General features: G+C 43.9%; 12 protein-coding genes across 24 annotated transcripts; 5 read left to right on the forward strand and 7 right to left on the reverse strand.

Moving 5' to 3' along the window:
* Positions 1-820: 820 nt before the first annotated feature.
* On the reverse strand, positions 821-18,636 carry tbx15 (T-box transcription factor 15). The gene is made up of 8 exons (XM_088415362.1): positions 18,265-18,636; positions 14,852-15,089; positions 12,380-12,481; positions 8,985-9,156; positions 6,949-7,116; positions 6,807-6,871; positions 4,142-4,239; positions 821-2,373 (listed from the first exon to the last, which is right to left on the reverse strand). The coding sequence occupies exons 1-8, from the start codon at positions 18,497-18,499 to the stop codon at positions 1,556-1,558; spliced, it is 1,896 nt and encodes a 631-aa protein (XP_088271488.1). The 5' UTR covers positions 18,500-18,636; the 3' UTR covers positions 821-1,555.
* Positions 18,637-21,072: 2,436 nt separating this feature from the next.
* Positions 21,073-37,252, reverse strand: wars2 (tryptophanyl tRNA synthetase 2, mitochondrial). Its single transcript, XM_088415437.1, has 6 exons — positions 37,127-37,252; positions 26,529-26,789; positions 24,965-25,045; positions 24,386-24,468; positions 23,266-23,387; positions 21,073-22,617 (listed from the first exon to the last, which is right to left on the reverse strand). Exons 1-6 carry the CDS (start codon positions 37,238-37,240, stop codon positions 22,169-22,171), a joined length of 1,110 nt encoding a protein of 369 aa, XP_088271563.1. The 5' UTR covers positions 37,241-37,252; the 3' UTR covers positions 21,073-22,168.
* A 19,720-nt stretch (positions 37,253-56,972) lies between these two features.
* LOC148423699 (uncharacterized) lies at positions 56,973-68,939 on the reverse strand. 2 transcript variants are annotated; one of them, XM_088414539.1, is made up of 7 exons: positions 68,703-68,939; positions 59,997-60,124; positions 58,586-58,748; positions 58,388-58,517; positions 58,078-58,273; positions 57,936-57,981; positions 56,973-57,842 (listed from the first exon to the last, which is right to left on the reverse strand). In XM_088414539.1, the coding sequence occupies exons 2-7, from the start codon at positions 60,064-60,066 to the stop codon at positions 57,767-57,769; spliced, it is 681 nt and encodes a 226-aa protein (XP_088270665.1). In that variant the 5' UTR covers positions 60,067-60,124; positions 68,703-68,939; the 3' UTR covers positions 56,973-57,766. The 2 variants fall into 2 exon arrangements, with proteins under 2 accessions (XP_088270665.1, XP_088270666.1); XM_088414540.1 differs by lacking the exon at positions 68,703-68,939 and adding an exon at positions 60,454-60,472.
* On the forward strand, positions 61,244-80,775 carry lrch1 (leucine-rich repeats and calponin homology (CH) domain containing 1). Of its 5 annotated transcripts, none has more exons than XM_088414533.1 (19): positions 61,244-61,662; positions 67,730-67,874; positions 68,165-68,291; positions 68,376-68,481; positions 68,895-69,031; positions 69,359-69,474; positions 70,064-70,151; positions 70,361-70,466; positions 70,870-70,946; positions 71,091-71,176; positions 71,773-71,862; positions 71,949-72,026; positions 72,535-72,571; positions 73,160-73,229; positions 73,687-73,800; positions 74,511-74,620; positions 74,913-75,050; positions 75,124-75,201; positions 79,151-80,775. In XM_088414533.1, exons 1-19 carry the CDS (start codon positions 61,395-61,397, stop codon positions 79,310-79,312), a joined length of 2,133 nt encoding a protein of 710 aa, XP_088270659.1. In that variant the 5' UTR covers positions 61,244-61,394; the 3' UTR covers positions 79,313-80,775. The 5 variants fall into 5 exon arrangements, with proteins under 5 accessions (XP_088270659.1, XP_088270661.1, XP_088270658.1 ...); XM_088414535.1 differs by having other exon boundaries at positions 79,193-80,775; XM_088414532.1 differs by lacking the exon at positions 79,151-80,775 and adding an exon at positions 77,109-78,484.
* Positions 80,776-81,092: 317 nt separating this feature from the next.
* esd (esterase D/formylglutathione hydrolase) lies at positions 81,093-84,323 on the reverse strand. The gene is made up of 9 exons (XM_088414538.1): positions 84,207-84,323; positions 83,251-83,318; positions 83,032-83,120; positions 82,582-82,680; positions 82,390-82,514; positions 82,203-82,322; positions 81,622-81,720; positions 81,375-81,542; positions 81,093-81,263 (listed from the first exon to the last, which is right to left on the reverse strand). Exons 2-9 carry the CDS (start codon positions 83,316-83,318, stop codon positions 81,183-81,185), a joined length of 849 nt encoding a protein of 282 aa, XP_088270664.1. The 5' UTR covers positions 84,207-84,323; the 3' UTR covers positions 81,093-81,182.
* Positions 84,324-89,386: 5,063 nt separating this feature from the next.
* htr2aa (5-hydroxytryptamine (serotonin) receptor 2A, genome duplicate a) lies at positions 89,387-98,981 on the forward strand. The gene is made up of 3 exons (XM_088414537.1): positions 89,387-90,420; positions 94,599-94,799; positions 96,403-98,981. The coding sequence occupies exons 1-3, from the start codon at positions 90,021-90,023 to the stop codon at positions 97,203-97,205; spliced, it is 1,404 nt and encodes a 467-aa protein (XP_088270663.1). The 5' UTR covers positions 89,387-90,020; the 3' UTR covers positions 97,206-98,981.
* Positions 98,982-104,324: 5,343 nt separating this feature from the next.
* Positions 104,325-112,493, reverse strand: sucla2 (succinate-CoA ligase ADP-forming subunit beta). The gene is made up of 11 exons (XM_088415837.1): positions 112,333-112,493; positions 111,140-111,335; positions 110,540-110,639; positions 109,999-110,161; positions 109,503-109,631; positions 108,494-108,632; positions 108,227-108,388; positions 107,757-107,899; positions 107,562-107,682; positions 107,400-107,488; positions 104,325-106,704 (listed from the first exon to the last, which is right to left on the reverse strand). Exons 1-11 carry the CDS (start codon positions 112,414-112,416, stop codon positions 106,630-106,632), a joined length of 1,401 nt encoding a protein of 466 aa, XP_088271963.1. The 5' UTR covers positions 112,417-112,493; the 3' UTR covers positions 104,325-106,629.
* Positions 112,494-113,237: 744 nt separating this feature from the next.
* On the reverse strand, positions 113,238-116,066 carry med4 (mediator complex subunit 4). The gene is made up of 7 exons (XM_088415379.1): positions 115,957-116,066; positions 115,755-115,821; positions 114,793-114,963; positions 114,014-114,071; positions 113,858-113,944; positions 113,590-113,721; positions 113,238-113,504 (listed from the first exon to the last, which is right to left on the reverse strand). Exons 1-7 carry the CDS (start codon positions 116,031-116,033, stop codon positions 113,332-113,334), a joined length of 765 nt encoding a protein of 254 aa, XP_088271505.1. The 5' UTR covers positions 116,034-116,066; the 3' UTR covers positions 113,238-113,331.
* A 1,542-nt stretch (positions 116,067-117,608) lies between these two features.
* Positions 117,609-124,427, forward strand: itm2bb (integral membrane protein 2Bb). Its single transcript, XM_088415378.1, has 7 exons — positions 117,609-117,850; positions 121,580-121,720; positions 121,855-121,923; positions 122,363-122,500; positions 122,576-122,686; positions 123,505-123,655; positions 123,889-124,427. Exons 1-7 carry the CDS (start codon positions 117,767-117,769, stop codon positions 123,975-123,977), a joined length of 783 nt encoding a protein of 260 aa, XP_088271504.1. The 5' UTR covers positions 117,609-117,766; the 3' UTR covers positions 123,978-124,427.
* Positions 124,428-127,405: 2,978 nt separating this feature from the next.
* On the forward strand, positions 127,406-128,909 carry LOC148423706 (trace amine-associated receptor 13c-like). Of its 2 annotated transcripts, none has more exons than XM_088415173.1 (2): positions 127,406-127,836; positions 127,949-128,909. In XM_088415173.1, exons 1-2 carry the CDS (start codon positions 127,625-127,627, stop codon positions 128,763-128,765), a joined length of 1,029 nt encoding a protein of 342 aa, XP_088271299.1. In that variant the 5' UTR covers positions 127,406-127,624; the 3' UTR covers positions 128,766-128,909. The 2 variants fall into 2 exon arrangements, with proteins under 2 accessions (XP_088271299.1, XP_088271298.1); XM_088415172.1 differs by having other exon boundaries at positions 127,406-127,800.
* Positions 128,910-131,860: 2,951 nt separating this feature from the next.
* Positions 131,861-133,015, reverse strand: LOC148423707 (trace amine-associated receptor 8a-like). Of its 3 annotated transcripts, none has more exons than XM_088415229.1 (2): positions 132,951-133,015; positions 131,861-132,674 (listed from the first exon to the last, which is right to left on the reverse strand). In XM_088415229.1, the coding sequence occupies exons 1-2, from the start codon at positions 133,013-133,015 to the stop codon at positions 131,861-131,863; spliced, it is 879 nt and encodes a 292-aa protein (XP_088271355.1). The 3 variants fall into 3 exon arrangements, with proteins under 3 accessions (XP_088271355.1, XP_088271354.1, XP_088271353.1); XM_088415228.1 differs by having other exon boundaries at positions 132,840-133,015; XM_088415227.1 differs by having other exon boundaries at positions 132,795-133,015.
* Positions 133,016-136,477: 3,462 nt separating this feature from the next.
* Positions 136,478-139,146, forward strand: LOC148423708 (trace amine-associated receptor 13c-like). Of its 5 annotated transcripts, none has more exons than XM_088415068.1 (3): positions 136,478-136,896; positions 136,997-137,082; positions 137,161-139,146. In XM_088415068.1, the coding sequence occupies exons 1-3, from the start codon at positions 136,515-136,517 to the stop codon at positions 137,647-137,649; spliced, it is 957 nt and encodes a 318-aa protein (XP_088271194.1). In that variant the 5' UTR covers positions 136,478-136,514; the 3' UTR covers positions 137,650-139,146. The 5 variants fall into 5 exon arrangements, with proteins under 5 accessions (XP_088271194.1, XP_088271195.1, XP_088271191.1 ...); XM_088415069.1 differs by having other exon boundaries at positions 136,478-136,634; positions 136,839-136,896; positions 136,997-139,146; XM_088415065.1 differs by having other exon boundaries at positions 136,997-139,146.
* Positions 139,147-139,194: the final 48 nt, after the last annotated feature.

The raw sequence follows: 139,194 nt of genomic DNA on the forward strand, positions 1-139,194 counted from the left end.
TGTGAGTTTAGAAGATCAGAAAAGGTACAGATTACAATTGTTCAAAAAGAAAAAAATTCAAATCAGGCCACCACCATAATTTAATGCGGGCACGTCCGAATAGCTTCCAGGCCTATCTTTTGCAATCGGGGCACTCTGATGAATGGCCAAGGTCCATGATGTCATTGATGAATCGGCGGAGGCTGGAAATAGCGTCCGCATGCGTGGCTCGCCGCCAACATTATGAAATCATGCTCCTCCGCGCTCATCGTTTTACGTCCCTCGCGCTCAGAGGGGGGAAAGAAATCCAACAGGTGGTTCCAATCGTCTCGGTGGTCCTAACGGCGCTGCGGCGATGGCCGGCGGATGATATTTCATGCACGTGATTGATCGAGCAGAAAGGAGCAAGACGCGTAAAATGGACGCTGATTGGCCCTGGAGGCTGCTTAGTCAACATCGGGCGCGACTAATTGGGCCGGCCGAGTCCAACTCATGACGGCTCATCACGAGCTTACGTGAACTCCTACTTGCTCTCCGGAAAAAAAGGTTAGGAAACGGACCGTCCTTACGGACCATCACGAAGTGACCATGGCAGCCATATTGGCTCTGGTTTTGAGCGTGCTTCTGCAGCTTCAGGGCCAGCGAGTCGTCGTCAATATTATACAGCGCACACATCAAAAGTGGTTGTTTGTACCACACTTGAGATTTATAGCATGAGGGATTGTCAATTGGGTTTAAGTGACGACACTAAAAAAAAAAAAAATGCTAGCATTACATTTTCGTGGCATTCTTTCTAGCATTGGCACTGCTAAGGGAAAGGAAAAACATTCAAAGAAATACATGAATTTAAACGTTTATTGAGCTTTTTTATGTGCTTGGCACTTTTTATTTACATTTGCACAAAACAATGACCTATTTCTTTTTTGTATGTCACACATTTAGATAACAATTGTACTGCTCAGCAATTAAATACCACAAAACACACACCTGAGCAACTCTGCTTTGCTATTGCTGATAACTTCACACGTTAAAGCTTATTGATTGCATTCTCCTTCATATATATATATATATATATATATATATATATATATATATATATATATATATATATATATATATATTGTTCATTTATATGCTAAAAGACATACTGTAATCCACTCCAAAATGGTGACGGCAGTTTTCAGTTTGTCAAGGCACTTTGATGTTCCCGGTGGGGTAGTCAGGCTTCAACATGTCCAAGGAGGTGGATGGAAATATTCCAATTCACCCCATCCCACGTGAGCGGCGGCTTGCAATGGAAGAAGGGCGAAGCGTAGCAATTCCAATGGTGCGGCCCCGCCTGGGTGTCTGCCAGCCACGTTGTCGCCCGTGCTTCCACCTAGGCCGCCGGATCAGGTGGCCAAGTGGAACCCAACTGGGATGCTGCCGCATCAAAAACTTAAATAGTAGTGAGAGGCCCCCAAAAATAACTTTTTAAGAAGAGGGGGCGCCTTCACAAGATCCGATCCTTTTTTAAAAGGTTAAGCCAAAAAGCTCAAATTTTGCGTCAGGAGAGAGCCGCCCCGCCTGCACGCCACTACACCATGTGCATGGACATCTGGGAGGGAGCAGCATACTGGCGAGCGTCGCAGGCGGCGGCGGCGCCCTGCTGCTGGCCGCCGCCGCCGTTGCCGATCATGTGCATGGCGTCCATGTTGCTGTTGGACAAGTACTGGCGCTCGGCGAAGGCGCCGGCCGGGGCAGAGGAGCACAACAACCCCCCCTGGGGCTTCTCTGGGCTGGCGGCCAGGCGAGGCGAGGCGGGGAAGTTGTATCCGTACAGGTTGTAGGGGTTGTGCAGGGAGAAGGCATTGTAGGAGCCTTGCTGCACGTGGTGGTGGCCCCCGCCGAACACGTGAGCCGAAGACGAGGAGGATCCGGCCGGCGCGGCGGCCGAGGCGCCCCCGGACCCGCCGCCGCCCGCCTGCATCACGTACTGCAGCTGCGAGGCGGGGAAGGAGCCCAGCTGACCTCCGTAGGCATCCATTTTGCCGGCGCCGGCCCCGGAAGCGCCGCCCTGCATACCCATCAGGGAGGAAGTCCTCTGTGGCAGGAAAGAGTCGGCGGACTGGGCGGAGGCCACGCCGCCGTTGCCCGCCGCTGCCTGGAGTCGTCCGTAGGAGCCGTCGGCCAGGCCGCCGTAGCCCTGTAGCGCCGTCATGTTGCTGCGGGCGCACGGCGGGTACTCTGACAGGCCCAGGTTGCACAGCTGGCTCTCCCGGCACCCTACGTTGAAAGTGTTGGGCGCCAGGTGGAAGGCGGGCGGCGAGCAGGACGGGGACAGAAGGTGGGCGGCTCCGGAAGGCGAGGGCGTCCCCGTGCTGGACGTGGTCGGGGACGTGCCCGTGCTGCCGCCTGGACGCACAAAAAGTTACATTTTTAGCACTGTGGAGGCGGCGTAATGGAAAAGCGCCGGACGAAAGGTTCCGCTCTCGGCCGGCGCTCTGACGTCCACGGCCGGTGAAGGCCCGGCTCAAAAGCAAGTGGGTTACGCAAATCGTGCGAGTGAGGGACCAGGTGAAAGTTCAAACAATCATTTTTGGCTGCGGATTCCAAACAGATCTCCCTTTTGGGGATGGAGTTTCTTAAAGGGGCTGTATCTTGAAAATCCAGGAGCTTTTAACCATGTTACAATGTTGATTTATCACAGTAAACGTCCTCAAAGTGTGTATGTGTTTTGGTTTTTTACTTAATTTATGCATTTCTCAGAATTCCTTGCTTATGCTGCACTCTCACCACCAACCCTGCCTGAACAGATAAAAAAAATGACTTGCGGGGTTGGGGAGGAGAGATTTTGCACCGGCTCAGCCAAAGAAATAGCAACGTTTCCTGTATTAGTTAGTTTTATTGCAGAAAATATCAAAGTCAACCAACGTGTAACATATAATTCAAGCAGTTGGTATGAGTTGTATGAGTGTGTTATTGTGTGTGGTCGCTTGAACTATACTGTATTTATCTTTATTGACAACCCCGGTTCATTTCAACGTCAGTAAACCGCCTGTTTTTGGATTCGACTCATGTGGCCAGTGCCTTCAAATAAGTTGTGGGACAAAGGAGGCTCATGGGGGGGAAATATTATGAGAAGTCATGTTTTCCTTTGTTTCCAGGGGAAAGGTTTGGGGGGGACTTAGTTCAATGGAAAAAAAAAGGGTTAACAATAACAAACGCTACGGTCCCACCGCGACGTCAGGCGAAGCGGGTCGCCGTGACGGCTGTCGGGAGGCCGGATCGGGTGACTCACGTAGTGCTAAAGCCGGGAGAATTTTTACCTCCGCTGAGGAGTTTGGAGAATATTTCATGGCGCAAAAACACCGCCATGGACCAAGCAGGAAGAAGTCCATTTGGGTGTGGCCAGCAAAACACTGCAACACTTCCACTTTTTTTTTTTTTGTCATTCCGAACACAACGCGAGAATTTTACATCTTCGTCTGTTGATTGTGGGATTAGGCTTGACACTTTGGATTTCCTTCCCCACTTATATGTAGTACTTTTTTTTTCAGGAAAGCCTGAAAAAGGTACCAGTTAATAATTGTCATTTTAAAAATAAGGAGGAAAAAAAAAAGTAGTCGCAATGATAAAACATTGCACAGAGTACATTTCTTACATATGGTCAAAAAAGGCTAACATTTTTCTTAGGCAACTTGTGTCTGTCTAGTCGATAAGTTATTATGACTTGAATATGAAAAGCAAATGAATTATGAGCTCAAGTGTTTGTCACAAAATTGTCGGAATATTTTTTTTAACATGGTGAGAAGACAACAAGCAATGGTGCAAATGACTTCATTTTGTCTCGTGTCAAAGGCATGGCTGAAATGGCTTTTCATCGAACTTTTTTCCCCATCACAAAATTGTGTGAATTGTATTGAAATGTAATTCGGTGAAAAAAAAAAACAACAACTTTTTTTTGTCGGAAAACTATATTACTCCCATTAGGCAAGAAAACTGATTCTATTTATTCTTCAGTGGATCCATATTCTTAAATTCGTCCCTCATTAAAGTGTAAAAACAACAGAAAAACCACAAAATTCTTGACAGTTAAAAGTAATTAAAATAAAAGAAGACGCAGAAAATTGCCACAGTCGTTGCATAACAATTGAAATGAGGTGTTGCAAGCGTGTCTGACCTTGCTGCTTCTGCATGTTGGTGAAGTCTTCAAATGTGAGCGTCCTCACCGGTGGTCTCCAGAAAGCATACGTCTCCATGATGGCCTCCAGGCCGGTCCTGAAGCGCGAGACACACAAACACACAACACGTCAAGCTACACGTCGGCCGGGCTCAGGGGCTAACGCTAATGCTAATCAAGATTATTTAGTCAAAACCTACTTCATAATTTTGTTTTTTCCTTTACTTTCAAATATCTCCAACTCTTTTGTTTGTAAATGATTTTTTGTACTAGAATCATGTGATGTGCATAGAATGAAATGAATGAAGCCATCTTGGCTAACGCTCGGAGGTTCTCGCTAGGAGTCAGAGGGCCTGGCCTAAATCAAGACTGTTGTCACGCCTAACGCGAAAAGGAAACTGGAGAGGAAATGTAGGCAGTCAACTACAAGCTATTGCGAAGATGAGCTACAACCAGCGGAAGCTTCTAGCGCCTTGGGAGACACCGAAAGTCCTGCTCGCAGGAAACCCGATCCGTTCAAGAGGGAGGTGGTGTTTTATAGCCTGCATAAATCTGCGTGGACGCAAACCCCTGCGACTAGCGTGATTTACTCACATCCAACTTTGAGGCCCAACTGCGGCGGCACATTAGCGCTAACGCTAATTGGCCCGGACGGCACTCCTCTCGCTCGAAACGTGTGACAAATACGTCTGTAGCGGCTAATGAAAATCTTTCAGATTTCACAATAACATTGCGAGAGATGTCAGCGTTTTCGTCCGCGGTGGCGAAATCGACAAGAACACGAAATGGGCTAGATGTTCTGTTTTGAATGTTGCTAGCAGCAGCTCATTAGCCTTCTTTGCTGCTAGGTATTTAAGAATAGAAAATGTCCACATTTGGGGCACTTTCTACACGTGAGGCTAAATGCTGCAATTTAGATGTAATCATGGCTACACGTCAGAGACTACAAATGAGACTCGTAATGGTTATTGTGCTCAACACCGGTCAAACGTTTAGCCAGCCCATGTTCAAATTTCATGCCTTGCTATTATAGGAGATGGAAATGTGACACAAAATAGTTTGGATGATTTTCTGGCAATTTGCTACATTAACAATCACTTTCAATTCAGTATAGCGTATTGATTCCTGGAAAAGTTGTTAGACGTATCTTTGTTTCAGAACACGGTCCCCTAAAATTTGCGGTGAAATATTTTCCACTTCTGAAGCTATATTGGGATCGTGCGGCAATCGCGCCCTTGCCTGGGACGTCGAGACCTTTGTTTCATTTTACCGATTTTGTGCGAGTGTGAAGTGAATGTTATCGTCTCATGTGTTGCTGGTTTTCCTTTTAACGCCGGGCCATAAATCACAAAGTCTATTGTTTGAAAAGCAAAAAAAGATGTCCGCGCCGCCAATAATGCAGAGCAGATGACGGACGGCGGGCTGCTTTCATGTTCAAAACATTCCTCCGGCATGCTGATTCAAAGAAAGACAGAAAAGGAAGGGATGATGTCAGCGCAAGAACAACAGAAGGCAACCATCGGCCCAGACGCCACTTTTGCGGTGTCATTTTTTACAAATATGCACTAATCAAACAGGACTTCTTTGACCTTTCATCTGTATTGCTCACAAACAGTAGCCAGTTTCACACAGAGTTCCACTCGGATGACATAGGTCCGATCGTTGCCGGACCGCGACGAACGCTTTGATTTGACAAACGCGAAGTCCAACACCGTAGTCTTTGGAGTACACTTTCATACCGGGACACAGAACTCCGCAGGCAAGACCGTTCAATGACGTCAGCGACAATTGCTTTCGACACGGTCAGGAGGGAAAAAAAAAAGAAAAGTTTGAGTTCTGCAATCTAAAACACCAGTCAGGGGTTTTCCTAATACCTTTCACGCGGTGAGTCGACATATGTGTCATACAATTTCAAATAATTGTCAAAGATTTGCTGTCAACACAAATAGGGAATGTGAACGAACTGAGTGCTGGGTATTAAGCTCACACCTCCGTCCAAGCTTCACCCTTTCACGCAGAAACGAAATGTTCCGCAATTAGATCTTTTGATGGTTTTACCATTTGGTAAATTGTAAAAAAAAAAAAATCTTTTTTAACACAACAAAAGTGGGAAATGTTATTGGTGGGGATCCACACCTTGATCCCAACATGCACCTCATTTCCTTTCACACAGAGATATACAATTAGAAAAAATATTTACAGGACAGCAACAATGGCTTTCAACACAAATTGCGATGATTGCTTTTAATGCAACAGGCGAAAAGAAGGAAGTCTAGGTGCCGAGCATGAACATCACAGTCCTAAATTTTCACTATGCAAACGCCGCATTCCGAAATGATAAGAACAACCACAAAATAGCCATTTCACACAAAGACTAGGCCTCCTGGAATCAGATCACTAGAGGACATTTACAGCCTCAAATGCTTGTTTGGCACATCAGGGGTGAAGAAACAAATATTGGGTGTGACGTCTGAAACATTGGCGCTGGCTTTCTGCGAAAAACTTTCACCCAAGGACACGTCATCCTGCAAGTTTGCAATTAGCTCGCACCGATGTCCAAATAGGACTTGGACAGCGATCGACACAACAACAGAACATCCACGTCCCAGCTTTTCCGCAAGTGAATTTCATGCAACCCAGGAGCGCCAACGGCACAGCGACTCACCTGTTTCTGCCGGAGTCCCGAAAACCCTTGGCAAAGGGGTTGCGGTCAATCTTTAGTCTGGTGATCTGCGCAGAAAAACACACGAGTGTCAAGACGGGTGGCGATGGGCGGCGCCAGAGGGGATGGACGGCGGAGACGCTACCTGCTGGTTCTGGTAAGCGGTGACGGTGGTGAAAACCGTCTCGGGAAAGCTGAAGGTCTTGACGCCCTCCCCGGAGGGAACCGGCTTGTTTGGCGAAAGCTCGGCACTGAAGTCCTTGCGGATGACGTGAACACGAGGCTGGTACTTGTGCATGGAGTGAAGGATGATCTGCAGTCAAAAACGGCAAGGAGAGTATAAAATCTTCATGATGCCAGAATGTGCTGTGTACGGAATATGACCATTTTTTTCAAGGTTGGACTCGAACTAAAAACAACTGACAAAACCAAGACAACTAGAGAATGGGAGGAAAATATAGAGAAGCTCTTAGAGTTTGCTTTACTGATGTTAAAAACTTTTTTTTTTAATTATTTTGCTGATGGGAGAAAGGAAGACATATCTGAGGGAGGTATTTAATGGGATTCATCTAAGTGCCCCCCAACCATTGCAAAGCATTTTTGGGAGGGGGAAAAAAATCTGTGGGAAAAATTAAACACAAATGATGATGCACATCCAGGTCAAATTTTGTCAAATAAAAGCATACAACATTTTGCAAAGGAGTCACTAGAATCTAACGAGACATCGCTTCATGTTCCAATTAATTTGCTCTCGATTTGAAAACCGACCTCTTGCTATGTTGGCATTCATGAACATTAAATCGGATTTGCTGACATCTGCAGAAGCCCTGTTCAAATGTCACATAGCCCCATGTAATCCACTGTCCTGCTGCCCAAACGTCTGTGACGGAAATTTACATTGTGCATGTACACAAATAGACAGGCATGTTGAAATAAAGCGCGTGTGAGTGACGACAGATGCTTTCAATATGTACACATGCGAATGGGCAGATGTGTTTATATGCGTGTACATGAAAGGACAGTTAGATCTTGACATGATGGCTGCATGTAACAGGACAAGCAGATGTTGAGACGACGTGAGATGCAAGCGTCAAACAGCGGCAACTGCTGGCAAGTAGGGCTTCATGTTAGATTTGGGTTTGCCGTAGGTATCGCTGGTTGGTATCGGCGGCCTCTGAGAGTACCTGATATCTTTGAATAAGGCCGGTGTCAGGATGCTATGTGAATGAACAATCAAATTTTAACAGTACGTGAATGCATAAACGTGAGGATGTATCTATAGAAATGGACAGGGGTGGGTTTGTGAATACAGTGGCAAATGTTAACAATATAAGCACGCCGTAGGTCAGCGCTTCTCCAATGGGTACAAGATTACCCCTGGGGTACTGTACCTGAAGGTATTTGAGTGGTATGTGACATTTTCACAGGGTTAAAACCTGCAGGTATCATCAATGTGAATTGATTTTAATGCCGGGACAGGAAGAGAACATTTTTTCTTTCAAATTAAGAGCAAATAAATAAGAACATGAACTATTTTGTTGGTATATTATAGTGACTCTTTTCGCAAAACATTTTAAAGTTTTATACAGATGTACGTCGTCAGTCATGATGCAATTTTGCAGCGGACAAGCCAGAAATGAAACAGAAGATGTGACACCGTCAATCTTCCGAAGTGGCTGTATGACACGTTTATATTGCGTGTGCACTGGGAGTGAACGGCGACGTACGGTCGCTACCGACGGACATACGTGCAGGCTTTCCTCGGCCGAATCGCAACAAACCAGCGGTCGGCCGAGAAGGACCCAAATGCGGCAGCTTTGCACGCAAGCGGGCCGGCGGGCCATCTTTAAGCAAACACATTTGCGGCACATGTAGCGAGCGCGGGATCAGCCAGAGGGCGACCGCTCGTCTTGTTCGCACTCAAAGGCGCTTCGGGGTCCCGAGTGACGGTCGTCCTTTCATGTGGCAGCTGGACCAGCGGCAAAGGTCCAGCCGAGACAAACGTGGCAAAAAGCCATCAGCCAAAAGCCACAGGTGGTGGCGCCGATGCGGGGAGGAGTCCAAAAAGGAGAATTCGTTTGGACTGTGTGCCAGGACGAGTGCAAATCAAAACAAAATTCTCCATTTGATCACGTTACCAATTAATGCAGTGAGGCCATGCTGGGAGGGGGCGGGGCTTACGTGTCCCTGGTCGTCCAGCTCATTGTTGGTGAGTTTGAGCTTGTCAAAGCTGACCACCTGACGCATCCAGGTGTCGCCCGATGCCAGCGAGTCTGGGTGGACGTAGACCCGCGGGGGCACCGGCGAATCCGCGTTGCCCGCCACCATCCACTTGGAGCTATGGTACACATAACTGTACACACACACACACACAAATCATTGAAATGGACCCTGCAAATATTTTCCCACGGCAAAAGGAAGACATGTTTGATATTTCATATTTATTTTGACTTGACTTTAGTGCTGCAGTTGAAGACAGAAGACAATGTATTAAACTGTAAATTATTTATTGTTTTGGGACTAGCCAATTGCTCCTGATTGGAGGCGTGGGAGTCGATTTAAATGACTTTGCTTTCAGGTTATCAGCAAACACCGTCCCCACTGATGGGACCTGTTTCGGGTAGCAGAAGAATGGAAGACGGCTCATCCATTCACACTGGGGACCAATATTATGACGCTGACATTTCTTGACGTTTATCACCGATGCGGTAAACCGGATGACTCGAATGCCCCCCCCCTTCAAAAAAAAATTGTTGCATTTTACACTCAAAATGATTTTGCTTTTTAACGATTGTCTTCATCGTTTGACGAGATGATTCGTATTCAACGTGACACAAACCCTTTGTTGGGCTGGAATAATTTTGCCTTTGTTTGCTCTGGCATACTTACACACACACACACACATATACACGCGCTACTTATTAGCCATTGGCGTTAAGTGTTAACAGGCGCTTGTTTTTCCTTGCCAATGCTTTGACAGCTTCCTGTCGCTTTCATTGTACACACAGAAAAAATATATGAGAAAAAATGCGCCTTTTAGTGGAGCGACTACCAAACAAGATGATACGGACCAACACAAACAAGGAGGAAATCAACATTCTTAGTTAAAAAAAACAACATTGATTGTATGCAATTTATGTCTGCTTGTTGGAGTTTGCTTTTCCTTGAACTTACTTAACCCAAATTAATTGTACTTTTCCTTATTTTTTAATTTCTCGTTTATTTACATATACATTAAGTATTCATATCTGTGATTGCATTAATTTAACGGTTGGTTTGTTATCTATATTTTATTGATGTACTTAGTTGTGCAAAACAAAACATTTTGGTTATTTTACTTTTATTCTTTTTTTTTTTTTAATCCCCGCAGAAATGAAAATATATTATTTCACCTCATTTGTGATACATAATTTATACTGTAAGTCACATTTGTATGTACGTGTCTTTATTATAATCCGTTTCTTAATAGCAGCTCGGTGATTAGCACGTCCGCCTCGCAGTTAAGGAACCCGAGTTCAATTCCAGCTGGCTCCGGCCTTCCTATGTGGAGTTTGCATGGTTTCCCCGAGCCCGAGTGGGTTCTCTCTGGGTATTTCAGCTTCCATCCACACTCTAAAAAAAAACGCGTATTGGACGCACTAAATTTCTCCTCATAGATGCAGATGATCGTGTCGGTGTTGCCCTGCAATTGATCGGCAACCAGTTCAGGATATCACCCGCCTACTGCCCCAAGTCAGTTGGGGGCCTGCGACCCTTGTGAGGATAAGCGACTGCAAAGAAATTGATGTTTTTATACGGTTACAGCATTAACACTTTGTTACTTAGTTAAGGTTCAAGCCGGTTTAACCGCTAGAGGGCGTAAAAACACCATATTTGTTTATTTGTCTGACCCCCGCGAGCACTCGTTTGGTTTTTCTCATCAAAAAAAAGTCATAAATGTCTTCAGTCACACGTTAGCAATTTTGAGTCAAACGTCTTTGGTGGTAAAAATAAATAAATAAAAATAAATTTAAAAAGAAAAAAAGCTGCGGTCGCACAGCTAGCCTACGCACGCTAGGCGAACGATATATTCTCCGTCAGAAATCCACACATTACTGATGTCAACAACTCCTGCAAATAGTTTCGTGACTGTCAACACTTTTAATTGTTGACATTAAAACGCAAGAGATATGACAATGAGGTTTGGGGAAAAGACGCCTACTCGACTAGAATACTCTTAACGCGAGCTACCAATACGTTTTCAATGCCACGTTTGAGAGTGCCACGTTCAACTGCAAATGCGTCCACAACAGCGTTTAGGCTTAACAACTTGGATTCAACAAAATATGCCGCTTGTAGCGATCAAATTGTGCTATTGCCTTATACTCCAGATATTGAATAACATCAATTATTCAACCTTCTTTTCGCAAAAAGTAAATATGTTGCATCATCAATAGGATTCAATAGAACTACTCCATATTTTTGTGGCTCCACACCAATGCATTAAAGTATGTTATTTATGCATTATGTTGCGCCTCAATCAGTCCGTGTGCTGGAAACCTATTTTCTCCTAGGGTCACTTCGGTTCAAAAAGAAATTTTCTTTCGACAATGCATATTTTTGAGAATGCGTGTGTGTGTATGGAGTACCCGGTGAAAATCCACTCAGGCACGGGGTGAACATGCAAACTTCAAACAGGAAGTTAAGAGCCTCAATGACCTCCGCATGAAGCGGGTGAGCCAGTCTGCTACTTTGCACCCTGCCACAAAATCACCAAAGGAAAATCACGTTCTGCCTGATGATCATGAATGAATTTAAACGCAACAATCCAATAGCTTTAACAATCCACTAAACTTTATCTAGCTTTATTATCTTTACAAGCTTTATCAATCAGTGCAAAAAAAAATTAGTTCACATTATCTTATTTAAAATTTGACTTCTTTTCAAACACAGTTTTGAATTTCACAAAAAACTGTGCACATTTCGTGTTTACAAAAAGACACACATCCACACAAACCACATAATTGTTTTACAAGCATGTGAGTGTGAATAAAGAATAAATATGAAATAATTTATATTTGTTTGTTTGTGTGTTTGTGTAGTTTCCAATTCAGAATTGATATTTTTGTGTGTGTCGTGTTGGATATTACTTCAAAATGAATTAAGTTGTAGATGCACTGATAAAAAGAGCACTTCATTTAGATTTTAATCCCTTCTTTATGGACTGACGACTGACCCTGCGCCTGTGAAATTTACTGACGGAAGCAATGACAAAATGGTGTCAAAAAACGGGCTCCCGGGGTGATGATGAAAGGCGGGGGAGCAAAACTTGGTAAAATGCATGATGCTTTCATGTGCGCTGCGTGGATGGAAAAACGCAAAAGATATCAAGACGGCCCAAAAAAAAAGGGGTCTTGAATTTAGTTGAAGATACAGAGGTTTTTAACCTGCAGTTTCACGTTTAAGATTTTGGTTCACGGCTTGTTAGGCAATGTATTTTTTTCCGCTTTTCTTTTGGTTCCACCAAACACCGGAAAGCTTGTGGGTTTTGGGAAGAACGAGTCTAATATATTCAAGTCGTCTAACCGGTTTCTCACCGGTATCTCTTGTTGTCCACGGGTACGATGTCCATGGCGATGTAATACTGCTGGTGCGGGTCCAGGCCTGCGATCTTCACTCGCATGGCGGGAAACATCCTCCTGGGTTGGCAGACAAACAACAAGGTTTGTTGGACAAATTGATAAATTCTTTCAGAAAACATTACTGCGACATGCTCAAAAAACACAATTACTTTCATTTATGCACGCAATGACTTTGGGTTGGGAGTTTCCGCTCATCAGTTCGCTGTAATTTAGAAGTTGTCGTCCCGTTCCGACTCCATTTGGAATTTTTTTCCCTCATCATTGATAACATAGCCAACAACCATTTAGTTGAGCACCCTTCCTTGAAAAACAAAAACAACGAAAAAACGGACAACGCCTTGCGGATTTGCATCCAATCGAGAGCAATCAAAAAAAAAAGATGCGCCTTGTTCTTATTGCACTTAAGAAGAGCACCGCGCATCCCTCGGCGCAAACAAAGAACAAAATGTACCGCTAAATCATTCCACCCCAGTCCAAACATGAGAAGCTATGGCAAAGTCCTCTTTGGAACCGCCGCATCGTCTTTTTGAAGCACACAGATGGGTTGCACACTAGAATGAAACCTTATCTTTGATTTTCTTATTTCCTGTGGACTTTTGAAGCGGCAACGGACGTCTTTTGTTTCAGCTCCCTTCACTGCTTTCTCTCCGCAATTTTGCCGCTACCGGCAAGTGTGAAAAAATAAATCGTCGTAAATAAGTGTTTGAGGAAACCGTTTTCAGCGTTTTGGTCATGGCATTCACTATAGAGTCCAGCCTGCGCTTGAAAGTTGCGCCTTCTCGGCAGCGCGAGGCGCATGCAAGAGGACTTTTTAGCGTTGTATTTTTAAGTGCTTGATGTTATCTTTTTATGTTATCGGTTCTGTAAAGGCGTTTGTAGCAGCTGTTGCTAAAGACGAATTGTGTTGTTTTTCACGGCGCAAAAGCTTGAAATGACGTCACTGACATGGCCAGATCAAAAGGAAGCCAAACAACTCCATCCCTGCACTAGGAGGGCGGAAAGTAGGGATCGCTAGGACGTGCACTTATGCAACGTCCCCATTTGGATTTTGTTATGTGTCGTCTAAAAAAAAAAAAAAAACATGACTCGCGGATCAATAAATGTTGGAATGAGCTCACGAGGGAGAGCTGCCGAGTGGATTCAAATTCCTGCCGACGTCATCGCAGCTGGACGCTGATGCGCTGCTGTTTTACGGCGTTCGCTTTGGGATTAAACAAAATACATACGCAATTGAGTGCTGAACTATTTCTTATCGCGACAGGGATAAAGATGATCATAAAAGCTTTTACGAGGGGCAAAACCAAATGGGGAGCAATTAAGGAAAATCAAAAGCGGCGAGACAGAGAAAATACAATTATAAAATGAGACAAAGGTGCCCACTTTATTGGGCACACTAGCGCTATATGTCGTGAGAAGGTAGAAATAGGAACAGCTGTCGCCTTGGCGCAAGTCGACCTTTGGATGAGACACTCGGTGAAATCATTTTTGAAGAGAATGCCTTAGCACTTTCGGGATCAATTGCGCTATGATTGTGCGGATGCAACTCAAATATGCAATCCAATCAAACACATGTGGAAATGACGCTTTTTTTTAGTTGACTTACACTGGAAAAAAAGAAAATATGATCTAAACTTCAAAAATATTCAAGTCGTCCGTTACAGCCAATACTTAGCCTTTGAATTTGATGGTAAATGCTCAGAAATGGCCCGTTTCGAAAGGTCAAATCTATGCACACATTTAGGAAGTTTTTGTATTTCAATATTATCCTCTACCAAGAGAACAATTGTTACGAACAAGCTGCATACCTGTATAGTTATCAAAATGTGCCATATTCAACAAATGTGACTTTTAATTAGAGAACTATTCAATATCAAAAGTTTATCGAAAATATGAAATCTACCGAATGCAACAATTCAAATAGGAAAACAAACCCTGAAGAATTAAAAAAAACAACATTTTATTCTAACGCATACTGTTTAAATAACCCCCAAGTAATGAACAAACCACAGCATATCTTGTACTAAAAATTGTATATTTCTTTTAAACAACTGCATAATGTGAACTACAGGAGTGGGTGGGGGGGAAACATTCGAATCAGTAAAAATAAATAAATAAATAAAATAGAACAGTCATATACGTAATTCAGTTGAGAACAAGCCCTGTCCATATGTTTAAAGCACAAAAGGATATTAAACAACTCTTTCCATTTTCAAAAGTTTTGCCTTCAACTCCATTCTTTTCCCATGTACAATACCTTCAGAAAGACATTTTGCAGTGCACTTAACGCCAAATGACGTCACGTGCGCCTGTAACGACCAATTACCTGTTTTGCCTGTTCACGCACGCAAACTGAGCTGCAATTTTCAAATCTGAAGTGAAATGACGATTTCTTCCTTTAAAAAAAATAAAATTAAAAGGGGCCTATACCTGCCGGCCTTAGTGATGATCATCTCGGTCCCGATGTCGTGGAATCTCTTCCAGAGGTCGGCGCACTGCAGCTCCACCTGGATCTCCTCCATGGCCGCCGCCGCCGCCTCAGCAGAGGCCGCGGAGGCCGAGGCCTCGCAGGGTACACCCGGCGCCACCGCTGTCAACTCGCCGAAGGGGCACGACGTCCTGTCAGGGTGCAGGTCGGATCCGTCCGAGCCGGGACTCGCCTCCGAGTCTGCGGCGTGCATGCGCGAGCAACAGGAAGGAAAACGGTTTTACAACACAACGAATTTGCAGGGGACGAACGGCGCAAATCGTTTGGTGTTCTTTTCGAACGGAACTCAAACTTGCGCTTTATTTGTTACGTTGGACTGAAAGACGTCTAAAGACACAATTAATAAATGTTTAGAAAAATGTTAACATTAAAATTATTCTAAATTTCGCGTTTTTACAATGTATGTCCTAATGTTTGAATTTAAATGTGTGTGTGTGTGTGTGTGTGTGTGTGTGTTTGTGTAAATAATCCATTATGAAAATATATCGACTGAAATACGATTGTAATTCCAATTTAAAAAACCTTTGGAAATAGTGTGTGTGTGAGGAAGGGGGGTCTTACATATGCCGCCCGGCCCCCACACACACAAACACAACCACACACACACGCGCGCGCGCACACACACAATCTACCTAATGCAGGAGGTAAACGATGGCTACTATACGAATTCATAATATAAATGTAAAACAAAATAAATACTAATTTCTTAAAAGAATAAAAATCTGTGTGTTATTGTTTTAGCGTATACAATTAAAATTTCTATTAACAACAAAACAACCATAATAACAGAAGATTTACTCCCAACGTAATGTATTAGCAAATTTAAAACGGTCTAACCACACGGAGACGTCATCATAAAAACATATAGCATTAAAATGCGAGCAGCTGTTTGGATTCTTGAATTGCTTCACTTACATTTTCTAACGCGTTTTTGTCATTTTCGGCTTTGGAGAGAGGGAGACACACACACACAAACACACCACCTGGCCACTTTATTAGATACGCCTACATATACAGTAGTTTAAACAGCCAGGAGATTGACTCTTTATTAATTAAAAAAATGGTTATGATAAGGGTTTTTGTAAGGTGCCATGCCATGACACCTAAAAATTTCACAAAAAAACGGAAAAAAGTGCACACACACACACACACACACACACACACACACACACAAAACTACTGTATTAGTTGGGAGGGGCGAGCTAAACAGGGTCAAGAGTGATTTTGACTTGCCGTGCCACTTTTTGGACTGGACATTTTAGTAAAGGAAAAAGGCAATGGACGTGCTGCAAAAGGGAGCAAATCATATGGGTATTTTTGTGGCAGTTGTATTTTGGAAAGGATAAGCAATTTTGTGGTGGAACAATTTGGTTGTGGACACGGTTTCAAAATAAATGTGCAAATAAGGCGTTTCTTGTATTGTTTATTTTTCAGAGAAAACTTTCTTCTTTTTCTTGTGTGTTTTTACACCTTTTGTGCATGAAACCATTCTACTTTCCAATTTTTAATAGTAATTGTACGTTTTGTTGAGAAACGGGGTTTTAGTGACTGTACTTCAGGATTTCTCTAGTGGAATGGCGGGACACCTGAAGATATATTAAATTTGAATTCTACATCGTCCCCTTGTAAAACAAAATGTATTTGTGTGTGTGTGTGTGTGTCTATATGAGCGAGCGCGTGAGTACTACTGTAATTGCATGCTTTTTTGTTATTTCCGAAATTCGTTTCACGCGTGGCATAAAACTCGAACTAAAATGTGATATAAAGTGTGCAACATAATTAATACTGTAGAGTTGTAATTCAGAGTATGGAGCCACTCTAGTTTTGTTTAAGGGGACAAAGTTTGTCTGTTGTATTTTTGTCCTTGGGAAACCGAGCACAATGCGAAGCAGGAGGTCGGCGGGTGGGCTAGATGCTCAGTTGCCCGGACGCCCGCTTCCAACATATAAAATGATAAGTTGATTAAAATATTAACAGCAAATCAAATGTATACTCTGCGATAACGTCGTCAAGTCATTTGCAGGTTTCAATCGAACAGGTTTAAAAATATCTAATAAGCTTCACATTTTAATGGCGAAAAACACATCGACGTCTTTTTTTCATGGCTTTTATCAAGTTGAACATAGCGTCGAATAACGTATTTCAATTTGGAACAAATTTAGTTGATACAGTTTCATTTGTTTATATGCCGCGTTATTGTGTCACCTTTGTGCAATAGTCACGCAATATTGTTATTTAGATTTGTTGGCTGGACATTTTATTCCTCAATAATTACAACCAAACAATGTATTTGGATTGGTCCTAAATTTTAGTTTTTTTTTTTTTTTTTTATTCTGTTACATTTCAAAGTTCATTTCATGTATTTTTTTTGACTCATGGTATTCATACCTTCGGAAACCCGAATTATATTGGAGTTGATGTTATTTTTATCTCACGTTTTTGAATAAGAACAGATGAATATTTTGTGAATTCTCTTTTTTTTTGTATGGTTAAAAAAAATAACGATTGAGATCTCATTATACATAGTTGCTGTAACGTTTTCACAAATTATGAAAACTTTTCCCTTTAAACCTTAATTTATGTGTGCATAAATACGATTTTATGGTGTGTGTATCTGTGGCACCGAATGACTCAACTTCAGCGATGCATAAAACAGAAACCAAAACAAACAAAAAAAACACAAGCTGTTCATAAGACGTCTTTGAAGACCTGTGCACTTCTATTGTCCGACCGCTGACTTTCAGACACTTCATTGGTCGTTGGACGCGTGACACCAAAGAATCAAATTGTCTGCGTTTAGACTGCATGACCTAAGAATTTTTTTAAAATGTAATTTTCTTTCCCGAGTTTTAAAAATGTCACAAAAAATATTCAGAAGACTATTTTTTAGCCTCGAAGAAAAAATTGAGTCAATTCAAAAGTATCTTATTTCTGTATGGCTTCTCAAAAGACGTTTTGTCATTTTATTGAAGACAAATGACGCCCGTGAGATGCGCTGAGGACTCTTATAACAAAAGGCGATGTAATGAAAAAAAACCCAATATAAATTCAAAACTACAGTACGTTGAATGACTGATAAATTAAATTTAAACGTGTCGTTTTTGCCACGTTAGGCCGATCAGTGTTACATAAGGATGATGAAAACTTGATTTAAAAGAAAATAAGAGTCGTTTTGCGTAATCGTCCACGCGCTGACCTTCGGCGAGGGAGCACTGCGATCCTCGCCGCCAATCCGTGATTTGATCTCCGGTAAGATGGCCGACCAAACATGCAAATGGCCTTTTCTTTTCGAAAGAACGCCAAAAAAAACAAGGCGAAGGAGCCAGAGCAACAAGTGGCGAGCATGCGCACTGACCCGGCTCCATGTCTAGGCAGTGCGCCGCCGGGTGCTCCAAGCGGAGTTCGTCGTCGCCGTCGTCTTCGTCCTTACGCTGGTCCCAGCCCACCCCGGCGGCGGCTGCGGCCGCTGCAGCTGCAGCGGCGGCTGCGGCCCGGAGCTTGCGCTTCTTGCTGGAGCCGATGAGGGCTTCCACGGAGAAGGCGTGGGCTCGCGAGCTCAGAGCGGCGGCCGAACGCCTCCTCTCACTCATGTCGCGCGGCGACACGTACGTTTCCCGAAAGAGCTCCGAAAAGTAATCCAGCACTCACACGGACCGGGCGGGGGCGAAAGCGAAGGACGAGAGGGAAGAGCGCCGCGGCGACTGCGAGCTTCCCGTGCGGGCCGCCATGGCCGAGTGCGAGTCGCCTCTGATTGATCCGTAAGCCTGCACTGGCGTTTTTTTTCAAACCCGGGGCGGGCCCGCTCGCAGCGTCCAATCGGGAGCCGGAGCCCACTGCCGGGCAAACCTTTTCCACCAACGACGCGCGAGCCACTCCCGCCACTCCACCCCGCTCAAAGTGGAACTTTCACTACAGCTGTCAATCATATCCCAAAAGCAACTGCAAAATAAATGAATAAATAAATAAATAAAAAGAGGGGGAAAAGGCAAGCAATCAACCGTGATTGGTCTGAAATGTAAATGGTTATTATTTTAATCAGATTAAAAAGCGTTTGGGAAACACTTGACCGGGGCTCATGGACGCGCAGGTGAGCCGACAAACACCGAGAAATTTCCGTTGAAATGCATTACTTCAGCACAATCAGATTGGGAACCGTTACTCCAAAGTTTTAACTATAATAATAACAACCACAACGACAACAACAACAACAACAACAACAACAACAACAATAATAATAATAATAATAATAATAATAATAATAATAATAATAATAATAATAATAACTATCATTATTATTATTATTATTATTATTATTATTATTATTATTATTATTATTATTATTATTATTATTATTATTGTTATTATTAGTAACATTAGTATCATTAGTATTATTTGGCCGTTTATGATGTGCCGAACCAATACTGTGATTATTTTGATGTTGTTCTTGTGATATATTCAAGGCAATTGTAGCGTAGTTTGAATCCAACCTGAATTATATATAAAAAAACACACATTTTTCATATCATCAATATGTCACGTCAGACAAAATACAAACTAAAATTACGGAAGAGTAATTTGTCCCTCAGAAATTTCACACATTCACAACGATGGGAATATACATTATAGATGCATGCACGGATATTTGCATACACACACACACACACACACACACAGACACACACACACACACGTATATATCGAAATATATCGAAACATTGAAGTATTGAAATATTGAAGTTCATATATAAAACTAAAATCCTAGCATATTGTGTTGGTTTAGATCTGTCAAAATCACATTTATTTGCAGTAGCGTGTGCTAAAATCTCGTTGCTATTTTGGGTGCTTGGGTCACTCATGAACCTGCAAAAGACACACACATTCACACACACATACTGTAGCTAGATAAAAACACACACGCGCGCGCAGACAAACACACACACCATTTGTACGTTCATTATCCGTATGATGCTTTTCTTGCACTAAGAAAAGGATTTCAAGGAATAGAAAATCAAAATATGGCAGCCCACCCTTAACTGAAGAACATTACTTTTTCCTGATAAAATATCAGTAGCAGAGGTCCTCATTTGAAGCTTGTTAAAATCTCATACGAATCAATTTTACCTTTTCACACTTATAACCCTTTTATAAGTTTAAAACTATATATATATATATATATATATATATATGTATACACACACACACACACACATTCTTTTTTTCCATAATTTGAACTCATTGTCTTGGGGTCGCGCTTATACAACGCGCATGCGCCTTGAAGACGCAATGCAATTAACTCAAGCTTTTTGACCCGGACTGACACCTGGAACAACTCAACCCTGCGCAAAAAAAAGAAGAAATACAAAAAAAAGCAGTAAAACATATGCACGAGGCTCTTGCGCACACGCACGGAAATGTTTTACGCTCATTAATCCAAAATTGCAGATCCAAATCCAAATGACTTTGTCAGGAAATTAACGAAATAAACTCATGTTCTGCTGGAAAGGAGTTTAAATTGTTGCATGTTGACGTCTTGAAGTTCTTAGACCTGCCTACAAAAAACATGTTTGCACATCTTTTGGTTGATTCAAATAAAATATCCAACAGCTTGAGAGTGTTCTTTTATTTGACGCCGATTTCTTTAAGGGCGCGAAAAGGTCCGTTTTTCATGTGTGTAAAGAATTAAAAGAAAAGAAAATAAAAAGGTGGAGAAAAGAAATAAGGAGCGAATGTTTTACATTGGAGAATATTTTGCGTTTGCACACGCCAAAACATTGTGTAGAAATGTGATTTTTTTTAGACCTAATCGGGACATAAATGTGCATGTGATTAAGACTTTTTTTTTTTTTAATTGACATATATTGTTTGTTGTTGATTTGTAAATATTATTGTCTGTAAGCTACTGATCCCCATATCGTTTTATAATTAGAATACGTAATTAATATTCAAATCAATAAGATTCTAAAAAATGTGTGTTTTAGAAATAAATAACAGGATATTTATTACACCTTTTGTAATTGTTGTTGTTTTTGTATTTTTAACCCGGAAAAAATAGAGCAAATTTTTGTATTTCTTAACCCGGAGGAAAATAGAGCACATTAAAAACTAAGACGGGCGATACACAAAATGTTTTAACCTAAGATGGAAGACAAACTTTCACGAAAAGTATTTTTTCATGTTTTTTTAATAACATGATCCATTAAGTATAAATAAGACAAAAACAAAATGTTTGCTGCCTTAAAATGGAGCACATAAATCAGACCACGAAAAAGAGACAGAGAAAAAAAGAAAAAAAGAAAGAAAGAAAGAAAGAAAAGAAAAGAAATAAGAGGAATCCAGTGGCGTAAACTTCAGGTCTGTTCGTTCACAAAATCTGATCAGTCTCTGACATCTTAGGGAAAACAAATGTAAAAAACGAAAAAAAAAGGCTACATTACTGTGTTTGCCATACAAATATTACTATTTGAAATGAATGGGTAAAATATGATTTGCAGAAAGGAAGTTAACTGATTAAGTTTTGTAGTGAAACCGTGCTTGTTATAACAGTCTACAAACAAGACAAAAAAAAATCACTTTTAATATTCCAACATATTTCCTTTAATCATGATTGACTTTATACATTGAAAAACAGATTCTTTCGGAGAAATGAAGTGTGACTCGTCCCGAAATAAACCAATCCACTTAGACCTCGTTGCAAAAAAACAAAAAATACATGAATTTCACAATTTGAATATAAGCAATTTCGCTTGTTAAAAATTAGAAAAATCAAACATTTTAAAAAGGAAACAATCATCTTTGTCATAAAAAAATACACACACAAAAACCCCCAACAATGTTAAACAGTCTTAACTGATTTTCCACGGAGGGTTGATATGTTTGGAGCGTATCCCAACCATCTCCAGGCAGTAGGGAGTGCACCCCGAATTGGTTGCCAGGCATTCACAGGGCAAGCACACAGGCAAACTCATCTCCTGACAATTCGGCCTGTCCAATATACCTAGCAAGCATGTTTCTTTTGGGGAGCAGCCGGCGAGGAGCCACACAGGCACGGGGAGGTGAGGGCCGGAGCGGGAGGCAAACCCACCATCACTGAACCGCTAAACGGATATGCAATCAGTCTGCAACCCCGCCGCCCATGCGTATTGAAATATTGTTTGTATTATTTCTGGTTATCATGATACAGTCCAAATAAAATGAAAAATGACAATTTGGTCACGCAGGGACCTGGACCAGTGATGTGATTTCAGGTGGAATTCGGCAGGTCAACAGAAACCGACCAGCCGTCTGACTAGCTGTAGCGTGGGCGTGGCCAGCTCCCTAGCTTTGACTCTCCCCTCTTCCAGCACGGCTTCCAGGTGAGGGCGTTCAGCTCGAAGCCGCTCCAGTCGCTCTCGAACCGGCGCCAGCCTCTGGACCACCGCCTCCGCCACCAGTTTCTTGTATGCCGCCGTGTCCAAACCCCGGGCCTGCGCCACGGCCTCGTCCACGCCGAGCCCGGCGGCGGCGGCGTGGATGCCGACCAGGTTCGACACACCCGGCCTACTCTCCGGGTGGTACGTCACCTCCGAGGTGAAGTCGGTGACGGCGCGGCGGATTTTCAGGGCGATGTCATCCGGTGCGTCTGTGATGTAAATGGTGGCCATGGTCTGGGGATCCGATTTGGACATTTTGGACGAGGGGTCGCGGAGGGATTTCACCTTACGGGTGGAGCCTGCGTGCGGACGGAGAACGCGTGAGGGCTCCGGAGCGTCAGCGGCGTACGAAATTCAACGCTTCGATCGCTGCCAAAGTTGAATGCATGAATTACATGAAGAGACACCGCTGACGGAAATTGTATGAAAAGCGCGCAATGAAAAAAATCCTACCGGGCAAGATGGCCATCTGATAGTTAAAGGCCAAAAGCGATCCGAAAGTAATGGGTCGGCCGCAAATTGGAGGGCGCGCTCGTCGTGTTGAAGGGGGTTGGCGGCATTCAAACATTAGGAAGAGCGCATCTAATTTACAAGCCAAATTTGGAAGGTGATGGGTGGGATACATCTGCGGGTGTGCTGGCTCCGCTGAGTCAGGATGCACTTTTGGTAAGCTGAAAATATTGCTTTGACTGGCCTCCAAGGAATAGAAAAAGACAGGCTGGCGGCTGGAGATCAGATCAGGAGCCGCCAATCAATCAGAGGACCCGCCCCCCTCAGCAGTCAATTATCACCCTATTGGCGGGAAGGCGGCGGTTTTCATCAAAAGCGCTGACGCCGTTTTGTACTTTTACGACGCTTGGGAACAAACAACTGCGCCGAGCGCCTTGATTTGCGAGGCGGGCCACGGTGGGAACGGCGAGACGGAGGCAAGACCCCAGCGCGCTTACCCAGCAAGGCGCGGGGCTGAGGGAAGACGGGTCGGCCGTAGCGTTTGTTGAAGATGCGAGCCAGGTCCTGGGCCAGCTCCAGATGCTGGAGCTGGTCCTCGCCGACGGGGACGTGCGTGGACCTGCGTGAGGGAGAGCGCGTCAACAACTATACCGTACGCCGTCATCTGGAGGACATGTGCGTCGGCAAAGAAGCTTACATGTTAAATGTTTGTGAGGAAAAACAAAACAAATATTTCCAAAAAGAATACTGTACTTGTTTACAAAAGTTCATTTTTTTGTAACAAGGAATTTAAAACTACGGTAGATCACCGATAATTAAGAACCAATATTTTTTGTGAAAGGGAAAATTTCGGTGTCAACACGAAGAGAAAAAACAAAGTCCAACTCTAAACTGAAATGTCAATAAACATATTTTACTGAATCACTTTTTAGATGTGTACATTAAATGTTGATTTTTTCCCCTTTTATTTTTTTAGATAAATTTTAGGACAGCCAAGATACTGTAGGTTCCAAGTGAGGATAAGCGCCTAATAAAATGGATGGATGGATACATTTTAGACAATTTGTTGTGAAATTCTTAGAAGTTCAGGGAGCTCCCGGGGTCACCGGCATGTCCTGAAAAAGTTATTGATCCTAAACAAGAAAATAGCTCCGTATATATATTTTTTGTTTCCAGTAAATCAGTTCTCGAAAATTTTGAAATAAAAAAAAGTTCACGTTTGTCTTGTCTGTCTTTTAATTTAAGAAAAACAAAAGGTGCAGAGTGTTCCTAGGGTGAATAATCTCTTGTCAAGCTACAGTTACTGAACATTTTTAAAACTTTTAAAATGATCTAATATCGGCCATTGGATTTTTAAAAAGGGTCCTTATTTGTTAACATGGCAAATATCAGCGCTGGTCAATAATCGCTCTAATCTTAGTATATTTCTTGCATTATTTGTCACAAAATTATATTAAAACAGCTTTCAGTGCAATATTCTAAGACCAAAAATAACAAAGAAATCACAAGTAACGGCAATTATAACGATGCCCAGAAAAAATACCGTTCATGTTAGGGGGCGGGGCTGCACATAAGGCCACCTAGACTCCAGTGAGTGCGCAACGTCCGAATTCTCACTTGTAGAGGAGAATGTCGGCAGCCTGAAGGACAGGATATGTGTACAAGCCCACGCTGCCTTCATTCTTCTGCTGGCTCTTCATCTGGACACACACACACACACACACACACACACACACAGAGCAATTCAGGACCGGAACATTTTCCGACTCGCCTTTTTCAGTAAACCTTTTTTTTTTTTTCGTTTCCCCGCCCCTTATTTGGCTGCAGCGCCTCCTCGGGGCCCGATTGACGCTGCATGTGGCCGGGAAATGACGGCTATTAAGAGGACAAATCTGGCAGGTGGAGAAAGCAATAAAACAGACGACGACAACGACAGGGAAGCGAGACGGAAATCCGATAGGCGGTGGAGGTGGGGCGAAGGGAGGGAGGGGCATGCGCAACTATTAGAAAAGCTTTGTCCACTCGAACAAATAAACGCCTCGCCCCAACGTTGACGAATTCCAAGTTCTGGCTCATAAACGACGGCTAAATATGCAACAGCACCGTCCAACGGTTGTGCGGCAAGGGTGAAGCTTGAAAATGTTTTCTTGTTGTTCAAACACACATTGGCATGCTCTAGGGATTTTTCATAGCTACCTTCCACTGTGGCAGGTGTCGGAGGCGGGGCATGCTAGTCAGGCATCCCAGGATCCAGGAAAGTTCAGCGTGCTCGGGCACCTGCAAAGATGCAAAAGCCCCTCTTAGTTTTGTTCAACAAATAAAATCCCAGTCAAAGTTGAAGCTACCATGCAAAAAAAAAAAAAAAAAAAAAGCTCAGCAGCGCCTCAGACAGGCAGCGCCAGGTACTGCAATTTCAAAATAAAATAGGACACACAAGCTTGAGCTCTGAAGGACATTTTGAGAAGTATGCTGTGGCTTTATGGTTTAAACTGATGTGTGTTTGGGGAAATATCCTCCCACTCGGGGCAGATTAAAGTTTACGGTTGGCTGGCTGTGCTGACATCCTCTGCTCCACGTCAGCGCTGTGGAAAGTGGATCAGGAATGGTCGGCGTGAAGAAAAGGACACATTCAAGAAGTTCGCTCGATCGGCGACGGGATGGACGAGCATAGATGAAAGACAGGACGGAAGTCTTTTTTTCACTTAAAGATTTCTTTTATTTCAAAAGTGGAGGGTCTTCCACTTGAGCATTCATGCGCTTCAAACTAATAGGCAGGTATCCACAAATGGGTGCAAGAACAAGATTTTATCTGCAAAACTCTCCCACATTTCTGATCTGGGACTGATATCAGATATCGGCTATATCGGATATTAGCGCAAAAAACGAAATCAAATATGTTTGACTCTTCTAAAATTTCATTCAAAAAATAAATAAAAGCATGTACCATTCTGGCTGACATGATTTCACACTGATATCGGACAGGGGCTGCAATATCCAGATCTTATTGGAAGTGAAAAAGTTGTATCGGGCCAACCCTGTTTTCCTTCTCAACATGCGCCTGTCGATCTTGTTCTGACTCATACGTGAGGAGGTTACGGGCGGCGCAAACTAATATGGCCACTTTGAAGAGTTTGTTGTGACAAATTGCCCGAGATCAGCCTCCGGCATCTGCTGCTTTGTCGTCACCACAACTCTGACATTTGTAATTTGCTTGAAGAAAATGCGCAAAATGGCTTCTCGGGTTTGTTTGGTTTGTATTTTTTTACTTTTCCACTGAGATTCCTTCATGTGGCTGAAGCGGCCACTTCTCGGCGGTTTCTGTTTGTGTGTCTTTCCATTCAGCCCCGTCCAACAGCCTGCCTTGTGTGTGTGCACGCGTGGGCGCGCGAGATAAGAATCAAGCACTTTGAGGCGCACGAGGCCTTCGGCAGGTAAACACGCCGGGCGGTTAAGTCAATTACGAAAAAGAAAAAAGGCCATTGACAAATTAGGGTTGCAAGCAATGGTTAAGGAAGTTCAACGGCGACAAGTTAGGATGTCAAGTCTGGAAACAGTTTCAAGCCTGGGTTAAGGTTTGAAAGAAGGCCAGGTTAGTGTCTCAAACTAGGATTAGGCCTTTAAGCTTGGGTTACAGTTTCAAGTTAGGTTTTCAATGTTGCCTAGCAGCGTTTGAAGTCAGGGCTTCATAATGGGGAGGATGGGAATCTCATGCACTGCGATTGGTCAGCGGGCCCACCTTTGAATTTCGGACAGTACGCACCTGCGACTGCTGGAAGAGGATGGCCTTGTGCGGGTTGACGCCGCATGCCAGAAGGCTGGCCACCATGTCCAGGATGTTGGTCCTGAGGGTGTGCGGGTCCTGCGGCCGCGTGACAGCATGCAGGTCCACCACGCTGTACAGCACCGACGTATAGCGATCCTGCAGGGATGCCCAGTTCTCCAGGGCGCCCAGGTAGTTACCCAGGTGGGGGACCCCCGTGGGCTGAATCCCCGAAAACACCCGCTGCGTTGCCACCGACTCCTGTAAGAGAGGAAAAAGAGCTAATTTTTAGCTTTAAAGGGAGAAGATGGGAAAATCACAATGAGTCACATAGTTCAAGGAGAAAAGTTTCAAGGTGAACGTTTCCTATTTAGGCCCGGAGCCAGGAGGTGGGTTTCAAGTAAGACAGTTTTAGGGTTCCAATCCTGACGTTGGGTTTCAGATGAAGATTAGAATTTGGGGCTTTTAAACTGGTTGTAGAATCACAGGGTTTGTGGTTAAAATTTGAGTTTCAAGCCAGGCTTAGGCTTTGAAATCCAAGCCTTTGCTTAAAACCTTAACAAGTCTTGAAGCTACCATTTGAAGGCCAAATGACATTTTATCTTAATTTGGTTGAATACTCAACCTCTGATTGAAAGCTTCATCTGCAAACAAAATTGTGAACCACTAATCCGTGTTTGACAGCAAAGCTTATTTTAAACCTGTTTCCAAGACAAAAACCTTAACTGGAACTTAAAGCCGGCATTGAAACCCCAATTGAAAAGCCTAATTGCCTGTATTGTATTTGGAGCCAATGAGTATTAAGGATGTGGATATTGCGACTTTCCAGATCTGATACAGAGGCTGCCTGTTTGCCAAACTGGGGATATGTTCAATGGCACTCCTCACAACCACAAAATATTTAAAAAGAACAACTGTTTTTGGTTGGAGACAAGGCAATGCATTCTTTGCGGGGAGTGTGTCGAGGAGAGAGCACAAGGGCTGGTGTCCGTGGTGTCAATTTGACATTTTTCCTCGCAAAATCGCTCTCACTCGCAGCAACTTTGAACACATTTTCACATATTTTGTCGGCAGGCATGTTTATGGTGGCAGCTGGAGCCGCGCAGAAGATGAAGCCCCGACCACACTTGAAATCCCAACACTGTTTACGGCTCAGCTTGCGAGTGTCACGTGACCAGTTAGAAAACAGGTGAGGCGTAATTGGTTGTTAGCTGAGCGACTATGTCATTTACAGGTGACGATTACTGATAAAAATGGCCACCCCGGAGTAGGATCACAACAGTCGGATTTTGCTGCTTCGATAAAAGCACTAATAAACGGAATCCTGCTTTTAAACTAGCCGGGGCATAAAGTATCGTAAAGAAAGCTTTTGGGTTGTTTTGCCTTTCCTGTCACAGTGTAAAGGGAAACTAAACCATTTTTTTCTTTGCAGGAAGACGTTTGTGGCTTCTGATACTAGACACCAATACTTAAGGCAAAAAAGAGAAAAAAAATCTGAAAGAGCATGTCACCCTTGGCAAGTAGTTGGTGCTAAACTGTGGGATTTTGACACTGACGGATCCAGTCTTTTTCACAATTTTTGTGTCATTAAGTGAAATTTTGTTACACCAAACGTTTCAAGGCACGGTGTGGGTTGTGAACTGGTGTTATGGTTTTGAACTAGGTTTAGGGGTTCCAAGAAGAGTAAGTCTTACGAGATTGAATTTGTGTTTATCCGAGAGGGTTAGGATTTTAATACTTGATTGTTTCATGTCAGCGTTTGAACTCATGATTTGGATTTCGAGCATTAGGTAAGATCTCACAAACCAACGAGGCTTCCAAACCAACGTTTGATTTCCGATGAGAATTTCAAGCCCATTGTATGAAATCATTGGCTATCCTTCTTGTGGCAAGTCGAGGAAAGTGCCACCATATTCGATCGGTCCCGAGATCGTCCCGGCAGCCGAACGTGGGCGACTCTCCGCCCTGCGGCCGCAGGGCCAGCGCCGAGACTGAAAAAAGCCCTCGGCGCGCGCGCTGACACACGAGCGAGGCCGGAAGGAAGTAGCCGCTTATGTCATTAGCCGCTACGTAATTGCGCCAAGCCTCTTCGGGGTTGTCAGGGTCGATTTGGGGCGCGGACGGGACCGAGTCTGGCTCATGTGTGTTCTCACCTCCAGCTGACATGTAACCCCCCCTTGAGGGAGGCCATTAGCCAAGCAGACATGCTAATGGTGTCATTTGAGCCAATCAAGTGTCAAGCAGAGTCAACAGCGGCCACGAAGCAGCCGTCACCTGGCCAGACGCCTCCAAGGAAGGAAGGAAGGAGGGCCGGTCGGCCGTTTGCGGGGTGCGCGCGGGGGGAGGAAGAGGTAAATCAGCCCCCGCCCGACGACAGGCTGGACAGCCAATGGTGTACGGCAATTAATTTTTATGACGGATGCCGCAACACGAGCGCAACAGTCATAAAAGGTGATACGCTTTTAAATCACGGTCGCGAGCTTCTAAACGCGGCGGCCGCTGCTGCTGTCCCGGGACGTGATTTGCCTTGCAATATTTCATACATCCAATAAAATTATCGGTGAATAAAAGGCAGAGTATACTTGGTAACTGGAATTGACATTTTGAAAATAGACTATGCGCCATACTGAGTGAGCAAGTGAGCGAGTGCCTTTTTTCACGCACAAGGTTTAGCTAAAAAGGTCGGCAATTGATGAAAACTTTGAGACGGCAATGTAGAATGAGCCGCACACACCTCTCACCTTTCGCGAGGTCTTAATTGTGAATGCAGCGCTCAAAACATCACGTAGCTAGAGAGGAGTCCAAAAAGAATCAGCTTTTCGTACTACAGCTCACCAGTGGAATTTAGCTAATCTGTAGAAAAAAAAACGTGGGAGAAAAAAACTTGGTCGGTGCAACAAATTTAGTTTGAACCAACTCTTTTTTTTGTTCAAATTGTTCTCCAGTGTAATCATTCCAAGGAATTGTCATGAAATACCATTTGAAGGTCCAATGAGTTCGTCGTGTCTTGTGGCTGCAATTCGTTTTTGTGGGTGAGTATGATAGTGGAAGCTTTCAAATGGTCAAGGTGGAATTGAACTAAAATGAGCTTTGGTCTGACAACATCTTGCACAAGCTGTCGCCTAGAGTTCGAATGTTTCTCTGCCTCTCTTTGCACTCTCTCTTTGGCGTTCTCATGCACTGCCTTTATTAGGCATTCTTGCGCGAGGATGTCATTTTGTTGTGGCTGATTAATGCAACATTTTCTCGCCGGCACCGCAGCGTGCGGTCGCTTGTTGCACGGCGGATAAGAAGAGGGAAAAAAAGTTGGAAGAGGGCTCTCCTTTGGAACTGCTGAGGAAATGGAGCCGGCGCTGGCGCTGGCGCGTCGCTCTTTGTCCTCAAGACGTGACGGCTGTTTTTCCGTGGAGCTGCTCCGTCAAGTGCAAGATGGACACATTTTCTCCACGCCATGTTTACCCTTGACCTCCGCCCCCCGTGGACATTACCGCACACGAACACGGCCAAACAAATGACCACCTATTTCGGGAAAAAGTGTGAAAACACGGCGTTAACGTGTACATAACGTTCCGCGAGCCGTCGCCCCGAGTGCCCCCCCCCAAAAGACTCAGCAAACACAAAGCGTGTAATGTCTTGAGCATATGGCAGCCGCGAAAGAGGAAAGCTTTCGTCACCTTAGCGACGATGTAGCGCCACGGCTGCTGCTGTCGGTGTTAAAATACGAGGAGTGAGGGGGTCTGTTATGAGTCGTCGACAGCTTTCAACGTGCTGACGTTTGCTTTTTTTAAAATTTACTTTTAATTTGCCAAAGAGGGAGAAAATTTTGTCGGCCACATTTGGCTGTGGAGATGCCTCAGAATGCTCATCATACTTTTGACACCATACTACACCTATGTTGGACTCCACATGAGGGATGTTCCATGCCACTTTTTTCAGACCGATACCAGTATGAGTAGTCACCTCTTGAGAAGTCACAGATGCCAAGTAGTGATAACACAAGTACATTGGATACTATCCCTCAACCAAAAAAAAAAAAGGAGGGGGGGGGGGGGGGGGATTTTGAAAAAGTCCTATCAGTTTCATAGCGCCGCTACCTTGAAATAACTCCAATTAGTGGCCCAATACTGACACTTTGGACTCCACATGAGGGATGTTCCATGCCACTTTTTTCAGACCGATACCAGTATGAGTAGTCACCTCTTGAGAAGTCACAGATGCCAAGTAGTGATAACACAAGTACATTTGATACTATCCCTCAACCAAAAAAAAAAAAGGAGAGGGGGGGGGGGGGATTTTGAAAAAGTCCTATCAGTTTCATAGCGCCGCTACCTTGAAATAACTCCCATTAGTGGCCCAATACTGACACTTTGTATTGGTATTTGCCCATCCCTGGTAAAAAAAAAAAAAAAAATTATATATATATTCGTTTGCGCTATAGCTGTATATTACTTTGACAAAAGGTTCACCCACCAATTCTATTTCAATGATGGATTAAGTTTCAAAGACAAAAATAGATGTCGTTTTCCGTCCACGAGCATGCCTATGATCTTGAAAAGCGCCCAGTATTCAAGTCCGGATAAGCGGCATCCAGTATATTTCAAGTGAGGATTGACTATTGTCATCAAGTCTTTTCCAGTAGAGCCGTCACTGTTATGAATCACAGGCCAACAGAGCATAGCGTATCGGTTCCGTGATGTGCTGCGGGCGGGCGGCCTTTCAGGGCTCCTACGTTCGACAGAAGCCAAGACATTTCACACTGACGGACTGCGCCAATTTCAACAAGTCTGCGGGACAGCCGCCGCTCGGCCTCCAGGTGAGAACGACCATCAAGTCTTTGTGGGGGGACTGCGGCATCAGATTTTTGCCAGCACCGCATCCTGACAGGAGTGCGGATGGAAGGACAGAACGACCCCCTCCCCCCCACACACACATGCAAACTCGCCCCCTCGCCAGACTCTCCCGCTGAGCATCCTGACATAGAGGGCCCAGTGTTCCCATTCCGTGCCCCACCACCACCACCAACACCGGCATTACGATGTTAATTCACCTTGACGTGCCTTCCCTCCCTATCCCGCTTGGCCATCTATGTCCCCAGACCCGTGAACCGAAATCTATGACATTGTGTGTGTTTCTGTCCGAGGTGAGAACACACCGCAGCTTGAGATCTAGTAGGGAGTAAGAAATTGTCAAGTGAAAAAGAAATAGAGAAGGTTCTTCCAAAAACAGTTTGCTCCAAATCCTTTTTTGGATGGTTCTTTAAAATATTTGACAGGATTTGCACCTGCAGAAGTAAAGGAATCTTGGCGTTGGCCATGTGGTTGGAGGGAAGCCAGACATAAGAAGCCAAGAGGTTCAACCACCAGGGAAGCAAACGGGACATAAAAATGCAGCTAATGAGGGCAAGGGAACAATTTCAGACGTAGCAAATCGGAACAAAAGTGTTTTGTTTGTTGATACGAACCCGAAACCATACACCTGACTAACGAGTCACGACATTAGAGCAGATGGAAGGAACTCTTAATACCAAACCCACTTCCCTAACCAAGACAGTAGGATTTTCCCTAAGGCATGAACCCACAACAAGGTGAAAGGATGAGAGGATCTTTTTAAATCTAAACCAGAGGTAGGCAACCCCGTTCCTAGAGAGCCGCATACCTGCATGTTTGTATTGTCTTTCTCCTATATCACAACTGATTCAAATAATCAGCTCATCGACAAGCTCTGCTGAAGCCTGAATTTTTGAATCAGGTGTGTTATAGAAGGGAGACCTTGGATACATGCAGAATAGTGGCCTACCCCGACTTAGACTCTAGTCCAACACTCCTGCTCAAAACTTGCACGCTAGCTGTATCCCAGGTTGAAGGATTTTTACAAAATAATAAATATCTCTCCGGCTGAAGCTAAACCAACGAACCTAAATACTCAAGCAGATTGACTTTCCCTAAGTGCTATCTAACCCAGCTAAAAGGATCTTTCCTGAACTAGTAACCCCTTAAATTCACTTTTAAACCAGATAGGTCCAACATCTTTTTGACCAGATAGGTCCAACACCTAGCCCTAACCCTAAATCCTAAACTCGAGGGTGTATGGGGGGGATCTTCCTTAACCAGGCGACCCCAAACTTATTTTAACCTATTTGCTTGAGTCCTAGTCCAAAATGTTACATTTAATATTAGCGTCACAAATTTTGAATGCAAAGAGGCTAGGAAGAAAATGTGCAAATGTCTTGAAAACCAAATATCAACCAAGTGAAAACATTTTTTTAGCCCATTCCAGATTTCCGTGTGTGTTTTTCTGTTTTTCCGCAGGGAGTTATGCCCCCCCCCCCAAAAAAGAGCATTTGATTAAATCTGCGGTGGGAAAGCGGGACAGGTGAGATTGATGAGGTTCCTCCGTGCTTCCCACTGTGAGGAGAGCGCGGCGGCAGGGAGGGCAGGAACAGAAACGCCGCAGTGTGGCAGGCCAGGGCTGCGCCGTGGGGTCCCCGGCCTGATTAATGGGGGCTGGAGGCCCTTCAAAACTCGCTCCAAAAATAAGCTCGACGGGCCCGGGCTTCTGAAGGGTCCAGACCTCAAGACAGCCTGGAGGGAGGCCGGGGGAAGAAGGGGGGAGGGTGTCAGGAAACTGTAATCTGCCTCATTAGGAACTCAAGCTTTAACGACTGTTTCCAGTTTACGCAGAGTGACAAAAAATTGACCAGGGCAACCCTATCAAGCCTGTGATCTTGCGAGTGGTCGCTGCGGTTCTACGCGAATGACGGACGCAATTAGCGGGAGAATTTAGCGGGTCGCTCGTGTCCGTAATGGATGTGATTTAGCAACAACATTTGTGGATTTCTTTCAACAGGGACTTAGCGAATCCCAAAAGAACACCACAAAAGAAAATGGGCTTTAGTGTTTTGCGCTACAACTTACACTGCTACCCCCACTGTGAAATATTTTTTTTCAATCAAAACCCTCCTAACAAGCACAAAGCTTTTTTTGGAAGAAAAAAAAAAAAGACTTAAAACAGCGCCGTACCATCCATCTATGATTGATTAAACTTTGGTGCTACATTTGCAGTGGCATCTCTAGGCATATTTTATTCAGCAACTTGAGGCGGTGTAACGTCATCTATTTCATTTCTGTCTCTTCTGCCAGAAAATTGCATCACTAACAATAGTGTGGATCTGTGAAAAACATGGACATCCTTGTGTGCTTTCCAGGTACCAAGGAGCAAAAGAAGCGAAAGGGGCAGTAACTTTGTCACTGTAACGTTTTGAGCTCAAGACCCCTCCCCCAAAAAAGTAAAATTGATTTGTGGAATGACCGATTTAAGACAGAGAAAAGATTGTGCAATACCATGTATAAAGTACCAGTACTCGAATATGTGAGCAAAGGTGTTGGAGGTGGATTTTGCAATGAAAGGCTGCGAGACGCAATCTGTCGCTGAGAACGACGACAGGTCGGGAAGGACTCGGAAGGCAGAGCGCGCACAAGCCAAGTCAGCAAGATGCACGCCTTCTTACGCTATCATCACATGGCAACTTTTTTTTCCCCCCCTGTCATGATGCGGTTGCCTTCAGGGAGGTAACAAGACAGGGAAGGGGGGGTTGATATAGACAATTTGAAGTCACAACAACACACGCGGCGCTGAAAAAGGGCCCAGGGTCGCTGGTGCGCGTAAGGCAAACATCTCGGCAGGCCGCTTCCCCGAAAAAGATCATCATCATAAATCTGAGCCGGGAGGCTTTTTTCTTTTCTTGGCAAAGTCAAAACTTGAACACAAAGGCGCAAAAATGGAATGTTTCATTTCCTCCAGCTTGGGAGGTTGACGCTGGATGGAAGCATCGACTTGGCGCGACTTATTTGCAATGTCAAGCCTTCTGGCGATGATTTGTCTTATGTAAATATGTTGGGTCAGGCACCACCTGCGGGAATTACTTCTCCTTTCTGACATTTGAAAACAAATCAGGCAGTTAATGAACAACCCCCAAAAACCAATGCTCCCATGTGGCACGGGGCGGGGGCTTTCATGGTTTTACCCGACACCTGACTAAGTGAATTTTGGGGCCGCGTGAAGAACATGGGGGCCGGATCCAAGACACTTCCTGCTTCTTGCGGAGAGCACGCTCGCTCGAAGACGGCAGCACAACAAACATCTGAGTGAGTGCAAAAACACAACGGTTCCAAACAGGCCCAAATGTATGAGCGTGTTTTCCCTTCCAACCTGCTCTGCTGTCATTGGCACCACAGAAATCTGACAAAAAAACTAAACAAAAGTTGATATTATTGCAATATTTAACAATCAGCCCAAGTAATTACATTTCTATGATCTAATGAAAGATGTCATATGGCAAAAAGCAAGTTATATGTATTCGGAGCTAATTAATTGTACAGCATATAGGTTTTTTAAATTTATAAACAAACGTGTTGTATTTTGTTATGCATTCAAATTTTGTACATCGTCATTTGTTTGTGTTTGATGGAGCATTTTGAATGTGAGATGATGCATCTCAAGGGCATATCCTTTCAAGCATTAACAAACAGGAAATAGTAAGCATCCAACCATCCATAGCCGCTTATCCTCACTTGGGTCGCTTATCCTAGCCATCTTTGGGCAGTAGGTGGGGCACACCCTGAACTGGTTGCCAGCCATTCACAATGCCCCTATTGGCTGGCAATGTGCAATGAAGTTGCATCTGACAGGCCTCTGAAAACCATCTTATCGACACTTTCAATTCCATCTTGTCACCTTAGAAGCTGCCTCAAACACACATCGCCAAAATAATTGCCATTTTATTCACATTAACGTACACCTTAAAACCACATTTCCATCTTCGATGCCACCTTGAAAACATCTCTCCACCTTTACTTCTGCTTCTTCACATTCATTTCCACCTGCAACACACCTGTCCAACTTTATTGCACGCATCTGGACAAATACTTCGTTTTCCTGTTCGACAGTTGCAAATGTTAAGATTTGACATAAAATGTTGCCTGAGCGTATACACTTCATCAAATCCTTTCCCCTGGCAAATGGACTTGACATCATTTCCTAGGGGGAAAACATTTGCAGTTGCGCCCGCCGCGGGAATTTTGTTCAGCTTGCGGCAGGCAATAAGATGGCAGATGAAGTGTTGCTTTTCATTTCATTGTAATTCTCTCCAAATGTGCAAAACGTGGCGCACAAAAGGGGGCCGAGGTGTGATGTGCGTCAAAACCTGGCTGCCCTATGCTTTCCGTACATGCCCTTGGGGGAAAAAAGAATCTTTTTTTGTTTGTTTTTAATCGGATTGCAAGATGAAGTGTTGCCTCTGTCACATGTTCTACACTCTCACACACGTGAGTAACATTTTTAATAGGAGCTCTGCTTTACTTCTCTTTACACTTGTATGACAGCTAGTGGATTTAAGGTGGACAGAAAGGTGGAGAGGTGTTCTTAAGGTGGAAATGAGTGAAGAATGTGTGTAGAAGGTGGAAGTAAAAATGGGAAATATATTTTTAAGGCGGAAATAGAGGCAAAGCGTTTTTAAGGTGGAAATCAGGAATGGAAGATATGATTCAAGGTTATGATCGATATTTAAAGTGTCTCAAAAAGGTGGGCGTGAGAAGCTCGGGAGGGGGGGGGGGCAATTAATGATTTAATTTAATTGTCATTTTAAAACGGAGGATTTGGAAAAAAGAAATAAAGGGCAAAATTAGATTTTGCACATAAGTGGCACAATGCTTTATGGCTCCTTCACCTCCACGTAGCAAGTTTTTCACAAGCTAGCTGGTTTTTTTTGTACAAGCTTCATCATTTGCCAAATTTCACAGCACACAAACAGGAAAAAGCAACAGCATAATATGTATATGATTGACTGCAAACAAGGTGTGGTAATATTGGATTGTTTTTGTGTGTCAGACATACAGCATCCACACTAGCATTTGTATCTGTACATCCGTAGTTGCAATGTTTGTTTAGTGTGATTTTAAGGATAATGAAAAAGTCATGCATTTTTAGGTGGAAAGGTGACATGTAGAGTGCTGAAACATGAGTGCTGAAACATGTCAACAAGTCAACTTTGATTTCCCAGAATCCCGTTCCACAAGACTTTGACATAAGTACATTAAGTAATACGATCTTGGCCTTACATAGTTAATTCAGTTAAAGTTTAAATATTTTTTCTTGTAGAGTTTGAATAACGGAGTGATTTAAAAATAATTACACACAATTTAAACTACACGGACACAACTTCTGCTGTTAAATTTTAGACTAATAAATTTGAAACAAGAGGCTCGTCTACCGATATAAACAAGTCGAATATCACTATTAGCAGTCCTAACCGTAAAGTAAGAAAATTATTTTCTGAGGGTAAGACAGCGTTGCGAAATGCATAATGAAAGAACTTTTCACTTGTCAAATTTCGAGCAAATTAGACCCTGCAAATCTGAGCCGAATGCAAGCGTTTACCGTTAACTGGCACAAAAAAAGCATTGAGCTTTTAATCGGTATATCAACAATAAATGAATGAAAGAAGGTGCATACAGACGAGTGTGGCGTAAAAAACAGTAACATATAATATGGGAGATACACCGGTCGACAAACAACTTGTATAACATGAATTTCTCTTTTACCTGGTTTTCCGGGGTACCGCCATCACAGAGAAACCTTCGGTGGATTCGCCGAAAGCTCCAGGAAAACCTGAAAAGGACATGTCGCGCTAGCTTAGCCCGCATCGGCAGCGCCATGTTGACAACGGAGGAAGGAGGGGTTTTAGACGTCACTTCGTACGGCATCCCCACAAGGACAAAATATCTTTGAGCAAAGAAAAAGTTACCAAAAATGGAGGGGTGTATGAAGGTAAATAAAATGGAAGCCTCTCCACCTGTCTTTACACCTTACACACAAACTTAATAAACAAACTCAAAATATTTAATTTTTAGATTATATTGAGGGTGCACAAAAATATACACTATTGCAAGGAAAATTTGGAGGTATAGGTTTATGTCTGGAGGACCGAAAATGCCAAAATTCACCAAATAAATGTACCTATAATTTAAGAAAATGTAATTAATTACTAAATGTTTAATTAATGAATTAATTGTGTCATTAAATAATCAGTCATGTGGAAGTTAACATCGAATGCGCTGGATTCCTAAATATGCACTTGGCATTGAACGAGTTGGAAGGCGGAAACAACAAGGTTGTCAAGATGTGCTTCGGATAAGATTTTAAGGTGTGCTCGGGTTTTAAGTGAAGGCGGGGAGTGGCGAGAGCCACGTTGCTAAGGTGGAAGCAATGTTGAGTTGCGTTAATTGTTGTGTCTGGCCTCCAGACAGGCTACCTTTGCTTTTCCCATGACCGTTGAGCTCTTTTCCATGCCTGGCCGTCATGTATTATTAGGACATGCATGGGCTATATTAGTGATTAGTGGGCGCGAGAGAGTCAGGTTACGGCGCAGCGCGCTGCCCACTACCTGAGAGCTTTCATTTGGGCAACATCTGCCGCATCTGGTTGCGTTTGCGGTCCAAAACCCGACCGAGAGCGCCGTTCCATATTCATTAGCGTTTCCCGAGGACGGGCCTTGACGGCCGGGCAACATAGCCACCCGCTCTCACGTTGCTCAGTGTGCGTGTGCGTACCTTGAGCTCCCGTTTCCTGGCCACCCAGCAGACGCGCACGCGCACCACCGTGCACCCCATTGCAAATTCCTCGACTTGATTCAAGGCAAATTTCTTGGCAAATGAGGAACGGGAGCGAGGGTGCGTTGAATACTAAACCAGGGAGAAACAGCTGCAGTCTCCAAAAAAACACAGGCATGGAACTGTTCAAATGTGAAAAAGATCATCAAGAAGAAATTGGAGAAAGAACGCAGATGTCATTTGCATGTAGTCGAATGATTTGTACAAGGAATTGTCGAAATGCAGATGATTGTTAAGCTCAATCAAGAACATGTAAAATATTGTCTTTTTGGCCTACTATTCAAAAGCCATTTTTTCAGAGGTGTAGAAATAAATAGAAGAGAAATATTGTTTTAAAACAGCAAGCCAACTTATACATAGTCTTAACTACAAATAGTCTTAATGTGAAATTCTTATTAATACTGCATTTGTGTACAATTAATTGAGTAGCATAATCCATGTTTATTTTGTCTGTTTTTTATTAATGTATTTATTTTTTATACCATTTGGCCAAAAGCTCTCCTGAAAATCACGTTGCTCAGTCAGCAATGGTGATACCTTTTTCAGTTGACGGCAGGACACAAAAAGGTGCTTCCCAGAGGGCAGAAGACAGGTGGATTTTGCTGCTTCATTTGCAAACTATTGATTTGAATTCTGGACGATATGAATATATAGCAAAAATACATTTTATTTTTAGTAAAATGTACACAAAATTTAAAATGAAAACTAAATTGTGTGTTTAAATGTCAACAAATATTTTTATATACTATAAATATGCTATTTATATGCTATATGCTATATTTTTAAATGCTATGCCATTTGGTAGTTTTGTGAGTATAATAAAATAATTATATATTTTTGTAAACAGATTTATTGTACATTTAGCACAAAATACCCATTTTGTAGTCAACAATAAAATACGTTCTAAAATGTATTATATTCGTCTCTACTCATAAATGCATTGCTGTTGGCATCAAGGAAGTTTGGTCTCAAAGCAGTTGAGAAAATGAGAAAAAAAAGAGTGACCCAAGGTAGGTGACGAGCAATGAGCGACGAGTGAACGCGTCCAAACACTTTGAGCAATAACACATCCCAACAACACCTCATTTGTCTTCTTCCTCCCCAGTGCACACTCCCACAGCAAGCCACGCCACCTTCTGCCTTTACACAAGAAGAAAAAATAAGTTCTGATGTTTTGATTTTCAAGCACACATGAGATGCGTGCAAATGAATGCGGAGATCTGTCCTTGAGATGGGAAGTTGATTGACGTGGTGTTTTTTGGGTGAGGAGGCACATCTGAATAAACATCAATAAAATAAAGGCATATGACATTTTGCAAAGGTGTCACTATAACCTTGTTTAGTGAAGTTACTTCATTTCCCAATTCCTTTGAAAAAACAACACTTTGGAGGTGTTTTGGTGACAAATCAACATTGTAACTTGGTTATAAGCTCCAAATTGTTGAGTTTTCATGAAAGCGCCCCTTTAAAGCGTATTCATTGGATGTGCTACTACTTGCAAAAACCATTTTCAAATCCCAAGTCCTGCATGAAGTGCATTCCCGCACCCGCATTTGACAACCGCTACTGTAGCACCCAGCATTTGACGAACCTTATTGACAGACCTATACACGCCTATAGCAGAGACTCCTGTTGGAGATGAACCTGAAGCACTACAGCACTTAAGATGGAAACGGAGGTTGCATTGTCGGCTTACTTGAGGGTGAATGTTTTGAATGTTTTTAAGGTGGAATTTGGGGACTGTAGGAGCAGAGCGGTGTTGCTCTTTGGCCCGTGTTTATTATGCTGGTTGTAGTTTTTCAGCGGTGGTGTCCACCTGTCATAATAAGGACAGCCTTTCTTCTCAAGGGGAAATGAAGGTGCTGAGTGAGGGCTCCAATGTGTCAAGGAGGCCTGTGGATGTTGATGCTGAAAGATGGCAACTCTTCGAGCCGACATCGGAGGCCTTTACTGCGCACGGCGGACAAGCGTCCGCCACCCAAGTGGATGACGGACGCACAAGATGGATGGACAGAAAGACGGACACGCCATAAACAGTTGACAGCGAATGGCTGCGATCGGGCTTGATCAAGCTGTGGGCCTGGATTGACAATGACGGAGGGTCGAAAAAGATCAAATTTTCATGCAGTATATGTTTAAAATTCACATTAGCCAGTAAATTAATTCACACAAAAAATATGAGTGGACTTCCCTAAGGGAGGTCAATTTCAGCACCTTGTCTCATTGCCTGTCGTGATGTCAACAGCCGCTCATGTTTCTGAGTGTGTGTGTGTGTATGTGTGCGTGTGTGTGTGGCGGAATGATAAAATCCCACATGTTGAAGCAAGATCACGTCGGACTTTTTAATTTCATGTCAAGTTTTCTTGTTAGCCACGCAAGCGGATTTGTGGAGCACTAAATTCAGATTCAACATTTTTGACTCATTTGAACGTATTTAATTAAATACATTTGAACGTACCTATAGGCTAAACGGTGAATGGTCACATTTTTTCCATAATGCCACGGATATCGATTTCCACAGGTGCATTATTCATGGCATTATGAGAAAAATGCCCAAAGGACCTAGAATAAAACCATAAAAATGACTCATAAACAATGTTTACTCACTAATTTTTTTAATGGAGTGGTATAATCAAAAATGTTTTTTTGAGTTGAGCTTTATAATGGAATTTAAGATGGCAATTTATGCTTCAATTGTAACAAAAAAAATAATCAAATGTGTTTAGACTTGTGGGAATTCAAGCACTCTTCGACCATCTCATCTCTGGACATGTCGGAACCATCTCATTCATTCCTTCATGACTGTCTTTTCCGGGCGCAACCTCCACCTATCTAGCTTCTCCTCCATCTGTTGCCTACTCTCATGACAGATCACAATATCATTTGAAAACCTTGGAGATTCTTGTTTAACTTTGTCGGTCAGTCACAGAGATGATCCCTGATGCCGTCCCACCTCCACGCTGAACTCTTCAGTCACACCTACAGCACATCAGACTTACTCATGCAATACCAGGCGAAAAAAAAAAGGCGGGCCCGAGCCTCCACCGATCCAGTATGGAAGTCATAAGCTTTATTCGCATATTTGATTTGGCAAAAATTTTACGCAGGATGCCCTTACTGACACAACCCCCTGTATTTAGCCAGGCTTGGGACCGGCACAAAAAAGCACTGGCTTGTACCCCCTTGTGGCAACATTCAATGATTGAAATAAAGCACATGATGCTCACAATAGAGGAAACGTACAGGAGTAACTCCAAAAACCTGATGAGCATGATGACAAAAAAGATGTCAAGTATTTTAGCATCTCACCTAGGCATCCAATTGTTAGCTTTAGCATTTGACTGTGCCACGTGAGTGTGTGAGCACTACAGGCGAATAAAGTGTGAGAAAAGCTTCATCTTTGCATGTCCTCGTGCATGCGTGCGTGCGCGCGTGCGCATGTAATCAGAAGCAGACTGGCAATCCATCAGCGACCGATCTGTCCGAACGTGACACACACAAGAGACACTGGAGGATGGAGACTTTCTCCTCTGCTCGTTAGTCAACATGACACACGCTGCCGGCCGACCCTGGTCAACTATTCCCGTCTGCTCACACATGCACGCACGCACGCACACACACGCAGGCGGGCAAAATATACATACACACACACTTTACCTTTATGTTCTTGCAATATTTGTGCTTTTTACAAATCAAAGTTGCAATATTTTTAATTCCATGATTTATTTTATCATAGTAAAAGTCTAACATTTGTATTTTTTTATTTGTAATACCTGTACTTTACAACATTTTTACTTTGCAGCCGAATAGATTTAATGCTGCCGTTATTACATCAAGGCTCGAAAAGAAGTTCGCACGGGTGTTTCCTGTGTAAATTTTGGCCTCGGCCAAACTGAGTCGAGTGCTCATCGATGATCTCAAATCATTTTTACATGACACTTCATTTGTGTTCGAGGGTGCCAGGTTTCTTTTGACTTAATGCGTGATCTGTACAAAACAAGCGCCACCGTTTAGGCTGCTGTCGGAGGACGAGGAAGAAGAGTAGGAATAATAATCATGTCAAGCGCTGCAACAACGTAACGTGACACTCTAGCAACTTCGTAATAAAGACACCAAATAATATATGGATGTTTAATCAAGCTTCTATTTTGAGGTTTTTCCTCGGTGCGCTGGTTATATCCCAATTAGCTTGCTCCTGACGTGAGGACAAAGTATGGCACATTTAAATGTAGTCCATTAAGAATTCAAGTACATCACTGTATTATAAATTAATCACTGAATTGAATAAATAATGTGACTGACAACAAGTTTGTACAGTAGGCCTATGCATTGTACAGTTGTGTTGGCCAGTGTTGATATCGATGTTTAGTCCATCTTCTTTCTGCTCAATGTCATGCTAAAGGGACACATTATTGGTGTTTTTGGCTTTTGTTGGGCACTTTGTCAATTTATGTAACCTGCTCGTGAAATTACGTTAGAGACAAAGGACTCAAAGTGACTTCAAAGTGACTAGCTGGACAGCTTTTCAGATTAAACCATCTACAGCTATTGTCTACTAACTTCTAATTTTCACACTTTGATTCAAATTAAACTTTTTAGAGGCTTTTTTGTATAAATCCAAAATAGAGCATTTCAGAAGAAAATGTATATTTTTGTAAATAACTAAAAACAAATATGTCCGAAATATGCCTGGTTTTGCGAAAACATGTCACATACATAATATGTCAAGTCATGTAAGATATTGTTCTTGTTTTACTCACTTGGATTTAAATGTAACTCTCTCTGGTAATTTCTTTTATTGAGATGTGTAATGTTTTGATTGTGCCGAGGTAATCTTTTGTGTTTGGCCCTCCGAGCATGTTCATTAACATGTCGTCCATCCATTGTGTGAGCCATTTGCAGAGTTGAATACGCTGGCTGCCAGAGCACGTCCGCATTTTTGGACAAAAATGATGCAACTCGTAAAGACTTAAATGCAAATGTCATCTTTATTGATGAGACATTTTTGATATGCTCCAAATACGCCGGCTGGAATGAGAACACTTGAAAAGCAGGCGAGTCTGCTGCAACATTCCCAAGTGTGCACAAGCATGTAATAGATGGGTAATAAGCACTGCGAGGCCTCACCACCGCTGTCAGCGCATCAGAAATGGACGCTTTGGATGAAGGATCGCTAGGCGATCCCGTTTACCGATTTTAAAAGATTTTGCAGATGCCAATCCACGACAAGCCGGGTCCAAACCTTTGGTTTAGCGCCATTTCCAGGAATACCGATAGCCGCTCCAACCCGATGCCGACCTCGCCGAGCGGGTCCGGCGTCGCCGCTGAGGCTGCTCCGCGGGAAAACAGCCGACGTCAGCCGGCCCAGATGTTTTGTCGGGACACTTGAGACTCCGTAACAGCTGCTCATCTGAGACGAGGAGAAACAATTAGAGCTCATGAGTGAAGCAAACTGTCCGTGACGGGGGGAGTAATGACTCCCCAGGATTGGGCCGCGCTTTACGGGTGAACGATGGGTATGGGGCGACGCTAATGGAAAGGATGCGCACTGATCCCCGCTTGAAGGGAGACATCTAAGCGGGCCAATGCTTAGTTGGTGAAGCCGAGGCGTCCCCAAAACAGATCCTAATCAAGGCCCTCCAGGCGGGAAAAAAAATGAAACGGTTGGGCTGATTTGGTGCAAAATACAGCCGTGTTGCCTGGGAAGACCGAGCTCAAAAGAGTCAATCATGTGATCCTTCGGTGGCATCTGGAAAAGATTGCACCGAGGGGGGGGCGGCCGGCCGGCTCTTTAGCCTCCGCTCGCTCGCTTGCTAGCTGGCTCTCCATTACGCTGTTTATTTGGGCAGCCGCAGCAACAGGATTACGCGGCCAGATCCTACACAAACACTGTTATTAAAGCTGGATTTCTGGGATATCCTCCACAATAATCGACTTACAAGCAACGGATTTTTATTTCACGCCCTCAACCCAATGCCGGAGTCTCTTTGTCAATGGTTTTCCAGAAATGGAAACCAGATCTGGCAGCAACAGTATGTGAACAGCCAGAGGGAGAAAGGCGGCCGATGGCTTGTGCGCATGGTGGCCCGCCTTAGCTTGGGCGTACGTCAATGATTGAATTCTGCTGACGAGAGGGTGACAAGGGAGTGGATTTTCTCTCCCGTGCCATCACACTCTCACAAGAAAAAACAAAATCTCATCCCTTCCCAAAAACAAATAAAAAAAAATTGCCTTTTTTTTAAATACCCAAAACTGTATCCTTTTGAACACTGGCAAAAGGAAAAAGCAATGAAACCAACTTTCAAGAACTGTTAACTACTTTTTGCAGCATTTATACAGGTTAAAGATTTGTCTGAGCAAAAAAAAAAAAAAAAAAGCCAAATGCATCAAATTGCCTGAAAAAAAATGCCAATCCTTATCTTATCACAAATATTCTTCACATGGCAAAACCATATTCTTTCCTTTGGGGTCATCCATCCAAGGGGGCTCCAGTATTTGAGAAGCACTGCACTAAGGTGACCAGATTTTCAAAATGAAGAGCCAATTCTATCTTGCCCCTCTAGATTGTAAGAGGCAATCCCTAAAGCACAAAATAATCGCGATTGCATACCAACAAAGCCTTTGTCCCCCTTTTTAATAAACTCTCTCCTGACAGGATTCAAGAGACAAAAATTGGGATTGTTCCAGTTAAACCGGGATCTTCATGTTACACTTCGGTTTTAGGGGAATCAAATTCATACATTTAATCAGGGCAAAGAAATTATTTTCTCCAGCAAGGCTTTCCGGAAGCAAAGCGAGCGTCTGACCCTGCCAGGTGGAACGCCGCCGGTATTTGATATGCATTTGTAGTCATCGTGATTTTGAAAGGTAAATATGAAAACTAGCTGGACAAAACAGTCGCCAAACGGACCCGCAGCCGAGGGAATGCCCGCACTCGGAGAACGCTTGCACATTTTTTGCACATGCTCTATGAGCGAAGCGTCAGAAAAAAAGGATACACAGACTGAGCACCGACCAAAGTGCTTTTACGACTGTCGATCCAAGTCAGTACAGACCGTCCTTCTCAGTCCATGTATTTTTACAAGGCTTGGCATCATAAATCACGTCAACGGCGGTCCGATGTAACGACAGCTTTGCCAAACTCTGATTTTCATTAATGTGAATATGTTTTAAGAAATGATGTCACATCCATGAAACAATGAGCATTTTCAGGTTACGTTGCTGGCTTTTGTTGAGTGTGTAGTGGAGACAACGCTCACCTGGGCGCGACGATGTCGCAAACGTACGGGCTGCCATTCGCGGAATCTTTTACTGGTACTTTTCCGATGGCTTTTCATCGTGACGTTACCAAGGTTATCATCGGAATGGTATTATATTAGTATTTGAATTTTTTTTTATAAAAACCTTTCTCTTGTGACCGCACCCAACATTTTGAGGGTACTATTGAACAATGTGCCTGCAAAGCGAAGCGTGCTGACAACTCTTCCAGGCAGAACTCCCCCAGGATTGAGAGCAGCAGAAAGTAGTAAGAGTATGAGCCATCATCTGGATGATATTTCTCCACTGTATCATGCTTTCAAAAGTTGGAGGCGGAAGCGATGGCAAGATAAAGACCCCCCCACCCCTTAAAAAAAGGGTGTGAGATGAGAGATGTGACATACGATTCCGCTCTGCTGTAATTTGGCATCCTCTGCAACAGGAAGTCAGGCTGCCATGTCTGCTTTCCCCCGCCATCCTTCAAGCCGGGCCTCATCCCGCCTGCGAGCGGGAGGTGCCAGCTCCAATCTCCGCTTCGCCGCCTTGCCCCGGGGCCCTGGGGACGAGACGGGGGGCGGGGAGGTGGCTGGCCCTTCTGGTCCTGCGGGGGGACCAGGGTTCTCATGGTGCTGCTCCCTCCTCGGTACACTTGTTGAGATTCGGAGACAGCCTTTTTTCCTTCATTTTGGATGGCTTAATGACATTTTTGCTGATTCATGTCACATTCTGTATTTGTATTGTAAGACACATTTATAATCTGATGTACTGCTATTACAATTATGATAACATATTTTTATGACATAGTTTTTGCATGGCATATTTGCATATTTTAATTACACCACGTTACATAATTAGATATGTTTTATTATGATATTGATGCTTTTGTTTATTTTGCACGATTAATATTTGACTACTTTTTGCTTGTCATTAGGACTAGGACAGAATTAAATAATTTTTGTCAGCTAATTCCACAAAATCGATGAAGTAAATTCTTTGTGAATTAAAAAAAAAAAAACGTTTCTAATGTTATTAAAGCGAGTTGTACCAGGCAGTTGATATTGTCTTGATGAAAATGTGTTTTGTCATATTTTATGGTAATTTCAGCAGAATGGGAGGAAATGATTGACATTATTGAGGAAACTATTTGATTAAAGGCCGCCTTCCTCCAGTAAATAGATAAAAGGTGCAGCAGTGTCAAACACATGTGATTGAAAAAGTTTCAACAACTGGTAACATTGGGAAAAATATTCGGGGGAAATTATTATTTGGTGAGAAATCTTCAAGTATGCATAAAAAAAACAAAACAAGATCAAGCGCCGAACCGGCTGCAAAATTCACAAAAGTCATTTATTCAAATTGGTGTGGTCGTGTTTTTTTCGTGGTGACAGATGGACAGAGAAACAAATAAAGCGGCAGATGTGGCCGACGGAAAAGAAAGCGGCGCTAATAAATCCACACATGCCGCGTACGATTCCCTCATTTGTGTGCCATCTTGTTCCCGTTAGGCTTTTGAAACGACAAACTCGTCATTACTGTTCTTTGCTCACCCCGATGACGGCTTTCGTCGCACGTGTGGTGCAGATCCCAGCCTGTGAGCGTCGCACCCTCGCCCAGGATCGAGCTGAAACTCAGCGGTGCCGGCCCAACGTCGCAAAGCGCTTCTCAAATTCGATTCAGAAAACCCATTTCACATAGCAACAAAAGATTTGGTGTACGAAAAACATGCAGAAGCCGTGCTGGAAAACGCATGGGGAGTCAGCCATTTTGATTTGACTGAGCTCAGTCAATTTGACCCTTCCCATGATTGCTTCTATTTCTGTGAAAATCTTGAAAAGTTTCCCTTGGCAACATAGAAATTAGTAGGCAGTTTCCTTATGACGCCACTTAGCTGTAGATGAATTTAACTGGAGCCGGCTCTTCTTACTACGAAAAAAACAGTGCCATTTTGGAATTCACATCAAAATCCCACTTAACGGAATTTTTTTTTAATTTTCAAAATGTTCCCCAAATTATTGGAAAAAAAAGAAAAGAATTGACTTCCCCTTTCGGCCCATAAGTCAAGACAGCATCTGTTGTAGAGACGCCATGAAAGGCTCAGCCCGCCGCCCCCAGAAATAAAGATGGCCTGGACCTATTCCCGGTTCCGAGGAACCCCACAGAGGCGAAGCGGGCCGAGTGGCGCGCAGGCCGGCTCCATGTGTGAGCTGGGCCGGGCGCGGAGATAACAACAACACATGCTCGAATCCTTTTGACGAGTGTGTGAGCACGCACAACAAAAGCGTGTCAGACAGACTGCGAAACGCAGGAAGCGCGTATGCGACAGAAGGGATTAGGTCGTTATCAATAGCATGGGCGCCATGCCTTTTTGCTTTGATGACGGATGAAAACGAAGATGAAGAGGAAGAGGACTCGCTTCCTTCCGGACGTAAATCTACACCGATCACGATGAGGCGTCCAAAAAATAACAGATGTGCACAGCACACGAGATGTACGCCGATGACTTATTGAAAACACAATAGTTCGTCCATACATCAGAGTAATATGTACATTGTATGCATGTGTAGCGACAGCGCTTTGCGTTTTACTGCAACATGGTGGCCCGATAGTTGAAGCCAGTGGCGCCATGCCAGGGGAGATATCCGAGAGCTTTTGTAACATATGCGTGGAATTTAATCTTCAACAAATCCTCCTGATCCCAGTCGACCACTATTGTTGATGAAGCAAGACATTGTTGCCATTTTTTTTTTTTGCTAGATAATGTGGACAAGTAGGTATCATTTACAGTGTTTCCTATAACGCTGACATTTGCAACATCTCCTTAATTAATACCATACAGACAATATAGAAGTATAGCGTTTATTATTCCGTCGAAGACAAAACGATGCATGTCCTGCTGCTTCAAAGCAGCATAGCAAATTTGCATTGGCTTTTACGCCTTGACATTTTGAGATTTTTGGTTGCTCTCCGCATGGTAGTTGACAAAATTCTACATTGTTAATGTTAAACTGGCTTTGGTGACTGAATTGTCAAATGTAGTTAAAGGAAATGGACACAAGTGGCAGATTTGCTGTTGAACTTTAAGCATGGATTTCTGAGATTATTTTCTCCCATTTTGTGGTGATATAGATGTCTTCCCAAATTGTGATAAATCAGACAAACTGGTCAGTGGGTTAAAGCCCAAGAATTTGCCCCAAATGACATCCGCAATCCCAAGTCTGACTTTCCGAAGGTTTGGATTTCTTTTGAATAAATTTTACCTCGAAATAAATGCTTGAGTTTATTACATCAATTAAAATGGATTAAAATTTCCCAAATAGCTGGTGAAAAAAAGAGATTTTATGTTTTGGCTCTCACATGGCTCCTTTAAATGAAAATGTCTGACTTCTCTTTAAATTTGGAGGACAGATTCTTGAGGCATTTTGGCGCGTCCTGTTAACTTGACTGAAAATTCAGACAAAGAATGCAACATGTGAGGAAAACCTGGTCAAGAAGCTCTGCTCTCTTGGCGTGTTTTTGCTAGCCAAAACTTCCCAAGGCATTTGAGCATGTGCACTCAATTGATGACGGGCCGTCCTGTGACTATCCGCCATTCTGGTGAGCAACCTCATCTGTCTTTGCTTTCATGCTGGCCAGGGATTGGACGGTGAGCTCATCCGAAAAACAACACGAGCTGGATCAAATGATCAGGTAAAGGCATTCTCTGGCAAAACCTCTGGCTGACGTTTAAATTCGGCTCAAGGTGATACCGCGTGCTGTTTTTCACAGTATTCTGCGTCTTCATTAAGGTCCTTTTCCCAATCTTTTAAAAAGTATCGTTTGATATTTTGGCGTTGGAGGAATGACGGCTTTTCCAGCAGTTGATTTTCTCATTTGTAACCGGATGACATGATGAAGTCTCCATGAATCGGATCTATCTCGGATCAGACCTTGATTCCGAGTCGGCGGACGCTCATTTTTTCCATGGGGACCGGCGGCGGCGGCGGCCTTGGGGTCGGTGCTCCGAAAACCGTTAGCGAGCGCCTGCTAACATCTTTGCCCCTTACAAAAAGCAACTTGCAGATTTGAAAAGGAGTCTTCAAAGGAGGAAGTCTGAAGGCTGGCCGCCAGAAAGCTTTGGCGTGCAGGTTTTGCTTTTCAAAATCGTTGCGTGTGGCGTTTTCTAATTATATCCCTCCGCAAACAGATCGTCCTAAGAACATCGTGTGAAACAAACTCAAAACATGAGGACTTTTGGAAGTCATTCTGGTTGCATTGCAGTTGCAAGCATTTTAGAGAAGAGACCAAAGTGGAAATTACCATTTTTCTATTTGTTTTTTTTTCCATGTGAAGCATCAAACTGGCGCTTTTAAAATCAGTGGCAATGAAGGCAGAAGACGAATAATTTCTGTAACCAACAGGAAGCAAAGTACCAATCTATGCAACCCCTGACCTGAAATGGTATGACGTATGATATTGTTTGATGTGATGGGATGTTGCGTAGCGTGACATGCTGTATTGCTATGGATGATATGGATGATTTGACAGGACACAAAATGGCAATGTATGCTGTGGCAAGGCTGATGTGATATTGCAAGGCACCAAAAATTATGATATGAATTGACACTCATTGGGTTAACCCACCATGGTAGGATGTGGTGTGGGATGACATGGTACAATATGTGGGTGATGTGGAATGGTTGCATGAAGACCTGGTGAAGACGACAAGACTTTGTCTAGTATTCCATCCCTTGATATGCTACGGATGATATGATAAGGTTTTGTATGATACAGTCAGGTCATTTGGAGCTAGGCCTTCAGTCTGCCTTCAGTTAGAAGATAGCTAGTCAAGTCATGTGAGGCAGGGCAAAGGGCATTCCTCGGGGACTGCTCCTCAAAAAGCCGCTCGAGCCGTCAGAGAGCTGTGCCTTTGCAACAGGTCCCGTGCTTCTTTAATCAATGGGTGGGCTGGCATTTTTGCAGCGTTCCTTCTTTGCCGACCCGTGCCATCCCAGAAAGAGCTTTGAAAATGAAAGGCGAGAAGGGCCCGACGGCGGAGGCCAACCAGGGAAAAATGATATTCTACTGGTTGCTAACTCCCCCGGCCATGGGCCCTTTGTTGTGGGGGCTTCTGCTTTTAACCAAAAACAGGTTCGCCGAGCCTCTTGGCGAACCCTGCAGAAGCATATTTATGCCACATCACTGCGCTTCTTTTGCCGTACCGTGGGATTTTGCCCATGATGTTCACCATACGCCATGCAGCTCCATGCGTCAAAATGACATAATTTCAGCAACCACGCCCCTCCGCGAGCCAGATTTTCCGCAACGTGTATCTTCCGGAATTTCTTTACCGCACGGAAGCGACGCGCAGAAAACACGGCAGACGAACTATTGCTTATGGAAGTCCCCCGGGACAAACACCTTTATGATTCGGCTGAAGAGAACTAAAAAAAACTGAATGAGATGACCAAGTCTGAAATTAGCTGATTGTTAGCAGAGGTTGGGCGAGCATCATTAAGAGATGTTTAAGGCAACAAAAACGGTCTAAATGTAGCTTGGGGCACTGTTTGAAGAAGGCAATACACACTTGTTGCTTAAGATTTGCAAAACCCCAACCTTCAGCTTGCCGACACCACTTTGAAAAGCAACCATTAAAAAAAAAAAAAAAAGTGTGATTTTCAGTCCCGCTCATTCCCACAGTGACTCAGTTTCCTGAATCGGGAGCACCCCCTCCCCACTCCCCCACCACCCTTTTTTTTTTTTTTTATTGCTGAAATCGGTCCTCCAATTTCTGCTTCGGATGTTTTCCGCCTTGTGAAAACCAAAATACCGAATCGCATCTGGACAAACCATGTGAGGTTGGAATGTGGAGTTATTAGCAGACGTTTGGTCAACTAACACTTGCCTAGTCCTCTTTGGAGGCTACTTTACCAAAGAGCAGCATCCCAAAACGTGGGGCTCTCCAGGACCCCCTCCAGTGAGTGCGGGAGAGCTTTACTGGGGTGTTGAATGTTTTATGACGTAAAACCAACACAGCTGTAGGCTAAGGCAGGTTTGTTTTCATTCAGCTTTGACTTCAGTTTAACTTTTAGCGGCTTGATGTGCAGTAGAAGGTGGGGGTGTGCCTATAGTGCCCAATGGGATGCACGCTTCACGCTTCACAAAGGCTACTTGATAACATGATCAATGACGCTATACCGAGAGCTGAACAGGTGTTTGCATTTTGGTTACTGAGTGTAAGAAACAAACATTCAAACGATGACGTAAAAGCTGTTCCAGAAAATCAACGTAGCTTGACGCTAAACTGTATTTGTTGACCTTTTCTGAGGTAGGTGGATTAAGCTCTATCTTTGTATGTGCAGAAGATATTTAGCTCTATCTTGTTTATGTTCTGGGTTCATTGGGTCAAAGCTTCAATGCGTGAACCAAATGAGCCAGCGAGAACTGCAGTTGGCTAATTCCACTTTTGTGGTTTTCAACCTTTAGTAAATACAAAAATGAATATTGTGGTTTCCATTTTGACAGGTGAGACAGTCTACAATTGCACTTAGCACTTTTGCTGGTACGTGAGCACAAGACCGGGCGATTCTAAATTCAAGAAGCAAATCGTTCTTTAGCTTGGTAGCCAGAGCTTCATTCGTTCACTCTTATTGTCAAAGATACCATTACTGTATACCGGGCTGCCTGTCAATGAATTAAGCAGTAAAATCTACCTGTTGTTAATCATCTTAGAGCGGTCATTTTGCATTATTATTACCTCCTAATTATTATCATTATAATTAGTAGTAAAATTATTATTACATGACAACAAAGTTAAGACTTGGCCTTTGTTTTGTTTAATTCAGAGGTAAAATTTTCCTTTTTAATAAAAATTACAATATTGGTTCTTAGCTGCATTGACCAGCAATAATCAGAATTGGTACAAGCCCTGACAAAAAAATATCAGTCAGTCTGTTCCAATTTCGATAAACTCAACGGAGGATTTTGATGGATATTTTGTCTGACTTTAAAATAGAGTGAGTAAAGTTTTATTTTCACTGCCACATCAGGAAAAAATAAAATTGGAGTTTGCATTGGCAGTTTCACGTTTGCGTAAAAACGTACGGGCTAGGTGTAACGTTGCAAGGTTGCAGGAAGTAGGACTCGGACCTGGTAAATAAAAAAGACTAGTGAGAACGTGTTTGTCAGTGACCCCACGCAAGCGGCAGATGTGGACGAGATCAAGCTGAGGCGTAATCAAACCCTGCCCGTTGGAGCCTCATCCATTAGCATAAATTTGCTGGCAAGGAGACGGCGCCTGATTAAAGGCCTTGTCACAGTCCATCGGCGTGCTTCCCCGTCCGTGGCCAAGCCGCCGCCGCCGCCTCAGCTGCCCGCCTGGGGGACACGTGAAGCCCGGGCCCGAGAAATGCGCTCTTATTTCAAAGCCGGGCAGATTGTCAGCCAGCTTTTTTATTTGCCTTTTTATGAGCGATGCCACTTTGATGGATTTGAATGGGTTTTCTTTTGACGTGGCTGGAACTTCCCCCCCACACCCGCAGGCCAGTAAAAGACAGCGACTGGCAAGGGGACAACAATCGCAAAAGCAACATGCTTGGAGGAGGACACCGAATGCGTCGTTCCTATCATTATCAGTTACAGTCACAATCGCGCCACATCCACCACAATGGCGCTTCATTATCTTGCGGTGCTAAATAAATAATCTAAAGTCAAACCATTACAAGCTCAACTGTTTTCCAACCCAAATCCATTTTCTCCATAGAAGTGAATTGAAAAACTTTCAATCGGTTCAAAAAATAATAATTTGACTAAGCTGACTAAAAATTTTACGGAAGCGTGGAGTGCCCATGTGGAGTCAGCCTTTTGTCTTAACTTGTTCCAATGTCATTCTGAATACACCCAAATGTACCTGAAGGCTAAATGTGAATAGCATTATTCCCTGTAATGCCACAAAGCATTGACTTGATAAAAAGATTTAAACCTTTTTTCTTTAAATTACATCAAGATTTATGATGAATAATTTTGACGGTTATATTATTATTTCTGTTTGGCATTTTTTTTCCCCACAATTTATGGCGTATGAGGAAGTATATTTGAACATACTGTACTTGCAAGTACTTTTGAATGAGTTTTTCCAGTCAAAAAACATTGACTGTGCACTGATATCTACACATTTGCCCTCATTATAGTTGTATGGATGATGGAAAAAAACAGGTTTACTATTTTTTCAACCCCCATATGCTCTTAAATAGGTGAGATTTTTTATTATAAGTAATCATAAAATCACAGGGTCACTAAGATGCTGGTTTACTATTGATGTCACTAAGATGCTGGTCTGCTATTGGTCATCATCACGGGGTCACAAAGATGGCGTCGCGTTTCCATCCCAACCATGGAATGGATTCATCTCGTAAACCGGGGGCCCACTGTATAAATACAGTATATACAGTATATTTTTTTTATTACAATAGACCCTTAACTACTGTTGGTAAAGGCAGACCTGGCCCCACCCAATTTGTTCTTTTTTTTTTGCTTAAATAATGGTAAAAACAGATCTGCGACCATGCGGCAAAACCCAAGCGGGGTCAAAAAAGCACAAAGACAGGCATCAAATTGTCTCCGGCTGTGTAATGCGCAGGATTGATGCAAAAAGGACAACAAACAAACCGCCCACCTCCTGCGCCATTATCACCCTAACCCCAGCGCGCTCGCTCGTGCCAGAAATTATCCATGCGTGTGTAATTAAACATTTTGAAAAAGTGCAGACTGTATGAAAATAGAAGTTTTAATAGCAGCTGCTTCAATGGAATACAGATGAATTTTTTTCTTGCTCACAGTTGTTGCAATGAAGCTCAGTTTATCTGTCCCCGTTGAAATAAAGGGGAATAAGCAACAAAAGATGTTGCAGTATGTTTTAATGAGGAACATAGCGCCATATAATATTGGACTCTATCAAAAATGTCTCCTAATAACTCAAGTGAATAGAATACTATGAAAACTGTTTGTGCATCGTGACTACTCTAACAACTACTTTTGGCTTGTGCCATGCACGCACAAACAAACAATCACTTTCATTACCAGAAAGTCCAACTTTGCGCATTGGTGGAGGATTTCTTCTATGGTATTTTTGATGGATTTTGCACAGGTAGAATTTGGTCTGAAACCGATGCTTTTGATTTAAAAAAAATGTTCTACCACTGACTACACTTGAACGGAAAGAGAAAGAAACATTTTTTTTCAGGGGGTAGAAGTTCTTTTGGCAGGTTTGTTAATTAGGGTAGCAGATCTGGCCTGAAGGCACTTTTGAGTGTATATGAGATTTAAACAGCATTTCTGCGGGCATCAGTCACTCAATGTTATTGCTGCGTAATGCCATGAAAGTTCTTTTTTTTTCTTTTCAAATTAGTAACAAATGAATTAGAACAAGTTGTACCCTTTGCTAAATTGTTTTACGATGGCTCCGTTGCAAAACGTATGCCTTATATGGATGGGCTTTGCCATTTTCCAGCAGATAAAATTACACTATCTTTCGCAGTTAGCTGCATAAAATATTCTACCACTAAATTGTTGTTCTAAAAGTTACTAAATCCGACGTGGATGCCACACCATTCTGTCAAGTCTTTTTCTTTTTTTTTTTCATTCAAAAATGCATTCTGCCGGTTAGGGAATATTTGACAAACGGGTCTTGAAAGTTGCGTCCAAGTGTTGCTATGAGATATACGCGAAGCAAGTGGGTTTGAAAGAACTAATGACAAAGACGGATGCCGTCCACCGGCTTGAGGATGTTGGGAATTTAACAAAGCCGCAAAACGGTCTTCACCCTCTTTTACGTGTCAGTTTAATGAGGTCTAAAACTTGTGTAAAATCAACAACAACAAAAATGCACGTCATGTTTATGAAGATGAGAAGCAAGGCTGACACAAAATGTTCCGTCAAGCATCGAGCCAATGGACGGAACGCAGTGTCCCACTGGAAAGAAGGGTTTGAACATTTAAAAGTGCAGCTAATGAGCCTTCATTACATGGCTCATTTAGCCGCTTTATTTGTTGACATTATGACAATTACACCCGTGCGTTTTGTCGCAACAATAAAGATAAGTGTGGCCCTCATAAAAACCATTTACAAGACTCACACAGAGAAAAAAAAACACTATTGTTTGCCTGCATCACGCTCGTAAAAGTTCAAGTCATTTCTCAATGTTCAATCCCTTGACTACTCCATCTTGGAATGTGCTTGTTTACGGCCCTTTGTTTACGCCGAATTTCATTGCTACATTTTTTTTCTTTGAATAGCTTACACCTTTATTGCATGGGAAAGCAGGAAATGTGTCTGAAAAGCAAAGCTTGTAAAGATGGTTCGAACTTTTCCTACTGAGCCCATACGCTAAGTTACGTTGTTGATACAAACTCGTTCACCCATCGATGTCGCGACATTTCAGACAAACCCTCCTCTATATTCAACTACTTTCAAAATACAGTACTGTAGTTCAAATAGGGATGTCCCGATCCCGATCACATGACCGCTAATTAGGCCTGATATCATTTTCAGATGTCCAGAAAAGGAGGTAAAATATCAGATTTTTTTCAAACAACTTTTCCACTCAGCTCTAAGTGGCGGCCAAGTGCAGCTGCATTTTGCACGGGTAGATGCGTCCTTCCACCCAAGTTTCACTATCTGATATCGCATCCATTGTAAAGGGCTGCTGAGCGATACATTTGACATTTGAAAGGAATATGCATACAGAGACAAACCATTAATGATGACGTACTGTACATCCAGGGAAATATAGCATAACAGACTCATTGTTAGATATGACTGATGATATTGCAGATGTACACAGCATGAAATGTGCCGTCAAGGCGCTCGGTTAGAGGTGCTTAGAGCATCAGGTGCAATACTGGAGGTGTGGAGAATTTGACATGCGCAGACCAGAGCCGTGAATACGATGGGCTTCAAAATATTCCCTGGACATATGCTCGCTGTCAAACTAGATTTAGTCTCACATGCGAAATGAGTTTTAGAGAAAGGGGTGTGTGACACTTACCAGGACTGGGATCCATGCCAGTGATTTGATGGGGCAACCAAAATGCTTTTACCCCCCTTTCTGTTCACTAGGGTACCTAAAAAATAAAGAATACTGTAATTAATCAACAGCAATACTGATATCAAGGTGGAATGCAATCGATCTCTTACTTAAAGACTCCATTTTAGTTATATGGTTTAATACAGGTGTAAAAAACTCCAGTCCTCGAGGGAAGGTGTTTTTGGTGTTTCTCTCAAATGATTAGCTCCGCAGTAAGCTCTGTTGGGCCTTAAAAATGATCTTCTGAAACAGTGTGTTTGAGATATCAACATTGTAAACACGCGGCCCTCAGGGAATAGAGTTTGACACCTAAGTTTTATGATTTTCTTTATAGCCAACGAGGAAAATATTGATAATGATACTGTCTCGTGTTGACACAAAACACACAAGAACTAATAGTTCATTGTGTGTTATTGTTCTACATCTAAAATATCAGATTTAATGCTCATATACAGCAGTCCATAAACTGAATGTAATATTTAATTCTGATTGTAGTTAACTAAAGCCAACTTGAAACTTTGGGGCGGTTCGAACAATGACGTATTACATATTAAATATACAATAACATACAAAAACAATAACATATCAAATATACAAAGTAAATATCCTAAAGGCACACAAAGCATTCAATCTGATGTACATGAGCATTAGCTGTGCTCAAATATGATGTGTGTAGTAAATGCTGTCATGGAAATGAGAGGCACGGACCATTAAATATGACGTAATGCGAAGATATGGATGGGCCAAAATACAGTACTGTATATCAGAGCAGTGCATCAGAAAAGAAAAATGTTGGCAGGCAATTTGAACGCAGGTCTTGAAGGTTTCCCATTCAAGAAAAAAAAATCCAAAGCATTCCTTCAGCCTAATGAAATAAAAGCGGGACAAAGTGATCATGGACCACAAAGTAGACTCTGTTCTGCCGAGGCGTTCACACTCGATCATCACTTCAACGCAATGCAGGCGACGAGGTCAGAGGTGGTGGTAGTGGTTTGGAGAGGGGAGGGGTCATCATGTGCAAACACTTGACAGGAAGCCATGCACCTTGAGACCTCAAAAGCCGTCGTAAATGCTGGTGTTTGCTGGCATCTAGTGGAAAAGCTTGGGACTGCATGGCAACCGAGTACCAATGTTGATGCTCGTGGCCTGCCGGAACCAGGTCCACTTGATTCTGGACAATTGTCTTCTTGTCACTTGGTTAGAGTTAGTTGAAGGCCCTTCCAGCGGTCTGACCTGTGACCTCGACTACCGGGACTTCACAGTGGAGCCTGTTGTGAGGAAAAGCAGCGTCTCTCAAAATCTAGTAGCAGCTGTCGACCCAGGCACTCAGCTCTGCGTTTTGGAGGAAAAAAAAAAGAACAGACGCTCGGCTCTGTGTGAAGTATATCGACAGGGTTTGATATTGCAAAGATGTGTTTGTCTCACTTCCAGAGAGGGGAGAACCATGAGGAGCCCGCCTCATCGCCGCCACCTGCATTCAAACAAACAAACCTGGTTTCAAGCTCTTGTTTTCAAACTAGGCTTTTAAGGTTAGGTTTGAAGTGTTCAGCTGTAGAAAACGTTTGACCTCGCAGCTGTGCCACTTGAGAATAGGACTGTGGGCGCGCGGACCGGTCCTCCTCCTCGTCCTTGTGGCGGTGCTGATGTTGCTCACCGCTTGGACGTCGAGACCTGCGGCAAGTGCTGGCCGTTTGGCTCAGAGTCCACTGCAGTACCTCTAGCATCTCCAGCACCAAATCCACCATCAGCAGGTGAGCATTTTCCTGGACACAAAGCCCCAACCTGAAAAATCCCCAAAGCCTCAACGGGAATCCAAACTGGAACCCTGAAACCCTAAACCCAAGGGTGAGAGTAGTCCATCAATATTCATGAGTCACCTTTTCCAGCTCCCATTGAGCATCGTGGTGTCCCATGCCCTGCCCCCTGCACTTCTTCTCAACCAATCGGAGCGTTCCATGGGTGGAATGGGTGGGGGTGCCTCCCATGGCGAAATGAGGCTCCACGGGCCTGAAATGAGCAAAAGCAGAAAGTCAAGTTGGATCATGAATGCAGGCAAATTTCACAAGTCCACATACTGAGCGGGGCGTCTGCGGTATCCAGAAATGACTGGGCTGCTCCGGCGAAGACATATTGGGCCCGTGGACTCCGTCTCTGAATACTCCTGGTCGGATGCTTGGCTGCAGGACTGCACAGGTGAAGCGTGGACCTCGGGCACGCCCTCTTGGTTTAGACCAGGGCCTGATCATTTGTATGAAGTTGTGGGACATGCTTGAAATCTTAAGAGACCTGATCAACCGGTGCAGCATTTGGTCTGAATGAGTGACCCAAACCATTGAGTCAATTTGTTTTTGACTGACCCACCAGATCAACTAAATTCTTGCCCGTTTTGATCACAAAATGAATCCCTAAATGCCAGTTTGAATATGGACAATATGTACACAAGATGGATATAGGATCATTACTTTCATGTCGTCAGAGATGAAGTAAAAAAACATATATAATAGTTAGATGCACTTCGTGCATGAAATCTTAAAAAGCTGTCCACTTGGCAAAATTGGCCCAGTAATTTGACATAGCATTTAGAGCGGGGCCATAGTAATGTGAAGTTAGCAAAAAGAAGACATGCGGATTACGCTCTCTCACAGAGATGACAATTTGACATCAAGAGGTTAGAAGATTTGTTAGGAGATATGCTGCCGCTGTCCACAGTGGATTCACCAGCATTTGGAATCCGTTAGCAAGGTCCCTGTTGCAACTAGCAATAATGACAAGGTAAGCTCATGCTAATTTTCACTGTACAATTGCTATCAATAATAGTATATAAATAGTTATGGTGTAGGCAATGATGTAGGCTAGGTGCTAACGTTAGCCCCACCAAAACCATTTATTTTTTAAACATGTCTCTAAGTAAGCCAACTGATCTTGAATATGAATATTAACATTGATATTGTGAAATGCATTCACTGTTTCTGCTTACAGCATAAACAATGTATCATGCATCAAAATAAAATAAAAAAAATGTTTTCTATCTTGTCTTCAAAAGTTTACAATACAATACAGATGAAATGATTGTACTAGTTTTAGCCTTAAGCCAACCTCTCACTGGGTGTGTAATGAACGTAATTAGCTACACTTAGAACCGCAAATCTATATTTCCAGTTATGGTGGTGAGAGTAATATAAAAGTAATGCATTACATTTCAAATACAGTAAATAATTACTTTGAAATGACAATAATAAGTAATAAATAATGCATTACAGTTTTAAGGTAACTTGCTCATTGCTTATTACTATTTGGAACAATTTGAACCAAACTTTGTTTCGCTTTCCACCACCGCCAAAAATAGTGTAAATTTGACTTAACAGTGGCATAAGGCACAACTTTAACAGCTTGTTTGGCTGACGTACCCAACCGCTCAGACCCGTTTTGGCGATTGCAAACCTTTGCAAAAGCGTCTAGTGTCTGAATGCAGGATACCGATGGTACCTGGCGTGGGAGGAGGTGGCGAGTCCACGCACCAGCTGACATGTTTGCGGCGGTGAGGTCCACGGGACATGACCTGCAGCCCCGAGAAGAATTCCACAGCGGAACTTTTGGTCCCGCTTCCCTCTCACCTGTCAATGGATGGCGTGTGTTGGGCGTGAGCTTGCATGGCGCCACTTCCTGTGTGTCAACGCTCAAAATGCAGTAAGTGGAGTGAACTTCCTGTTTCAGCCACATTTTATACACTTCAAGAGGCCCATCTTTTCTGTACAGGACCCTCATGGTCAATACTTTGCAGTAGACTGTTTTTTTTTTTTTTTTGAACGAGTATGCATCAATTTTTAATATGGAATGTACATTCGGGGTTTTGTGTAATAAACAATACATTTATTCTATGTATAAATGTAATTGCAGCGTATATAAGTTCTTTATGTTATGAATACTGCATGCACATACATACATGTGTGCCGCGATGGCGCTTGGTCACCAGTTAGCACTCACTCACTCACTCACTCACTCACTCACTCACTCGGTATGGTATCTTACTATATGTCCATTGAAAAAAGACACCGATTATTCAATTGGTATATTATGAGATTTAAAGGGATAGTGTGTAACAGTTAGACGGTTTTTCATTACGGCCAGCAGGAGGTGCTGCATTTACCATTGCCCATCGCTAAAACTAACATGGCCACCTACGGAGAAGTGCCCCCCATGTAATATAGATAGCTAGACTTATGATTATATTCAAAACGTACTGGTGGTTATTTAGAACACGTTAATTTGCAAATTTTTGATATTTTCAATCATTTAATTTAATCTTTTTAGTGAAAAACGATCAAAATCTTACACACTGTCCCTTTAAAACCACCGTTCTCTCAGCGCAAATTTCAACTGATCCATGATGAGAAAGGCTCGTAAAATCTTGGCTAACCAAATTCAAATTTTCCACCCGGAATACAGTCTGTTTTTTCTGGCACACATTTGAGGTTCCTTCGTGCAATGAAAAGTTACAGTAATAGTTTTGTAGCGTGTAATCGACTGAAATTGTGATTTTAAAATGTGCTTTTTGACACCCATAAAAGATGTCTCGCGTTGCCGCGACATCCGTTGCATCCAGCAGATGTCGCTGTAGCGCAGCTTTCGGGGTGGCCCCCTTCCCAAAGCGTAAAAAGCGTAGTGGGTCGGCGTCGACATTTTTCGACTAGCTGCGTCAATTTCCGGTAGCTGTATTTTGAAAGGGTGCCGAGCGGACGTGTCGCCGGCAGGTCTAGCTTGTTTTCTGTCGGCCGTGGGAGTTTTGATGCCGCTCGCCACCGACTCGGCACGAAGCGAGCGAGCGAGCGGACCGAGATACGGACCGCCACCGACGGCGGCAGCAGCAGCAACATTAGCGTCATAATGGCGATGCCAGGATCAGAACCCCTGGCCGCCCAGCCGGCGACGTCGGCGTCGCCGCCTCTTCTTCCGCCGCCGCCGCCTCCGCCGCCTCCTCCGGGCCACGGAGCGGACGACGGCGGGCCCTCGCAGTCCGGCGCCGGCGGTCGCGGCTTGGAGCGAGCGCTGGAGGAGGCGACGCTCAGCGGCACGCTCAACCTCAGCGCCAGAAAACTCAAGGAGTTCCCGCGGACGGCCGCCCGACTGGACCTGAGCGACACTGTGGAGGCAGGTAAGCGGCGCACGTGCAAGTCCCCCTGGACCCGCCACAAGCCCGCGGCTCGGCCCCGTGTGGTCAACAAACAGCCACGGGGGCGCGCCCCGCACTGGCGGGAGCGGGTTCTGCGTCACCACAAATTGGACACTTTTGTGGAGAGTAGCAACTTTTCAAGCTTAATACCCTTTACGAATAACAAAGCATCAATCGGCGTGGGAGTCCAACGACCTTTGATGCTACCCAGATAGTAACAATCTGGATGTGAACCGCCCCCACCTTCTGAAATCGAAAATGTACCTTTGTTGTTTGTTATTACTGTTCCATAACATGTGTTTAGATGAGATTGAGCTGCAGCATTATAGTGATGGTTTCTTACAATTATTTCTAATGACATTTGAATGAAAATGGTTTCTTACAATTATTTTGAATGACAGCAATCAGTAAGGTACTATTCAAATGATTCACTTTTTCAAAGGAGCATACAATGTCTCATCGCTACAACAGTATTTATAGAACAAGGCCATGCTGGCAGCGGAGTGGGTTACAGACTGTAATACGGCAGTCAAGTGGAGACTGCGGAGCACTAATCGCAGCAAAGGGAGACTGCGGAGCCTAACAGTTGCATTGAGGCAAATGAGGTAAAACCAAGGGTGGCGTGAAATGCAGCCGAGTGGAGACTTTGGAGTATGAGGGCACCTAATATTGCAGCAAAGTAGAGATTGTAATGCATAGTGTAGTAGTACCTCAAGTTAAAACGCAGCTATCGGCTAAAGTTAACATTAGCGGCTGCGTTTATTTTGATCATTTCTGGTTGTGACTGGTTGAAAGCGAGGCCTCATGTCTAGCTCTTGTGAAACGTTTCTAAACTAGTCTGAGCAGGGTATCTTTGGACGGGGGAACACGCTAGCTGGCTAGCTAGCCGACTGACCGGCTGGAAGCTAACCCCAAAGCCACGGGAAGTGGCCGCACCCCAGCTCATTGTTTTCTGGAGGCCATCTTTTCCTCCGCTGGAAGGCGAGAAGCAGCTGGTTTGCCAAGTGCGGTGCAGTGCAGGCACCGTGCCGCAACAACCCTTTGACTGCAAGGCTTCACTTTTCAGCACCAACTCAGTGACAGTTTTCCATAGCAATGGTTGCAGTGGGGCTGTAGAACCGATAAGAGTTTGAGATCTATCCCAAATTAGAAACAGAATTAGTCTTTTTTTTTTTTTTTTTGCTTTAGTGACATTCAAAAAATGTACATGCTTGTATCATAACTTTTTAAGATTCCTAATTTAGCTTAAGCCCTACTTAAAATAATTACATATTCAGTAATCTTAGGGATTTCAATGCTTTAAACCATTGGTGTCAAACTCCAGTTCTCAAGGGCCAGTATCCTGCATGTTTTCCGGTTTTCTCTCCTCAACACACTTGATTCAAATGATTAGTTCATTGACAGGAGCTTGAAAATGATCATAATCACTTGAATCAGGTGTGTTTGAGAGAGAGGATTCACAAACATGCAGGATACTGGCCCCCGAGGACTGGAGTTCGACACTTTTGCTTTAAACCATGTAAATTATTTCAATTATCAGTCATTTGTATAAAAATAACAACAACATGCAAATGTATGTATGTCACCACTTTGTGAAAACGTCCTATGGCAATATGGCCGCCAATTCAAACTGGCACATAAGTGGTGGTGTGTTCAAAATGAGCAGGAACAGGCCACATAGGGTTAGGGTTGTCTTCGATTGGCATTATTGACATGGCCCAGACGAATACAAATCAGTGGCTCTTATTTATTAAGACACAAATGGATCATATCATTTCGATGTCTGCTTCCTCCCACGGTGTGTAGGAGTCCTGCAGTGTTGCATCACTTTAATATTGAAAGTTTTTGGCAAATGAGGAGAGGGACGTGGTGAGCTAGGTTTTACTCTAAAGTAGCGCTTCAGCGCTGAAGGCTAGCCTGGCCTTAAAGCACATTCGCAACCTGATACAATTCCATCTGTGAAAATGCGTCCTCAGCTAATCTCGCATCACCTTGGCCAAAGATGCAATCCACAGCTGTTTGCTTTGGGTGATGATTAAAGGCTTTTTATTGGCTCCAGTGCAGAATTTTTTGGACAATTTCTAGTACAATGACAGCACAATAAATGAGCGTTTTCTTTTTTGTGGGGGTGGAGGAATAAATTAGTGATTGAACATGATTTTTGGGATATTGTTGTTGGTGCGAAGTAGTAGCGGTATGTATTATTTGTATTGATATTAGTATTTGTATTATTTGTTTTAGTATTATTTGTATTAGTAGTAGTAATAATAGCGGTTCAGAATTCTCCCTCTGGACACATTTGCGGCCAAAAAGGCTTCATGCAAATCAGAGAGCACTTTAAAATTGTGAGGTGAGGAAGAAAAAAAAAAAACCCAAATGATTAGTGCATCACTAGGTCAATTCCAAAGCTAAATCTATTTTGGGATTTATTGCATCTCATCAGAGCACCCCAAAGGAAACAAAGACATTTGCAGATTTCACGGGCGAGACTGAAAGACGACATCGCCTGCGACGTCTTCCAATATGACAGACACCAAATCCTTTTCAATAAATAAAGTGGAGCAGTAGCCACCCCCACCACACACAGACACCCCAAATGTAGGCCAAAATCAAGTACACACAGTCACAGTGGCTCTACGGCACCTATCTGGAGGCTTATAGTAATACACCGTGAAGCTCACGACAGCGTGCAGAAATGAGCGTGATTGCGTGCAGGCACACACCATTGGCTTTCGGTCAAATGAAATTTGTTGCTGGGAAGCTTTTTAAGTGGCGAGCGGTTCAACTTTTGACCCATTTGTGTCTCGCGCTGGGTGGGGTTGAAGTTGATGTTTTGAAGTGACTCTAGAAAGCCAAAATGAGCCACAAAAGAAGAAGAGATGAATGACGACACCTCAATCCCTGCATATTTTTTTCATTTTGCCCATCTGCCTGGTCTGGCATACACTTACGTACTTGCAACTACGTTTGAACATATTCTTTGACTAAAAGATTAAACCAGGGCATTTTTCCCCCAAACTGGTTTTGACTTGAAACCTATGCATGGGCAAGTTAATGCTTGATAGCATAATGGGAAAATGGTATGTTTATTGCATTTAACCAACAAACACGTTTAAAGGCATTTGCAAGAATGTTGGATGGAGTTTTCCATTGCAAAGTGTTGACTCCACACTTCTGCAGCTCCGCACATTTCAAATTTGCCGTGTGTGTTTTGCACATGTTTTCTCATGATTTTTTTTTTTTTTTTTTTTGGTCTACTTCGAAGAGACATTTATATGGAATGCCGTCTTGGGGTTGTATTGAAGTACTGCTATCCTGCATGGTTTCTTGTTTTCTTTCCCTGACACACCTGACTCCAATGATCAGCTCTTCAGCAAGCTCAGCAGAAGCCTGATACCCATCCTGATCATTTGAATCTGGTGTGTCAGGGAAAGAAACCTGGAGAACATGCAGGGCAGCGACCCTCAAGGACCGAGTTTGGACAATCGCCCATCAAATTGCTGAGTTCTGTTGGCTTCAATTTTCAAAATATTTTTGAGAATGTATCAGTGATTGCATGCTCACTTGTCAGTGATAATGCTTTTAGTGGAGTGACTTTGGCTTTTTAACCTAGCGATGTTAGCACAATAGCGCTTTGCTTTTGATGCCCCCCACCCCCGCTGACCCACATTTTGCTCAGCTGTCAGCAAACCCTTGCGAGCGTGTGTGAGCATTTGTGTGTTTTGACATCAACCCAGCCTTTTTAGCTTCCCATCCCGGCTCTTGTTTTGTGTCCCTTTCGAGTCCCAATGGGCTAATAACGCTAATGACAACGAACTTATAATTCCTTCCAAAAATGAGAACAAAGGCGGAATGAGCGCGACCCATCCCGTTTTCTGGCTGGCTTTTCTCCTCGTCCTACTTTCTCCTGGCAGGCAGGCACCTAAGTGGGACAGGCCAGCATTGACAGTGGGCCACCAAGAAGACCTTTGCCTTATGTAACAATATCCACAGGAAATGAAATATTTAGCCTTTGTCTGGTTTCTTGACGATATAAGAAACCTCTTATGTCACATTTATGCCTGTGTGTCTCCATGTGTGAAGTGGTTATGGGGGTTGAGAACGTGGTCTTTCCAAATTGTCGTGAGTAGGTTGTCTTTACATTTTCCAATATGAAGGCCTAAAACTCGAGACTTAAACTCATCTTCAAAACATCAAAGAACTCTTTCAAATGTCATCATGAACACAAAAAAAGGCAAAGGATTAAGAGGCCAATTACTAGGTGTGTTCCGATCCAATGCGTCTATAGTATTAGATTAGATTAGATTAGAATTTGGCTACGTTTAGGGTTGTCACGCTCCTCTGTCATGTTTGGAAACATCAAATACTTAATCCAATTGTGCTAGCATGACACATTTGGAATTCATGACGTTAGTCTGTTTAGAAATTGTACAAAGCAAAAATAGGCAGTTCTAGTCTTCGCCCCCAACAAACACACACACACTGGTGCTGACACACATTTTGGCTGCCACTCATGCGAGTATGTGCTCTCGCTCGCCTGCTCTCGCACAAGCTGCATTCATGCAGAAACACTCTCATTGCTGAATGGCTCGTGTTTGTCATTTTGTTTTATATTTTGGGGTGGGGGGGGGGGGGGTCATGTGACCGTGGGAGGACGACACTTTGTGAGTTTGATGTTGATTATGTAGCGGCTCGCGCTCGCTGCCCCTGTGTCATGTGACATCCTTGCTGCTAAAAATACAGAGCGAGGTTTGTGGGTGTGTACAGATGCCTGAGTGAATGTGCACATGTGTGTTTTTGTGTGTGCGTTTGTGTCAGCGTGCTTGTGTGCTTGAGCATTTGCGAATGTGTGTGTGTGTGTGTGTGTGTGTGTGTGTGTGATACCGCGCCTGCTTCCTCAGCTGTAAAACAGCCACGACTGTGGTTGAATCCTGCATTTTGTGTTTGTGCCACAGTTGTAGCTTCAGGTTTTGTGCTGTTGTTGGTCGGGGGGACTTCAAATGAAATTAATTTTGATTTTGCAGCTCCAAGACCACTTTTTGCAAAATATAAATAAATGAAACAAAACACAGGTGCTCAGGTAATGGCCAATCAGCTCATTTTACAGACATCATCTGGTCAAATCCAGACCTCAGCCTCCATCATGATAATGATGTAATTTTCAGTCGACAGCGGGGTCGTGCTCCTTCTGATGCTTCCCTGTCAACAACTACGTTTTAGCCATTGTTTGTATGCGTCCATGATTACATTCCGGCTCGTGGCTTCCGTTGTCTACACACGGGGTGTGTGACCAAAGGAATGATGTCTGATCGGTGGGTCCATCTGCACGTGGCTTTATGCAACTGTATGAGTGAGGTTTATTCATTTCATGTTTTGTAGCATTCACTAAAGAAGCACCTGTGGAGATCCTTGCCAACATGCTAAGTAAACAAGTGCATCTCCCCACAGCAAAATTTGTTTTCTTTTGGTGATGAGGAGTAGGATGGCGTTGATGAAGAACGACAACATGTTGGCGTCGTCTTGTTGTTGTATTTTTGCTGGAGTCTGTTATTACAGGGAAGAGTCTTGACTTTTTCCTGAGGATGCAGCTGCTGTGCACACGCACACACAAGCAGGGTTTACACCCAGCCCATATGTGTCGACCTTTGCCGAATTTAATCACAGTTTTCAAGGAAAAGTACTATGGATGGCAAATTACAAAGATGCCTACAGTATGTATGTGTGAGGGTGTCTTTATCGTTGCTTTCTAATTAAATAAATGTATCAGAAAACCTAGTTCGTGATCTTTGACATACGTTTGCTCCAAGCGTTTTTTGTTTTTTTTTATATAATAGGACATGAGTTTGTTTCGGCAAAAACTGGTTTCTGAACAAAAAGTGTGGAAAACAAGCAGTTGGACGGATGGAATCTTCTTGTCAGAGAGAAAGGTTCACAGAAGTAAATGATTTGTTCTAGCCATCCCTGTAGCCAAAATTTGCTAACAGTGTCCATAAAGCTAGCAGTTGTGAGCGAGGATTGTTTGCATTGAAAAGGCTTTTTGGTTGTTCAGACTTGTCCAAGAACCGCCTGTCGGACGTGCCCTCGGAAGTGTGCCACCTGGTGGCCTTGGAGAGCCTCAACTTGTACCACAACTGCATCAAGAGTATCCCGGACGCCGTCATCAGCCTGCATTCGCTCACCTCGCTCAACCTCAGGTATGTACACATTCAACATGGGAGGCTCTTCGCAACCTCAATCCAACCAAACGTATGTAATATTAATTGGCATATTGTGGCATCTGAGATAGACTGACTCATGTCATATGGAATCAGAATGGTTGTCTATTGTTGATCTTTACTATAATAGCATAATTCATCAGTGCTCGTTTTTGTAAGGCAGGAAAATGACACGTGCTATTACACTAACGATATCACAAAGGACAAAACTGTATCGGAAGGCATCTTTGAATGAATCCTACTGTTGAGTAATAGAAGCATCCTTTCAGTCGCAACCAGCTGAGCTCACTACCAGCCTGCCTGTGCACGCTACCACTCCGAGTCCTTAACGCCAGCAACAACAAACTGGTCAGCTTGCCCGAGAGCATGGGACAACTGCGGCGTCTCATGGACCTGGTGAGTGTGTGTACGTACTCCGCCGGTCCAGTCAAAAAAACGAAAAGAAAAAAAAATGTAAAGTTGCTTTCGTCTACCCCGCAGGACATCAGCTGTAACGAGCTCACTACTCTACCTCGACACATCGGGCGACTGCGGGCGCTACGGGAGCTCAACGTACGGCGGAACTTGCTCTGCGTCCTTCCAGAAGGTCGGTCTGCACCAACGCTGCAGCAAAACTGGACATGCTAATAAATGCAAATACCTAGCATGCTAGGATCTAGCTGTGTAACCTTTGGCCGCACAGATACATAATATTTTTATCATACAAGCCCTGGGCTTCAGCCCACTGACAACCAATAAAATTCTAATATGCTGTAATGTTATGCAAACTAACCAACAGTGAGACAACAACATAAATGCATAACTTACTTGGTAAGGAGTTTTACAGCTGTACCCTGGTGTTGGATACTATTTTAAATAGGAACTGCTCACAATGCTAAGACTTTATATGCCAACATCAAACATATCAATAACCTGTGTGGACATTTAATTTTAAGCATGCAACGCCTCCGTCCTCATGCTAAGAAAAGGTAGAAAACAGTCTTAACATGCTACGTGCAGACTTGGCCGACCTTCCTCTGGTGAAGTTGGATTTCTCGTGCAACAAAGTGTCCACCATTCCACTAAGCTACCGAAAGATGGCGCAACTGCAGGCCCTGCGCCTGGAAAACAACCCGCTGCAGAGCCCCCCGGCACAGGTACGGCCGCCCGTCTCAGCTGCTTCTGCCTCTGTATCCCAAAAGTATTCACAGGGTTGCACTTTTTCCTGCATTCTGTTACATTACAGCTTTTTCACAAAATACACGGTTTGCCCCCTCCAAGTTCTACACAAGTCATAAAATGGCAACATAAAAATGTTTTTTGTCCACAATGTGTGTGCATGTGTTTGCATCCACAATGTCTAGAAGCCTCCTTTGGCCCACATCCCTTTTTGAAGAGCTGAAACCCTCTTGGTACAATATCCCTCCATGCGATTGAGCTTTCTGTTAGGATTTAAACTTGTTCTTGTATTTCTGCCCTGTCAGATCTGTCTGAAAGGTAAAGTTCACATCTTCAAGTATCTCAGCATGGAGGCGTGTCGCAGTGACAAGATAACCGACGCACTCTACCTGCCCGTCGTGGATCGCCTCAGTCTGACGCGGTGAGTTGCGTGCTGGGAGATTCTTGCTAGCAGCTAGCAATGGCTACTAAGGAGGGAAACGAAGCACCAACAGTTGTATGTGCATTCCTTTCTCAAATTGTGAGAGTTCCTTCAATAGATGTGGCATCCCAATCTGTGGCCTGTTGCGTCATCCACAAAGAAACTCTGTCGAATCGACATTTAGCCTTTTCCAGCTGATGATGTTGCTTTATAGTGGCTACCTCACAGTGGGCACCAGTCGATGTAAACAAAGCTGTGTTCTTTTTTTTCTCAACGGCGTTCTTTTTTTCGGCAAGATCTAAACAAACACGGCGGACGAAGTTGTCAAAAATGTTCGTTAAATGGTCAAGTTTTGCTGGAGTAGATGGGCAAAAAAAATATGATTTAAAAGTATGCCTCCCTCCAAAAATGTATGTGTCTAGGACACAGGGATGCAGGCAAACGGGAGCACTGTAATATAATATAATATATTTTCCTCCTCTGTAAGATGAAATAAAAATCAATTCATGAAAGTGAGTTTAAAAAAAGTGAGTTCTTGGTGTGTCCATTGAGAGAAACCAACATGCTAGTTGTGTGTGTGGTTTTGTAGCGTGGAGGACACGGAGCAGCAAAGGAAGCAGGACAGTGACTCTGGAATCGGCAGCGACATTGGAGACAAGAGGCTGTCAGCAACAGAGGTACGCGGAACGCTTTTTGTAATGGTCATAGCCGCTGCTCTTGGCTCCCTTAACTGTGAGACGGACGTGATAACCATTTATTCACTGAGCCACTGAAATCTTGTTCCATCAACTCTAATATAATGACACAGAAAGATGAATTATCAAATTCATTTTTAGTTTTAAAAATCATCTTATTTTATTCTTTTCTTGTGTGTGCGTGTTGGCAGCCGTCGGATGAAGACAGCTTGAGCCTCAGCGCGCCGATGAGTCACATCACCGAGGAGGACGGACTCGCTAAAGATGACTCCAGTGAGCGAATCGGCTCCCTGTCGGGTACGTGAGCGCGTCCCCTTAAATAGCCTTCAATCAGCCTCGCCTGGGTCGTTCAATTTAAGCATACCCCATGGAAGCCCTTTCCGCACATTACCTGCGGATCCTCTTTTTAGTACGTGTCACACAGAAATCAAATTTATATTTAAAGTAAGAGCAAGCAGTGAAGTTGTGCTGCTTGGTTGTGCCACTTTTTAAAAAGGAGTAGCCTCTTTCACCTATAGATTTTTTTCAACTCAACAGTAGATTTGATCTGATTTTGTATTTCACATGAAATCCAACAAAGCAGAATGTTAAACCTTCCCCACTTTTTTTCACACCTAAGCGCCCTAAGTGGGAAATCGGAAACGGAATTGGACATGGAAACAGACACTGCAAAACATCTGCCCTATGTGTGCCCGCGCAGATCCATGCTGGGAGGCGCCACAGTCGATGGAGAAGAGCCCTGATCCGGCGTGGACGGAGCGGTTGACCTCCGGCAAGGCGAGTTCACAAGTCGGGCCGCCACCGAAAAAAATGTTCATTTGAACAGGCTGGACTGGATTTGCTCAGAAAAGATGGCACTGCACTGGGCTATTAAAAAGTCATGCTTTAGTAAGAGGTGCGCAACGTGCATTTGTTTTTCAGGGCTGCCGCACAGCAACGACGGCAGCGGCAGACTTGGACGAGCCGCTGAGGATCGACGAAGACTCGCATTGGACGTCAGGGCACGAGTAAGAATTCAAGCGTGCTTGTGCCTACTGTAGGCTGTCTTCGGGCAGGAGGCGGGGCCCTGAAATAATGTAACTGAGATGTTAGATGTACAGTTTATTACTTTTCGGATTCATACGCGTGATGAAAAAATTGTATACATTTTTAAGCCAATATGAAATTATTTTAAAAGTATACACACAGTAGGTAAAAATGAAATGAATTAGCATTCAATTAAAGGGGAGGTCAAGTTTTTGACAATAACAATAATGTTCCTCCTCTCATCCATACGTGATTGCATTTGTGGAATATGAATTTAGCAGCAAAATGTTTTCCGGTGCCAGCAGGAAGTAAAAAGGCAGCACCCCACCTTTAGTTAAAAATTCCACAAATGCAAATGACGGAAGATGGAGTTTTGGACCTTCCGATTTGAATTCTCACGGATTTTGTATCATTAGCAGTATATTTAACATGAACACTTTTTAAAGAGATTTCACAAGTTAAATTAATTTAACAATTTTCAAACAAAACAATGTGTGGTTTTGTACATGTTCCGATTTGGATTCTTATGGACTTCAGTGACGCTGTTGTAACGAATTTGCACTGTTATCTTGTTCAGGTCAAAGATGACGGGGGATGACGGCGGACCGCACCCGGATGCGACGGGCCAGCTGAAAGAGATTGCTGAACTCGGGCGGGATCCTGGCAGGTCAGCGCTCAGCGAGCTGGGCTGCGTGCGCCGCCCCCTCCTTTTTGTGTCCCCGATTCCCTCTGAAGCAGATGCCTTTGCTTCAGAATCAAGTCTCAGCCAGAGGACCCATGCGCCGTGCGATTATACCCCTTGGGAACGGTTGCTGTAGGCCAGACAGTCAAGTAAGCCTGTTATGACTCCAGCCCATGAAAACACTTTTTTTTTTTCTTTTATGATTTTACATTAATACCAAGATTTTACTCACGTGTGACAAATGTTACAGGAAATACTTGTTGAAAAATGTGATTAATCATGGAAAATACTGTTAAGAAATGTATTGTTGGTCGGCACTAGTTTATTTTTATATTTGGTATTTTGTCTGTCAAAATAGTTAAAAACGATGGGTCTACTTTGTGACTAATTATGTTTTTTTTGTGTGTGCTCAAGTTTGTCTTTTGTTTTTGGACAATTGTTGCATTTTTCTGCAAAAAAGTGGCTGCATTGTCTGCCATGTTTCTGCTTCCAATGGGATGCTGGAGGGTCTGTGAGAACTTGGTTGGGATGAGGACAAAAAGGAGGCTTATTGTGACCCATCTGCGGTTTTACGCAGCACTGTGTATACTTTGCACTATGTATTTGTGGATAAGCCTTTTTGATGCGTCTTAATTGGACTTGTGGTTTCTCCTGTAGCGGGCAGGACAGCGACGACGACGTCGGCCTGCCAAAGGTATGCACGCACACACACACGCACACCATTTGAAAGAACCTACAACTATTCAGCTATTGTCATTTTATATCTGTTTCCTAGAGTCCCAGTCATTTAATAAATTCAGGCCTGGAAATCTGTTTCATTTACCAACAATGAACAACCATTTAAAATCCAGTCACTTGCTGATAAGTCAAGACATAGAGGGTCTGCCATTTTGCTTTTCAGTAGCAATTCATTTCTATTTCTTTGAACTTTGAGGGAAAAATTCAACCAGTGAAGCCAGTTTCACTTGGGAGCATAAAATTAGCAAAATTTGATAACTTGACCCAGCCAAGAAAGGAAAACAAAGAAGTCTCAAGAAGCCTTGTCTGAAAAGACATGTGAAGTCTTCCGTTTTGCTTTTCCATCTGCATTTTAGGTCCCATCTGACTATTTCAGAGGTTGCTGCTTATAGCAACATAGAAATTGGTGGCCATATCTGATCGCAATTATTTATCCATCCATTCTTGTTAATTCGACCCACAAAAAATATCTGAAGAAGACTTCAAATCCACAGAAGGTCTTTGAAGTGTTTTCCCTGAAAATACTTTTTTGTTTCATGCATAGGTAGTGGAGCAGTCTGCGGGCAGACTTACCACTATGTCCAGCGCACCTTTTGGCCTGAAACCTCGCTCTGGTGAGTACCTTGGAATACTAAATAAGAGTAAACATGCCCATTCAATTAAGCATTCGATTCACATAGAGTCCAAATCCAAGGGTTTTAACAGCGCATTGCATAGCAAACTTCAGTTGTGTCTGCGTTGTAGTAAATTTGTCTCCACGTCGTCGTAAAGTTGTGTGTCTGCGCTAACTATGGTAATTTGCTAGCTTGAATGGCCAAATGGCGCCAAACACTTAGCATCTTGATGCTAAGTGCAGCGGTGTAGTTGTTTCGGTTTTGTTGGCTGCATATGTTGATGTGTTGCTTATGAGTAATGAAGCTAACATTGAATCTTTTTTTTTGTGTGTGCTGTCTGGTGTTACCGCCTCCCATTTTGACACCTTTTGACTATTTTTGTTCACCCCGTTTATTTACGACTGTTGCAATGCATGGACTTTTACCCATGATGCACTTGCCTGCATGGACCTTGTAGCCCCTCCTTCGCTGCCCTGTTCGCCTCCTCCCTCTCCCACCCATCTCTCACAGGCCCCGCCCCTCTTTGGAAGTTTTCACCGTAGCCGTGTCAATGGAGGCGTGCCAGAGCGTGGTAGGTCGAGGGCCTCGGATTTCAGCGGCGTCACTTCTTTGTGTATCATGGCCCTAGGTTTTCTTGGGGGGGGTGGGATATGAAAGGTTTCTTTTTTTCCCACAGGAAATTGCTTTTGTCAGAGAAACCACTTTTTAAAAGGAACAGAAGTCAATTGACAAAAAAAAAAAAAGTATTTGGGAATGAAGTTGGATAAAAAACCCACGCGTTTGTTCGCGTGAGATGCCGACTAACAAGACTCATGCACACGTGTTTTATTGGTGAAAATGTTGGTCCTTTGAAGCAAAATCGGGCTACGTCCTCTTCGGCTAGGTCTTCATAATGTAGCCCATTTCAGGGCAGTGTGGAAAAAGGGGACGGATAAGCATAATATGCCACGACTGCCTCAAGGTGTTGGTGGCGTTTTTAATCAGTCAAAAACTTCCACGGCGCTCACTGTGTGGATGAAAGAAAATATAATGAGGCTATGGTCATAAAATGTGGCGAACGCAACTCATCCTGACAGAAAAATACAAACTCGAATGCTGTTGTAGATGGACAGCGCAATATTTCCGGCATCTACAACACTTCTCGAGTTAAGCCCCCCACATGTTTTCATTCCATTCCAGTTGGCAAGATTGACGGGGGACTTGGTTTTGAAAATGGCCACAAGTGAATGAATGCGTGTTTTTCTTCTTCTGCTTGTTGCTCTATTTGTACTTGGTGTTCAGTGTTCCTACGCAGCCACAAGAGCGCCGAGTGTGTGGACCCTCAATTCACCATGAGGAGGAAGATGGAGCAGCTGCGAGAAGAACTGGAGCTCATGGAACAGCTCAGAGATGTAAGAATCAGTTTGGGGGGAAAACAAACCAAAAAACCTAAAGCCCCCAGTCCATGTTGGACTTTGCAACGTCAAATTTGGTAGGCATGTCTAGAATGACAAGCCCCCAAATATTAGGTCAGTCCTTTTTTAGCCCAGTATATATTTTGGTCCAATTGCCACTACGTTCAAGGCACATCTGCGAGACAGATGTTACAATATCGCTTACTCTTCTTTTCCGAAAACATTGAAATATGACTCTTTGGCAATTATGTAACACCCCCCCCCCCCCCCCCCCCCAATTCACTCACAGAGCATAGAGAGCCGGCTGAAGGTGGTTCTTCCAGACGACCTGGGAACCTCGCTGATGGACGGCGTGGTGCTTTGTCACCTGGCTAATCACATTCGCCCACGCTCCGTGGCCAGCATACATGTGCCCTCGCCCGCCGTGGTAGGTTCTGCCCCACCCCAGCTTTCCTGCCCAATCACCCGGGAATCCTCTGCTGACTTTTGTTTTGCCGCAGCCCAAACTCAGCATGGCAAAGTGCCGGCGCAACGTGGAGAACTTCCTGGACGCCTGCCGCAAGATCGGGGTGCCTGAGGTAAGGCCGTGTGGCATGACGCCCATCTTCAGTGCAAACTGGGCACGTTCTCAAGTTTGAATGTTCCATTGATGAAGTGAAAACAGGCCCATGTTCAAACCATAGATAAAAGCCTCTGAATGTAACTCTAACACGCTTCCAATTTGAACAGAAAAGATAAGCTGATTTTCAAACTTAAATGGACTTTATCAAAGATTTTCATAGGATTTGTGATGAAACAGCGATTGGCAAGAAGATGACTGTGGCGTGACGTAGTCCTGAATCGTTTTGACGGGCACAAAGTAACTTTGAGGAAGGTGGCAGGAACCCCGCTGCTGCCCCGTCCGTTAAATGGCTTGCTATAAATTCTTACTTAAAAAACCGTTCCAAGTGAACCCGAAAACAGACCCAACTCCAAACAATCCTAATTACAGCCCTTTTGGACCAGGCACAGCTTTCGTCCCCATTGTCAAGCGAAAATCAATGCAGATTCATCCAAAGACCCCCATTTTGAACTGAAAACAATTCTGATTCAACCTTGAACAGTCCCTCAACGAAGCAAAGTGTCCCCAATTTGAATGCGAAACGTCCCCAATTTGCGTCTTGAATGTGAACTTGAAAACGTCCCAGTCACTCTTGTGCTGCTTTTGGATGACAAATGGAACCGTCACATTGCCGTCCTGGTGGGAAAGCTGAGGGTTTGACGACGTCTGTCCTGTTTTGGGGAATCGAATCCGGGAGCGCTCAGCTTTCCTAATGGTCACTTGCTTCGTGGCTGCTTCCTCTAAACGAACGCCTACTTCCTATGCTTTTTTTTTTTTTTTTTTTTTTTTTACATGTACGTCCTCTGCACTTGAATGTAAACAACCACACAAATGCTACATTAGCATTGCTAGCTTAAGCGTTTTTGCCTTCATCAAACATCTGTTCCGTGGGAGCCTGATGTTGACCACCCTTGCCGTCGGAATGTCCAGCTCAACTGCTAGCTGTGCTAACGCACTGCTAGCTTGTGTGCTAACCGCCTGATAGCTGGCCACATTCTACTCGTGATAACACCAGTCCTGCTAGCTTGGTGCATGCTAGCACGCTACTTCCACCTCTGCTGTGCTGCTAAAGCGGTAGATCAATACATGGGTGGAATAAGGCTCAGGGCAATGCTTAGAGGCCAAGATCGGATTTTTCTCAACGCCCCGCCATTGTCAGTAGCATTTTTCTTGGTCGCCACTCTCATTCTTGGGAGCAAAACCAATCACCATCATTCGCATGAACGAGTAGGAAATTAGCACAAATATACGCAAAATCACCATCGCATTCCTGATTGTACTGGCACATTTCTTTGACAACATTGCGCATATGTCGATGGAGAAGAAATCATCCTTAACTGTAGCACCAAGAATGGGCAACTCCGGACACAAGTCATTTTTTCAACCAAGCTCACCAGGTCAACCAGTTTTCACAGTTAGATAACTTCAGTTCCTTTTCTCGTAGCAGATAGCTCCAAGCAATCCCATGTCAACTGCAGAGATACAAGCCGCTTCATGTGAACATGCTTTTAACATCATGCTAGCCGGCTTTATATTACCCATGCTAACACACTGCTAGCTTGTGTGCTAAGTATCCGCAAGCAGGTGAGAAAACACGGCTGGCCCGCTTCTATTTGCCGGTTGCATCAGGACCAGGAGGAGGTAGATCTTCTCCTCCTCCTGGTCCCAGTCAGCATCCCTGCTAGTCACCATGGTAACGCCTCTTTCATCATGGATACCCACTTCCCCTTGTGGCTCACTTTTTAACCTCTTGCCTCTTCTTTCTCTTTTGGCTCTCCGCCTGGATTTTCCACCTTTTTGTCGTCGTTGTCTTCTTTGTCTGTTTTTTTATCCCCCCCCCCACTTTCGTTTCCACTCCTGCATTCTTCTCCTCGGGGTTGCCAGTGTTCTCTGTGTTCCCCATATGACATCATCCAGCGCCGTCTGCCACCTCTGTGCGTCACAGTCGGGACGTTGGTCGGCAAGAAGCCACCTCAGAAAAAACAAAAGGCGGCGTCGCCTCTGCCGGACTCGGTCTCGGTGACTACACAGACCCCTCCTCCGGCGTGCCGCTGGTGGGACCTGATTGGCTACAGCCTAGTTCACATTCTCTGCCTAGTGCTGCTTTTTGCTGTCTACGTGTGGAGCGAGCAGACGTAACCGCACTGACAGCCGGCCGGACTTCTTTTCTATTTCTTCTGAGGAGCGCGCGTTACAAAAGGACGGGCGAGTCGCTCATTTTCGCACAATCACAACCTGCAAAGAGCCAAACCATCAACTTGAATACGCTCCCAGTCTCAAACAAAAATGCTCGTTTTTCAAGCTGAAAGACAATTTTGAAACGTAAGCTACTTCCAATTTCAGCCTTCGATGCGAACGTGAAAACCTTCAAAACTCTGATTTGGGAACAGCTCACATTTCAATTTGGGAATTGCCCAAATTTCAAGCTGAGACAAAGCCAGTGTCAACCTTGACATGGGTCAAATTTCAAATATGGAAACCAATTTCACCCGAAAATAGCACATGAAGACCACGCCAATGCCACCCAGAAAATGACTTCCATTTCAAGATGAAAAGGGCCGTACAGTATTTTGCTTTGCAGTTGTGACGGGCTGCAGCCCGATCCGCGTCACTGGGGTACGTGTTTTGCGGTTGAAAACGTCCCCCTCTAATTTGGAGCTGAAAGTGTCTCCATTTCAACATCATTCAATCAGCAATGTTCTTAGAAACACAAAGCCAACGCTAGTAGCCTCATGTTAGCACGGGCAGTTTAGCATGTGGAGTGGTGTTGACTTTTGTTTGTTGTTTGAATCGCTTAGCTTTTTTTTTTTCCAAGTCTGAGCCACAAAACCTAGCACAATTCTACCGGAATGTCTTAAGAGTGCAGCGATGGCGAGCGCAACCATAGTTGGCTTTAGCTAGCAAACAGGTTAAGTGATGGCGGATATTAAATAAATATGCTTATGCCGTGTGCTCGGAATCAATCACCGAGTTTTTTTTTTTTTTTTTTAAACATCTCTTTCCTGAAATGAAGTTAGAAAGGTTTCTAGCCAAGCTAGCACGCTATACTGTGTGAAATGATCCCTTTCTGACACCCAAAGCCATATGAAAATGCTTAGTTTGAAAATGTGAATTTTGTGCTTTGTTGTGTCCTTGAAAACTTGAAACATTGACAATGATCAAGCAGCTTTGATGTTTGCAACCAAAAAAAAACAAAAAAACGTATTTAGCTATTTGTATGATAAGATAATTAATGAAGCCGTTAAATTATTGCAGATGGATTTGTGTTGTGTGGTTATTTTACACTTGCAGAGGAGGAGCCATTCCAAACTTGTGCTATGTTTGAATGTTAACATGAAAATGGCCAAATTGCAACCTGCAATATTTTTACATTCAACCCCCAATTTAATCCAACATCAGCCCAGATTGGACCTGAAATATAAAATACGAAATAACCGGCCAAATTTCAACCTTGGCTCCAAATTTCATTGAATAAGTCAAGAGTCTCTAAGAAAGGGTATTCATTCAAAACAGGGATTTGAACTAGGTGTAGAATTTCTAATGAGCGATTAGGGCCAGGGTTTAAAAGAAAGTAGGGTTCCAAAACAGGGTTAGGGTTCAAAAGTAATGTTTTAAATTAAGTCAAGGTTTGCAAAATAAGGCTTCGAAAAGGTTCGAGTTTTAAAGGATTCAAGAAGGGTTTGTGTTTCAAAGTAGGCTTACAAACTGGAGTGGTTTCAATGCAAAGTCAGGCTTGTGAATCCGAGTTTTGAATCTTCAAATGAAACCTTTCAACTCGATTGAGGATTTCAAGGGTTGGGTAGTAGGAGGATGCGGGCCGCTTTGACAGTGGAATAGCTTGAATTGAAGGAGGGACATGGCAGCCGTCCTCGTTACCAGCCCCTTTCACCTGGCCTCTCGCGCCAGCATGCTGCATTGTAAAGTAGGCGGCGGCCATTTTGTGGCGCCCGCCCGCTCTTTGTTTGCAGGACAAGCTGTGCCTGCCGCAGCATATCCTGGAGGAGAAAGGCCTGCTGAAGGTGAGCGTCATGGTGCGCGCCCTGCTCCAACACAAGGCTGGCGCCGCCGGACCTGGACCGTGCATCTGAGGAGGCCCAGGACCCCCTCGTGCAACATCTCTCCACGCCCTTGTCAACAAAACCGACGGTGGGAGCTCTTCGGCTTTAACTTTCAAGTTTGCACCTAAAGAAAGCTGATCGTTTGGAATCCACAGACACTGTGAAGCTTTTTTTTATTTTTTATTTTTTTTACTGAAGACTTTACGGAGTTTGTTGACAAAAAGCTAGATGCACTCTTTGGGAAGCTTTTCAGTTGCTCGGGTTCTTTTTGTATCAAGGGTTCACAAGAGGCATCCGTGGCAATTTGCTTATTTTCCTCGTCCTCGCTAATGCCAAACAGTTTGCGGGTTCAAAGAAAATGTGGATTTTGCAGCCATCCGCGAAGGGAAAAAAAACAAAAAAAGACTGAAATGTAAATGTATACATTTGTCACTATTTAATTTAATTGTAATAACCTTCAAGTGTTTTTACTGAATGGGCAATCAAATTGTATTTTAAAGGGGACTTTGTGTACATTGAAGATGACATATTTTTGGCAAGTCTATTTTTCTCATTGTGTGGATTTGTTGCAAGGATGCTTGTGGCATCTCATCTGTCGTCTCAAAAGAGAAACAATCTGAACGGCTTCCGAACTTGTTGTTTTCAAACAAGTGTCACTTTTCTTCACGTAATCTTTTTTTCTTGGCCGGGTTCCAGTTGACTTAGTAGCAGTAGGCTGGTGTAGATGCAAAATGAACACACCAGTTTGGGGAGTTCCGACCCAAAAATAGTATCCCGCAATCCCATTTTGGTAGGTGACGTTTCCTTTTTATTCCGTCCCGTCCCGACAGCTTTTTCGAGAATCCGTATATCAATCTCGAATCAATCACAACACTACATTACAAAATGACTTATTGTAGGGGTAACAAACCTTCGCCGATCGATAACAAGTGAATAAGTTCCTTTGGAGCAACGTTTATGACGACCAGAACGGGTCCAAGATGTGTCGTGTGGGTCGTTTTTTCCACCCGCCGCCGCTTGCGTTAATTTGAGCATGCACTTTGCCTACGACACAAATAACATGGGATACGTGGATACCAGAGCGCGGTAGACTGCCTCACAGTTCAGAGGTTCCGGGTTCAAGTCCAGCTCGCCCCAGTACTTCCTTGAGTGGAGTTTGCATGTTCTCCCCGTGTTCATGTGTATTGATTGCACAGGCAGGTGTGAGTGGAAATGGTTGTTCCTCTCTCTACTCTGAGATCGGCCGCCAACCAGTAGGTGTCCCGTGCTGACTGCCCGATGACGGCTGGGATAGGCACCAGCAAGCCCCAGTCAAAATGGATGGATGGATGTAAACATTGTGCGCCTCCTACTGGCTATTATTTAATTAAAACTTCCTTTTAGGGATAGCTTACGCTATATGGAAATGACAGTGTTTTTTGTACATTCAGTAATTTGGAAGCAGCATAGTTGTTTCTCACTACATTAAGCAATAAAGTGACACTTTATCGGCACTTTTCTATTTATAATGTTTTATGTATGACTTTTTTGCCTTTTGTTTTGACTGACGAAAGCTATTGAAAAACAAAAAAAAACTTGTCAAGAATATTTGATATATTTTGATGAACGCTGTTTTTATTGTTGATGCATGACGAGTCCCTATAATGCGCCTTAACTGCTATTGAGTTTTTTTGTACTGTTTTCTCACTGCAAGTAAAAAAAAAACAAAAAACACAAACGTCTGGATTTTGTTCCTAAAGGCACTCTTGCAGTTTCACTGAAAAGTCTGAGAACATGCAAAAGGTTCTTTGGAGCTGACAAACACACACAATGAAGTTCGACTTTTTATTGTGTGGGAGCAGCTCGGGGCAGACGTTGCCAAACTAACATGCTAAAGTCTGCTGACGTGTAGAGAAGAGGGTCAGGCGTTGAGGAACTTTGCGTGATGCTTGATGTGGTCGTTGATAAACGAGTAGATGAAAAAGTAGCTGTGGTCGTAACCCTGTGGGGAGAAAATCACAGCGGCATCAAATCACACCATCCTACAGGCATATTTTCCATTTTTGCCAATCGCGAGCGCCGCATCTCAAGCAAGCGGAGGCCGGTTACTGACGGGCTGGAGGCGGAAGACCACGGGGATCTTTTTCTCGGAGCAGACCGCAATCAAGTTGTCGGGCAGCAGCTGGCTGGCGGACAGGAACTGGTCGTCGCGGCCCTGATCCAGCAGGATGTCCAGCGGCGGGCCCGAGTAGGCCGAGGCCAAGGCCGTGGCGTCGTAAGCCTTGGGGGAGGAGGATGAGGGACGTCGTGGCAATACTTGTCAAAGCACGGAGCTGGCTGGAAAAAGGGGCGGCTTTTACCTCCCAGGTGCTGCGGTCAGGACCCAGATAGGCGGCAAATGCCTTCTGTCCCCAAGGGCATTGCATGGGGTTACAGATGGGGGCGAATGCAGACACCGACTGGGACGGGAAGAAAAACTGCATGAAATGAGTAGACTGGAAAGCGACGGGAACTGCGCTCAGTCGGTTTTGGGGAGGTAAAACTGAAATTTTGCACCACCTTCCAGATTAAAAGCACACAAAGTTGACACAAAACCGGGGTCCTCTGGAGGCTGCCATGTCTGTTGTAGCTATGGACAATGGTAAATGCAGCACCTCCTGCTGTCCTTAATGAAAAGGGTTTAAATGCCTGCCGACCCCTTGTCTAGAGTCTGAAACAATGTATGCATCCCTGACAGTTTTTTTTTTTTGGGTGATCCATTGTGCAACTAATCAGCGCAAAAGCAGCGCGCATGATAGATATGACGCAAATTGTAACATCCTAGGGGTCTCGCGCCTCCCAAAACATGAAAGGGGCTAGTGGACGTACCAAAGGGTTTTGAGTATAACTGACAGGCAAAAAGTCCCAGAGCACGCTGCAAGGGGGCACGGCAAAGCGCTACCTTGTACTTGCCGGGGTTCTTGAAAGCACAGATGAGCGCGCCATGGCCGCCCATGGAGTGGCCGCTGATGGACATCCTGTCAGGGTCGGCGGGGAAGTTGTCTTTGATGACTTTGGGCAACTGAAGGTGCAACACAAGCGTCGGTGCACAGAAGCTTTTTTTCCTGCGTGTGAGCCTGGCAGCTTACCTCTCGGGTGATGTAGGAGTACATGCGGTAATTGCTTTTCCATGGCTCCTGCGTGGCATCCACGTAGAAGCCAGCGCCGGTGCCCAAATCCCAGGCGTCGTCCTCACCCTCCACGCCGCAGCCGCCTAGAAAGCCACCAATAAAGTTGAGCTCCATAACATCAATCGTCCGCGGTGGTCAAGCAGGGCGTACGAGGGCTGGTGTCGGGCGCCACCATGATGATGCCGTTGTCTGCGGCGGCCAGCTGACTTCCCGCCTTGGTGATGAAGTTTTGCTCGGTGCACGTCAGCCCTGCCGTGAACATCAACAAACAAAAGCTGTCCTAACATTTGCCTGCCAGAATAGGAAATCACATCATCAAATGCCACAGAATTGCATTATAATGTAGTGGATGTTTATCTGCATTTTGCAAATATTTTTTTGCAAAATTAATTTTTCCCCCTGCGCACTTAAAAGTGGTTACAAAGGCATGCAAATCTGGGCTACTTGTGGGCTTGAAGCGTTCTTCATCCCACAAATATGCCTGGGTTGACTGATAGAAAAGAAGACAAAGGTCTATATCGTTATCCGCATGACGACCGTGCCTCATTTTTGGGCATATTGTTTGGATGAAAAGCCCGCACTGTGCAAGAGGGGGCTCACCAGAGAGCCAGTAGAGGACGGGACACTTGTGCGTCTCGGCTTTAGGCGGCAGGAAGACGGCAAACTTCATTTTGCACTTGAGCTCCACACTGCAGTCAGAACAACAAGATGGGGGAGAGCACAAAAGCAAGTCATATGGTTGTGTGTTATACTTGTTTTGTTTTTTTCCCCCCGGCAGACAATTTTTGCCTCCCCTTTTTCCAAATGCTGCACCTTCACCTGTCATGTTCAAAGACCTTCTGGAAACCTCCAGCACACTTGTTGGAGGACACCTGAGTGAGCGCCATCTGATGATGAAACACAGCACCACATTAAAGACAAGCTGTGATAAAAGCAAATTTACCAGACGTTTGGTCATCAAATATTACAACAGGCGGTACTGTACTATGATGGATATATTTGCAAGCGCCGGGCCAAAACGCCATGTTTGTTCAACTGTTAACATTACGTGCTCACGATAAAACATTTTCAACTTTACACTGCTCAAAAATGTGTAAAAATAACAACACACACGTGGAGGGACCAACGTTATAGTATTATTAGTGTTCAAAAAGAATCATGAATTTACCAAAATGAGACTATTGCCTCATTCTGCAAAACATTAGATATAGTATATAGATATTAAACAGAAACAGATACATATATTAGAAATTATGATCCTTCATCCTTTCGTCACTAAAATCGTTGCTAGAGAAGCCAAAAATTTCGAATTAATTTAGATAGATTGGTGTTTGATTTCAGGCAAGATCGCAGCAATCTTAACCTTTGACCCCCAACCTTTACGCTTTGACAGGTGCCAAGCCGCCTGCAACTCACAAATAACGAGACGACCCCCAGCCCTTAATTGTCGCGATTTCCACCATATATTGGCACTAAACGTGTTGCACGAGTGCTTGACGTTTTTGCAAAGCGACGAATTCAAATAGAAAGAAGACAGCAGCGCTGAATCGCTCAGATTCGTTTGCAAAATGTGGCCAGCGTGTGTGACCGGCCGGTTCAGAATCAGAAGCAGCAAAACGACGACCAACGGAAAGTTTTCATTCTGAGTGTCGCGCGGAATGGGCGCTACTTCGGCGGACGTTGTAAGAACAAATCAAACCCCGAAAAGTTAGCTTTTGACGTGAATCAACGTCTTCCTGCTTGTCAACAACAGAGGACAGCTGCCGGGAAGGTACCTTGAAAAAAGACACTACTTTGGTAGTCCGCGTGTTGCCGCTTTAGCTTTACTGAGTGCAAGGGGGCCTGCTCACAGTCCACTAGTCCAAATGCGACTGCGTCTGCGTGCCTCTGGGTGGCGTCGTGACGTCATAAACCGGCGCCACCCCCTTCCATGCGCGACTATTTCAGTCTGGCCAGTAGGTGACAGCAAATCTCAAACAGAAGATTTGTTTCTAGGGCTTAATATGACGGGATAAATTAATAATGAAATAATACAGTTATTGTTTTCATTTCGCTCCGGCTCCACTCACCCATTTAGGCAGATGCAAAGAAAGCCTTGGACTCTAGGGAGCGACAAAAACCCAAAAATTGAACGAGTAGAGGGGAACAAAGTGAATTCATTTCAAATCTGTGCTGTTGCCAAGACAGGGCAACCGTTTTGACACCCGTATTGATTTCAATTATGAGTGCCAGCCTAACTTGCTGCGTATGAAAAAAAATATATACATACCAGTAATAGTTGCACTTTAAATTGTTTAATAAAAGATTACACGATTGAGCAAAAACAAAAAAAAAAATCAAATATATATATATATTATATATATTATTTGAAAGGTCAACAAAACTATGAAGATACAAGCACGTTTCTCATCAGCGCTTGGATCATCTCGTCGCTTTTGCTTGCTTTGGCTTCCGGGCTCAGATGTGCCCGCCGCCCTTGAAGAACGGCCCGGACTTCAGGTGGACGCCAATTCCACATCTGCCGGAAAGGTTGCGATCCACGATTTTAGACGGAAGCGTGCGGCTGCTGTTGTGGACTCGACATTTTTCCCCGCAAACTCCTTCCATTTCTTTTGGAAGTACTTCAATGTGCTTCTTTGGCGCATAAGCGGTACAGCTACGCTAAGCGGGGGCAACCTGCGGCTCCCGACCCGCATGGGGCTCCAGGACCCTTATTGTCTTTGCAAAGTAAATCATCAGTTTAATTTCTGTTTACCACTTTTTCAAATGTGACTTGAGGGAATGTGGTGATCTCATTATAACAGATTTTTTTTTCTCCTTGTCACACGAAATAACTCGCTCGGCGCCAAGATGGATTGTGCTATGGTAAAATGTAGATGAATCCGACAAAATAAATGTTATGCACTATATCAGGGGTCAGCAACCTGCGGCTCTTTCGTCCTTATGTTGCGGCTCGCCGTGGTAAATAATAAATAATGCTTGGTTCAGATGGACTAAGTGGACAGCCAAACAAGCGACGCATTTCAATTGCAGTCAATGAAGTTTGCGTGATCAGGTGATAGGGCGACATCTGTAGAACGAGTTTGGTGCGAAACGTGACACTAAGAGCAAAATGACGAACGAAGAACATAAACTGGATATACAGTGCAGGCGTTTAGATTAAAAGCAGGTATTTCAAAACAAGATAAAAGAGGAAAGTAAACAACAGAAACTGACGCGCTTGATGAATCCTTAACACTGAAAAACTCTCATCTTAATGCCCCGCTTTGTGAACACGGATGGATTCACATGTTGGTCCGGTCTGCTTGCTTCTTTTAATAAAAATAATGTGGTCTTGGTTAACAAAGGCTGCTAACACACATGTATTGATTGGCTGTGACAGGTCAGGAGGCTTGATTGCTGCTACCACTGTTGCTGTGGCAACTAATGTACATACACACACACACACGCACACACACACACACACACACACACACACTGATGAGTCACCTGAGGCACTTGATTGACGGATGGTATTTGGAGCAAGTCAGAGAGGGAGGGAGAAAGGCCTGTGATAAAATACACAAGACAGGTTCAAACCTTACATAACCTCTGCAACACCTCTACAAACGCAGACACGCAGACGTGTACACACCCACACACAAACACACACACACACCGATGAGAACCAATCACATACATCAACACAAGCGACCTTTTGCAGAGATGTCATTTGTCCTCCTTTTCAAGTCCACAGCCAGACAAGAACAAAGTTGCTGACCAGCGTCAAGAAGCAAGCCAGGAACAACATTCCTGAAAGAACCGTATCAGGCACCAAGTCAAGAACAAAGATGAAAGCTAACAAATGGACTGTGATCCAAACCAGGGTCAAGGACCAGGCCAGAAAAAGTCACCAAATTAAGAATCCCATAAAGAGCAAAACCAGGAACCAAGAAGAAGAAAAAAGTAAGAAAGACAGTCAAGAACCAAGCCAAGAACCAAGTCAAGATCCAAGTGAGAGACTGAGTTTCAACCAAATCAAGAAGCACAAGAAGAAGTTAAGAAATAAGCATCTGGACAAAAACACAAGTTGACAGTCAAGTTAGGGACATAACAAGAAGGAAGTCAGCAACTACATGTTAGACGCAAAAAGAACCAAGGAAGAACAAAATGGAAAGCCAGGAATCCCAGCAAGTATGCGCAGAAGCAAGGCAAAGAGCGCTGCCCTCATTGCAACCAGTATCAACTCACCAAAAACTCTGCATGCGCACTGGACTTGAGATCCTTGGCTTTGGAGGAGAGAAACGAGGTCAGACAGACGAGTAAGATCCAAATGGACGGCTGGAGCCACTGAGGGATAAGATTCCAGGGAAGGAAGGGCCAGACGGCCAGATGCAGGAAGTCAGCCTGGGTAAGCGCACCAAGGATGTCCGCTCCACGGACCCCATGGCGTGTGCATACGTTACGGAAGCTCCGTGACAGAAGGTGTCCACAAGACAAGTTCCGCTTTGCATCTGCCCAGAACAACTGGCCAAGACGCGAGCGGACCAGTAACGTGACGCCGGGCTGAGACGATGTCCTGAGCCAGAGGGGGCAAGTCCGGTCCCCGAGAGCCCTGATCCAGCCTGTTTTCGATGTTTCCCTTCAACCGACACATCTGATTGAAATCAGGGTGATTGTCAGGATTCTACAAAGCTGATCATTTGAATCAGGTGTGTTGGGTGAAGGGAAACATCAAAATCAAAATATGCTATATTGTGGCTCTCAGGGACCAGAACAAAAACAAACAAACAAAAACAAACAAACAAACAAACAAACAAAAACAGGACTAAACTCAAATGTAATCAACATCCAAATCAACAAAAGACAGACAACATGGAATGGAAATGAAAACATGCACAATTGGTCATTCGCATGCTTAACCAATTTCTAATTTTTGAACCACTAAAGCTAAATTTGTAAACATCTACATCACCTGTGTCAAACTCAAGGCCCGGGAGCCAAATTCGGCCCACCACGTCGTTTTATGTGGCCGGCTAAATGAAATCATGTAAATTTCCATGACCCTTGCAAAACTCAGCTCTAAAATTGTTACTTGTTCTTTATAGTAAAATTGAAAATTTGCATTTTTTTTGTTACAGTAACTTCAACAATAAATCAACAAACTGTTATCCTTGACTTCTGGTTTCAAAATTAATAAATCAGCAATTTGTAATGTACAGTACTGATACTACGGGATGATTTAAAAGGGACTTAGGCCCGTGACAAAAACAACTTTGCCACCCCTGAACTTAAAAATCCATTTTGAATCATTTTGACAACAATTTACAATAAAACAATGAAATTAATTCATTGTGTTTCAAGTTGTGGGCTTTTTGTTGATTTAGTTCCCCTTGTGTCTGTCCTCATCAGTGTGATTGTGTCCACCTGTCTGTGTTAACCTGCTTCCCTTGCGTTGGCCAATCAGCTCCCTCTTTCAATTGTTTCCGTCCAGGTGTTCCGTGTCGTCTCATTTGTTGAGAGCGTATTTAGTTTCCAGTATCCTTTCAGTTCTTGTCGGGTCATTATCTCACTGTCAATGTGTCTCAGTGTTGCTTGTCAAAGTGGCTGTTCCTGTCACCTGTTTTTCTTATTTTCCTGACAGTCTCTGTCGCTGAGAATTTTGTAGTTTATGAGCCCTAGTTTTTGATTTATTATTTGGGTTTGTTGACTTTGTTTATTTTGCCGATCCTCTCCTCATTTAAGGTTTTTTTTTTTTTTAACACACTCTGCTTCCCTATATTTGGGTCCACACCTGCATGACACCAAAGTACAAAGAATGTCAGTCTGAAATATTCAAAAAAATTAAATTGTTTTAAATGAACAATGTACGTTTGTGCAATATTTCAATGAGCCTGTTTACAAAGTCCCTCAAGAAAATTACAATCAATCCACAACGTTCCTTTACGAGATGTTACATACTGTATGGTTGCCAGTGCATTCTAGTCAGCCCCAAAATTTACACTTGGTGTAAAATATGCAACACAATGTTCAGAATTAAGGTTAAGACAACGGGTAACCGTTGCGACTAACCCTAACGCCTAACCGTAAACTTTCATTTGTATCAACTTCTACCCGTAACGCCTACGTTGTGAATCTGGTCCCAAACTCAACCCCGGTCCTTGACGGTCGCTATCTTGAATGTTTTAGATGTTTTTGTTCTTCCACACAACGTATACAATAATCAGCTCATAGGCAAGCTCTTCAGAAGTCAAGCCAAGCTGCTAGGGCGGCAGTAGTGTCAGCAAATTCTGTCCAATCAGAAAGGACTTTCGTCTCAACGTCACCTGCGTTGGCATCTTTGGAGGAAAACAGAGTGATAACGATGATACAACAATGATAATAATGGCATAAATCTCCGGTTTAGGATTGCTACACCTAAACGCGTCTCTGGATAATTTGCAAAATCTTCACTTTTGCCCGAAGTTTTTCAGACCTTCAATTTGAATCCCACCAAAAACCCGGCCACGTATAGCAGAGAGGGCAAACCGGAGACATTTCCCACCCGTTTGCAAGAACCCCGGCTATTTGTAGACCAGGGAAAAACCCAAGCCCAGACATTTGGGAGGCGCTATGTCCATGCCTAGGGCGGAAGGGAGAAAGATAAATTCAAATATTTCATTAGGACCGAAAATAATTGGACCTTCTAAAAAATAGAGTCGCCCAACAAATTTAACTTTCCAGTCATAACGCCAAAGGACTTGCTTTACAGCCTCTATTGGTCTGGAGCTTTCATCAAACGTGATTAAAGTCCGCCGCTACGGACAAAAAACATCATCATCAGCGGCAGACTTGCACGGTAGGCGTCGGAAATCTCGGGAAGGTCAACTTATTGGAGCGGTGAGATCTTTTGAGGCTGAGGATTTTCCCGGCGCGGCGGCGAGACGACATCAACGTTCATTCATGCGACGCCGAGTCAAAAGAGAGCGAGGGAGGAAAGAGGAGGAGGGGGAGCTCCCAATTGAGAGCGCAAAGAGCCAAGACGAGCGAGCCACAGCGTGAAGGAGACGGCGAGCGCGCATCCATCGCCACTCTCTTCATTGCCTTCAGACCCTCCAGTAAACCCCCGGGAAAAACCTGCAGGAAGTCTCGGGACGAGAAGCTCGTGAAGGAAGATTTGTCCTGTTGGTGAATCATGCTTGGCAAAGTCTGCGAGCTTCAGGTGGGGCTTGAGACACCAAGGACACATGTGCAGGTTAGGTAGAAAGGTAGGAAAATCCCTCCCCTGCGTCGGGTATTTCTCCAAAAGTTGATGCAAAATTCCGGATTACGGCTTCTGAATAAAATCGCGTCTACCTGGAGGGGACGATAACCTTGCCGTCGTGTCTTCAAATGGATTCTACAAGCAAAGATAATGAAGACTGGGAATAATCAGCGAGTCCTTTCTGCTGGGGCATCGCAATGATCCAGTTCATCCGCCCGAGAGTGTCATTGGAGACTTGATTTGTTTTCATTTACCCAAAAATGGGACGGTGGCTTCCACCGGGTGACAATCGGGCTTTCGGGAAGCCAAGCGCAGCCCCGTTTAAACCCTTTTGCAGATCCTGAGCGGCCGGCCGGCAGGTGACACCATGAACCTGCGCGGTGGCGGCGGCGCCAATGTGTCAGAGCTCATCCCCCAGAATCTGGCGGTCGGCGACCTCCAGCAGCTCCTGGAGCCTGACCCGCAGCCCCGGCGCGGGTTCCGGCCAGGGCCCGCCAATGTGTGCGCTTACCTCGAGAACGCTTCCAACGAGGACGGGGCGGAATGGTTCTGCCAGGACACGGCGGTGGCGGGAAAAAACTGGGCGGCATTGCTGATCCTGGCGGTGATCGGCATCACCGTAACGGGGAACATTCTGGTCATCCTGGCTGTGTCTTTGGAGAAGAAGCTCCAGAACGCAACCAACTACTTCCTGATGTCTCTGGCCGTGGCGGACATGTTGCTGGGCATGTTGGTCATGCCGGTCTCCATGGTGACCATCCTCTACGGTAAGCCGATTGGTGACTCAATTCCTCAATATTGCCGATGATTCGTTCACACCCGCGAATTCTCAATTTTTTCCTCGACTCTGATTTACGTCTCGATTCGAGTCGCCGCTAATTCGTGCACGGTCCTAATGGCAGTTTTCATGTGTTGTTTGTTTCATTGCGTTTTCATGGAAGAGCGGATAGACACACGCACTTGTTGATTGCAAACGGACAGATGGAGAACCCCAAACGCGTCGGAGCAAGTTGCGCATGGGAGTCCAAATGTCCTCTTTTTTCCCTTCCTATTAGTTCTGTTCTGGATAGATGACGTCTGGTCTGGAAGTGGGTTTAAACAAAAGATGCTTTAATAAGGCGGGCTTAGTAAAGTTCAGGTTCACAAAGAAACACCAGGCAGGGGGTTCTTGGCTGCAGGCTTTCTCTGAGAGTAATTTCTACACAAACATCTTGATGCGTGTGTTCGTGTTGCATGTCCACGTGGCTTTCAAGCAGCATTTGACAAGTACGCTGACAAAAGGTGAACAAATCAAAGGCTATGGTGGGAAAACTGGTAGTCACATTAGAAGCACAGTTGGTTCAATCTTAACGGGTTTGCCATTTTAAAAGCCAAGTCATTTCTTCACTATATTATCTATGCAGCATTCCAATTAATGTAAAATATGAATCAACTCATTTTTAAAAATTCGTCTCAGGGGGCGACTGAAATGACATCACAGTTGCTCAGAGGTCAGTTCGTAAAGGTCACAAGACGTAACGCGGAAAACAGGTGGGCCGTGATTTGGTTGCTACCTGAGCAACTGTGATGTCATTTTCAAATGACAAAATGGCTGCCACCCCTGCAATATTAATGACAATGTTATGTTTAGAATAGTGGGAGCGCACAGAACATAATAGTAAAAGTTTCAAGTTGTCTTCAACTTTAAGAAGTAGTTTTTGCTCCAGTAAACGCCCACATGATAAAGATGATCATATAGTTTTTGATGTGCTGATTGGGAAAACCACTGCCATTTAAAATAATAATTACTTAAAACGCTAACAAGCTAACAATCGCTGTGGTAGCATAACAAGAATTGCAATCTGAGCAGAAAGAGTTAAGGCAGCTATATTGTGAACAACCGGCGTTGCTTCGCTAACATATTACTAGCGGGCAAAACTAAAACTAGCGAGTTCATTTAATCCCGATTATTTGATGAGGATTGCAACAATGCTGACATGCGTCGTGAACTGGTGTTTGTATATGTTTCCGCATGAGCGCGGATAACAAGAGCCGAGTCAATGAATTTGGAAATAAAAAGCAGAAGCCTGGGGTGGTGATTAGTCTTTTTAAGGAGAGGACAAACAAGTCATTAGACTAACAACAAACATGCACACGCGGCGCAATTAGCCGCTCGTCTTCAAGCGGCGAGCTGAGCACAAAGCGTTTTTTGCAATTCTCCCAGCAAATGGAGCACATCAAAGAAGACATGCGCATTTTATGGGTTTTTTTTTTTTGGGGGGGGGGGGGGGGGGGGTTACCAGGTGTCTCTTTAACATGTCTGGCATGCGCTTGTCCAAATAACACAAGCATCAATCATGATAGACATTCAGCTATATGGGTTCACAAATAAAGTTTGGTTTAAGTCCTCTTCCCAATATAGTTAGACAATTTCAAAAAAATTGTATGTATAAAAAAATAGTTAAAAGGAGGGGGGGGGTCACATCAAGTCGTATATCAAAAAAAAAAAAAATCTTAAATGTCTTTTCGCAAAATCTTCTTTTCCAAAAGAGGTCATAGAAAAAAAAAAACTGTTTAACTGGAGCTAGCTTTCCAAAAATATTATTTCTTAAAAAGTGGTTATTTATGGAGCAGGAGAATGTTTTTTTTTTCAAGCAAAAATCTACATGGTTGTGGAAGAAAACAGTGGATTATTTACAATAAAATTGTACATTTGTTAAAAAAAAAAGATTTGAAGGATACTGCGCCCAGGCTGTCTGAAAATATCAACAAAAATGTGTCTGATTGCCAAAACGTGGCCCGCGTGGCCGCACGTGAACCTCGACCAATTTGTTTGAGGGAATTGTTTCCTCAGCTTTCCACTTGGTGAGACTTGCGGGAAAGCTTCCAAGGCCTTCAAGTGGCGCCATGGCAACGGGCACGCCGTAATCTCTCCGGGGTTTATGAGCTGGCGCTTTCCGCGGGCTTTGGCCGCGTTTGAGTCATCGGCCCGTTCTTTCTTGCCGGCGAGGACCAACGGGGGACACGAGCGAGCTGCGGCGGAGGGAAGAAAGTTCGACCTCACCGCCGCGGCCCGGCGCGGCCTCGACCGGCGCATTGGAAGGCGTCCTTCTGGCGTCGCTTTCTTTTCATTTTATCAGGCGAGCGACCTCCCTCTTAATGAAGCCAACAAATCAGACACGTGGACAATAAAAAAGCAAAGCAGCTCATAGAGGAACATTTTGCGTTTTCCATCCGTCCCATCTTCTTTGCCTGAAAATGGCCTGAAAATTCTGATGCATTTTCACGTCAAAACCTGTTGAGACTTTCTTTGGTGTGCCTCATACATGAAAGCTCAAGTCGCAACAGGAAACTCACTTAGAGGAGATGAAAGTGGAAGACTTCCTGTCTTTTTGGACACAACTTGAGACTTTTTTTAGTCATGATTGACAGGTCTACTAAATTTCCAGCCATCCATTTTCTGTCGCCGCTTATCCTCGTTTGGATCGCAGGCCTGCTGGAGCCTATCCCACTGAATAACAACTTGGCCGACACAATTGTAAAAACGTTTTGAGTTAGAGATGCGTTGTGATCCCCGCTTGAAATCCAAAGCAGCTGGCAAGCTTGGCTTGAGCCGAAGGAGCCTTCCTTGAGTGCAAGGACAATGCCGGTTTACTTCAAACAAGGCGACTCGTTTGCGCCGTAACGAGCGCTTGATAACGAGACACCTTGCGCCATTAATTGCTCATAAGCACTTCCCATGTCTGCTCGCTAAGGCTCGGCTGCTATTTTGGGCCCTGTTAAATTGAATCAGTCTTGGGCCAAATACAAGTCCGGGCAAAAATGATGGTATCATCAGACCCGGAGGATATTCATGCAACTGGTTCCTTTCCAGATTTTTTTTTCTTGATTTCTTTTAGTTCTTTCAAAGTGACTTTAGTTTTGTGTGATGTCTGTCATCTGCTTTTCTCGACTAAATTAAAGTACATCAACATCCTCCGAGCCCAGCGTTTCCATCATTTTTGCCATGGGTGGTAAATCCCGTTGGACATGAAGCACAAAAATCGGTGATGTTTTTGCAAACGTAGCACCTGCAGTGAGTTTCACTTAGCAACCTGAAATTTGGTAAACATGGCAACCGTGAGAAGCCCAGCAGAAAAAACAGCCTTTAGTCATTGAATGCCAGCTTGTAATTTCTAAGAAGTTCCCCATTTTGCCAGCCGTTTGACTGCACTTTGATGGATTTTTCCACAATCCCCAGAATACTGTGTTCTGTGAAAATAGAAGCAACAATGAACCTACCTAAAGGCGAACAAATGTTTCTGGCTTTTTATGTTTTTTGGAAATTAGCAAGAGAAAATGGGTTGGCTTTCATCAAAGAGAATGCAGAGAAAACGAGCTTGTGAAAAGAAAGAAGCAGAATATCATCATCAGCCATAGTAAGCTTGTACGTAGCTGTGCTAACAGCTGCGCTAATTTGAGTCCTCTGGATTCTATTTTTATTGGCAACACATGACCGGCTACCAACATCAACACACTGTCATTACACACACAGACACACACACACAAAAAATAACATTTAATTGGTGATTAAGGACGGTGAGAAACAGCTAGTCAATTATGCTGTCAGTGTATGATACAGCACAAGTCTATTAGTGCTAGCCGCTGTTGTGGTGCATTCAAATGCACTCAATCTTTACGTCACATGAAATTGCAGGTGACCCTAAGTCAGAAAATATCCACATGCTGGACCTCCTGGAGAAAGTGGGTGACCAAATCCTGTGCAAGTGAGACCCACAGGACAAGTTTGTTCAGTGCTAGCGGTGCAAAAGTTAGCTGCCTTGCTAAACCTGCAACGCTGAGTAGTAAAGCTTGCTGAGCCCTGGACTTGAAAGCGACATGTCCGGTTTCATCTCTTTCTGCGTTTTTATAGCGCAGTAACAGTTATCGTGTTAGAATCTGAGGATGTCATCTGTGATTTGTTCAGATTACGGCTGGCCTCTGCCGTCAGAGCTGTGTCCCGTGTGGATCTACCTGGACGTGCTGTTCTCCACGGCGTCCATCATGCACCTGTGCGCCATCTCGCTGGACCGCTACATCGCCATCCGCAACCCCATCCACCACAGCCGCTTCAACTCCCGCACCAAGGCCCGCATCAAAATCGTGGCCGTGTGGACCATCTCAGCCGGCAAGTCCTGACGCGCAGCAAATCGCGCCTTGCGTCTTTGCATTTCAGTAACTCGAATCCCTCGAGGACCGAATTTGGACGTAAACTAATGAAATGTTTGCATTTTCTGAACTCATCAGGTGACATTTTGATGCCGCTCAGATTGTGCTCTCGCTATGTTAGTTTAGCAACTGCTAGCATTGAGCAAAAGTCTACAGCAAAACAAAGCCTTATGGATCTGTGTGTGTATAGGTGCGTGCGCATGTGTGTGCGTGCAGCAGTTGTATCCCACTTGGTCTGTTTCCATCAACAAGATGAGCCAGCGTAACACTCTCACTGGAGACCACCGGGCCGTCTGTCTGCCGCCACGCACGCACGCACGCATGCACACACGCATGCACACACAGATGGTATGGCTTGACAGCATAAGCCCGGTTACCATGTGTGCTGAATCTGCATCTGCTGTGACACAGATGGTTTTCATTTTTCCCAACAAATATTGAATATGCTTTGGTCATTTTTAATCACCGTTATGAGAATGCGGTGGGATTGTGTCATCGTCAGCAACAAAATGTTATCCTGGGAAAAAAACAACAACAGCAACAACAGAAAAAGAAGACGGCTCTTGTTCGAGCGGGGAAAGGGTAGCATCAGCTGCGTTGCCACGGTAACCGTCAGACACTCGCTGTGCTGCGTTAGCGCTAGCGTCTGCGCTAATGTTGTTATTGTTCACACTGGCGTGTGCACCCTTTGTGCCGTTCCCGAACCAGTTGTCAGTAGCTTTCTTGTCATTTCAAAGAGCGCCAAAGGAAATGCAGGGCTATGGCATGGAATTTTTTGGTTTTCTATTGTTTTACACAGAACCCAACAGAAAACAGCGGCACAGTATCCAAAATCCTGCATGATGTAGTTTCATCTAAGCTGCAATTGTTATGCCGATCACAGCGGCATAACAGAAGATCCTGATTTTATCCTGAACACAAGACTCAACTAAATTTGGGACCGTTTCATAACAGCACCGTGCGAGACAAAATTAACATCTGGAGTGATCAATGAAAATGTTGCTACGATTTACAATTTCACACAGAAAACTGGGTTACCAAATCCTAATGATAAGGTTAGCATCTCCTGAGACGTACGAAATGGTAGCAGAAAATCCCTTTCATGGCAATTGGCAAAAAAGTCTCACACCAGTGCTGGAGTAGATGAGCCCGGATTTCCTTTCACACGGATCCCAGCAAAGCAAGATATGATTTCACACATGGAATTCTTGATTCTTCATGACACAGTAGTCAGACAATGACAGCAGTAAACTTCGCAGCCCCGTTCTGCTCCCCCCTTAAAAAAAAGTAATTTGTCTTTAACACAGAATACTGCATATTTTCACGCGGAAATTGTACATTTATATATATTTTATAATTTTTGGAAACATAATGTGCCGTTGTCAGCTGTGAGAGTCCTGTTGCAGTGTTCATGTAATAAATATCGTTCATCATTAGGTGGCAGTCTATTACTTTGAGACACAATCTTAAGGGGTGTTTAACGGTGTTTATTTGATTCCTCTTGATAACTTTATATTGTTAACGTATGCTACAGAGTTTCAGTTTTTTTTTTCTGCGCGCAGGCATCTCCACGCCCATCCCTGTGATGGGACTGCGCGATCAGTCCAAGGTGTTCAAGGACGGCAGCTGCCTGCTGACGGATGACAGCTTCGTGCTGGCCGGATCCTTCGTGGCCTTCTTTGTGCCGCTCACCATCATGGTGGTCACCTACTTCCTGACCATCCGGGCCCTGCGTAACGCAGCCACGCTGTGCTTGGAGCGGCTGGTCCCGCGGCCCAAGTGGGGTGCCGCCGCCGCCGCCGCCGCCACCTTCGCGCCGGGCTTCTTCCCGCAGACCTCGCTGTCCTCCGAGAAGCTGGTGCGGCGCGAAGCGGCCGGCGGCGGTCCAGCGGCGTCCCTCTTGGGCCGGCGCACCATGCAGTCCATCAGTAACGAGCAGAAGGCGTCCAAGGTTCTGGGAGTTGTCTTCTTCCTCTTCGTGGTCATGTGGTGCCCCTTCTTCATCACCAACGTGCTGGTGGCGGCGTGCGAGGCGCCGGCCTGCGACGCCGCCCTCATGGGGGGCCTGCTCAATGTGTTCGTATGGGTGGGCTACCTGTCATCCGCCGTCAACCCGCTGGTGTACACGCTGTTCAACGAGACGTACCGCGCCGCTTTCCTGCGCTACCTGCGCTGTCACTACGCACGGCCCGCCAAGAAACCGCTGCAGCTCATCTTGGTCAACACCATTCCACCCATGGCGTACCCTTCCATTGGGGGCATGGCCGCTGGAGCCCCGCGCCCCAATTTCCCCTTTATCCGCCGGGATAAAGAAGCGCCGGAGCGGGACCTGAAGATGGGGGACAAGGACGAGAGCCGCGTGTGAGGAGCTGACGACGACTATGCACGCCGAGCGCAGCCCGGACACCATTAGCATTAGCTTAGCGGTAGTATTGAGCTGCACGGTCCATTCAGCTTCAAAAGCTTATCATATCCAAACTGATTTTTTTCCCCCCCGAGTTCGGTCGCATAAAAATCGCCTAGCGCAGTCCTATGAGCATGAGCCTTATCTTATCAGTTGCATCTCTGTTAGCATTAACCCCTTTCACCATACACATCCAAGCATGACTTTATTACTACAAACGCAGCCCGAAAGTGAATTAGCATAGCATTTGCTTTTTCATTACTATATCTTGGCAATAATCCGCACTGCAAATAATTTTACATCTTTAAAAAACATTTTATTCCCCTCTCTTCAGTAAAAAAGCTGACAATGAAGAAAGCGCACAAAGATAATTCACTTACTGGTTTGATCTGAGACATTTCAGGAAAAATGCTCATAAGTGTTTAACGATATGATAGCAGTTGTTTGACTGTGTCATTATTTGTATCATCAAGTCTGCCATAATGGAGGATATAAAAAAAATCTGAAAATATTTGCAACAGAAACGCTAAAATTTGAGTTGGACAATATGACGTTAAACATCTCCTAATTATCACCTTTGTTCATTCATTCAATAATTGATTTATTGTCGACATTACACCACAAGTATTCGTCTGTAATGTAAACAAACCATTGCGTTCAAACACCAAGAGCGGCCTCGACACGGTTAGCGTTAACTTAGCATTAAATATGCACACCCCATTCAATCTTCACTTAGCTTCCTATCGCCCCAGATTCTTCCTGTCGCACTGAGAAGAAACCCAACATGATTAGCATTAGCTTATCATTTCCATTCATCTGTAAACACTAGCCTCTTTCGCACTTCCCACTCCAGCCAGATTTTTGTCTCGATTCGCACCGTTGCACACTACATGCTCTTGGTGTTAGGGATGTGTCAAATCGAGGTTATTTCATCTCATCTCAAATGGAGCACAGCGCGAACAAGACGAGGATCACAATTAGCTTTGGAATTTTTCTTTTAGTATTCGTCTGAAAACATTCTCCACTTTTATGCTGTCCATTATCTTACAAAATGGCAATTGTGTGAAAGAGACACCAAAAAAAATCACATCAAACGACGAGAATGTTGACAAAAAAAGTCATTGATTTTATCACCTGGAATGTGAGCAAAAATCGAACTTATGTGCTTGTGTGAAACCTGTTGACGATGTGAAAAAAAATTCCAAATGATGTCTAATGATGTTTTTGAGGTTTTTCCCCATGTCAATCTTTTCCTTGCATGGTGCTCGGAACTCTTTTTAACCTGCGGCGAGACGGACGACGGACAAAATGTCAGCGTGAGACTTCATGTTTTTGAGTGCCATGACAAAAAAAAAAAAATTTAAGGAGCTGGGCGTTCAATCATCTTTTGTTTTTGTCAAATGCCAGTAAAGGAGAAATGGGCAGGCAACTTGAAACCGGGCTTGGAAACCTACTTTGAACCCAAACTCTATAGGGTCACGATTGGGTATTACAAGAAAAAACAACAAAAAGATCAGATATTACAATTCTTGAATTTATTATTATAATTACTTTATGCAGAAAAGTCACTGTTTGATTAACACTCATTTGTTTAACGTTTTATAACTGCCGAAGATGCTGCCCCGTGAACCCACCCCGGATGAATGGTAGAAAATGGATGGATGATTTTTGTCTAGCCGTTAATTAGTTCCCTTTTGTTTTCTATTCAAAGCTACTCATTAAATGGTTGAATATTAAGGGTCTCATTTATTTAATATTTAATTAATATTATTGCTCGTAATATGTTGAGCGTCACGCCCATATTCACTATTGTCTAATGTTAGTCGTGGGGTAGTCGCCGATTGCATCCAAGGCAGATTCATATCCAGATTTCTTCCAGGTTTTGTTTCTTTTGCTTTCGCCAATCAAAATGACGTAGGACACAGCTAAAGCTGATCAGGCTTACATCTGTTCTAACAAACATATTTCAGCAAAAAAATAGCACCACACTCCTGTCCAGATTGCTCATCACAAACAAGAAATAAAAGAACCAATCAATAGAAAATAATTACGATTTAAAAACAATTGCACAATAATAACATTTCTCAACTTGTATACACTTCTTTTTGTAATTGGTTTGTATTATGAGTTTATTTTATTTTTAGCAAAAGTGCATCTTTCAAAACTCCCTTTATCATCTGATATTTGACAAAGACAGAACATTTGGGCCATGTTTTGAACATCTATGACTATGAGTCCATAAATCTTACGAGCAGCAGTTTGCCAATTGAGTTGAGCCAACACTTGTGGCCTGTCCATGTAGAGCAGTCTTCTCAAATAGTGGGGAGGGCCCCCCCGGGAGGGTGGCAATATCAGGGGGGTGCAGATGACCCCAAGAAACAGTCTTAAAAATTATTTGTTGAAAGTTTATACATATAGTTTTTTTTCTTTTGTTAATTTTCAAAAGGATACCATTTTAGGTGACTATCTTATTTACAGTTACTGTGGCAAGTGGAGGGGGGGGGGGTCGTCTTAAGGCGTAAGATGGCGGATGCAACACCGATCCATATGTTTTGGTTGGGCCCACTCAAGTGTACTTGTGGTTGTGACTGTCCCAGATCCTTTAATAGGGTCAATGCTTTTACCACGCTCTCGGCAAGGCGTTTGATTCTATTGAGGTGGAAGGAGGCTGAACCGCCCACAATCTCTCACTGGATAAGAGAGGTGCTAATGAACCTCAGGCTTGAGAAGATTAGATGTACCACCCGTGGCTCTGAAAACAAATTCTAGACTACGTGCAATCATTTTCTTCCATTTTTTGTGAATACAACCACACAAGTGCAGGAATAATAACAGAACAGTTATATCCGAAAATTAATGCTTTAGTCAGGCTGCTAGCGTCGCAATCGCTGTTCACGCTGATCCTACACGATGGCATCAAGAAGATGGGCTAGACAGGGTTGAGGGAGAGGGGGGGGGATTTTTGGGGGGTGAGGTGTGTTTTTGTATAACGTTTGACATGTAAAATGAACAAAAAGAACTTTGAAAGAAAGAGAGGCACTGATTTGGAGTGACATTCGGGAAAAAATAAGAGACAATCCTGTGTGGGGGTGGGGGCAGCGTAGAAAGGTCATTGCGCAGGAGGGGGAAGAAGAGGATGAAGGAGAAGGATTCATGAGGCCCACGGGAGGACCCCCTCCCTCTCCGGTCTCCGCTAGGGCGGCGAGTTTCACTTAATTGTCCTCCTGCAAATTGGCGTCTCCAAGAACAGGACGGAGCAGCAGAAGTCAGCGGACGTCTGCCGAGGTATCCCATTACTTTTGTGTGCACCCTTTTTCAATCTTCAGAAATCAGCGCAACCACTACAAATGATCCACAGTCACAAAATAAACATTAGCGCAGCAGGTCCACTCATCCCTGAGGCTCATATAGCACATTGCAATCCGCAGTCCTCTAAAACCGATAAAGAAAATGCATGTCAACCAATCAATGCGCTACATGGGTTTGCTGCTAACTTTTTTTTCGATCTGGTGCGTTTATTTCTATTGTACAACCTGTCTTGTGGATTTAGTTTTTTGTTGCTTTTTTTCCGCCTGCGGATGGTTTCGTTTCACTTTGATCATCGACAAGCTGCCTTGTGCTATTCAAACTCATTTCATGGCCTGTCAACATGCGAGCGCTCACAAATAAGCGCTTGGTCGTCTGCATTTGCCTTTGCCTGCAAGCTGCTCAATCCAAATTGGGAATGTGCGTGGAGGTGTGTGCGTGTTTGTTTATTCCCATGCCTCCCGTCAAGTGAGAATCCGTGCAAAGTCCACAAAAAAGAAAACGGTTGGCCAAAATCAAAAAAACACAAGCTTCATTGTCATGCATGTCACATTTTCCCTCCCTTGCCTTTTAATTCAATCAAGCAATGCATATCTACATCTCGCCAGTTATTCAAGGTAAACGCCACCACGGCAACAGTGTGTGTGTGTAGGCGGGGGGATGCTTAAGGCCTCATCCACCGCAACCTTGCCCCAACCATCAACAAAACAGCAAAATGTCTATTGCCAGACAGCAAACATGTATTCAGCAAAAAACACATCAAAAAATTCCACCATAAAAATATCCAAGGACTCAAAATAATTTGGGGTTAAAAAAAGCTTTCAATGCATTTGTAATGGCTCTCAATGAGCCATGTAGGGATTTTCGCTATTTGCAAGCTGGCCTGGATGTAAGCCCACTGCAAATCAACCAATGGCCTGCTCCAAGGGCCTGTAAGCTTGTTCGAGCTTTTGGTTTGTTGAAATGCTCATTCTCGCTGCCAAAGCGGTGTTTTCCTAACAGCGGCAGCCCTGCCCCATGTTTCGCGAGATGCACGTGCCTTTGTACTCCAGTCCACAGAAAAGTTTGAATATCATGAAATACAAGATGGCTGCTGTGGCAACGGTTATTTATAATCGTTCCATTGTGAAAAGTTCTCAAGACCCTTTAAAAATCTTTCCTCCGCAGAGACTGAAAGGCACAAATGCCTGATAGCGTCATACCTTTGCACTCGGTTTTGAAATTTCTCCAATATTGATCCAAAAAGGACTCTATGCGGCCTCGCCTCCCTTCTGCAGTTAATTGCGTTTGCACACTAGCAAAGAGAATGATTGCCCAGCTGTGAAAGTCATCTTCCGGCGGCTGGTTGCACCTCACTGATAACACCGCCTCCATTTTTTTCCAACTTTGAAATGATTTTATTCGGCTAAGCGAGAGGAGGAAGAAGAAGAAGAGGACAAAGAAGTCGGAGCAAAACAGGACACAGTCTGAGAAAAACAAGCACAGATGAAAACAGGATGGAAAAAAAACAGGAGGGACAAGGACAAAGGGGCATGAAGAGAGCGGCAGAAAGAAGAAAATGTGTTGGACAAGAATGAGTTGGAGAGGAAGAAAGTGAGGAGAAATATGGAGCGCAAGCTCGTGCTAAAAAGGAAGAAACAAATGAGGGAGAGCGGGAGGAGGGAGGAAATAAAAAGAAAAAGAGGAGGCGCGGGAAAAAAGGAGGAACGTGGAAGAAGGTGGAATGAAAAGCTAGAGCAATTGGAGGAAGGAAATAAAAAGAAGGACGGAGAGTAGCACGTAGAGGAGGAAAAGAAGATCGAGCAGTCCGGGAGGAAGACGGGGAAAAACAGGAGGTTGAAGAGAAATAAGAAAAGGAGAAAGAATAGAGGAGGCGCACGACTTGAGCGTCCTCCTCCTCTCCCCCAGCTGGCCAGCCAGCCGGCTGAGAGACACATTTGTGCTCATTTTGTCAGGCAAAAATTATTGATGAAAGAATATTTGTCCATTTCTGCAGGGCTTCCAGATTGGCAGCTGAAATCAAAGACACGTTTGAACACATCCTCATGCAGTGCCGACAATGAGAATGAAAGAAAAGAAGAAAAGAAAAGAAGGATATTAAGCGGATAGAACTGAAATATACTAAAAGAAAGGAGAAGGGGGGGGGCAAGGAAAAAAAACAGTATGGAAAAAAGCCAGCAAAAGGATAGGCGCAATTGGACTGGACAGCAGCATTTTACAACAACTGGAGAAGTTGGCGGGAGAGCCAGCTGACTCCAGCAGAGAGCACTTTAAGGAAGCCCCAACAAAAGCCGTTGCTATTCAACAGCCTTTCAACATAGCCGGCCCGCTAGCATTGAGAAAAAAACCCGAGAAACGCCAAAGCAGCGGGGCCTTTAAAACACCAAGAAAGGCCCTGTCCACAGCAAGTAGAGGACACACCCCTGAAAACACACAGTGGGCTTATAGCACACATGAAGACACCTGGAGAGGGGCTGCGCCCCGAAAACCAGCGAGAGGGTGTGCGTTGTTTGTGTGCCGATGACCTTAAGCAGTGGTGCCTGGAAGGAAGGAAGCCAGCTCCGACTGCTGCCGTTGTCAAGGAGACCAAATGTGCTGCATGCGATGACTCATGCGCCTCATTTTCGCCACGCTGCCATGTGAGGCGGGGGGGCTGCGGGACCCCATTTTTTGTACGAGCGCATTAACGAGGCTGCCTATCTGTGGATGGCCTCCGTACAGATGACAACAGTTCAACCGCGTTCCGCCTCTTGCCTCTTTTGGCCCTCAAGACGCGCGGAGATTCTCGCAAAATCAGGCGCGCCTCACATATCGAGCGTCAACACAAATCAAGCGTCTGGACGTCTTTATTTTGTGGCTGTGTCCTCTTATAATGATGCAACAAGCCAAAAACATCTTTAGGTGATAGCAAATTCTTCCTAAAGTCAGTCAAGTGAGGGGGCGGCCATTTTGCCGCTTGCTGTGGACTGAACATGACATCAGTAGCTCATTGAGTGTTACCTGAACTCTGACCAACTTTAATGTAATGGCCGCCCCCTCACGTAATAAAAACGGGTCTCGTTTGCTGTTGAATTCCTATTCCACAAAGGTAATATTGAACAGAATGCCGATATTAAACTGATAACATATTATTGCAAAGAAAATTTCGGTGTAGGCTTCCCCTTTAAGGAAGTGACCCAATCGAGAACAAAAGTCTAATTCAACGCTTTATGATTACTATCATCATCATTTTGAGGATTCCTTTCTTCCTGTCACTCAATTTTCCACTCTCTCCACAATTTGGTGCTTGAAATTGCTGCAAAACAGCACTCAAATCCAATAATGCCTGCAATTACACGGAGGACCACACAAATCTGTGGGTGCAGACACGTTTTGGAGGCGCGTGCACACACTGCACACGCAGTTTCTTTTTATTCGAGGATAGACGAACGCCCCCCAATAGTCGCATGATGTATATGTCCATCCTTTCATCTTCAAACAGATTTATACTGTTTCAAAATTGTGCAACACACATTTGATCTAATTGGATGAGCTTTAAGTTTTTTTAACGTATAAATTAAAGGCTGGATTTTTGTATGCTTAAAGGAGAGTTTGCCAATTTAAAAAATAAAAAAACAACACGTGTTAAGTGTCAGTACCTGGCAGTGGCACTTGACAGGCTGTGTGCGCTCGTGCCCTCTATGGCGCCATCACATGGCTGTACTTTGATTTGTAAGGCTCATACATTTTCATCCGTTTTTTGCAGTTTTACGCATTAAATGAATGAGGCAGCTGTGCATGAGCTCATGTCCTGTCTTTATTGTTCTCGTCTGAAGAGTCAAGAAGCAGAAGTATCTTACAGAAGCAGAGCGTCACTTTGGTTATTTACAGCATTGCATCCAAACAAACAAACAAACAAACAGGACAGACGAGAGGTGGGCGAGGGTGGAATCCAATGTGGCATGAGGGCGGCGGAAACCTAGGGGTGGCTGGGGCTTACTCTCTCTCCCTCTCATCAAAACACTCGGATATCATTGTCAAAATGTTGCAATATGCTACAGTGGGGCCATCTGATGATCTGTGATACAACTTATCAAATACCGCAATATATAATGATACTATGTGTATCAAATGATGCCATATTGGATCACAACTCACGCTGGCCAAAAAGTGCAAGTGTATTGTCATACTATTTTGACAAATGGTGACTTGGTGGCTCGATACGCCGGTTCTGCCAAAACTGCTCATCGGGATTCTCTTTATCATTTATTGTGTCCGAATATTAGCATTGCCAAACTTGACCATTTTGTATCATGATACACTGGTTGACAAGAATGCTGCCACGGTGTATGGCGCTGTATCAGCGTGATTATTGGCTGAACGCTGCCATGTCCCAAATGTGGTGATCATACAGTACAAAAAGATATGGATGACTAATCTGCAGTGTGCGCTTGTAACGTGTGAAAAAAGTAACAGAAAAAGATAAATGAAAGCTGCCTAATGCGCCCCCTAATGCCGCCTCTGAATCAAAAGGACATTTTCAATCGCACTGTGCTGCCACCAGTCCATTTTTAGGCTCCCTCGCCCCAGGGGAGCTCAAGTTGACGTCGCTGCTGCCGCTTCTTCACGAGAAGGGGGGCGAAAAAAAAAAGTTCAATTACAGGAGCGGTGAATTATTGCCGAGGAACGAGATGAGTGTCGATAGCGGGCAGCACGCGGCAGGAAGGGGAAAAATGAAGACACGCGGGGAGCCAAATGGCCAATAGCGACTTTCAAATGCAGCGGCACAAGCGTGCAACAGACCCTATCCATAATCGCTCATGGTGTGGTATCGATCACAATGGTATGCAATTAACGCCCACGTCAAATGTCAGCATTCATAATTAGCGCTCATGCTATATATTGCTTGATCATGATTAGGGACAGGAAAGAACTGATGCCAGGTATTGGTGTTAGGCTGATACCAGGTCATATTTTAAGAGGTCGGTAATGACAACGGTGGCTGATATCATCCTTGTGGGGCTTTTACAATGAGAAAATTGTCCTCAACTTGATCGTCCTATTAAGTGACTCGTGTTTTGGGGGTCAAAAGTACGATTAGTATCAGTACTTGGTATGGGTGTCAGTGACTACAACTACTAACGTTGGTATTGGTAGACAAAAAGTGGTATGGAAAATTGAATCATGATACATCTCTAATCATGATACTTGCATTAAAGCCAAGTAGGACCAACGGAAAGATATTTTCACGATTATTGGCCAATTTTGACGTATCGTACTGTGATGCATCACGATACTAATACACTAAGCGCCAATGCCGGCAGACAATGTAAAACCAACACCATCGCTGGACAAACACTGACGGGGACACACACTGGTATTGCTTCCTTTGGCCAAATACATATACTAGTCTTGTGTAATACATTATTATGCCAAAGATCAAATATACTGATAGCATCACCATATATGGGCGTGCTAATTCCTAAAATTGGCCAGTGATATTCTATCTAGATATGATTTTAAGAAAGCAAATCTCAGCTCGCAAGAGAATTGCCAAGGCTGCGCAAATTGTGTGCGTGTACACAAAAGATGGTAATGTCCCGCCGCCGTGTTGTTTATGGCCACGTTATCCGGGAGGAAATGGAGTCGCTTAGCGGGGCGCGTGACAGGATCTTATCGCCGCGCTCCAATTGCTGGCGGCTGCGGCCACAAGGGGGGGGGGGCGGCTTTCCTAGTTTAAGACTCCTGCTGGATTTGACACCTCGAATGCCTTCGCTGACAATTCATTTCCATTGGAAAAAGTAAAAAAGCAGCAGCCGGTATGGCCGGTGTACTTGAAAGTGTATTTCTGAAGTAATGAGTGTGTGTTGTGACATCAGGTGTGTGTGTTCGGGCTAGAAAGCGAGTGGAAAAAAAATGACTTTGTGTAGTGGAGTGTGTACTTGTGCGCATGAAATGAACATTAAGACAGCTAAAAAAAAAAAAAAAAAGTTTGTTTGCGCCGCCATCACGCCACAAAGAGGGGAGAAAAAAGGAGTGTCCGGGTAAGGTCAAACAGGAAGTGCTTGTGGCGAAGAGGAGGGCGGTAAAGATGACAAGATCAGATAGGAAGTTGGAAGGTGATGTCCACTTGCGCCTCCTTGGCCAGTGAGACGATTTCTGAAAGCCTGACCACCTAAAATAAAAAAAATCAGCAATTTTTGTACCTTTTGTTGCCGTGCGCAAAATCCTGCATGCCACCCTCAAATTTACACATTACAAAAAAAAAATGCAATACATACTATAAAACAACGTATTACTGACAATATGAATCAATAGAGGCAAAAAATATATGCATCTTTCCATTTGTGTCAGCGTATTTGAGTGGGGTGATTTCGGAGTATATTGTTTCATTTCTGGTCAACAAACTGGGATTAATTATATATTGGCCCAAATATCAGTTCCAGTATTTCGATTTAATAAATCCATCTTTAATTTTTACATTTATTAAAAGCCAGCTAGATGAAACATTGAGCATTAAGGCCAACAATGTAAAGGTTAAAGGTTAAATCATTGCACGTTTTCTTTGCAAGGTATGCTTGCAGATTTTGTAGTTTCCTTTCAAAATGAACAACAACAAATCAATTCACCCTTTAATTAAAAAACAAAAAACAAAACAAAAAACAAAAAACGTTTTACCAGGATTAACATGTATAAAAATATACAAATCCCTTCAGTATCCCTTCAAATTGAAAGGAAAAGGCATTTTGGGTGTAGAGTATGCTCGGACTCGGCCACCGAAGTGCCTTTGTCACAAATTCTGCAAAGAAGGCACCAACTACAAAACAAATTAGGGCTTCCAACACCAGTTGTGTGTGAGCGTGCACGTACCATTTTGGCAGCTTCGTCCAGATCATCGCAGGCCAAGATTTTTAGTGGGCTAGCAGCGATCAGAGCTTTGGCATCATCCACACGCGTACCTGAAGAAAAGACACTGTCAGCTGGGATTTTCCAAGGTAAAAGCATCAATACTTTTTTTTTCTTTTTTTGGACCTTGCAGTCGCACAACAATGGGGATCTTGAGGTCCAGGTCGCGGACAGCCATGATGATGCCCTGGGCGATGACGTCGCACCTCATGATGCCTCCGAATATGTTGACCAGGATAGCCTGAACCTGCGGGAGCGCATTAGAGCGTTAGTTCCCGTCAGGCGGAGCGTTTTTCTGCCGCAAGCGCGCGCCGCGCTCACCTTCCTGTCCGACGTGATGAGCTTGAAGGCCTCAGTGACTTGGTGGGCGGTGGCCCCGCCGCCCACGTCCAGGAAGTTGGCGGGCGTACCACCGTGCAGCTTGATGATGTCCATGGTGGCCATGGCCAGGCCCGCGCCGTTCACTAAATTACAACCGCACCATTCAGCATCCAATAATACATCTTGACTGACATTGAAATAGACTTCAGTTGCTAACAAAGCAAAAGATGTGTCAAGAGAGCACACACACAGTACACACTCATTCCGCCAATCAAATCCACCTCCTTGGGAAACCACTACTCATAACAACAGTTCGGCCTTCGGGTGAACTAAGTACTACAACGGCCGTGTTCTCCTAAACTTGCATTTCCGTCAATTGGACATTTACCCATTTTACCCCAGCCCCGGAATGAAAAAAGTAAAATTGTGAACGTCTCCTTGGACAAGGTGGCCGTGTATTTGTTACCTACCCAGACACCCGATGGTTCCATCCAGGCCGATGTAGTTGAGGTCAGCCTTGGCCGCCTGCCGGTCTCGCGGGTCCTCCTGGGTCCAGTCTTGCAAGTCGAACACCTCCTTTTGCCGGTAGGCAGCATTCGAGTCAAAGTTGATCTTGGCGTCCATGCACATCACTGCAGGTCAGAAAGGGAATAGTGTGACTTTAGGGGTCTTTTTTTCAATTGGTCCATTTTTTTATTTTTTGGGGGGTAGCATGTGTTAGATGGCCGTGGGCATACCCACGCCCGAGGAGTCCTCTACCATTGGGTTGATCTCCAGCATGGACGCGTCGTACTTGATGAAAACGTTGTACAACTTGATCATGTTCTCAGCTGCCTCCTTCTGCAGTGGCTGCGGAAAGCCCATCTTCTGCGCCACCTATAGGCCAAACGCGCACCATTTCGCTTCACTGCCAAATCCACTTGATTGCTAGCCAAAACAGCAGCGCGATGTGAAGTAGAAGCCAAAAACAGGTATTTTACTGACACTGAAATGAACTAGAGTTGCCAACACAGAAAAAACATGTCAAGAGAGGTCACGCAGTAACACCTGATTCACCAAGAAAATCAGTCCCCTTGGGAACCGACTACTCATAACAATTCTGCCCGAAGGAGAATTATATATTGCAGATGTTGATTGGCCAACCGTGTGCTCCCAAATACACATTTTCCCCACTTGGATATTTTCTACTGTAAAATGTATCATAAAATGTAAATGTGTTAGTTATGATAGATGAAAAATTGCTGTTTACTTGGCCGACTGCCCTCCTCCCCAACTCTGCTACAAAAATGAAACTACAAGACGTGGACAGGGTCGGCATGTATTTACTTTAGCTCGGGATCGTTATCGTCCTCATCCCGCTTCTACTATAAGCTCTTTTTATGTGCTCAGTAGGAGCTGGTGCTGAAAGCGCAGAAAACTCAAGGAATGCTTAAAAATGCACCAATGACAATATTGTGGGGCTGTGTTGTACTAGAACCCAACTTCCTTGAGGGAACCCTCTCGAGGGATTAATGAAGTATAACTGAATTGAATTGAAATAACACTTTGGGGGTGTTTATGGTGAGAAGTCAACAGACCCTTTAAGAAAAAGAAATTTTAGGCTCATTTTCTGGTTAAAATAAGAAAGCTTATTTTTTAAATAAAGTATAGAGCGTGTGGTCTCAAGGAAAGTCAAACTGCGACAGCGGAACAAGCATGCACGATGCCTTTTTTCAAACCTGGGTATTCATTGTGATAGATGCCCACCTTGAGCGCCTGCTCCATCTTGATGCCCTCCATGATGTCGATGGGCTCCTTGACAATGGCATCGGGGTTTTCCGCCGCCACATCCTCAATATTGACGCCTCCCTGCGAACTGCCAATCAAGACAGGGCCCTGCGGCAGAGGCAAACGCTGGCGTCAATACAAATGCACAGCTTCTTTTTGTCCTTGTCCAAATGTGGATTGATGTGAAATATGGATTGTTAAAAATCACCCTTTCCCCTGCAAGTTCCAACCACGCTTTGGAAAATGAAGAAAATAAATAAATAAATACATTCAGTACAAAAAATATTTTACCATTTTTTTAAATATATAAAACACTGTTGCCAGAGTACAAAATCTTTCACATAAATAAATAAGGATTGTCCGCCATACGGTGAATCCGCCTTACGAGTCCAACCGCGGAACGGATTCATCTCGTCACACGGGGGCCCGCTGTATATATATTCTTTTAGTGAGGGTTTTTTTGGTGTGCACTTACCTGGAAGGACCGCTCCATGGTGATGGCAAAATAGTACTCCCTGCGTGGGTAGCGTCTCTCGCAGATAAACACCTGGTTGCAAATGCGACCCGCCTCACCCGTCTGCTTGGTGTACAGCTTGCGACCAATCATCTGTGACGAAATGTCCCTTGCTTCCTCGGGCCTGCCGCACGCCACAAGCATTCCGTGTCAACAAGCTTGGGGAGGCTTACTTTAAAAAGATGCGCTCCGATAAAGTTACTGATTACCTTTAAAAAAAAAATGCTAGTTAGGTAATCCAAGCAAAATCAGAGTCATTAAGATGATTACTTGTAATTACTGTTATATTCCTAGAATACCAAATATGTTCTTAAAAAAGATGTGGTAAATACTTCTATATTTGATTACTGTGCTTTGATTTAAAAAGTGGAAGCAAGCCTGTACACAGGTAATTCAAATCCAAAGCCACAATAATATGCTCGAACTTTGATTGTGCCTGCGGCTCTTCATACTATTTCCATTACATCGTCATCCTCATAATGGCACGGGGGGGGGCACTTACGAGTAGACGATTCGGACACCTCCCTTCAGTCCGCCCTCAAACGTTCCTTTCCCTCGCCCGCCCGCTAATACTTGAGCTTTCACCACCAAGTCTTTGGAACCTGACACAAACACACAAAAACATAGATTATATTTTGCACCAAGTAAAAAAGGGTAAAGGAAATGAAAGTGTATATCCTTATAAAATTATGTTCTAAAATACAAGTTTATTCTTCTTTTTAAAAATCTAGAAAAAAAAAAAAGAACAATCACAATTTTTATCTGGTAACTTTTTGCTTGCACAAGTTCAAGTTCCCCTGTAATCCTTTGGGGCAGGAGCAGAATATGTACGATGAAAAAGTAACATCCAATCAAATGACAACACGGCTGGTGTCACTTGATGCCACTAAGGCCTGGACGAACACCATGCTTGGAAGTGCTAATGGCTATTTAAGACAGACACAGACACACACGCAAAAATGTCAAAGAAGGTTGTGCATGCTTGGTATGTAGAAAGCAATGACATGCATGCGTGTGCTGCTCTACCATCTTTAGGTGTTCAGTTATTAAATTACGATGAATTTTCAACCTTGCATTTGAGTTTTGCTTTGATGGTACTGACCGATCTGCTTGGCGACAGCGTAGGCCTCGTCAGAGGAGCTGGCCACCATGCCCGCGGGCACCGAAATGCCAGCCTCCTTAAGCAGGCCAAGGCTCATGTACTCATGGAGGGACAGGCTCCTCCGTTGCTGCTGCTGCAAAGGCGGCGACGGCAGCGACCCCTGGCCTCCAAACGGACCCAAAGAACCCGCCAGGACCTGGACATGTAAATACAGGAGCGGTCCAAATGATGTGATGAAAATGTCATGAACAGAGTGATATCAGCACTCAAGATTAAATGAGATGGAGAAGGTGGGCGCTGCTGCTGCAGATTTCACCAATTAATTTGTTTATCAAACAAATAGCCACACCAACACCAACACGGAGGTTTCATTCAGCTGGCGAAAAAATAAGTGAGCCAAAAAAGTACGAGAGATGATGAGGATCATAGTCACATCAACATTCATTTCGTTATTCGGTTTCTGAGCAAGTGACTCGCCCTTGGTAAATTTGCTTTTGCTTTTATTATTACACTAATTTGTTGTTTTTTTTTCAGAAGTGATAATCCATGTAAATAGTTTGCTGTAATCGGTGTTGCTGGACTCATCACTACTATTCAGCAGAGGGATTGAGCTGTAATTGATTTGCTAAAGTTGCTGGACAATTCACACCCAGTAAGATTACACAGATTTGATCCTGTAACACAACAAATCTTGATTCTTTGGAGGTGTACAGCGAGTAAAGAAGGCAGCAAGCGGTACCACTTCCAAAAAGCGAGGGTGTGGGGTCTTCTTTTTGTAGGCTAGGCAGAAAGGCACTCGTGTGACGTTTACGACAATTCCTGACGACATATGGTAGCTTGTAGCTTGTTTACTTGCCAATAGCTGTGCTATGGGGGCTAGCCTGACACATTCAGCTCATGCATGGGGTGGATAACCACTTACCCAGCTAATAAGATGGAGGTCACCAACATGTCAGCCCGCCGCGCACCTTTAGCCAGCAAATTTCGATAAGAACAAGACTCATGTGTGGCTTCAGAGGCGATTTAAAGCTTAGCATTAGAGCTAACATCTAAAAGCGATGAGCAGTAAGGCTAATGTCCGTTTGACCCTGTCACTTCAGCAGCTGTTGTGGCGGTCATAGAAGGCCGTGGCGGCGTCCCTCCTAGAATATCCAAGCGACCGAAGCTTCGATTTCAGGTGGCCAAACACTCACCTTGGAAGCGGCGCTGATAGTGTTCCTGGGCCCAGAATTCCTTAGGCTTGCCGTCAAACGGCCGCAGATCAGGGAGGTCGCCATGTTTGCTTGTCAGGCGATGAGTGTTCGTGCGCATGCGCGGCACACAGCCACTTCCAACTGGTGCCTGCCGCCTTTAAGAAACGTAGGACACGATAAATATATTTGGAACTCGGTCACTGCTGAGCATTCTCACCAAGTCACGTTGCCACCATTATCTACGACATCTTGCCTAAACTATAATCCATCTATTTTTCGAGCTAAGCAAACTGTTCATTTCCAGGGTGTTAATGAAGGCATCGCGTTTATGCAGCAGGTTTTAGCTACAAGCAACTATTTCCTCTCTTTTTGATCACTATGGGTATTTTCAAAATATGTTAACCAACACTATGCAAGTCTAAAAAGATTACGTAAACAATGGTATGTCAATTATCAACTATTTCAAATAATGGAAATAAGTAGGTATTATTCCGGAGTGTCCGTGAAATAGACAGTCATGTAGAATAGTTTATTTGAAAAAGGATGATGTGCTTTGAAAAACTGAGAATGAGATGTTTCTTCACCAATCATTTTCCAGCCTAATATCCTTTTTACATTACTTGAGCTTCTCCTTCGCCTGGTAAACTGCAGTCGCCTGACAACAAAGTGAGAGTGGTCACATCAACGTAGAACGTGGTACCGCCGCTATTTGGGGACTTTCTGCATCGCAATTAACAAGCCCTGTCTAAGTTCTTTCGCGACTAACTCCCTGAATGTGTCGCGCCAGGCAACTTAAAGGCACAGTGTGTCGAACTTAGTCAAATCTAGTGATCGACTATCGTAAAAACAAATAAGAACTGTGCCCCAGCAACTAAATGCTAAATTACACATGAAGCACAAACACATCTACTCAAAACGTTTTATTTACAAGCATAATTAACAGGATTTACACGCATGCGCGCGCACACACACACACACACACACACACACAAAGGTCTTTCAGTCCGAGTCGCTGCTGCTGCTGGAGGAGTCAGTGGACATGGCCTCCACGTCATCCTCGTTCTCCTTGTTGTGCCCGGGCGGCTCCAGACCGAAATCTGCGGCATGGTGCGGCGGAAGCATACCAGCCGACAGCTCTCCTGACTGCCACGGGTAATGCGGCGTCAGCACGTCTGCACGTAGGGGACACATCAGGGGCGGGACATTAACAATCAGCAAAGTGGAAAGATGAAGCGGGTTGGTTCCAAGCGAATGTACCTGGCAACCTCCCGGCAGCGAGGGCGTCGCCCGGCAGGTGTCCGTTGACCCCGTTGGTGGGCAGGTTGGCCATGTGGCCTAGCACGCCGCTGCGCATCTCCAGGTCGGTGGGGTATGGCCGTCGCGGGTCGCCTGGATAAGTGCAAGCGACGCATGTAAGTTAGCGCACTCAATCTTTACTCCCTTGAGGAAATTTCATCTGTGTTTTCCGAGAGGTGTCGCCGGACAATCTTGAGGCAAACGTAGAAAAAAAAACAAGGGAGCAAACCTGGAAGCCAGTTGAGCGGCGCGCACACAGCGTTGCTGGCACTGATCCTGTGCGCGTACTTGATGAGCTCCTCGGACGAGATGCTCCCTGCGGAGAAGACAGGTAGGCTGTCAATCCTTCAATCAATCAACTGGTCGCGTGGGCTCGTCACTGCACCTTTCTTGGCTCGCTCAATGGACTTGAGCTTCTCCTTCGCCTGGTAAACTGCAGTCGCCTGACAACAAAGTGAGAGTGGTCACATCAACGTAGAACCTGGTACCGCCGCTTTTTGGGGACTTTCTGCATCGCAATTAACAAGCCCTGTCTAAGTTGTTTTGCGACTAACTCCCTGAATGTGTTGCGCCAGGCAACTTAAAGGCACAGTGTGTCGAACTTAGTCAAATCTAGTGATGACAAATTTTCAAGCGCGCCCACTACTGTGTGTCAGAGCGAGCACACCTGGCAAGCCTGCTACTCTACATTTGTCTCAAGGAATCCGTAGCAGAAAAATGGCGGCCAAATATGTTAGCCTTCTGTTAGGCGTGGCACCACCTATGTCATGTCATTAGGAATTACAAGATTTATGATTACTGTAAAACAAGTAGTTGATGAAAATATTGATTTGCATATTACTGAAATGAATAGTTGGTTTGGGGTTTGCGTAATTGAATTTTTTACTTCACCAATAGACGCTCAGTTTTGATTTTGGATGTTAGGAAGTTAGATGATTTGATTTAGGATGAAGCATTTATTTAATGAAAATCTATCAAAATATAAAATGTGTTTGGAAAAGTCACTTCAACCTGAGAACAACGCAGAAAGAATGTTTAAGATTAGATAAAACCTTCAGGAGAAATGTAGCGTTCAAGTCATAGTTTCTAAAAGAGGAACTATTTTCACATTGAACACAAGCGATTTCATTTTGATTTGAGAACATTTGGCAGCTTTTGACACACCAGGATGTGCTCGGCCTCCTTGAGCTGCTTCTGCAGTTGCTGGATGTCGCTGTCTCGCTTCTCCACTTCCTTCTCCAGCTGCTGCATCTCTTGGTGCACCTTGCCCTGGCGCTGGGCTACCTCCATCAGGTTCTGGAACTCTCGGTCACGCTGCACCAGCAGCTCTAGGATCTAACAAGGGCAAGCGCACGCGTCATTCGTATGCCTTTGGATAACATGGAGATGGTTGGTGTTTGCCAAAATAAACATATTTGCCGCTGGTCACTGTTAAAGAGGACATTCTCCACACTGCCTGTGGCCCTTGACTGATCTTTTAAGAGTTACTAAATACGCTCTATCACAACATCGGCCCACAACCTACTAAAAAATTCAACTCTTCTTTCACCTGAATTAAAAAAAAATAAGTGCAATCTTTGCTTCTCAGCAGTACCAATGTGTTGACAAGTCAAGATTCACTCCCTCGTCTTTACTTTCTCAAATCTGCACTGGTCTTAAAAATGAAAATCAGAATTGAAGCCGATATGCAAAGTGGCGGCAGTCAGGTTGGATTATAGCTGACGAATGCACGTCCACATGGCAGTAAATGAGTTGGCACAATCAAGGATCCCCAATTAAATGTTATTTCAAATTCATCTTGCTGATTTAAGATAAATTTGAAATGAAAAAAAAAATAACTTGGAGATTACATGATTTCAGCAAAAGGCACCTGAAGCCTGCATTTATATTGCATGTACTAAGCTCCTCTCACACACACTATGCATTACTTGAACATACTTCCTACCAGGGTGATACCTTCCTATTTTGAAGGCTTGTGCCTTCAAAAAGACGACAAAATATGAGTTAAGGTCACATGGGGGGAAAAAATCGCCACGAGGGGACTTTGCGATTGAGCGTTGCCTACTGTATTTCATTTTCCCTTACACCTTAAGGCTGTAGATGTCAGCAGACAGTGTACAGCGTACCTGAGTGTCCTCGCCGGACTGTGGCAATTTCTGAGTCCGGGACAGAGCCAACATCTCGATCAGTTCCCTGGAAAAGGAACACAGCAGTCATGCAGTCAGATACGAGCAGGCTACATGAGAGATGACTGAATGACGAGGTCAATAGAAACAGCAACCTAGCTATTTCTAAACACTCGCAAAAAGTAACAGGATTTCACTTTACCGAGACAAAACCTCCAAGTCGTCTAAAACACTCAGTAAGCGCTCTTTTGTTGGCTTGACTGTCACGGTTGACGCCATTGTTGCTCCCGCCGCTACCTTACTCGACAGGAAATGGAAATGACGCAAAAGAAACGGAAGTAATGATAAAAAAAAATGTTTGTACTATAGAACGTCAGATTAATTAAATGTTTATACTTTTCCCCTCAACTTTCTTGCTTGTATATGGTTTTATTAGATATTGAAAGAATTTGCTTTTAATAAACCTAAAGAAATTTAAATTCATATGAGGCCAAATTTCAATGACGCATTCGCAAACCAAACGACAGCCAATGATTTGGCGTAACGCATTTGTTACGTTATTTCCGCGGACCGCCTCTGCCGGTAGATTCCTATGTGGTTTATGTTTTATAATGTGGTATAATATGGCGAATTATTGCAATTAAAATAACATATGTGTTTTTTCGTTTCAAACCAATCCATCTCCACTTGTTGTCAAATTGAACTTTGGCTATTTTCAATCAATCGACGCAATCCATTCTAGTTCTGGTAGGCCACGAGGTGATAATCAAAATTTCTCCCTGCGTTTATGTGAAATGATGAGTTTAATGTCTCGTTTTCGAACAAGTCTTCAAAATTCACCAACGTAAATACTTAGAATACTTACTTTAGTGAATCTTGTAGATTAACTCTAAAATGCAATGCTTGTGGATGTTCACAAAAGATAACTGAAGCAATCAAGAGAACCAAAGTAATCTTGCTCTGGCCTAAACCTCCTAAATGGGCTCGCAGCACTGGCCCCGCTCTAGCAGATAAACATGACATGCAAGATGCCCAATGAAGATAGAAAGACAAGGCACACAGCCGGAACATCAACATATTGTTGTTATGAATGCTGGTTTCCCATGAGACTGATTTCATTGTAGTAATGGTGCTTTGTGAATATGGCCTCTTGACACTGGTTGGAATTTTAATGTCAGTTTGTTTTGGCTCTCATTCATTCTGCTGGGGTAGTCTCTATCTCTTTGTGACCCTCATGAGACTAAACAGTCAGAAGATGGATGGATGTTTTGTGGGACGGCATTGAACAACATCATGAAGGGGGCGAGGCAGCCACATGGTGAGAGACGCAGCTTCAGTAAACAAGACATTTCACTTACTGTTTAGAAATATTAGTACTATAAAACTCATATTTAATCAAAAATTAAATCTCCATTATGCTAAATGGAATTTATATGGATATATTTTCACCGTGGAAAGTGTAAAATATCATGATATGGGCCCTTAACTGCAGAGGTGGCCAACCTGTTGCTTCTTTTCGACCACTTATTCATGTGAGTGGGATGCCCTTCTAAAGTAACAAATTACAGATTATACTATTATTATTTAGATGTTTTTTTGTCTTGAAATTGTAGACATTTTATTTTTATTGACATTTTATTTTTATTGGTCTTTAAGAAGGTTATTTATGATGTTGTTCAAGACTGACGTTATATCGTCGCGTTTCGTTAATCGGTTCGATGGGAGATTTACGCAAGACCGTATGAATGTACGTACTGTATTGTATTGTCATGATTTACTGACGTCGTTGAAAGAGAAGGGAAAACTTCCAAGCTTTTACGATGAAAGTCAACCGGAAGTGTTGTGCCACAATTCCATCGCTGGTTTCTTTTCCGGGCTCTCTCGCAACAACAAAACAGCTCGGAGAAAGCGCAACGTCCGAATTGACTTATCGGCGACTTTTCTTGCCCAGTCTAGCGACTTTCACTTGGAATTGTCGTTTTCTGCGAGTGAGAATTTTAAGCGATTCCGCGATGGTCAAAGTGTCTTTTAACTCTGCCATCTCGCTGAAAGAGATGAAGAAGGACGCGTTGATGCTCCTTTCCAACAACGACAAAGTGAGTGAGGGAAAAAAATGGCTAAGGCCGCTACAAGCTTTGTCAACTTTTGAACGTGCTTGGCTTTTCAATGTTTCAATTGCTGGCGTTCTTTTTTTCTTCCTCCACACTCGATGATCGTTGATCAAATAACGGTTATACAATGTTTGCCTTCAGTGTGAATTGCGTATGTCGCTCTTGGCTTGACTTGGCTTCTGGCCAAGGTTCGTTCCCGACTTCCTTATTTTTATATTGTGCATAAATTCCTCAATTTGCTTCCTCACAGCCACACTACTAAACATTCGCGACTCCTAAAACACGTGAACAGTTAACTCCAACGTCGTAGATGTTTTTACTCGTGTCCACATTAATTGTAGCAAATACTCAGCTAAGCCATTGCAGACTTGGCTTTGCCTTCTTTTCCTGTCCACTGACGACTTTTTCTTTTGATCCCTTGTGCTTTAGCGAAAAACAGGATGTTTCCTGACATGCTCGCGTTCGCTCTTTTAATCTTTATAATGCACTTTGTCACGTGAGGGAGACGTACTTTGTTCAATCACAACCTGAACTTAAGGACTCTCTGCCCCCCCCCCCCCCCCTCCTTTTCTCCCTCCCTCTCAACATTCATTATGCAGAAGAGAATTAATCAGTAAAAATTGCAAAACGAAATGCAAGCAAACTTAAAACAGTGCTAAAGTAATCAGACGATTAAAACAGCTGTTAAAGATGTCCAATGTCCTATGGTTCCCAGATGAAATCAGGTTATTGCTAAAAGAAGTTAAGAACTTAAAAAAAGTGCATTATAGACCAGATTTACTAACATATTTATAACAATCCTGCTAGCAAGGTGCAAAGGCCCAACGTTCCCATAATGTCTCACGGAGCAGGCCTTGTGGCCAAAGCTTCTGTCTTTCATTCGGCAAGGCCGTGATGCAAGTCTACTGTCATGACAAAAAGTCAACATTTTGTTAGATGCCGTCAAAATAATTCCTGATGTATTATAAACACAGCACATCTTGTTCTATGCTTGATTTTTTTTAAAAACATAGAAAACACCTCAAGGTTATCAGGTGACTGTTGTTTTGAGAAAAATGCGGTTCGACAGTTGAGTGTGAGACCAACGTGCTGACACACTAAGTTTACAACATTGAAGCTTTCTTTTTTCATCATTTTCTTTGTGTGTGTGTGTGTGTGTGTCTGTGCTCCAGACACTTAGAACATTTGGATATACAATATTTACAAGGTTATGTGGGGTCCTCCCATCTGTCTACAACACCTAAAGCAAAACAAAGTTGAACAAACAACCCATCAGCTGGTCCACTTTCTATCTGGATTCAGTTCGATTTGAAGCCCTGATCAGACGCAACCTCGGCCACGGTCTTCTGCAAAGAGAGCGTCAACTGAATATCTAGCATGCCTCAGATTAACCTTCTGGTCACCGGTTTCAGGATGTGCGTCTCTTCCTGTTTTCTACCGCCACTTGTGCACGAGCATACCGACCATCTGCTCTGTTGTCACCTGCATTTTTTTTAAAGCAGCTTAGTCGGCTTTGTGACTTGAAGCGGTCCGGCATGGAGGAACGCATCAGCTCACATTTTGATACCCGGTAATTGGACTTTCACTTATATAGCGCTTTTCTACCTTGGGTACTCAAAGCGCTTTACACGTGTGACCATTTACATATGACACACAAAGATAGCATAGCCCTTAGGATTGTTAAAGTGTGACATGTCCACAGAAGCATGCTGCTAATTTATTAGCTTGGGAGGTAAGAAGGAGCCATTCAAAAATAAATCAATTAAAACAGCCTTGGCAATCTTATAATTACATTTCAGAGCTGTCGGCGTCGCTTCCAAAAATATACATCTTTCTGTTCCACAATAGATCATATTTTGGTGTGGGTCTGGTTGAAAATCTTGCCTGACTGCTTGCATGTGGGCCAGCTTGGGTGCAGCGGGCCTCCGGCCAGATCCATCAGATGGAGCGGTAGCGAGAAAAAAAATTGATAACGTGTATGTGAGAAAGTCGCCACTCACTTGGCATTAGCCCCTTTGCCACACAGGAAGTCATGCCGTTTTTTTGAAAGGAGGAAATTAGCTCCAGCAAGCCTGAAAAGCATGCAATTATATTTTGATAGCCCTTCTTTGATTTGCTCGTTGAATGACCCAAACGCAAAAGAAGCAAGCCACACAACTTTGCCCTTGAATCCAAGATAGAATCTCGTACATTTTTGAGAGGTTGGGTTCAAAGCCTACGGCTGACTGGCTTGAAGAAAGCGCTGTATCGAGAAGATAACAAATGTCAAAAAGAACTTTGCAGTCTGCAAATTTCAAAGCCGCTCTGAGGACGCTGGATTTTTCCCAAGAGATTAGCCGCTAATCGCTAAAGGCAACCGAGCTAGACAGGTGAAAGGGGAGAGCTCCTGCCGAGCTGGCCCATTAGACGGCCGATTCAGCTGAGCAGCAAAGAGAGAATACTTGACAGAAAAGTGAAAAGGAAACGTGCTGCCCCCGGTTTACCCAACAATAGTTAACCACAGTCCTCTGCTGTGTGTTTCAAAATGAAAGGTTACCCCATCTTAGAGCTGGGTTGATGAAGCTTTGTGAAACTTCCACGTGTTAGCCATATTAATTTGGGGAAAAAAAAGTCATGCCCTGAATACTTAAGAAATAGTCACACTGGTGACATCTGGTGGTCAGAATCATAGCAGCTACATGAAGCCTCATACATCGTCATCACATAGATTTGTGCAAGGATTTTGAAGCTCTGTTTCGAGTCCCATTTCTACTGTTATGGGAAAAATAAAGTTATCTGCATTTTTCCAAACGGCTGTGCTGTGAGTCAACAGCGTGCGCATGCAAAGGCTTGCTTGTCTGCCATCAGCAAAGTTTGACGAACATCTCTTGGGTGCGGCGTCCCGGTCCAGATCCAACATGTCGCACTTGTGCTACCAAACTGCGTTGTGCAATTGTGCAATTTTCTAAGTAAATGGGTGGGGAGCAGCCCTCATCCACATACACAAATGCTTCTGGGAAATCAAATTAACTGCTCGTGAGAATTGTAATTGTCAAGGTATACTAAGAAAAATAGTTATTACACAAGCTGATACTTGGCAAAACATTTGCAAGCTGTTAACAATTGGTGACTTTGTGTAGTATTAAAAACGGTAAAGGATTTCTTTTTTCCCCAAATTGCAGACCTTGAAAAGACATCTTACTTCAATGTAGCAATTTTTGAAAGGATTTTTCTCACAATTCCGGCACCCTGTCAAGAGTTTTGCTGTGGAAAATTCTACCCCTCAAGCCAAGATTTGCTCGAAATGGCCATGATAATAGTGACGAAAAAAGGCTGCTAGGTTCATTTTGCCAATTTGTAGGGGCCTCACTCACTGAATCAAAATTCACTGAGCCCAATAACATTTGGTGAGCCTGCTATTGCACAAAAAAGCTTCAACAGAACAAGTACTTGAGATTTAAAGTGGGTTTCTGTCAGCAAATCTTATTGGAACGCTTTTTAATCCTGCAACAGGAAGTTGTGTTTTCAAATAAAAAACAGCTTAATTGGAACATGAAGCAAGCCTGAAATCAGATGTTCCACGGTACATCTTTTGAAGTTGCTGAGTACAATATGCCTAGAGGTAGCGCGATAAATGTAGTTCTAAAGTTTTTCTTGTCTGATCACTTTTTCTTTCCATCCAATGTGGTTTTGAAGTTCAGAAAATGTGATGTATTGCGGCTTTTCTCCCGGCAGGATCCCGAGGCGGCGGCGAGTGTGGTGCTGGTTCGTCAGCAGTCCCGAGCATGGCGCTGGTGCATGTGTCTGGGTATGGCCCTTATGCTGGCAGGAATGGTGGTGGGCGGGGCCTACCTCTACCGCTACTACGTCCTGGAGGTGAGTGCTGACGCATTTCATTAAGGAGGGGCCGCTTTGCATACTGGTGTAAAATGTAGCTAACTGTTTCAGTCCCCTAGCGAAACTTTTTTCGTGTGTGTTTGTTCATCATCAGTTGTGTTTTTCGAACGCAGGAGGGCGAGGTGTTCGTGTGCGGGGTCAACTACCGCGAGGAGGATCTCAGATTGACTGATTTGGAGCAGGTCAGCAAAACGTGGGCTATGCCGGATCAGTTCAGTTTTTGCATCTTGCGGGGAAGTCTTGAGAGGAACTGAAAGTACATCATAATAGGCCAAGTCCTCTCTCCCAATTGAAATAAAATATTTTTGGTTTTAGTTTTAAACGTATGATATTGGATCTACCATTTAATGCAACTAACAGATTGAATAATACATGTACCGGTACGTTGAAATAGTTAATTTGAATTCAGTAGGTTTTTGCATTTGAAAATTAATTTAAAAAAAAGGAATGGAAGTAAGAAATGCATTCAGACTTTTCCAGAAAATATTTTGAATCAGAATGGATTAAAAAAAAAAATCACAATTACTAATTATTTATTAATTGAACAAATAAATGATTAGAATTGGGAGCAATACTCCCAATAATATTCGGAAGTGGTAGCAGTGCGGGCAACGTTTGCAGGAGGACGTGGCAAGCCCTCTGCTGTTGCTGGAGGAGCGAATCCAAGTCCTGGAGCGCCAGCAGGTGGCCCTCATCAACGTGCCCGTGCCCGACTTTGAGGACGGCGACCCGGCCGACATCGTGCACGACTTCCAGAGGGTGAGCGACGCCGGGCCGGGCCGCCGTCCGGCCAGACGCTCCTGACCCGGTGTGCTTTGCGCGCCCTTTGTTTAGAGGCTGACGGCCTACCTGGACCTGAGCCTCAATAAGTGCTACGTCATCCCGCTCAACACCTCCGTCGTCATGCCGCCCAGGGACTTCCTGGAACTGCTGCTCAACGTCAAGGTATCATCGCTCTTCATATTGTTCGGGTTTGTTATTATGAGCTAGTATGAGTTTGTTTGATACCGCCTTACTACTCTTACCATTTGTCCTTTGATTTCCCTAGTGTATAGCGCAGGTGTGTCAAATGTACACGGTTTAATCCACCCCGCAAGATGATATTCATATCAAAAATGTACATACGGTATAAGTGATACTGTTTTCAATTTATATAGCATTATTTTACCTGGTTTTCAAGTTATATAGCATTATTTTACCTGTCCACAGGAGAATGGATTTTCCCCCATGTGGCCCCTGAGCTAAAATGACACCGATGGTATAGCGGGTCTCTTTTTTATTTTGCGAGTAGTGTCACATGATTACATAGATTTTCACCATGTGCTCTTTGACCAGTTTTAGTTGATAACATGTTGCCATTTTGGCCATACCATACTCAGGTTTTTTTGTCTTTTAACCAGACCAGCTTTTAGCATCTGTTGTTAGCGTTAGCACTGAGCTCGTACCCATGTGCTTGTTGTTTTACAAGCGTCATATGTTGATCCCTTCTGTGTGATAGAATGATTGATTGCACCCGCCCCCCCAAAATTGATAACAGTAGTGTCATGTACCGTATAAGACTCAAATTTAGTTTTTTGACTAGCTTAGCATGTTGTCAGCGGTCGTCTCACTTGTGGTTTTCTTTTGACGAGCTAAGCGTGTAGCATCTGTCGCAAAGCTACTGCACACACGTTGACTGTCCCACTCACAAATCTCACGGCGGTGACATAGACTATTTCTGCGTTGTTTCTAATCATCGAGCTTTTCTTTGGTGCCCTCTTCAGGCGGGCACCTACCTGCCGCAATCGTACCTGGTACATGAGGAGATGGTGGTGACGGAGCGCCTGGAGCACGTGGAACAGCTGGGCAGCTTCATCCATAACCTGTGCCGCGGCAAGGACACCTTCAAGCTGCAGCGCCGCAATCGCATCCTGGGTAAGATGGTGGCACCCAACCGGAGTCCCGTCCCACTTTACGTTTGAATTTGGCAATTAGAAAAATAATTGGAGCATGACGGATCACTGTAATTGAAAACTACTTTGTAAAAATGTAATTGTCTCTATTAAAAAAAAAAGTTTAATCCAGACAAATGTTTGAATGCCAATGTGGACTAAACATGTCGCGGATTTCCCCCAAAAGGTAACGCAAGTGTGTTTTTTTGTTGCCAGGCATGCAGAAGCGTGAAGTTCTGGACTGCCGCAAGATTCGCCACTTTGAGAGCAAGTTTGTGGTGGAGACCACCATCTGCCAGCTTTAATTTGGCTGCTTTTCCACCTCTATTGCAGCTTCACTTGTTCTTGGTTGTAAAGCGTTCAGCGCAAATGAAATGTGAACAAGACCACTGAAAGGGCACAAAAAGGGCTAAAAAAAAAAATCAGCTAAATTGTTATCCAAGTCACTGTAGCGTTGATTGGTTGACATTTTTTTTAAGTGAACACATTATGGAAGCAGGGTGGCTTTACCTTTTTTCATCTATCTCTTGTGTTGTAGCATTAGCACACTTCCTAATTCATTAACTGGATGTACTCATTATTTTTAACTCTTAAAAATCAGTCTGCACACAGAAAAAAAGCTTTTTGAGAATTTTTTTCTGTGGATTTGTATGTGTGTGGGTGAAAAATATATTGTGCTAGTATGTGGTGTGCGCATGTGTGAAATCTTTGTACAGTCCAACAGAAAATAAAACAAAAAATTGGTTTGTTCTTCATATCTTCCTCTCACATTCAGACCACATGTCCAAAGGTAAAGGCTATGCGTGTGTGTGATAATATTAATATAATCATTTCACTGTTCAGTATTTTATAACTCATACGCCCCTGGAACAAGGCGTATAACTCAATCCAATTTGGAGGATCATGCATTTGTTTTCAACGTTTATAATCGTTTAAAAGGCCATAATAATAGGTATGTATATTTTCTTTAAATCTATTTAATGTTGGAATATATCACGCACTTGGTATTTTCTGCTGCTCTGTGTTGAGCTCAAACTGAATTGATGGAGGTCAAAAGATGCCACTACAAGGCTATATCTCCCAAATCCTCCGGCAAAGGCTACATCTTCCAGAATCCTCAAAAAAAAATACTACATCTCCCAGAATCCTCCAGCAAAATGGCTGCTGATTAGAGCACCTGAGCAGGAAAGGTGGCTCAATCTGCAGTCAAAGGACAGAGCAAACAGCAACAAGAAACATGCAAAATTCACTTGAGTTTTCTACACTGAAGACACCAATGGTTGGTGAATGTTTATTGTTTTTGGCCATAATGTAGGTCATATTGGTATCTAAAAATGTCTGCTGTATGACAGACCATAAACAAAAAGTATGGGTATTTTTGATGTGCAGCAACAAGAAGTCGCCTGTTCTTTGACGTCCTCCTTGAGTGACACTCAAGAATTGAAGCTCAAACTAAATGTGATTGCAATCCTATCTATGTTTTTGTGATTTGCTAACTACTTTCTACATTTGCACAGAAGAATCTTGGGAAATGTAGCCCTGCTAGCTTCATTCAAACTACTTCTAGAAGTCAATTTCCAGTCTTTTACCAGTCAGATAGAAATTTCAGTCTGTTGGAGCTAGAAGTGCACGTAAAGTTCAATTCTTTCCGGTTGAATTTACTTTAACATTCATGTTTGTGCTCACCTTTCCATTTGCGGCAATTTACTAGCGTGTGCCAGTTTTTGTCATAGCCAAATGAGAACTGCTTTTTGCTTTCATGTCTAAGAATCATGGGAAGTATAGTTCCATGAGCCTAAAGCTGGGGTCAACTTGCCCGTCAGATCCTACATATGTCAAGCTTTTTTCAAGCATATTTCCAACATTTCCAATATGGGAGTGGTACCAAGTAAACGCCAAAAAGCCAGCTCTCAATACCGACACAGCAACTTAGCTAAAAGGGTCAGATAAATCCTAAATTGACTTCTTGTTGACTGAGATAGCATTTAGTGTGAGTCAAAGTAGTGATAGTAGTGACATTGCGCTTAATGAGTTGTAGAGCAATGTTATGAAGGTGACACCATATCAACGCATGTTCTCCTCAACCTTTTACTGATAAGATGAAGCCCTGGTCTAAAGACTAATGTGTAACTTTGCCACTGTCCTTCCTTTACCACATGCAACAAAAACAAACTGTCAAAAAGGATTTTCGTAAAAGGCAACATGTCACGTTTGGCCCTGCATCAAAACGGTTTCCTTGACAATGTGATTCCCGGACTTTCCTCTGCTCCAGGTTGTGCTTGTCATGTTAGCTCCCAGTGGACTTGAGCAAAAACGTGTTGTCACTTGTTCAAATGTATCACTTGTCATCAATCTGTCAATGCCATTGCATAAGATGTAGAGTATTTTCAAGTGTGCTAATGGGCATATCCTTGGGGAAGTCCTTGGAGCGTTCAGTCGGCCATGTTTTTGACACCTAGGCTCATTAGTGTGTCATGATGATGGCGACTTGCAATCAGAGGTGCGAAGACAACACAACACATGAGGCAATGCTCGTGTCGCTCCCAGTGGAAGGGCAGCAGTCTTGTTTCATCCGGAAAGCAAGATGGGGTCAGATGTTTATGCCAATAGTGTGACACTTTTTTTTCTCATATAACTAATGTCCACTAACATCTGTCCTGCTGGGAAGCTTACCCATGCAATATGAGCGTTTGGTGTTTCTGGAGTGGCCACATTTTGAAAAAACACTACACTTTTGTTGGAAATGAAATCGGTCAAATTTTCAGCAGGAGCTATTTATAATTGATCTGTTGTTTTATGACTTCAGCTAATGGTAAATGCTATCTTGGATGATAGTTCAACTGCACTTACCAAATCAATGGACTACTATTAGGGTTTCGGAATAATATTGATATATTGATATCATGTATTGCAATATGAAGCGACACTGTACTCTATATGTGCCGCAATATGACACCCAGTTTCCAATATATTGCCTATCAATTTTGAGACATCGTTTTATTTATGAATAAGTTATAACTGGCCATTTCTCTTTGGTTTTACTCATCTTTTTTTCCTCGCCAGCACAAGTGACATCACAGATCTGGCGCGTTTCGCTTATGGTTTAAGTAGCAAAACAATTGACCAAGACTTAAGGGGTCGCAATAAGAGAGCAAAATCGTTTATCTGTGTTTTCATTGCGAAATCGTGTGTTCAGCCACAAGAACTAAGGTCCACCAAGACAAACAATACGATGGAAATTAAAATAAGTGCTGCTGGCAGAGGTAAACCATCCATAATAGACTCGTGTTCAAAAAAATTAACAAAGCAAGTCAGCAAAAGCCCAGTTGCTGGTCAACCAAATTCTTCATTCCATAATTTCTTTTTTTTTTATTTTTTATCTTCTCTTTTAATGCAGTCAAGGGCATGCATGACATATTTCTGGACATGTCTGTCCCTGTGCCTCGGGGGCTGGACGTCCCGGACCCTACGCTTCCACGCTTGACCCCCAAGTCCCCTGCATGTTGGTGCTCGACCTCCAAGTATTTAGAGAGATAAGCGGGCTTTCCCTGTCAAAACCCCTCAGAAATCTCATTATAATAATCAACTGTATGCCTAAACTTGAATCCCATCATGAAACCTGTCCACCCGATTCCTCCCGTTGCCTGAGATTTAGCAGCTTCACACGGCTGGAAAATCAAGGATTTTGGGTCACGTAACAACAATTGGCAAACGGAGAGATGATGATGTCATGTGTAATCCTTAGTGACTTTGCCCATGTATTTTTATTATTGTTGACAGTTAGCATGTAGGACTTTTTGAAACCTAATAGTAGTCATAGCGATGTCGTACTTTGGGAAAACGGGCAAACTTTGACCCAGTCAGATGCTCGAGGGGGAGGAACTGAAACACATAAATGAGGTGGACGACAGAGAGGTCTGGCGAGAATGCCGCGTGAGCAGCCAGCCTCCGGATGGAAATGGGCAACGATGAATGGGAGCTCTGCTTCCCTCAGCTGGGCAACCTCTCCTGCAGGAGGTCTCCGTCGGCGTCAACCGAAGGCTTTCTTTTGAAAGCTCTGCTGCCCAGCCTCTGCATCCTCACCGTGCTGCTAAACCTGACGGTGGTCATCGCTGTCTCTCACTTCAGGCACATGTTCTTCCTCCACAGCCTTCTTTCGCACACGTTGCCTATAACTGCATTTAGTACTAATATCTGTGTTTGGTGACGCTCGCGTTGTTGTTGTGGACCTCTGCCGTTGTCTCGCCATGTCATCGATGTTTATTTTGGTATGCAGGCAGCTCCACACTGCCACCAACCTCCTCCTCCTCTCTCTGGCTGTGGCTGACATGCTGGTGGGCCTCCTGATGATGCCTGTTCAATTCTTTGAATCGGCATCCTGCTGGTTAGTCGGTGATGTTCTGTGTTCTTTCTATACGCTGATGTTGATCATCGTGCTGGGGGCCTCCATCGGCACCATGGTGCTGATCTCAGCTGACCGCTACGTGGCCATTTGTCATCCTCTGCATTATAACAGCAAAGTTACCACAAAAAGGATTCAAGTGTGTATTAGCCTATGTTGGTCAATAGCGATTTTATACTGTTGCTATATTTTTCATGAGAATCTGCTGCATCCGGGAAAGTTCAACTCCTGCGTGGGGCAGTGCGTCGGCTCTATCGACCACAGCGCCGGTTTAATTGACTTGGTCGTGACTTTCTTCCTTCCTCTCTGCATCATTGTCACTCTGTACACCAGAGTGTTTGTGGTGGCCGTGGCTCATGCGCGAGCCATGCGCTCTCATGTCAAATGTGTCAAGCCGCGACGGCCCGACCCGTCCAGGGCAAAGAAATCTGAGTTGAAGGCGGCCCGGACTCTGGGCATCCTTGTTGTCATATATCTCATGTGCTTCTGTCCATACTACATTGTCTCGCTTCTCATCGACATCAAAAAATATCCCCGTGTTAAGACTTACGTTGATTATTTGTGCACGTTCAACTCTTGTGTGAACCCCCTCATATACGCTTTGTTCTACCCCTGGTTTCGAAGAGCGTTTCGACAAATTTTCACTCTGCGCTTGCTGCAACCTGGCTCCCGCCAAACCAAAATACTGTGAACTCTTGTTCAAACGTGCTTTGAATATCGCGCGCGCGCGTGCATGTATACCACGGAAATGTACTGTAAATTATAATGAGGAGAGCAACTGTTTTACTGAATTGAAGAACAGTGTTATGGTCCATTAATTTTGTTATCGATATGCTGTGGCAATAAAGTGTGTATTCATATGCACAAAAACCTGGTCTATTATTTTGAACTGAAGCATCAACATGACATTATTCACAGATAAATACATTAATTGAATTTACGGTGAGAGGGAATTACCTTGTAAAGAAAAGAGTATGAACATGAGAACAGTTTTGGTGCTGTTATGTATAGTATCATTTGAAAATGGCATATGCAAAGCAAATAGACATTCACACGCGCTGTAGTTCAATTTCAAATCATATAACGCCCCTGTGTGGCTTATGGACAAAGTGCATCACGGACACTTAAGTAATGCACTAAGAGGCCCGACAGAAATGAGCAGCACCGCCTGGAACTCGACACTTACGTCCACTCAGACTGCTTTGCACTAGGTGCTTCTGTTCCCTACCAAAGCGTTAGGGTTAGAAGAAAAAAAAATAATAATAAAAAGAACAATGCTGCAACACATAGTGTCTTCCAAAAGAGAAGAGTTACAAAAGGCAAAAATAAAGCCAAATGCTCAGTTTTCCTGAAACCATCACACACTTGTGTAAAACGACCAAGAAGGAATTTTAACCCAAAGACAAATAAATTTTGACTGCATGCATTCATCTGTAAACTCTTACTATGAGAGTCTTTTGATGTTTTTTTTTTACTCAATTCAACACATTACACTAAGTCATAAAGTGACAAATGCTGCTCATACACATTGTTTTTCTCAGGCTTTATTCAATTTTACTTTGACAACAGATGAGCGTTTCGTTTGATATCTTTCGTCTTCTTTTTGCACGACTGCATTGCCGAAATGGCTCAGAAGATGGAGGATCGTCAGGGTCCTGAGTTTATAGCAGGAGTGTCAAATGTGCGGATTATTTCATGATGCATTAAAAAAAAAAAGAAGAAGAAATTAGTCCCATTAGTCCACTGTCTACAATAACGCCCTTGCATGTGTTAAAGATTTTACTCAGTCAGGGTTCTGTTCAATTGTGTTTATTATTGAAAGAAAAAATATAAAAAATGGTTAATAATGTGGTCCCGAGCTGCTGTCTACCGCGATTCACGCTCGTGCTCGATAACAATGAACTCACTCTCAGTCAGAATTTCAAAGGCCTGACACCAATGAATGTTACGATACACAAAAATTCTTACTTTTACAAGCAGTTGTCAATTACAATTACAATTGCAATTATCACTGCAATTTATAAACGGAAGTGACCATTTGGCATGCTTGTGCCAAATGGCTTGCTGATTTCTTCTGTGACAGAAAGTGGAATATTAACATTAGCATTAGCATCTAGCTTTATTGTGCTAACGCTCAGCTCAGGTGAATGCCCTTAAGGTGTCTCTGTAGGTGCCATTTCCGAAGGTTAGAATCTTTAGCCGCACCGATGTTTTGCCCAACACGCACATCAGTACTATACAGTATATCAGAGGGATCTTTGATACATGATCTGTTTGTTTTATTAGAAGTGCTGCGGGACAATGTGCCGCCTTTCAAGCCGCGATATCATAGTCGAAGCCAAACGTTGTGCGATAGTCAGACAATCCTTCAAAATAAACTGTACGTATGGTACAAGTAACATATGACATGAACGGCGTTGTCATGCTTTTATTTTGAAGTTCTTCTCGGCTTAGTCACGACTACATTCAACCAACTTGATCATCTTTGGTTCCCAGAGTGAGCAACACGGGTCTGAAATTAAACGGGTTCACATAGCGTTTACTTGGAAATGAAGTTCGAGTTGTAAATTCAGGGCAAAGTGAAGACTGACTTTTTTTTTTTTTTTTAAATGTCCTCGAGTGCCTGTATCGCTGTCCTGTATTCAACTTGACTGATAAGTGTTGTGTTTGCGTTTAGAAAAGTGGGGAAGTGTTGGATTTTGGCCATGGAGTCCATACAGTGCGGGGCCTTAATTCTGCAGTACAGCACATATGATTTTGGGTTGTAGTTTTCCAAGGGCGAGTTAGTCATAGTATCTTTGTGAAGTGAAGAAGACACGAACATAATCTCGAATGAGGTTGACTCAATCAGAAAGAATGAAACAAAGTACACAAAAAAAACCACACGTCTCGTTTTGTTTTTTTAATTTTCTTTTTAAATGTACCGTATCAAGCATTACATTATATTATGTTGGAGCTGTGAAACTGAAGGTTGTGCTTTTGACGGAGTTCACAGGCTGCTGCCCGAGGCCCAAATTGATCGCATGGTTAGTGGGGGAGTTTCTGTTTTGTGAAATGAGATTTTGTACATGAATGCTGATAGTGTTTTGCATTATTTGTTTTCTTTCGTGTTTACATCATCTGATCATTGCTTGCGGCTTCTTCAGTTCATTTGCATTTTCTTTTGTGATGTGAACGTCGACGTGTCAGCTGTAATGTCCAAATGAGTTGTTGATTCTCTCGGTCCTTGTGCGATGGTCTTCTGTGACATGGTGATGTCATAACATGTACTTTGTGCAGGACACGTGGTGTTCAATATAATTCTGTGATTTTATGTTTAACCACAGGTTATATTTTTGTACTTATTCATCGGCTGTGTGAATATATGTTCTGTAATGTTATGTTTAATCACAGGATTTATTTTTGTATTCAACAATAGGCTGCACACCATGTCTGTCTTTGAACTTCAGTACAATTACAGAATTTTGAATTATGAGCAGTATGGTTTTCCATGTCCAGTCTTGATCTTGTATCATTTTTCATCTTTCTGCATGCTTAAAATTATTTTGCACTCATGTTTTTACAGTTTTTTGTCTTACTTCTTTTTCATGTGCATAAAGTGTCCCATATATCCAAAGTGACCGACACAGGCATTTTTTTCCCACACTTTATTGTCATATTGTAAGGCAGGCATGTGCAGTAAAAAAAAAATAAAAAAAGACAGTTGCTCCCCTCAAATGAAACACTCAATTGTTGCCTTGCACATGCATACATCCGGAAATGGAGACGCGCATTTGAGTGCCCAGCCTACAGAACACAGGCTCCCGAGGAGCCGGCCCGCAATGTGCGCAGAGTTACAACGTGCTTCGCGGCTCTTCGAAACCACGGGTAGAACAAAGCGTATATTAAGGGGTTCACACATGAGTTGAAATCAAACAAATGCAGAGCGTATTGCGCAGATGATGAAAAGGTCACGCCGCCCACCAGAGAGACAATGTAAAAAGGACAAAAGCAAATAAGGAAAACCACGACCAAAACGCCCAGAGTCCTGGCCGCTTTCAACTCGGATTTCATGGCTCTGTGCGGGACGCGATGTTGTAATTTGCCGCAGGTAACGTGAGAGCGCAGGGCTCGTGCCTGAGCCGCAGCTGCCACAAACACCCTGGTGTACAGGGTGACGATGATGCAGAGAGGAAGGATGAAAATCACTATCAGATCAAGAATCCCTCCGTCAATGTCCATATGAATAACACACTCTCCAAAGCAAGAGCTACACTTTTCTGGGTGTGCCAGCTGATCCCGCAAAATGACGCTACTGTAAAGAAAGGACAAAAACCAGCAGAGGCAAATACACCCTTGAATTCTTTTCACAGTGACTTTGACGTTATAATGCAGAGGATGGCAAATGGCCACGTAACGGTCAGCTGAGATCAGCACCATGTGTCCTACTGAGGCGGACGTGACGATGAACGACACCAAGTGATAGACGGAGCAAATCGCATCACCAAAAGCCCAGCAGGTCGCGCCCATGTAGATCTCCCCGGGCCAGATCAGGAGGCCCACCAGGAAGTCGGCCACGGCCAGAGAGAGGAGGAGGAGGTTGGTAGGAGTGTGGAGTTGCCTGCGCACAAGGAGAAGGAAAAAAAAAAGAGCACAACATAGACGAGGCATACCCTCAGTTGGACCGAAAAGCACCGGCGGCAATGTCACGGTCCCGACGCACAGACGGGCTCACTAAAACATAGTCTTGAGAGGGGCCTCGTAAGCCCAGAGAAAGAACATGTGCCTGAAGTGGGAGATGGAGATGACCACCAGGAGGTTGAGGAGCACGGTGAGGACGCAGACGCTAGGCAGCAGAACTGTCAAAAGGACGGCTTCGGATGACGCGGACGGAGACCACCTGCAGGAGAGGTTGGCTAGCTGCGGGAAGCAGAGTTCCCATCGGTCGTCTCCGATCTCCATCCGGAAGCTACCGCTCGCGCGGCAGTCTGTCTCAACGTCTCCTTCTTACGCCTCATTTAAGTCTTCTCGTACCTCCCACAAACGAATCGGATTGGATCGAAGTTTGTCAAAGTTCTCAAAGTGCGATGTCATGATGAGCGCCGCAGGCCACATCAACACAAGTCACAGTGATATGAAGACATATTCCATTTGAGATCATATTGAGAAAGACCTATAATGCACTGATTCCAAAATGGTCACCATACCCCCCAAAGCAAGCGAAAGGCCCCAGTCGGGGGCAGCCTCCCACAAGGCTGGTTGGTCATGCAGGTCATACAGCAAAAGGAACAAGTGTCAGTCTGAAACCTACTCTTTAAAAAGGTGAGGTGGTTGGTTAGTTTTGAAAATTGTTGGGGGATAGACATGGAGGAAGGAGTTGGGATACCCTTAAGTAACAATATTAGAGAAGTTGAAGTTAAGCTGCAAATGACAAGATGGTAGGGATAAAGTGTGCCTCCAGTGGCCCACGTTGAAGAATTGATAGAGTTCCTGGAGCAATGTTGTGAAGTATGATAATTATGCCATTTTTGTGTCCAGGCTTTTATTTGTCGAAACGATCCTCTTGGTTTATTTTTACACTGATCTTAATTAGGACTGGAAATGACATGATTGGCTAGTCTAACCCTTGCACCCATCAGTTGCCAGATCTTACCCATTTTTCTTCTCACAAGACCTGAGTAAGTCCTGAAAAAAAGATCTTAAGATGTAAAATAAATACAAATAAAATTGCCCTCCTGCCATGTGAGCAAGCGCGCCAGCCATTTGCTAATGAATGACACGCCAAATCTTGCCCTTTTTTTCTCTTGCTAGGTGACCCGAATAAGTACAAAAAACATGAGAAGCTAGCGTTTGCATGTTCTCCTTGAGCTTGTGTGAGTTCTCTCCGGGCACCCCGGCTTATTCCCACATTCCAAAAACATGCATGGCGGGTATATTGGACACTCTAAATCAGGGGTCATCAACGTGGTGACCCCGAAGATCACACGGGTAGCGCGCGGGCCTGTTCTGCAAATAGCTTACATCTAATAGAACACTGGTGATTTTCTATGAATTTCAAAAACAATTATTCATGTAATACATTTACATTACACTGATTTACATATTTACTGCAGCTGTTCTTTAATCATTGTGAAAAATCATTAACATGATGGGTGTCTTCACATAATCTGATAGCCCTTCGAATTACTCAGTATCAAAGAAGTAGCTCTCGATTTCAAAAGGGTCGGAGACCCCTGATCTATATGCTTTCATCCTCTAGAATTTTCAAAGTATTTCTACATCAAATAAATTGATTTTAGCCTCCTCACACATTTTAGTCGGTTTAATCGTAATCCACATGACTGCTAACATTCATGTTACGCTATGTCAAATGCTTTCATTGAGTTTTTCCTGTGTAAGAGAAGTAAAAAGCAAACATTTGCAAAAAAGAAAGGCAGGTGAAACACATTGTTATTCTCAATTAGTCTTGGTTCGAAAACAATGACGTTATTGAGCTTTTCACATTGTCCAGTGGCTGCATCGGCTCACATGTTTGTCGTGTGACTTTCACACTTCTAATTACAAGCGGAGTCATGGTTGCAAGCTAATGGGCCAAGGTGTGAAACGGTTGCAAAAACATCGCGCTTGGGGAACATCCCCGAGGATGTCCTCCAGGGGCACACCTGACGACAGAGAAATTGATTCATCAATAACTGATACGTTGGAAAGGCTTCCAAAAGGTTGATCTTGGACTGGACAAAGTGTCCACCTGACATTTGTCCTGTCCTGAGCGACTTCCCCATCTCGGGTTCTCTTGAACACCACAGAGCTCACGATTGAGTTGTTTTGAGAAATTTCTCTCTTCAAAAAATGAGAATTGTCAGCCTGTTTGTTTTACGTTCCTTGACCCAACCTGCCAACACGATGGCCAAAGGTGTCGTCTGCGTGAAAACAAGAGCCACAAAATTGCACTCTCCTTTTGCCTGCTACAACAAACTTCCCACAAAAACAATAAAATACATACTTTTGCAACACAAATTGTACAGGTGGAAACAAACATAAGTGCCTTTTTTATTCACCAACCGATTCAATTTGACTAGTACATTTGTTACTTTTCAGCTATCGTAAAGTTTAGAAAATAAAACAAACTGGGTCAGTTTTCGCCAAATAGTTTGCTGCCAATTATTTTGTCAAAAACAGCATTATAAAGTAAAATTCCAGTTTAACTTAGCTTGGCTTCACCGCCTCGTTAGCCAGCAATTGTAGACACAAACCGCTTTTTGACAAATTTCAAAATGATTACATTTTTAAAAATGTATTAAACTTGTTGAAGTGATTGCTTTATTGAGGTGATGAATACTTTCACAATTTGATATAAAATAAAATGAAATGAACACAAATAGGTTTTTATTTTTTTTTTATTAATGACTCAAAATATTTAATGGACCCCCTGCAGTCAGGCCATGGACCCCTGGGGTCCGCGGAACCCAGTTTGAAAACCACTTATGAACATAACAACATCAAAAGATTTGGAGAATGCGGAAAACGTTCTAAGTGCCAATGTTAAAAACCTACATTGAATGCCTGTGAACTTTGATCCCACTGGCGAAACTGCATTCAAATATACAGTGGTGCAAATTTAATCCGTTCTGGAGTGCACTTTGTGTCTTAAATTGTTCTTTTAGTGAATCATCATTTAGTGAAGCATACGAGTTATTGCTCGTATGTTGATTTTTTCTCATATTGATAGGCAAAAATGTGGCCGAATTTTTCCTGGCAAAGTGAATATTTTATGTACAGAAGCGTTCGTATCTAGGGGTTCCATTGTACAAATTGAGTAGCGAATTTGCCATTGGAAAGAGACGCTCGATCAGAGTTAAAGACTCAAACGCTGTATAGCACAGTACATTTGGGAGGAAGTATTTGTGAACGGAATACCTACAGTCTACAGTCATTTGTGGGTTATCTTTATTTATTTATTTTTTCTCCAATCAGTTTTCAGCTTCTGTGTATTGTTACACCAGCTTAACCTTTCCAACGCCCTCAGACTCAGGCTCGTAGAGAAAAAAACCTGGATCTTCCGCTTGTAGCTGGCTGATCACCCGTTTACCGGTTAGAATGTAGTCGCCGCTGTCACAGTGGCAACAAGTGCCGGCAAACGAGTACAGAGTTTGTCTCGAAACGTATAAGCATTCGTGATGACCACATCGAATTCTATTTTAGGTTTCATGTTGGGATGAGATGGTGACAAATATGATGCGATATCGAGTTGACAGTTGTCATAGAGTCACTTAGTGGGAATTGCGGGTTCCAGCGGCACGGCCGGACACGCAATTTTCACGTTGAAAGGAGCCAGGACACGGACCAATCAGTGGAAGCCAAACAGCAGCGGAGGGAGGGACAGAGTGCAAAGTACGAAGATAAAGTCTTCACCCAGAAGCGGGAAAGGGGGCGTCTCACCGTCCGCGGCCGACCAGTGACCATGGAGCTGGGCGAGGAGCGAGGGGAGCCGTGCTTCCCGCGGCTGGGCAATCTGTCGTGCCGCAAGCCGTCGCGGGCCGGGTCGGAAGCCGACGCTTTCTGGAGTCTTCTGCTCTACGTGGTGTGCATCGTCACCGTGCTGCTCAACCTGCTGGTCATAATCTCCATCTCCCACTTCAGGCACACACTCTTTGCTTTTGTCCGACCTTTCACCTCACTTGGCCGATTCGATTTCGGGCCTTTGCCGATCGCTCCGAAGGAAGGGTGGAGGCGGCGCGCCTTGCAACCTGACGTATGCTTTTTGTGCGGCTTGACTTGTGTGCAGGCAGCTCCGCACTCCCACCAACCTCCTCCTCTTATCTCTGTCCGTCTCCGACCTCCTGGTGGGTCTGCTGATCTGGCCCGGGGAGATCCGCCTGAACGAGTCCTGCTGGACCTACGGAGAATTCGCCTGTTCCCTCTACAATTTTGTGTCCTTCATAGTGACGTCGGCCTCGGTGGGCAACATGGTGCTTATGTCGGCCGACCGCTACGCGGCCGTCTGTCGCCCTCTGCATTACCGCCTCCAGGTCAGCGTCGAGCGCCTCCGGGCCTGCATCTGTTTCTGCTGGCTCTCCTCGCTTCTCATGAGCGCCGTGCTCATTAAGGACGACCTGGCGCATCCCGGCCAGCGCACTTCTTGCTACGGGGAGTGCCTCATTCATATCGGGCACGCGGCGGCCGTTTTTGACCTGCTGGTGACCTTTGTCCTACCGCTGTGCATCATCGTTGCGCTGTACGCGCGTGTGTTTGCCGTGGCTGTGGCGCAAGCGCGCGCCATGCGCTCCCAGGTAGCGTGTGGCGGCAACGCGGCGCGCTCTCTCGTCCCCAAGGCAAAGAAGTCCGAGTTGAAGGCGGCCCGGACCCTGGGGGTTCTGGTGCTGGTCTTCCTGATGTGCTTCTGCCCGTACTACTGCGGGACGCTGGTGGGCAGCAGCCTGCCCAGTGCCTCTGCGGCGCTCAATGTCTACTACCTCAACTCCTGTCTCAACCCCTTGATCTACGCCTGGTTCTATCCGTGGTTTCGAAGAGCCGTCCGACACGTTGTCACTCTGCGCATATTCCGGCCCGGTTCCCACGGGGCCCGCCTTCTCTAGGCCCGCCACGGCCTTTGGCTTTGGAAGGCCGACCGCTGTTTGAAATGCTGACTTTATGAGCTCATGTGCTTTGTTTGCAATGCCGCCAGTGCTGTTTTGGGACCGGGGAGGAAATTGGCAGTTATGCTGCGCGTACCATCTGCCGACACGCGGGCCTGATTGAATCAGTGTGCGTGGGTGTCAAGAGGACGGTGCGTGGAGCTGTGCGCCTTTCTTGATTTAATCACAGCCTTGTGCGATATCAGATTTCACTTTTTCCACAAAATCCCTGGGCTCCAAGCAACTGCGCCGCTGCCTTCATTTGCGTGTCATGCTCTGTCTCCTCTTCCAGTTGCGACCCAGATGCCGTTAATCTTGTCAGCTGGCTCGACATGTCATCCTTTCACCTGCTCGTCGGCACGCTTGATCAAATTTACAGTCTCACAGTAGAAAGCATGCCGTATTAGTGCTATGCATTTGGTCCTGTGCTTCTTGGTCTAGTTCCAATTCGTTTGCCCATAATTTGAAAACAAAACTGTCCTTTTCCTGTCGAGTCATTACAAAGCATGAAATTCCATTTTTTGAGGCCTGTAGAAGGCCTGTTCAAATCTCACATACCCCTTGAAGTACCTTCGTGTACCCCCATATGAGAACCAGTGACTTTGAGTGTAAATTTAAAGTCACTACGCCATTGAACAATACTGTTCCCTCGCAGCACTGGGAACAAGGTTGAACTTGGACAGGATCTGTTGAATGAAGAACAGTATGGCAATGTATCACATGACACCCCAACCCACTGAACACGTAGTCTCAAGGTCCAGAAGCACAGGGATATTCATCTGTTTTCCAACATCATATAACCAAAAGCTCTCGGAAAGTTGTTCCACATAAGAAATGGAGAACAAGGTGGCGCACATTTGACAGAAACAAGAGTATAATGCGGCGCAAATGATTTCTTTTAACACTTTCATACTGCTGCACTGAGAATTTCCCTTCATGGGTGGGGGAAGGAGTGTAAGTAGTGTTCAGCTTCAGCTTTCGCATTAGATTTAGCGTTTTAAAGGAAGGTAAAGAGGGGTCAATTGTAACCACTCTTTCTCACGCTTGACTTGTAATAAGATCCGTTGGACATCGTGGTCTGGTCACCCCCCAGGGGCCCCTCCTGGTGTTCATTCTCAACCTCGAATACACATATCAGTCAACTGACGCCCACAGGTCTCTGACTGTGGAGGACTCAGAAGTATCTCCAAGAGTATTCGCCAAGGTGCTGAGGTGGCTAGATTCGAAACCTCCACCCGAAAGGGGCAGCAGCGAACCGGAAATAACATGATGACCTGGCCATGGGACCACCTCTTTTGGTGGACCGGCGAATCCAAAAGATTTGACCGGGAGGTACACCGGCAAATCATTCTCACCGTAACACGGGAGAGATCCAGAGATCTCTGTTTTGGACAATTGGCTTGTAAACTGCATTAGACAATTTGGTAATAATAAATCTTAGAAGTGTTGTTGACGCGATGAACGTGTGCATGTGTGTTTATCCCTGCTCATACCCGAACGCGCAGG

This window comes from Hippichthys cyanospilos, chromosome 5 (assembly GCF_059441005.1).
Source record: "Hippichthys cyanospilos isolate Australia breed blue-spotted pipefish chromosome 5, RoL_Hcya_1.0, whole genome shotgun sequence".
In the NCBI taxonomy this organism is placed as follows: Eukaryota; Metazoa; Chordata; class Actinopteri; order Syngnathiformes; family Syngnathidae; genus Hippichthys; species Hippichthys cyanospilos.

Coding starts and splice junctions, on each gene's coding strand:
- tbx15 (XM_088415362.1), bottom strand. CDS start 18,499: ATGAGTGAGAGGAGGCGTTCGGCCGCCGCTCTGAGCTCGCGAGCCCAC. Junction 15,090..18,264: donor CTGCCTAGACATGGAGCCGG/GTCAGTGCGCAT, acceptor TGCACGCCGCAG/ACTCGGAGGCGAGTCCCGGC. Junction 12,482..14,851: donor ATCATCACTAAGGCCGGCAG/GTATAGGCCCCT, acceptor CTGCCAACCCAG/GAGGATGTTTCCCGCCATGC.
- wars2 (XM_088415437.1), bottom strand. CDS start 37,240: ATGGCGCTGCCGATGCGGGCTAAGCTAGCGCGACATGTCCTTTTCAGG. Junction 25,046..26,528: donor TCCTCTTCCAGCAGTCGCAG/GTGCGTACTGTC, acceptor GCATCTTTGCAG/GTGCCCGAGCACGCTGAACT. Junction 22,618..23,265: donor TCAGCCCCGCGCCTTGCTGG/GTAAGCGCGCTG, acceptor GTCCGCACGCAG/GCTCCACCCGTAAGGTGAAA.
- LOC148423699 (XM_088414539.1), bottom strand. CDS start 60,066: ATGTCCCGTGGACCTCACCGCCGCAAACATGTCAGCTGGTGCGTGGAC. Junction 58,749..59,996: donor GCCACCTCCTCCCACGCCAG/GTACCATCGGTA, acceptor ACAAATGATCAG/GCCCTGGTCTAAACCAAGAG. Junction 58,518..58,585: donor TACCGCAGACGCCCCGCTCA/GTATGTGGACTT, acceptor TGCTCATTTCAG/GCCCGTGGAGCCTCATTTCG.
- lrch1 (XM_088414532.1), top strand. CDS start 61,395: ATGGCGATGCCAGGATCAGAACCCCTGGCCGCCCAGCCGGCGACGTCG. Junction 68,482..68,894: donor GCTCTGCGTCCTTCCAGAAG/GTCGGTCTGCAC, acceptor TGCTACGTGCAG/ACTTGGCCGACCTTCCTCTG. Junction 72,572..73,159: donor ACGACGTCGGCCTGCCAAAG/GTATGCACGCAC, acceptor TTTCATGCATAG/GTAGTGGAGCAGTCTGCGGG.
- esd (XM_088414538.1), bottom strand. CDS start 83,318: ATGGCGCTCACTCAGGTGTCCTCCAACAAGTGTGCTGGAGGTTTCCAG. Junction 82,681..83,031: donor CGTCCTCTACTGGCTCTCTG/GTGAGCCCCCTC, acceptor TGTTCACGGCAG/GGCTGACGTGCACCGAGCAA. Junction 81,721..82,202: donor AGAACCCCGGCAAGTACAAG/GTAGCGCTTTGC, acceptor TTCCCGTCCCAG/TCGGTGTCTGCATTCGCCCC.
- htr2aa (XM_088414537.1), top strand. CDS start 90,021: ATGAACCTGCGCGGTGGCGGCGGCGCCAATGTGTCAGAGCTCATCCCC. Junction 90,421..94,598: donor CATGGTGACCATCCTCTACG/GTAAGCCGATTG, acceptor TGATTTGTTCAG/ATTACGGCTGGCCTCTGCCG. Junction 94,800..96,402: donor CGTGTGGACCATCTCAGCCG/GCAAGTCCTGAC, acceptor TTCTGCGCGCAG/GCATCTCCACGCCCATCCCT.
- sucla2 (XM_088415837.1), bottom strand. CDS start 112,416: ATGGCGACCTCCCTGATCTGCGGCCGTTTGACGGCAAGCCTAAGGAAT. Junction 109,632..109,998: donor CCATGGAGCGGTCCTTCCAG/GTAAGTGCACAC, acceptor CCTCTGCCGCAG/GGCCCTGTCTTGATTGGCAG. Junction 106,705..107,399: donor TGGACGAAGCTGCCAAAATG/GTACGTGCACGC, acceptor TTTTTATTTTAG/GTGGTCAGGCTTTCAGAAAT.
- med4 (XM_088415379.1), bottom strand. CDS start 116,033: ATGGCGTCAACCGTGACAGTCAAGCCAACAAAAGAGCGCTTACTGAGT. Junction 114,072..114,792: donor AGGAGGCCGAGCACATCCTG/GTGTGTCAAAAG, acceptor CTTTGTTGTCAG/GCGACTGCAGTTTACCAGGC. Junction 113,505..113,589: donor CGCTGCCGGGAGGTTGCCAG/GTACATTCGCTT, acceptor CCCTACGTGCAG/ACGTGCTGACGCCGCATTAC.
- itm2bb (XM_088415378.1), top strand. CDS start 117,767: ATGGTCAAAGTGTCTTTTAACTCTGCCATCTCGCTGAAAGAGATGAAG. Junction 122,501..122,575: donor TCGTGCACGACTTCCAGAGG/GTGAGCGACGCC, acceptor CCCTTTGTTTAG/AGGCTGACGGCCTACCTGGA. Junction 123,656..123,888: donor GCGCCGCAATCGCATCCTGG/GTAAGATGGTGG, acceptor TTTTGTTGCCAG/GCATGCAGAAGCGTGAAGTT.
- LOC148423706 (XM_088415173.1), top strand. CDS start 127,625: ATGGAAATGGGCAACGATGAATGGGAGCTCTGCTTCCCTCAGCTGGGC. Junction 127,837..127,948: donor CACAGCCTTCTTTCGCACAC/GTTGCCTATAAC, acceptor TTTGGTATGCAG/GCAGCTCCACACTGCCACCA.
- LOC148423707 (XM_088415227.1), bottom strand. CDS start 133,015: ATGGAGATCGGAGACGACCGATGGGAACTCTGCTTCCCGCAGCTAGCC. Junction 132,675..132,794: donor GAGGCCCCTCTCAAGACTAT/GTTTTAGTGAGC, acceptor CCTTGTGCGCAG/GCAACTCCACACTCCTACCA.
- LOC148423708 (XM_088415070.1), top strand. CDS start 136,515: ATGGAGCTGGGCGAGGAGCGAGGGGAGCCGTGCTTCCCGCGGCTGGGC. Junction 136,751..136,838: donor CTTGGCCGATTCGATTTCGG/GCCTTTGCCGAT, acceptor ACTTGTGTGCAG/GCAGCTCCGCACTCCCACCA.